The sequence below is a fragment of the Pseudophryne corroboree genome, chromosome 3 (genome assembly GCF_028390025.1).
Source record: "Pseudophryne corroboree isolate aPseCor3 chromosome 3, aPseCor3.hap2, whole genome shotgun sequence".
In the NCBI taxonomy this organism is placed as follows: domain Eukaryota; kingdom Metazoa; phylum Chordata; class Amphibia; order Anura; family Myobatrachidae; genus Pseudophryne; species Pseudophryne corroboree.
This window is the reverse complement of record NC_086446.1, coordinates 535,568,063-535,712,241: the sequence shown is the minus strand read 5'-3', so window position 1 is coordinate 535,712,241 and position 144,179 is coordinate 535,568,063. Positions and strand designations below refer to the sequence as shown.

The 144,179-nt window shown below is 47.7% G+C and overlaps 2 protein-coding genes and 1 long non-coding RNA gene across 7 annotated transcripts; 1 reads left to right on the top strand and 2 right to left on the bottom strand.

The window, feature by feature from the left end:
- Positions 1-27,721: 27,721 nt before the first annotated feature.
- Positions 27,722-49,517, bottom strand: MTNAP1 (mitochondrial nucleoid associated protein 1). The gene is made up of 5 exons (XM_063961167.1): positions 49,326-49,517; positions 44,993-46,276; positions 44,487-44,618; positions 43,986-44,102; positions 27,722-27,978 (listed from the first exon to the last, which is right to left on the bottom strand). Exons 2-5 carry the CDS (start codon positions 46,272-46,274, stop codon positions 27,950-27,952), a joined length of 1,560 nt encoding a protein of 519 aa, XP_063817237.1. The 5' UTR covers positions 46,275-46,276; positions 49,326-49,517; the 3' UTR covers positions 27,722-27,949.
- Positions 49,518-50,304: 787 nt separating this feature from the next.
- Positions 50,305-123,425, top strand: VCF1 (VCP nuclear cofactor family member 1). 5 transcript variants are annotated; one of them, XM_063961163.1, is made up of 5 exons: positions 50,305-50,464; positions 78,754-78,806; positions 79,486-79,628; positions 118,536-118,629; positions 121,214-123,425. In XM_063961163.1, exons 3-5 carry the CDS (start codon positions 79,612-79,614, stop codon positions 121,430-121,432), a joined length of 330 nt encoding a protein of 109 aa, XP_063817233.1. In that variant the 5' UTR covers positions 50,305-50,464; positions 78,754-78,806; positions 79,486-79,611; the 3' UTR covers positions 121,433-123,425. The 5 variants fall into 5 exon arrangements, with proteins under 5 accessions (XP_063817233.1, XP_063817232.1, XP_063817235.1 ...); XM_063961162.1 differs by lacking the exon at positions 78,754-78,806; XM_063961165.1 differs by lacking the exon at positions 78,754-78,806 and having other exon boundaries at positions 79,465-79,628.
- A 10,135-nt stretch (positions 123,426-133,560) lies between these two features.
- LOC135056241 (uncharacterized) lies at positions 133,561-140,363 on the bottom strand. Its single transcript, XR_010243936.1, has 2 exons — positions 138,669-140,363; positions 133,561-136,040 (listed from the first exon to the last, which is right to left on the bottom strand). It is a non-coding gene; the product is annotated as an uncharacterized LOC135056241 (long non-coding RNA).
- Positions 140,364-144,179: the final 3,816 nt, after the last annotated feature.

The following is a 144,179-nucleotide window of genomic DNA, read 5'->3' as shown; positions in this document are numbered from 1 at the left end:
GCAGCTGTGCGCCATTGCTCTCAGCACACTTCACACTCCGGTCACTGAGGGTGCAGGGCGCTGGGGGGGAGCGCCCTGAGACGCAATATAACAGTATATACCTTAGGTGGCAAAAAGAATACATCACATATAGCTCCTGGGCTATATGGATGTATTTTAACCCCTGCCATTTTTACACAAAAAAGCGGGAGATAAGGACGTCGTGAAGGGGCGGAGCCTATCTCCTCAGCACACAAGCGCCATTTTCCCTCACAGCTCCGCTGGAAGGACGGCTCCCTGACTCTCCCCTGCAGTCCTGCTTCAGAATCAGGGTAAAAAAGAGAAGGGGGGGCATTTTTGGCAGCAAATAACGATAATAACAGCAGCTATAAGGGAATAACACTTATATAAGGTTATCCCTGTATATATATATATAGCGCTGGGTGTGTGCTGGCAGACTCTCCCTCTGTCTCTCCAAAGGGCTAAGTGGGGTCCTGTCCTCTATCAGAGCATTCCCGGTGTGTGTGCTGTGTGTCGGTACGCGTGTGTCGACATGTATGAGGAGGAAAATGATGTGGAGGCGGAGCAGTTGCCTGTGTTGGTGATGTCACCCCCTAGGGAGTCGACACCTGACTGGATGATTGTATTTAAACAATTAAGTGATAATGTCAGCAATTTGCAAAAAACTGTTGACGACATGAGACAGCCGGCAAATCAATTAGTGCCTGTCCAGGCGTCTCAGACACCGTCAGGGGCGTTAAAACGCCCGTTACCTCAGTGGGTCGACACAGACCCTGACACAGATACTGAGTCTAGTGTCGACGGTGACGAGACAAACGTAATGTCCAGTAGGGCCACACGTTACATGATCACGGCAATGAAAGAGGCATTGAACCTTTCTGACACTACAAGTACCACAAAGAAGGGTATTATGTGGGGTGTGAAAAAACTACCAATAGTTTTTCCTGAGTCAGAGGAAATAAATGAGGTGTGTGATAAAGCGTGGGTTTCCCCCGATAAAAAACAGCTAATTTCTAAAAAATTATTAGCATTATATCCCTTCCCGCCAGAGGTTAGGGCGCGTTGGGAAACACCCCCTAGGGTAGATAAGGCGCTCACACGTTTATCTAAACAAGTAGCGTTACCGTCTCCTGATACGGCCACCCTCAAAGAACCAGCTGATAGAAGGCTGGAAAATATCCTAAAAAGTATATACACACATACTGGTGTTATACTGCGACCAGCAATCGCCTCAGCCTGGATGTGCAGTGCTGGAGTCGCATGGTCGGATTCCCTGACTGAGAATATTGATACCCTGGATAGGGACAATATTTTGTTAACTATAGAACATTTAAAGGATGCATTACTATATATGCGTGATGCACAGAGGGATATTTGCACCCTGGCATCAAGAGTAAGTGCTATGTCCATCTCTGCCAGAAGAGCGTTATGGACGCGACAGTGGTCAGGGGATGCGGATTCCAAACGGCACATGGAAGTATTGCCGTATAAAGGGGAGGAGTTATTTGGGGCTGGTCTATCGGACCTGGTGGCCACGGCAACGGCTGGAAAATCCACCTTTTTACCCCAGGTCACTTCACATCAGCAGAAAAAGACACCGTCTTTTCAAACTCAGTCCTTTCGTTCCCATAAGTACAAGCGAGCAAAAGGCCACTCCTTTCTGCCCCGGGGCAGAGGAAGAGGAAAAAGACTGCACCATGCAGCCGCTTCCCAGGAGCAGAAGCCCTCCCCTGCTTCTGCCAAGTCTTCAGCATGACGCTGGGGCTTTACAAGCAGACTCAGATATGGTGGGGGCCCGTCTCAAGAATTTCAACGCGCAGTGGGCTCACTCGCAAGTGGATCCCTGGATTCTACAGGTAGTATCGCAGGGGTACAAACTGGAATTCGAGGCGTTTCCCCCTCGTCGGTTCCTGAAGTCTGCTTTACCAAAGTCTCCCTCCGACAGGGAGGCAGTTTTGGAAGCCATTCACAAGCTGTATTCCCAGCAGGTGATAATCAAGGTACCCCTCCTGCAACAAGGAAAGGGGTATTATTCCACGCTGTTTGTGGTACCGAAGCCGGACGGCTCGGTGAGACCAATTTTAAATCTGAAATCCTTGAACACTTACATAAAAAGGTTCAAATTCAAGATGGAGTCACTCAGAGCAGTGATAGCGAACCTGGAAGAAGGGGACTATATGGTGTCTCTGGACATCAAAGATGCTTATCTCCACGTCCCAATATACCCTTCTCACCAAGGGTACCTCAGGTTTGTAGTACAAAACTGTCATTATCAGTTTCAGACGCTGCCGTTTGGATTGTCCACGGCACCTCGGGTCTTTACCAAGGTAATGGCCGAAATGATGATTCTTCTACGAAGAAAAGGCATTTTAATTATCCCTTACTTGGACGATCTCCTGATAAGGGCAAGATCCAGGGAACAGTTAGAAGTCGGAGTAGCACTATCTCAGGTAGTGTTACGTCAGCACGGGTGGATTCTAAATATTCCAAAATCGCAGCTGATTCCAACGACACGTCTACTGTTCCTAGGAATGATTCTGGACACAGTCCAGAAGAAGGTGTTTCTCCCGGAGGAGAAGGCCAGGGAGTTATCCGAGCTAGTCAGGAACCTCCTAAAACCAGGCCAGGTCTCAGTGCTTCAGTGCACGAGGGTCCTGGGAAAAATGGTGGCTTCTTACGAAGCGATTCCATTCGGAAGATTCCATGCAAGAACTTTTCAGTGGGATCTACTGGACAAATGGTCCGGATCGCATCTGCAGATGCATCAGCGGATAACCCTGTCGCCAAGGACAAGGGTGTCTCTCCTGTGGTGGCTGCAGAGTGCTCATCTACTAGAGGGCCGCAGATTTGGCATTCAGGATTGGATCCTGGTAACCACGGATGCCAGCCTGAGAGGCTGGGGAGCAGTCACACAGGGAAGGAATTTCCAGGGCTTGTAGTCAAGCATGGAAACATCTCTTCATATAAACATTCTGGAACTAAGGGCCATTTACAATGCCCTAAGTCAAGCAAAACCTCTGCTTCAGGGTCAGGCGGTGTTGATCCAATCGGACAACATCACGTCAATCGCCCACGTAAACAGACAGGGCGGCACGAGAAGCAGGAGGGCAATGGCAGAAGCTGCAAGGATTCTTCGCTGGGCGGAAAATCATGTGATAGCACTGTCAGCAGTGTTCATTCCGGGAGTGGACAACTGGGAAGCAGACTTCCTCAGCAGACACGACCTTCACCCGGGAGAGTGGGGACTTCACCCAGAAGTCTTCCACCTGATTGTAAACCGTTGGGAAAAACCAAAGGTGGACATGATGGCGTCACGTCTAAACAAAAAACTGGACAGATATTGCGCCAGGTCAAGGGACCCTCAGGCAATAGCAGTGGACGCTCTGGTAACGCCGTGGGTGTACCAGTCAGTGTATGTGTTCCCTCCTCTGCCTCTCATACCAAAAGTACTGAGAATCATAAGAAGGAGAGGAGTAAGAACTATACTCGTGGTTCCGGATTGGCCAAGAAGGACTTGGTACCCGGAACTTCAAGAGATGCTCACGGACGAACCGTGGCCTCTACCTCTAAGAAAGGACCTGCTACTGCAGGGGCCTTGTCTGTTCCAAGACTTACCGCGGCTGCGTTTGACGGCATGGCGGTTGAACGCCGGATCCTGAGGGAAAAAGGCATTCCAGAAGAAGTCATCCCTACTCTGGTCAAAGCCAGGAAGGACGTAACCGCAAAACATTATCACAGCATTTGGCGTAAATATGTTGCGTGGTGTGAGGCCAAGAAGGCCCCTACAGAGGAATTTCAACTGGGTCGTTTCCTTCATTTCCTGCAAACAGGACTGTCTATGGGCCTAAAATTAGGGTCCATTAAGGTTCAAATTTCGGCCCTGTCGATTTTCTTCCAGAAAGAACTGGCTTCAGTACCTGAAGTTCAGACATTTGTAAAAGGGGTGCTGCACATACAGCCTCCTTTTGTGCCTCCAGTGGCACCTTGGGATCTCAATGTGGTGTTGAGTTTTCTAAAGTCACATTGGTTTGAACCACTTTCCACTGTGGACTTAAAATATCTCACATGGAAGGTGTCGATGCTGTTAGCCTTGGCTTCAGCCAGGCGTGTGTCAGAATTGGCGGCTTTATCATATTAAAGCCCTTACTTAATTTTTCATTCTGACAGGGCGGAATTGAGGACTCGTCCTCAATTTCTACCTAAGGTGGTTTCTGCATTTCACATGAACCAACCTATTGTGGTACCTGCGGCTACCAGGGACTTAGAGGACTCTAAGTTGCTTGACGTTGTCAGGGCCTTGAAAATATATGTTTCCAGGACGGCTGGAGTCAGAAAATCTGACTCGCTGTTTATCCTGTATGCACCCAACAAGCTGGGTGCTCCTGCTTCTAAGCAGACGATTGCTCGTTGGATTTGTAGTACAATTCAGCTTGCACATTCTGTGGCAGGATTGCCACAGCCAAAATCAGTAAAAGCCCATTCCACAAGGAAAGTGGGCTCATCTTGGGCGGCTGCCCGAGGGGTCTCGGCTTTACAACTTTGCCGAGCAGCTACTTGGTCAGGGGCAAACACGTTTGCTAAATTCTACAAATTTGATACCCTGGCTGAGGAGGACCTGGAGTTCTCTCACTCGGTGCTGCAGAGTCATCCGCACTCTCCCGCCCGTTTGGGAGCTTTGGTATAATCCCCATGGTCCTTACGGAGTCCCAGCATCCACTAGGACGTCAGAGAAAATAAGATTTTACTTACCGATAAATCTATTTCTCGTAGTCCGTAGTGGATGCTGGGCGCCCATCCCTAGTGCGGATTGTCTGCAATACTTGTATATAGTTATTGTTACAAAAATTCGGGTTATTATTGTTGTGAGCCATCTTTTCAGAGGCTCCTTTGCGTTTATCATACTGTTAACTGGGTTCAGATCACAAGTTGTACGGTGTGATTGGTGTGGCTGGTATGAGTCTTACCCGGGATTCAATATCCTTCCTTATTATGTACGCTCGTCCGGGCACAGTATCCTAACTGAGGCTTGGAGGAGGGTCATAGGGGGAGGAGCCAGTGCACACCACCTGATCCTTAAGCTTTTATTTTGTGCCCTGTCTCCTGCGGAGCCGCTATTCCCCATGGTCCTTACGGAGTCACAGCATCCACTACGGACTACGAGAAATAGATTTATCGGTAAGTAAAATCTTATTTTTTCCGCCCAGCAAAGAATCTTGGTGGCCTCCGCCATTGCCGCTCTGCTCTTTGTTCCGCCCTGGCAGTTTATGTGCGCCACGGCTGTAATGTCTGACTGAATCAGGACGGGCAGGTCGCGCAGATGATGATCCGCTTGCCGAAGGCCATTGTAGATGGCCCTTAACTCCAGCACGTTTATGTGCAGACAAGCTTCCTGGCCTGACCATTTTCCCTGGAAATTTTGTCCCTGTGTGACTACTCCCCAACCTCGGAGACTCGCGTTCGTGGTCCCCAGAACCCAATCCTGGATCCCGAACCTGCGACCCCCTAGAAGGTGAGAACTTTGGAGCCACCACAGGAGAGAAACCCTGGCCCTGGGGGACAGGCTTATCTTCCGGTGCATGTGCAGATGGGACCCGGACCACTTGTCCAGCAGGTCCCACTGAAAAGTTCGTGCATGGAATCTGCCAACTGAATGGCCTCGTAGGCCACCACCATTCTGCAGTTCCGTGTCCAGAATCATGCCCAAAAACGACAGCCGAGATGTCGGAATCAACTGCGACTTTGGTAAATTTAGGAGCCAGCCATGTTGTTGCAGCACCTTCAGGGAGAGCGCAACGCTTTTTAGTAACTGCTCCTTTGATCTCGCCTTTATCAGGAGATCGTCCAAGTATGGGATAATTGTGACCCCTTGCTTGCGCAGGAGCACCATCATTTCCGCCATTACTTTGGTCTTTCCACGGCCCCGGGGATTTTCACCAAATGGCAACGTCTGAAATTGGTAGTGACAATCCTGAACAGCGAACCTCAGGAACGTCTGATGATGAGGATATATGGGGACATGTAAGCAGTGCCGGTGCAAGGCTTCACGGCACCCTAGGCAAAACCTCTGCCTGCTGCCCCCCTACCCCTACACCCCCCCCCCCCTCAGGAAAAAGTGTGGCAGTGGCTTCTTAGAAGTTCCACAGCTGTCAAAACGAGACTGTCCCCTAAAAAAATAAAATAAAAAAAATATGTAAAAAATACATAAAGAGCACACTCACTGGCACAAATTCCGCTGACACAAACACACTGACACAGATACACTACCACTACTTACTGACGCAGACATCACTTGTTGGCACATACATACTTACTGACAGACACCCCCTAACTGACATAGACACTAGTTACTGGCAGATACCTCTTACTGACACAGATGCACCTTACTGACAAATACCCCTAAAATAAATACGGGTGGCACTGCGCTGTAACTCAGAAATAAGTCAAACTGTAAGTGCTGCTGTAGGGAGTGGAGCTACTACCAAGCTCCACTAAATGCTGACAAGAAAAGAACACAAAAACTTTCCCCAGCGCACAATACAGTATAGGTAAAAAAAACTGACAACAATATTCTGACTTCACCTCAATCCTTTATTGGATATATAAAAAAACCAAGATTTAAATTCACAGTGGAGAATCCACTTCCTTCAAACTTTTATTACATTTAAATTACAAAGAGTTAAAAATGAAGTGACTGCCTAACTTCATTTTTAACTCTTTGTAATTTAAATGTAATAAAAGTTTGAAGGAAGTGGATTCTCCACTGTGAATTTAAATCTTGTTTTTTTATATATCCAATAAAGGATTGAGGTGAAGTCAGAATATTGTTGTCAGTTTTTTTACCTATACTGTATTGTGCGCTGGGGAAAGTTTTTGTGTTCTTTTCTTGTCAGCATTTAGTGGAGCTTTGGTTTTTTATATATCCAATAAAGGATTGAGGTGAAGTCAGAATATTGTTGTCAGTTTTTTTACCTATACTGTATTGTGCGCTGGGGAAAGTTTTTGTGTTCTTTTCTTGACAAATACCCCTGACAGACACCAGTTATTGGCATATACATACCCAGACATACCTTACTGACACAGATACTTACTGACGTATACCCTTTACTGACACACACAGTACTTACAGATATACAGTACACCCCTTACTGACACCACTTACTGGCATGTACATAGACACCCCCCGGCTGTGCGCCGCTTCACGCAGATGTCAGCTTGCTTTGCCATCCACGGCCCCGGCTGTCATCTTCTCAGTGCAGCCTCCTCTTCCATGCCCAGGTGTTGGTCCTACTGGCAGGCGGGGGCCGGGTTCTCTTGGACACCTAGTGCCAGATTAAGGTCCTCATGGGCCTGGAGCTGAAATCTATGAAGGGACTATTGTGTGCCACCGCAAGGGGAGTGACCAGCATGGTGGGGGTGTGGCCACTGGTATGGGGGTGTGAACAGCGCTGTATATATTTGTATGTATGTATGTATGTGTGTTTGAAACAGAAAAATCTCAGCGCTTTACTTATTATATTACAATAGTTATTTTATTAAAAGGGAAGGAAAAAGGGGGAAGAACAGTGGAAGATGGGAGGAAGACAGGAGGAAGAACAGGGTCTAGATGGGATGAAGACGGGAGAGACAGGGAGAAGAATAGGGGCTAGATGGGAGGAAGACTGGAGGGATACAGGGGAAAGAACAGTAGGAGATAGGAGAGAGAAGGTAAGATGGCAGGAAGAAGGGAGGGAGACAGGTGGGAGAACAGGGGAAGATGGGAGGCACAAGGGGGATGGGAGAAAGAACAGGGTCTAGATGGGAGGAAGATGGGAGAGACAGGGAGAAGACTAGGGGCTAGATGGGAGGAAGACTGGAGGGATACAGGGGAAAGAACAGTAGGAGATAGGAGAGAGAAGGTAAGATGGCAGGAAGAAGGGAGGGAGACAGGTGGGAGAACAGGGGAAGATGGGAGGCAGAAGGGGGATGGAAGGAAGATCAGGTGCTAGATGGGAGGAAAACAGCAGGAGATATGGGGAAGAACAATGGAAGATGGGAGAAAGATAGGGGGAAGAACAGTCTGGTGTTCTGGTGAGTAAGTGGGGGATCAGCCTGGTGACAAGGGGAAGAGGGGGTGATTAGCCGGGTGAGGGAGGGAAGAGGGGGGATTAGCCGGGTGACGGAGGGAGTGGGGGGATTAGCCTGGGAAAGGAAGGGCGGGGGGGTCAACCTGGTGACAGGGGGAGGAAGAGAGATATGTCTGTAGGGGGGTTAGCCTGAACAGTGGGAGGAGGGGTGGTTATGCTGGTGCGGTGTGGGGGGGGGGGGTTAGCCTAGTGACAGGGGGAGGAGGGGGAATTAGCCCAGTGAGAGGGAGAGGAGTGGGGATTCATTTGGTGAGGGGGGTGGGTTAGCCAGCTGACAGGAGGAGGGGGATTAGGCTGGTGAGGGGGCGAGGAGGGGGGATTAACCTGGTGACAGTGGGAGGAGGGGGATTAGCTTGCTGAGGGGGTGAGCCTGGTGACAGGGGGAGGAGGGGGGGATTAGGCTGGTGAGGGGGGGTTAACCTGGTGAGGAGGGGTGATTACTTTGGTGAGGGGGGTGGGTCAGCCTGGTGACAGGGGGAGGAGGGGGATTAGTTTGCTGAGGGAGTTAGCCTGGTGACAGGGAGAGGAGGGGAGATTAGGCTGGTGAGGGAGGGGGGGATTAGCCTGGTAACAGGGGGAGGAGGTGTGATCAGTATCGAGGGTGGGTTAACCTGGTGACGGGGGGGGGGGGGGAGATTAGCCTGGTAACAGTGGGAGGTATGGGGGGGATTAACCTGGTAACAGTGGGAGGAGGGGTTAGCCCATTCACTGGCGCTGCTGCTACTTAATATATTCCGTATATTACCTGTCACTGCCAGATGGTGGCTCCGGTAATGCAGGAATATGGGGCTCCAGGTTATCTTGCTTACCAGGACCAGACACAGTTTTAGTAACACGCAAGGCCCAGCCAATCGCCGCACAGCCGCGGGCCGCCCGGCATCTAGAGGGAGCCGCTGCTGAGACAGGACCCCTGCGGGAGCCGACAAAGCCGGGGATGCAGCTTGGCCTTCCAGATTGGCTGGGGGCATGGCCCAGGCTGCCCGGCGCCCCTCTCACTGTCTCATACGCTTAGTAATAATAGGGCCGGCCCTGGTCCCCTCCCACTCATCCCCTCAAGGCTCATCTCTACCCTACGATAGTGCCAGCAGCTGCAGAGCAGTGCAGCTGGTTCCTAGTGCCGCAGGATCCTTTTTAGTGTCCTGCAGTAGATAGAGTTCAGGCGGGGTGGATCTGCAGCTGTGCCCACGAGACTGCAGCAACACTGGCAGAGCTGGAGTCCAACTGAGGGGGGAGGAGGGGGGAGCCGGTGACAACATGCAGGAGCCAATCGCGGAGGGGGGGGGGGGGAGCGGAGAACAAGATGCTGGAGGGGGGGGGGGGGGTAACATTCGTGAGCACAATTACGGGGGTGGGGGGGAGCGGGTAACATATGGGGGAGCCCAATCGCAGAGGGGGGGGGGGGGGAACGGGCAACATGACGTGGGAGCCAATCGAAGGGGGAGCTGCCAGCTGTTAATTTAATCAGTGTGTGGTGCCGGCCTCCAGTGGTCGCCGCCCCTAGGCAGCTGCCTAAAGCTGCCTAGCGCCGGCCCTGCATGTAGGTATGCATCCTTTATGTCGACTGACACCATAAAATCCCCCCCCCCCCTCCAGACTGGAGATCGCTGCTCGGAGGGACTTGATCTTGAATTTGAAACTTTTCAAATACAGATTGACGGATTTTAAGTTCAGAATCTGTCTGACCGAGCCATCCGGCTTCGGGACCACAAACGGGCTTGAATAAAACCCTTCTCCCCGTTATGACGGGGGTACCGCGACAATGACTTGCTGCTGACACAGCTTTTGTATTGCCGCACACACTACCTCTCTTTCTGGAAGAGAAGCTGGCAAGGCCGATTTGTAAAATCGGTGTGGAGGCACGTCTTGAAACTCCAGTTTGTATCCTTGGGACACAATTTCCAGCACCCAAGGATCCAGGCCCGAGAGAACCCAGACCTGACTGAAGAGCTGAAGACGTGCCCCCACCGGTGCGGACTCCCGTAGGGGAGCCCCAGCGTCATGCGGTGGATTTGGCAGAAGCCGGGGAGGACTTCTGCTCCTGGGAGCCTGCCACAGCCGGCGATCTTTTTCCTTTTCCCTTACCTCTTGCCGCAAGGAAGGATGACCCACGTCCTGTCCGGAATTTTTGCGACCAAAAGGACTACATCTGGTACTGAGGCGTTTTATTTTGCTGTGGAGGGACAAAAGGCAGAAAAGAGGACTTATCCGCGGTAGATGTAGAAACCAGTTCCGCGAGGCCTTCACCAAACAAAACTCCACCCTTATAGGGCAGAGCCTCCATAGCCTTCTTAGAATCAGCATCACCATTCCATTGATGAGTCCACAACGCCCTCCTAGCCGAGATCGCCATGGCATTGGCCCTTGATCCCAAGAGGCCAATATCTCTCGCAGTCTCCTTTAGATAGACTGCAGCGTCCCTGATATGACCCAGTGTCAACAGGACTCTATCTCTATCCAGGGTGTCCATTTCAGCTGACAAGGTATCTGCCCACTTTTCAATAGCGTTACTCACCCATGCCGCTGCCACGCCCGGACTGAGCAGTGTACCTGTCGTGACATAAATAGATTTCAGGGTAGCTTCCTGCCTACGATCAGCCGGATCCTTAAGGGCCGCCATCTCAGGGGACGGTAGCGCCACCTTCTTGGACAAGCGTGCTAGAGCTTTGTCCACCGTGGGTGTTGACTCCCACCTAACCCTATCCTGAGAAGGAAACGGGTATGCCATAGCAATTCTCCTGGGAATCTGCCACCGTTTGTCCAGAGTTTCCCAGGCCCTTTCAAAGCGAGCATTCAGTTCATGCGAGGGAGGAAACGTTACCTCCGGCTTCTTCCCCTTAAACATACAGACCCTTGTCTCAGGGACAGCGGGGTCTTCCGTGATATGTAACAAATCTTTTATTGCCACAATCATGTATTGAATACTCTTAGCCACCTTAGGATGTAACTTTGCATCATTATGGTCGACACTGGAGTCGGAATCCGTGTCGGTATCAGTGTCTGATATCTGGGTAAATGAACGTTTTTGGGACCCCGAAGGGGTCTGAGTGTGTGGCACTAACTCTCCCATGGATTGCCTCCATGCTTGGTTCTGAGAGTCGGATTTGTCCAACCTCTTATGCAACAAAGCCACACTTTTTTTAAAAACACTCCACATCTCAACCCAATCCGCAGTCGGCGGTGCCGACTGAGTCACTCCTTGATTCTGTTCAGCCCCCACATGAGCCTCCTGGGAAGAGCATTCAGCCTCAGACATGCCGACACACGCGTACCGACACCCCCAAACTCACTGGACTAAAGGGGACAGACCCACAGTAAGGCCTTTCGGAGAGACAGAGAGGGAGATTGCCAGCTCACACCCAGCGCCCCACCGGTCTGAAGAATGAAACAATGCCCCAGACCTATAAGCGCTGTTATATATTAATAATAATAACCAACACCAATTTTAGTGCCCCCCCCCCCCCTCGTTATTAGCACCCTGTTACTTGTGCCAGCAGTGAAGAGCCAGGAGCAGCGTCTCTGCAGCAAGCTGTGGAGAGAAAATGGCGCTGGTTAGAACTGGAGGACGAAGCCCCGCCCCCTACAATGGCGCGCTTCCTTCCCACACTTTTTGACACTGGCGGGGGTCCCCTGATAGTGCCTCCGCACTCCACATACATGCCAGTCACAAATTATGAGGTTTTTATTGCTGCCCAGGGCGCCCCCCCTGCGCCCTGCACCCATGCAGTGCCTGTGTGTGTGGGAGCAATGGCGCGCAGCGCGACCGCTGCGCGGTACCTCAGGAAGACTGAAGTCTTCTGCCGCCTTCACTGAAGTCTTCTTTGCTTCGGTTACTCACCTGTCTTCTTACTTCTGGCTCTGTGAGGGGGATGGCGGCGCGGCTCTAGGAACGAGCAGCTAGGTGACCCAAGTGATCAGACCCTCTGGAGCTAATGGTGTCCAGTAGCCTAAGAAGCAGAGCCTTTCAACTCACAGAAGTAGGTCTGCTTCTCTCCCCTCAGTCCCACGAAGCAGGGCGCCTGTTGCCAGCAGTGCTCCCTGAAAATAAAAAACCTAACAAAAGTCTTTTTAGAGAAACTCTGTAGAGCTCCCCTAGTGTGTGACCAGTCTCCTCTGGGCACAGAATCTAGCTGAGGTCTAGAGGAGGGGCAGAGGGAGGAGCCAGTTCACACCCATTTAAAGTCTTAAAGTGCCCATGTCTCCTGCGGAGCCCGTCTATACCCCATGGTCCTTTTGGAGTCCCCAGCATCCTCTAGGACGAAGGAGAAATATAAATGTGTTTGCTCTCCTTGCATTGTAACATTGTTTGTTCCAGATACAAAGTTACTTGCTTTTGTCGCTAAGTTCCTGTCGTCATAACTCTGCTTGCAGCTTAACCTAACATTAGTTCCAGCAAGCCAGTAAATGTTAAAATTTGAAAACTACTGCGCTGTATGTATCTAAGCGGCTCTGTTTAAATGAACACTATTAAAATATTTGTAACGAGCGCTAAAAGTTATATAGGGATTTATAAGAAAGTGGCACCTGTAAAGAGAAAAACTGTTAATATAAACCGTGTTTACAGCTCCTTTTGGAGAATTTGAGCTCAGTCCGTCCCGATTCACAAAATGTGAAAGTTCTACCTCTCCCTGACTACTAACCGGTACCATGCAGGGCTCCAAGATGTAATATGGTAAGTCCTCCTCTCCCGTACCGCTGCGTCCAGCGGTATGAGATCGCGGTCAGTTGTTAGGTCGCGGCCCGATGACGTCACACTGCGGCTCGGCGTCAGGGAATTCGGGCCGGTCAGATGGTAAACTGTAGCTCTGTGCCTCCAACGCGTTTCGTGCGTCACCGCGCACTTAGTCATTAGCGCTCGTTACAAATATTTTAAGCCAGTAAATGTACTCTGCTCTGCCCTCAGTTGCACCTCTTCTAAACTCTCCCTATCGTAATCGCTCTTAATCATACCTCCCCGTTTACCGCCCAACGTGAGAAATATCAACATTTGCAGAATGTCGGCACGTTTGCAAAGTTGAAATCTGAAATGTCGATATTCTGCATAGACTGCCAGCAGAGGGATAATGATGGCTACAGGAGGAGACGGATAGGGATTAGTCACATTTACCGCTGGAAACTATCCTGATGGACACCGATGGAGCCACTGGCCCACTATACCAGGTAAGTCCCCACTAGACCACCAGAGATGTTTTGCTGACACTGTAATGAAGTCAGCTGCTAATTGCATTTAATGCCAATATGGACTCAGTTGGCCAATGTTTAAGTATTGCGCTTGTGGTAGGGTTGTAGTGCGCTTGCTTCCCAATGGTAATCGCACGCAGAATTAATTTGGACGCAGGGAGTGTGGATTTTAGTGGGTGTTCCTGTAACAGGGACGTGGCTAGGCAGACGCAGGCGTGTCGCTGTCAGCAGCAGTTTCTGAAGACGCACAACTGTGCACCAGTTAGATGCAGGAACTGTGCCTGAGACGGGGCTAGTGCATCTTTCCATGGTGCGTTTAAAGATAGACCTAGGCTGCATGGCCACACTCTCCAAATTTGGCAACCTCTGACCGCTAAACAAATGTTTTTAGTATGCTTTGCGCATTAAAACTCAATATGCAGCTGAAATGTGTACAAATAGATGTGTACCCCACACATCCAAAAAACAATGTACAAGAAAGGAGATTTTTGCACACAAAATACAGCACTTATCAAGTATCGCATGGCAATATGTACATATCAGTGTGCATAAAAATACATAAAACAAATCACCCTTAAATGGAGTACAGTCCTCAATGGATAGAGGGAATGGGTCGATGAATGATATTTCTAGGGGATCTTTTCCTCCAAACACAGACCAACAGTGGAACTTGTTAATCTTTGAGTGAACCTGAAAGATAAGTGTCTCCTTTCCCCAATATGGATGAGGAAGATGACACTTTTTTATTCTCGGATACAATGGCTGTGCAGTAGGGAGACCCCTGTGTGCCCACAGTGGGTGTCCTGATCCAGCACCTGTGTCACCCAGCAGGCTTCTTCACAGACACTGAACCTCTGACCGCTTCCACCAGGTTCAAACTTCTAAGCTCCTGGACTTCCCACATAATTCCTATAGCTGGTATGAAACAAAAATGCTTTTCAAGACCCACCTCTTGTCTGACTCTGGCAGCTTCCCTTAGAGATGTAGTTCCTTTGCTGCACCCCGTGCTTTTTGTGTTGGGACATTGACTTCATTGGCTCATGTTTAATGGATCCTTTTTCATTATCTTTTAGGCAGTTTGCGCCATATGATCTTTAAGTCCTATTTTATGTTTTGGTTGGTCACCACTGGCTTACTGATATGACATATTCTGACGTCATGCTTCTGTGTCCTTTTTAGTTTTGGACAATTGGAGTTGTGTGTTTTCCCACACTTGCAATTTGCAAAAAGACTGAATAAAAACATCAGTAATGTTGGAAGCATATAATTTTTATGCAACACCCCAGCAGAGCTTGTTCGCAGGGCTTTACCACAAACATTTTAATCATCCACTCCTACTGCTGAGAAGTCCTGCTACAGGAACCTTTGGTGAGGTATCAAGCAGTATGAAGAGTGGAGCAGTTGCCACCAATCTGCTCATTTACCAAGTACATTCTATAAAATGATAGGTAAAAGGTACATTGGCGGAACTAGCGAGTACTGGGTCTAGGTGCAACAATATATTGGGCCCCACCACATATTCTAAATAGGGACGGTGCGCCCCAAAAAATGGGAGTGGTTTCATTGAAGAGGGGTGTGGCCACACAATAGTACCTCCAATTCATACTCCACACAGTAGTGCAACCTTATGCACATTACACCGCACAGTAGTGTCCTTTATTCACATTACACCACAAGTAGTACTCCTTATACATTTACACCACACAGTAGTAGTGCCCCTTATGTGATGCCTCACTAAGTACTCTCTATTAAGTCATACCAGGAGTATCACACTAACAAAAAGGGGTTTACATCTGGTACATTTATTTAAACTATACTGTGTGTGCAGCCTGTGCATTTCTGGTCTGCCAGCCACCTATCTATATACATATTAGCCAACATTGGTGACTGGGGAGGACAACCAGTTGCAAGTGGGTCTGAGGGGAACTGCAAGCTCTGACACAGAAGGAAGCATCCGGGCACTTAGGCATACATAGGAGCCCACACTGACCTTTGGGAGTTCTGAGGTGGCTGTGGCAGGAACAGATTGCAATGCCAGAGTCCCGCTGATGATGGCTGTCTGTAAGCTGCATCTGAGTGGGATGAAGTGATCTGGCGGAAAGAGGAGCTGTGAGACCATTGGCATTGGATGTGTGGGCGCCACAGCATGACCAGATTCCAGCACCAGCGAATCCCCAGAGCTAGAATACTAATACCTGCCTTCCCTTGTGAGCGACAGAAGGCGGAATACAGTCAGCAGCGACACTGGAGGACTGGCAGCCGGCGACAGCAAATAATGAGTCAGATTGACTCACTGTAACTCTGCCGGCTGCAGGCCACTTTACCACAGTGGGCCTTGGTGCAATGCACTGGCTGCACTGCTGGTAAATCTTTCTCCAAGAAGGCGATTGGTTGCTAAAAGCAACTTGTCCACTACTCCACTCTTTACACTACTTGATACATCTCCCCCATGTGTCCTTGCAAGATTAAAAGCTGCGAATCCTGTAGTATACTATACTGCCTGATATTACTAAACAGTACATCCAGAAGAGCATAGGCATTGCCCCACCTAATAGCTTTTTTTTATATTACGCTCCACTATTTAGTCATTCACTCCTTAGTTGCAATTATCCGTTTTATGTACTTTTATTATTTGTGATGATGCATGAAAATAAGATTTCTCTATCGTCCTAGTGGATGCTGGGGTTCCTGAAAGGACCATGGGGAATAGCGGCTCCGCAGGAGACAGGGCACAAAAAGTAAAGCTTTAGGATCAGGTGGTGTGCACTGGCTCCTCCCCCTATGACCCTCCTCCAAGCCTCAGTTAGATTTTTGTGCCCGGCCGAGAAGGGTGCAATCTAGGTGGCTCTCCTAAAGAGCTGCTTAGAAAAGTTTAGCTTAGGTTTTTTATTTTACAGTGAGTCCTGCTGGCAACAGGATCACTGCAACGAGGGACTTAGGGGAGAAGAAGTGAACTCACCTGCGTGCAGGATGGATTGGCTTCTTGGCTACTGGACATTAGCTCCAGAGGGACGATCACAGGTACAGCCTGGATGGTCACCGGAGCCTCGCCGCCGGCCCCCTTGCAGATGCTGAAACAAGAAGAGGTCCAGAATCGGCGGCAGAAGACTCCTCAGTCTTCTTAAGGTAGCGCACAGCACTGCAGCTGTGCGCCATTTTCCTCTCAGCACACTTCACACGGCAGTCACTGAGGGTGCAGGGCGCTGGGAGGGGGGCGCCCTGGGAGGCAAATGAAAACCTTTTTTGGCTAAAAATACCTCACATATAGCCTCCGGGGGCTATATGGAGATATTTAACCCCTGCCAGAATCCATTAAAGAGCGGGAGACGAGCCCGCCGAAAAAGGGGCGGGGCCTATCTCCTCAGCACACAGCGCCATTTTCCCTCACAGAAAGGCTGGAGGGAAGGCTCCCAGGCTCTCCCCTGCACTGCACTACAGAAACAGGGTTAAAACAGAGAGGGGGGGCACTAATTTGGCGTTAGAAATATATAAAAGATGCTATAAGGGAAAACACTTATATAAGGTTGTCCCTATATAATTATAGCGTTTTTGGTGTGTGCTGGCAAACTCTCCCTCTGTCTCTCCAAAGGGCTAGTGGGTCCTGTCCTCTATCAGAGCATTCCCTGTGTGTGTGCTGTGTGTCGGTACGTGTGTGTCGACATGTATGAGGACGATGTTGGTGAGGAGGCGGAGCAATTGCCTGTAATGGTGATGTCACTCTCTAGGGAGTCGACACCGGAATGGATGGCTTATTTAGGGAATTACGTGATAATGTCAACACGCTGCAAGGTCGGTTGACGACATGAGACGGCCGACAAACAATTAGTACCGGTCCAGACGTCTCAGAAACACCGTCAGGGGTTTTAAAACGCCCGTTTACTTTAGTCGGTCGACACAGACACGGACACTGAATCCAGTGTCGACGGTGAATAAACAAACGTATTCCTTATTAGGGCCACACGTTAAGGGCAATGAAGGAGGTGTTACATATTTCTGATACTACAAGTACCACAAAAGAGGGTATTATGTGGGATGTGAAAGAACTACCGTAGTTTTTCCTGAATCAGATAAATTAAATGAAGTGTGTGATGATGCGTGGGTTCCCCCCGATAGAAAATTATGGGCGGTATACCCTTTCCCGCCAGAAGTTAGGGCGCGTTGGGAAACACCCCTTAGGGTGGATAAGGCGCTCACACGCTTCTCAAAACAAGTGGCGGTACCGTCTATAGATAGGGCCGTCCTCAAGGAGCCAGCTGACAGGAGGCTGGAAAATATCATAAAAAGTATATACACACATACTGGTGTTATACTGCGACCAGCGATCGCCTCAGCCTGGATGTGCAGAGCTGGGGTGGCTTGGTCGGAGTCCCTGACTAAAAATATTGATACCCTTGACAGGGACAGTATTTTATTGACTATAGAGCATTTAAAGGATGCATTTTCTATATATGCGAGATGCACAGAGGGATATTTGCACTCTGGCATCAAGAGTAAGTGCGATGTCCATATCTGCCAGAAGATGTTTATGGACACGACAGTGGTCAGGTGATGCAGATTCCAAACGGCACAAAGGTGTAGTGCCGTATAAAGGAAGAGGAGTTATTTGGGGTCGGTCCATCGGACCTGGTGGCCACGGCAACTGCTGGAAAATCCACCGTTTTTACCCTAAGTCACATCTCTGCAGAAAAAGACACCGTCTTTTCAGCCTCAGTCCTTTCGTCCCTATAAGAGTCATATCTGCCCAGGGATAGAGGAAAGGGAAGAAGACTGCAGCAGGCAGCCCATTCCCAGGAACAGAAGCGTTCCACCGCTTCTGCCAAGCTCTCAGCATGACGCTGGGACCGGACAAGACCCCTGGATCCTACATGTAGTATCCCAGGGGTACAGATTGGAATGTCGAGACGTTTCCCCTTCGCAGGCTCCTGAAGTCTGGTTTACCAAGGTCTCCCTCCGACAAGGAGGCAGTATGGGAAACAATTCACAAGCTGTATTCCCAGCAGGTGATAATCAAATTACCCCTCCTACAACAAGAAAAGGGGTATTATTCCACATTATATTGTGGTACTGAAGCCAGAAGGCTAGGTGAGACCTATTCTAAATCTAAAAAAATTTTGAACACTTACAAAGGTTCAAATCAAGATGGAGTCACTCAGAGCAGTGATAACGAACCAGGAAGAAGGGGACTATATAGTGTCCCGAGACATCAGGGATGCTTACCTCCATGTCCAAAATTTGCCCTTCTCACTAAGGGTACCTCAGGTTCGTGGTACAGAACTGTCACTATCAGTTTCAGACGCTGCCGTTTGGATTGTCCACGGCACCCCGGGTCTTTACCAAGGTAATGGCCGAAATGATGATTCTTCTTCGAAGAAAAGGCGTCTTAATTATCCCTTACTTGGACGATCTCCTGATAAAAGTCCAGGGAACAGTTGGAGGTCGGAGTAGCACTATCTCGGATACTGCTACAACAGCACGGGTGGATTCTAAATATTCCAAAATCGCAGCAGATCCCGACGACAAGTCTGCTGTGCCTAGGGATGATTCTGGACACAGTCCAGAAAAAGGTGTTTCTCCCGGAAGAGAAAGCCAGGGAGTTATCCGAGCTAGTCAGGAACCTCCTAAAATCAGTGCATCATTGCACAAGGGTCCTGGTAAAGATGGTGACTTCCTACGAAGCAATTCCATTCGGCAGATTTCACGCAAGAATTTTTCAGTGGGATCTGCTGGACAAATGGTCCGGATCGCATCTTCAGATGCATCAGCGGATAACCCTATATCCAAGGACAAGGGTGTCTCTCCTGTGGTGGTTACAGAGTGCTCATCTTCTAGAGGGCCGCAGATTCGGCATTCAGGATTGGATGCTGGTGACCACGGAGGCCAGCCCGAGAGGCTGGGGAGCAGTCACACAAGGAAAAAATTTCCAGGGAGTGTGATCAAGTCTGGAGACTTTTCTCCACATAAATATACTGGAGCTAAGGGTAAATTTATAATACTCTAAGCTTAGCAAGACCTCTGCTTCAAGGTCAGCCGGTATTGATCCAGTGGGAAAAACATCACGGCAGTCGCCCACGTAAATAGACAGGGCGGCACAAGAAGCAGGAGGGCAATGGCAAAAACTGCAAGGACTTTTCGCTGGGCGGAAAATCATGTGATAGCACTGTCAGCAGTGTTTCATTCCGGGAATGGAAACTGGGAAGCAGACTTCCTCAGCAGGCACGACCTCCACCCGGCAGAGTGGAAACTTCATCGGGAAGTTTTCCACATGATTGTAAACCGTTGGGAAATACCAAAGGTGGACATGATGGCGTCCCGTCTGAACAAAAAACGGGACAGGTATTGCGCCAGGTTAAGAGACCCTCAGGCAATAGCTGTGGACGTTCTGGTAACACCATGGATGTACCAGTCGGTGTATGTGTTCCATCCTCTGCTTCTCATACCTCAGGTACTGAGACTTATAAGACGTAGAGGAGTAAGAACTATACTCATGGCTCCGGATTGGCCAAGAAGGACTTGGTACCCGGAACTTCAAGAGATGCTCACAGAGGACTTATGGCCTCTGCCGCTAAGAAGGGACTTGTTTCAGCAAGTACCATGTCTGTTCCAAGACTTACCGCAGCTGCGTTTCAAGGCATGGCGGTGGAACGCCGGATCCTAAGGGAAAAAGGCATTCCGGAAGAGGTCATTCCTACCCTGGTCAAAGCCAGAAAGGAGGTGACCGCACAACATTATCACCACATGTGGCAAAAATATGTTGCGTGGTGTGAGGCCAGAAAGGCCCCATGAAGAAATTTCAACTCGGTCGATTCCTGCATTTCCTGCAAACAGGAGTGTCTATGGGCCTCAAATTGGGGTCCATTAAGGTTCAAATTTCGGCCCTGTCGATTTTCTTCCAGAAAGAAGTGGCTTCAGTTCCTGAAGTCCAGAAGTTTGTCAAGGGAGTATTGCATATACAACCCCCTTTTGTGCCTCCAGTGGCACTGTGGGATCTCAACGTAGTTCTGGGATTCCTCAAATCACATTGGTTTAAAACCAGTCAAATCTGTGGATTTGAAGCATCTCACATGAAAAGTGACCATGCTCTTGGCCCTGGCCTGGACCAGGCGAGTGTCAAATTGGTGGTTTTTTTCTCAAAAAAGCCCATATCTGGTTGTCCATTTGGACAGGGCAGAGCTGCGGACTCGTCCCCAGTTCTCTCCCTAAGGTGGTGTCAGTGTTTCACCTGAACCAGCTTATTTTGGTGCCTTGCGCCTACTAGGGACTTGGAGGACTCCAGGTTGCTAGATGTTGTCAGGGCCCTGTAAATATAGGTTCCAGGACGGCTGGAGTCAGGAAAACTGACTTGCTGTTATCCTGTATGCACCCAACAAACTGGGTGCTCTTGCTTCTAAGCAGACTATTGCTAGTTGGATGTGTAATACAATTCAGCTTGCACATTCTGTGGCAGGCCTGCCACAGCCAAAATATGTAAATGCCCATTCCACAAGGAAGGTGGGCTTATCTTGGGCGGCTGCCCGAGGGGTCTCGGCTTTACAACTTTGCCGAGCGGCTATTTAGTCAGGGGCAAACACGTTGGTAAAATCCTACAAATTTGATACCCTGGCTAAGGAGGACCTGGAGTTCTCTCATTCGGTGCTGCAGAGTCATCCGCACTCTCCCGCCCGTTTGGGAGCTTTGGTATTATCCCCATGGTCCTTTCAGGAACCCCAGCATCCACTAGGACGATAGAGAAAATAAGAATTTACTTACCGATAATTCTATTTCTCGGAGTCCGTAGTGGATGCTGGGCGCCCATCCCTAGTGCGGATTATCTGCAATACTTGTACATAGTTACAAAAATCGGGTTATTATTGTTGTGAGCCATCTTTTCAGAGGCTCCGCTGTTATCATACTGTTAACTGGGTTCAGATCACAGGTTGTACAGTGTGATTGGTGTGGCTGGTTTGAGTCTTACCCGGGATTCAAAATCCTTCCTTATTGTGTACGCTCGTCCGGGCACAGTATCCTAACTGAGGCTTGGAGGAGGGTCATAGGGGGAGGAGCCAGTGCACACCAGGTAGTCCTAAAGCTTTCTTTTTGTGCCCAGTCTCCTGCGGAGCCGCTATTCCCCATGGTCCTTACAGAGTTCCCAGCATCCACTACGGACTACGAGAAATAGAATTATCGGTAAGTAAATTCTTATTTTTACTTACCGATAAATCTATTTCTCGTAGTCCGTAGTGGATGCTGGGGACTCCGTCAGGACCATGGGGATTAGCGGCTCCGCAGGAGACAGGGCACAAAAATAAAGCTTTAGGATCAGGTGGTGTGCACTGGCTCCTCCCCCTATGACCCTCCTCCAAGCCTCAGTTAGGATACTGTGCCCGGACGAGCGTACACAATAAGGAAGGATTTTGAATCCCGGGTAAGACTCATACCAGCCACACCAATCACACCGTACAACTTGTGATCTGAACCCAGTTAACAGTATGACAAACGTAGGAGCCTCTGAACAGACGGCTCACAACAATAACAACCCGATTTTTTTGTAACAATAACTATGTACAAGTATTGCAGACAATCCGCACTTGGGATGGGCGCCCAGCATCCACTACGGACTACGAGAAATAGATTTATCGGTAAGTAAAATCTTATTTTCTCTGACGTCCTAGTGGATGCTGGGGACTCCGTCAGGACCATGGGGATTATACCAAAGCTCCCAAACGGGCGGGAGAGTGCGGATGACTCTGCAGCACCGAATGAGAGAACTCCAGGTCCTCTTTAGCCAGGGTATCAAATTTGTAGAATTTTACAAACGTGTTCTCCCCCGACCACGTAGCTGCTCGGCAGAGTTGTAATGCCGAGACCCCTCGGGCAGCCGCCCAGGATGAGCCCACCTTCCTTGTGGAATGGGCCTTGACAGATTTAGGCTGTGGCAGGCCTGCCACAGAATGTGCAAGTTGAAATGTGCTACAAATCCAACGAGCAATCGTCTGCTTAGAAGCAAGAGCACCCAGTTTGTTGGGTGCATACAGGATAACAGCAAGTCAGTTTTCCTGACTCCAGCCGTCCTGGAAACCTATATTTTCAGGGCCCTGACAACATCTAGCAACTTGGAGTCCTCCAAGTCCCTAGTAGCCGCAGGTACCACAATAAGCTGGTTCAGGTGAAACGCTGACACCACCTTAGGAAGAAACTGGGGACGAGTCCGCAGCTCTGCCCTGTCCGAATGGACAATCAGATATGGCTTTTGTGAGACAAAGCCGCCAATTCTGACACTCGCCTGGCCGAGGCCAGGGCCAACAGCATGGTCACTTTTCATGTGAGATATTTCAAATCCACAGATTTGAGCGGTTTAAAATGTGATTTGAGGAATCCCAGAACTACGTTGAGATCCCACAGTGCCACTGGAGGCACAAAAAGGGGGTTGTATATGCAATACTCCCTTGACAAACTTCTGGACTTCAGGAACTGAAGCCAATTCTTTCTGGAAGAAAATTGACAGGGCCGAAATTTGAACCTTAATGGACCCCAATTTGAGGCCCATAGACACTCCTGTTTGCAGGAAATGCAGGAATCGACCGAGTTGAAATTTCTTCGTGGGGCCTTCCTGGCCTCACACCACGCAACATATTTTCGCCACATGTGGTGATAATGTTGTGCGGTCACCTCCTTCCTGGCTTTGACCAGGGTAGGAATGACCTCTTCCGGAATGCCTTTTTCCCTTAGGATCCGGCGTTCCACCGCCATGCCGTCAAACGCAGCCGCGGTAAGTCTTGGAACAGACCTGGTACTTGCTGAAGCAAGTCCCTTCTTAGCGGCAGAGGCCATGAGTCCTCTGTGAGCATTTCTTGAAGTTCCGGGTGCCACGTCCTTCTTGGCCAATCCGGAGCCACGAGTATAGTTCTTACTCCTCTACGTCTTATAATTCTCAGTACCTTGGGTATGAGAAGCAGAGGAGGGAACACATACACCGACTGGTACACCCACGGTGTTACCAGAACGTCCACAGCTATTGCTTGAGGGTCTCTTGACCTGGCGCAATACCTGTCCAGTTTTTTGTTCAGGCGGGACGCCATCATGTCCACCTTTTGGTCTTTCCCAACGGTTCACAATCATGTGGAATACTTCCCGATGAAGTCCCCACTCTCCCGGGTGGAGGTCGTGCCTGCTGAGGAAGTCTGCTTCCCAGTTGTCCACTCCCGGAATGAACACTACTGACAGTGCTATCACATGATTTTTCGCCCAGCGAAGAATCCTTGCAGTTTCTGCCATTGCCCTCCTGCTTCTTGTGCCGCCCTGTCTGTTTACGTGGGCGACTGCCGTGATGTTGTCCCACTGGATCAATACCGGCTGACCTTGAAGCAGAGGTCTTGCTAAGCTTAGAACATTGTAAATTGCCCTTAGCTCCAGTATATTTATGTGGAGAGAAGTCTCCAGACTTGATCACACTCCCTGGAAATTTTTTCCCTGTGTGACTGCTCCCCAGCCTCTCAGGCTGGCATCCGTGGTCACCAGGACCCAGTCCTGAATGCCGAATCTGCGGCCCTTTAGTAGATGAGCACTCTGCAGCCACCGCAGAAGAAACACCCTTGTCCTTGGAGACAGGGTTATCCGCTGATGCATCTGAAGATGCGATCCGGACCATTTTTCCAGCAGATCCCACTGAAAAGTTCTTGCGTGAAATCTGCCGAATGGAATCGCTTCGTAAGAAGCCACCATTTTTCCCAGGACCCTTGTGCAATGATGCACTGACACTTTTCCTGATTTTAGGAGGTTCCTGACTAGCTCGGATAACTCCCTGGCTTTCTTCTCCGGGAGAAACACCTTTTTCTGGACTGTGTCCAGAATCATCCCTAGGAACAGCAGACGTGTCGTCGGAAACAGCTGCGGTTTTGGAATATTTAGAATCCACCCGTGCTGTCGTAGAACTACTTGAGATAGTGCTACTCCGACCTCCAACTGTTCTCTGGACCTTGCCCTTATCAGGAGATCGTCCATTTTCTTTGAAGAAGAATCATCATTTCGGCCATTACCTTGGTAAGGACCCGGGGTGCCGTGGACAATCCAACCGGCAGCGTCTGAAACTGATAGTGACAGTTCTGTACCACGAACCTGAGGTACCCTTGGTGAGAAGGGCAAATTGGGACATGGAGGTAAGCATCCCTGATGTCCCGGGACACCATATAGTCCCCTTCTTCCTGGTTCGCTATCACTGCTCTGAGTGACTCCATCTTGATTTGAACCTTTGTATGTAAGTGTTCAAATATTTCAGATTTAGAATAGGTCTCACCGAGCCGTCTGGCTTCAGTACCACAATATAGTGTGGAATAATACCCCTTTCCTTGTTGTAGGAGGGGTACTTTGATTATCACCTGCTGGGAATACAGCTTGTGAATTGTTTCCACTACTGCCTCCCTGTCGGAGGGAGACGTTGGTAAAGCAGACTTCAGGAACCTGCGAGGGGGAGACGTCTCGAATTTCCAATCTGTACCCCTGGGATACTACTTGTAGGATCCAGGGGTCCACTTGTGAGTGAGCCCACTGCGTGCTGAAACTCTTGAGACGACCCCCCACCGCACCTGAGTCCGCTTGTACGGCCCCAGCGTCATGCTGAGGACTTGGCAGAAGCGGTGGAGGACTTCTGTTCCTGGGAATGGGCTGCCTGCTGCAGTCTTCTTCCCTTTCCTCTATCCCATGGCAGATATGACTGGCCTTTTGCCCGCTTGCCCTTATGGGGACGAAAGGACTGAGGCTGAAAAGACGTTGTCTTTTTCTCCTTTATACGGCAGTACTTCCATGTGCCGTTTGGAATCTGCATCACCTGACCATCTGGCAGATATGGACATCGCACTTACTCTTGATGCCAGAGTGCAAATATCCCTCTGTGCATCTCGCATATATAGAAATGCATCCTTTAAATGCTCTATAGTCAATAAAATACTGTCCCTGTCAAGGGTATCAATATTTTCAGTCAGGGAATCCGACCAAGCCACCCCAGCGCTGCACATCCAGGCTGAGGCGATCGCTGGTCGCAGTATAACACCAGTATGTGTGTATATACTTTTTAGGATATTTTCCAGCCTCCTATCAGCTGGCTCCTTGAGGGCGGCCCTATCTGGAGACGGTACCGCCACTTGTTTTGATAAGCGTGTGAGCGCCTTATCCACCCTAAGGGGTGTTTCCCAACGCGCCCTAACTTCTGGCGGGAAAGGGTATACCACCAATAATTTTCTATCGGGGGAAACCCACGCATCATCACACACTTCATTTAATTTATCTGATTCAGGAAAAACTACAGGTAGTTTTTTCACACTCCACATAATACCCTTTTTTGTGGTACTTGTAGTATCAGAAATATGTAACACCTCCTTCATTGCCCTTAACAAGTAACGTGTGGCCCTAAAGGAAAATACATTTGTTTCTTCACCGTCGACACTGGAGTCAGTGTCCGTGTCGACCGACTGAGGTAAAAGGACGTTTTAACGCCCCTGACGGTGTTTGAGACGCCTGGACAGGTACTAATTGGTTTGCCGGCCGTCTCATGTCGTCAACCGACCTTGCAGCGTGTTGACATTATCACGTAATTCCTTAAATAAGCCATCCATTCCGGTGTCGACTCCCTAGAGAGTGACATCACCATTACAGGCAATTGCTCCGCCTCCTCACCAACATCGTCCTCATACATGTCGACACGTACCGACACACAGCACACACACAGGGAATGCTCTGATAGAGGACAGGACCCCACTAGCCCTTTGGAGAGACAGAGGGAGAGTTTGCCAGCACACACCAAAACGCTATAATTATACAGGGACAACCTTTATATAAGTGTTTTTCCCTTATAGCATCTTAATATATATAATCATATCGCCAAATAAGAGCCCCCCCTCTCTGTTTTAACCCTGTTTCTGTAGTGCAGTGCAGGGGAGAGCCTGGGAGCCTTCCCACCAGCATTTCTGTGAGGGAAAATGGCACTGTGTGCTGAGGAGAATAGGCCCCGCCCCCTTTTCGGCGGGCTTCTTCTCCCGTTTTTCTGAGACCTGGCAGGGGTTAAATACATCCATATAGCCCCAGGGGCTATATGTGATGTATTTTTTTAGCCAGAACAAGGTATTCTCATTGCTGCCCAGGGCGCCCCCTGCAGCGCCCTGCACCCTCCGTGACCGCTGGTGTGAAGTGTGTGACAACAATGGCGCACAGCTGCAGTGCTGTGCGCTACCTCATGAAGACTGAAAAGTCTTCTGCCGCCGGTTTCTGGACCTCTTCACTTTTCGGCATCTGCAAGGGGGTCGGCGGCGCGGCTCCGGGACCGGACTCCATGGCTGGGCCTGTGTTCGATCCCTCTGGAGCTAATGGTGTCCAGTAGCCTAAGAAGCCAATCCATCCTGCACGCAGGTGAGTTCACTTCTTCTCCCCTAAGTCCCTCGTTGCAGTGAGCCTGTTGCCAGCAGGACTCATTGTAAAATAAAAAACCTAAAAACTTTCTCTAAGCAGCTCTTTAGGAGAGCCACCTAGATTGCACCCTGCTCGGACGGGCACAAAAACCTAACTGAGGCTTGGAGGAGGGTCATAGGGGGAGGAGCCAGTGCACACCACCTGATCCTAAAGCTTTATTTTTGTGCCCTGTCTCCTGCGGAGCCGCTAATCCCCATGGTCCTGACGGAGTCCCCAGCATCCACTAGGACGTCAGAGAAAAGGCAATTACAAGATGAATGGTTTAACAGCACTGCTAGCAATAGGATTATTGTAAAGGTTGTCATCCACTGAAGATACAAATGATCTGAACAGTGCTACCTAGTAAATTTACCTGAGGATGTGGCTTGCTATAACTTTTCTTCCCTTCAAGACGAAAAAAAGGACCATCTGCTCTAATGATTCATGTCTAGATGTCTTAGGAAAAATGCAGATAAGCAAACATTTTTTCTTTTACATTTTAGTAATGACTTTTTTTTTTTATCATGTTTTATATACACTCTATTACTGGCCATCGTGGCTTTTTCTTTATAAGCTATTACCATATAATTATATTTCACCATGTGATATCATCTTACAAAATGTCAAGTTAAGCTGTGGATTCCTAATCCGATATATTTTGTACGCCGATTTCACTTCGTGCAAAAGGTTCTCAAACGCAGGGTCCTCAAGGCACCCCAACGGTCCAGGTTTTAAGTATGTCTATGCTTAAATACAGGTGACTTCATCTCAGTCAATTTGATTTAAGCATCTGTGCTAGGCTGTGGATATACTTAAAACCTGCACTGTTGGGGTGCCTTGAGGACTGCGTTTGAGAACCTGATTTAGTAAATCTAGAGGAATAAGTCACTATGTTCAACTGCATAAATAATTCTTAACCCATAAATTTATTTTGCTGCTTTTTAATTTGTGCTTCACGTGTCTTATATACTACTGCACCGTAACGGATATGTTGCAATACATGTTAATAAAGATGAAAGATGTTTATTAAATAAATATCACACATTCTTCATATGACTTTACGATGTTTGATAAACTAGAATGCTGAACTATCCTTTTGTTAAATAAAAATAAGTAAACAAACGATTCAATGCAAACAAATAAAAAAACAACTGATCATTAATGGTTTTAACACACATTCTGCAACGGGGCCTGGAGTGCTGCTGAGTTTAACCAGGATCTTTGGCAAGAAGTTCTCAATGGTATTTTCTCCAGCGATCTTGTTCTGAAAGAGGGAAATTAATTTAGCTATATAATCAAATACAGGTATGTCTATCCCGCACATCTGTTGGACAGGAGCCTCACCTCACTATTCTGTATTACTAGAGAACTCCGGTCCTTCCGCTATCTACACATCACAGCACTGCTTGTGTTACCTGTAGCCCAGTCATTACTACAACAGTTCAGTGCTTACTACATGACATGCTTACTTACTTTCAAGGTCTCCTCTAAGGGAGGTCACATCAGGGGTAATTCAGAGTTGATTGCAGCAGCAAATTTGTTAGCAGTCTGGCAAAACCATGGGGGAAATTCTGAGTTGATCGCAGCAGCAAGTTTGTTAGCAACTGGGCAAAACCATGTGCACTGCAGGGGGGGCCGATATAACATTTGCAGAGAGTTAGATTTGGGTGGGTTATATTGTTTCTGTGCATGGTAAATACTGGTTGCTTTATTTTTACACTGCAATTTAGATTTCAGTTTGAACACACCCCACCGAAATCTAATGGGCCCTACACACTGGCAGGCTCGGCGGCATATCACAGAATGTGTGGGGGGCATAACTCTCTGATATCTGCCCCCCCTGCAGTGCAGATGGTTTTGTCCAACTGCTAACAAATTTGCTGCTGCTGTCAACTCTGAATTACCCCCATCATTAGGCCCTGCTCCCACCATGGGAAAAATGCAGCGATTTGTGGGTCTGCGAGGAAAAGGTGGGGCTAAAAGTCATATCATTTAGCTCCACCTCCTCCATACAGAGCCTGGGTATTATCTCCTTATACTGCCTACTTCACTAGGGAGCTGACGGTTTGCGGGAGATCCATCTACTCTTCTGGGGGGCTATCTGAAAAATCTGGAGTCTCCCGCAGCTTCTGGGAGAGTTGGCATGTATGCTACATGGTCCGCACATTCATCTCCTAAAACACTCTGTACTGTTGTGAACCAGACTTACAGTATCTAAATAGGTCTGCAGGTTCCTGCTTCCCTCCATTCCTCTCCTCATGTCAGGTCACTACCCATGTCTCATGCAGCCCTTTATTAGGGAAAAGGACTGATCACTGCTTTCTGCACTCGTTTTAATTATCCAACAAAATATCATGTATTCCAAGTATTCCGATTGCCCAGTTTTAGCAAAACTGGAAACCCAGGGATAACGAATGGTAATGAAAAAGTGCCCCATCCCTAATCAAATGCAGCTTAAAAATAATTAATAGAAAAATAAATAATTTGCATGTTGCAGTATCTGACTACATCAATTAGTGTTATCATATAGGATTGTTCCAAAGAAATAATAGGATTTTAATACCTACCGGTAAATCCTTTTCTCTTAGTCCGTAGAGGATGCTGGGGAAGCTTCAAGAACTATGGGGTATAGATGGGATCTGCAGGAGACATGGGCACACTATAAGACTTTGAATGGGTGTGAACTGGCTCCTCCCTCTATGCCCCTCCCCCAGACTCCAGTTATAGGAACTGTGCCCAGGGAGACGGACATTACGAGGAAAAGGATTTATTTAATTATGTTAAACTAAGGTGAGATACATACCAGCTCACACCACTAACACGCCGTGCAACATGGCATTCAACAACAACAACGCATGCAACGGCATGACCAACAACAGCCACAGAATGACTGAACTCAACGCAACCTGAGTGTAACTATAACCAAACTGCAGGTACAGCCCGCACTGGGACGGTCGCCCAGCATCCTCTACGGACTAAGAGAAAAGGATTTACCGGTAGGTATTAAAATCCTATTTTCTCATACGTCCTAGAGGATGCTGGGGAAGCTTCAAGAACCATGGGGTTTATACCAAAGCTCTAGAACGGGTGGGAGAGTGCGGATGACTCTGCAGCACTGATTGACCAAACAAGAGGTCCTCTTCAGCCAGGGTATCAAACTTGTAAAACTTCGCAAAGGTGTTTGAACCCGACCAAGTAGCGGCTCGGCAAAGTTGTAACGCCGAGACACCCCGGGCAGCCGCCCAGGATGAGCCCACCTTTCTGGTAGAATGGGCTTTCACCGATTTCGGTAACGGCAAGCCTGCCGTAGAATGAGCCTGCTGAATCGTACTACAAATCCAGCGCGCAAAAGTCTGCTTAGAAGCAGGAGCCCCAATCTTGTTGGGAGCCCACAGGACAAACAGAGCCTCTGTTTTCCTAATCTGCGCTGTTCTGGCGACATAGATCTTCAAAGCTCTGACCACAATAAGAGATTTTGACTCCGCCAATGCGTCAGTATCCACTGGCACCACAATCATCTGGTTAACATGAAATGAAGAAACCACTTTTGGCAGAAATTGCTGACGAATTCTCAACTCTGCTCTATCAGCATGGAAAATCAAATAGGGGCTTTTGTGAGACAAAGTTCCAAATCAGACACTCGCCTTGCAGACGCCAAGGCCAACAACATGACCACTTTCCAAGTAAGGAATTTTAATTCAACCTTGCGTAAAGGTTCAAACCAATGCAAGAATTGCAACACCACATTAAGATCCCACGGTGCCACTGGGGGCACAAAGGGAGGTTGGATGTGCAGTACGCCTTTTACGAAGGTCTGAACTTCTGGAAGGGAGGCCAATTCTTTTTGAAAAAAAGGCTGAAATCTGTACTTTAATAGAGCCTAACTTTAGGCCCGCATCCAGACCTGCTTGTAGGAAATGGAGCAAACGCCCCAGGTGGAATTCTTCCGTAGCAGCCTTCTTGGATTCACACCAAGACACATATTTCCTCCAAATACGGTGGTAATGCTTTGCCGTTACTTCTTTTCTAGCCTGAAGAAGTGTAGGAATGACTTCACTGGGAATACCCTTTCGGCTAGGATTGTGCGTTCAACCGCCACGCCGTCAAACACAGCCGCGGTAAGTCCTGATACACGCACGGCCCCTGTTGTAACAGGTCTTCCCGAAGAGGAAGAGGCCAGGGATCTTTTATGAGCAACTCCCGAAGATCTGGATACCAGGCCCTTTTTGGACAATCCGGAACAATGAGGATCGCCTGAACTCTTGTTCTCCGTATAATTTTTATCACCTTCGGAATGAGTGGAAGTGGAGGGAACACACAGAGTGACTGACTGAAACACCCACGGTGTCACTAGGGCGTCCACCGCTATCGCTTGAGGGTCCCTTGACCTGGAACAATATCTCTGAAGTTTCTTGTTGAGGTGGGATGCCATCATGTCCACTTGAGGAACACCCCAACGACTTGTCACTTCTGCAAAGACCTCTTGATGAAGACCCCACTCTCCTGGATGGAGATCGTGTCTGCTGAGGAAGTCTGCTTCCCAGTTGTCCACTCCTGGAATGAAGACCGCTGACAGAGCGCTGGCATGTCTTTCCGCCCAGCGAAGAATTTTCGTGGCCTCGGCCATCGCCGCTCTGCTTTTTGTTCCGCCTTGGCGGTTTATGTACGCCACTGCTGTCACGTTGTCTGACTGAATCAAGACCGGCAGACCTCGAAGAAGATGTTCTGCTTGCAGTATGCCGTTGTAGATGGCTCTTAATTCCAGAATGTTTATGTGTAGACAAGCTTCCTGGCTTGACCACTTTCCCTGAAAGTTTCTTCCCTGTGTGACTGCTTCCCAGCCTCGAAGGCTTGCATCCGTGGTCACCAGGATCCAATCCTGAATCCCGAACCTGCGTCCCTCCAGAAGGTGAGAACTGTGCAGCCACCACAGAAGGGAAATCCTGGTCCTGGGAGATAGAATTATTTTCCGGTGCATGTCCAGGTGAGACCCGGACCACTGGTCCAGCAGGTTCCACTGAAACACCCTGGCATGGAACCTGCCATACGGAATGGCGTCGTAGGCCGCCACCATCTTCCCCAGCAACCGCGTGCAGTGAAGAACTGACACCTTTGTAATTTCAAAGCTTTTTCCACTGGAAGAAAAACTCTTTGCAACTCTGTATCCAGAATCATACCCAGGAACGACAGCCGTGTCGTTGGATCCAACTGTGATTTTGGCAAATTTAGGAGCCAACCGTGTTGTTGCAAAATCGTCAGTGAAAGGGCAACATTCTTCAACAATTGCTCCTTGGACCTCGCCTTTATGAGGAGATCGTTCAAGTACGGGATAATTGTGATTCCCTGCTTGCGCAGAAGAACCATCATCTCCGCCATTACTTTGGTGAAAATCCTCTGAGCTGTGGACAGACCAAACGGCAACGTCTAAAATCGGAAATGACGACAATCCTGCACAGAAAATCTCAGGTAAGCCTGATGCGGAGGATATATATCGCATGTAAGTAGGCATCTTTTATGTCGACCGACACCATAAAATCCCCCTCCAGAAGACTGGAGATCACTGCTCGTAGAGACTCCATCTTGAACTTGAATCTTTTCAGAAAGACATTGAGGGATTTTAGGTGTAGAATCGGTCTGACTGAGCCATCTGGCTTCGGGACCACGAACAGGCTCGAATAAAACCCTTCCACCTGTTGAGACGGGGGCACCGTGACAATCACTTGATTTTGACACAACTTTAGTATCGCAGCGCTTACTATCTCCCTTTCTGGAAGAGAAGCTGGAAAGGCCGATTTGAAAAATCGGTGAGGGGGCATGTCTTGAAACTCTAACCTGTACCTCTGGGTTACTAAGTCCACTATCCAAGGATCCAGGTCCGAGTGCAGCCAGACCTGACTGAAGAGTTTGAGACGTGCCCCCACTGGAGCGGACTCCCGCAACGGAGCCCCAGCGTCATGCGGTGGATTTGGTAGAAGCCGGAGAGGACTTCTGCTCTTGGGAACTTGCCACCGCCTGCGACCTCTTTCCCTTTCCTCTTCCTCTCGCAGCAAGGAAGGAGGACCCACAACCTTTTTTGAATTTATTGGGCCGAAAGGACTGCATCTGATAGTGAGGTGATTTCTACTGCTGTGCAGGAACATAAGGTAAAAATGACGACTTACCCGCGGTAGCCGTAGACACCAGGTCAGTGAGGCCGTCGCCAAACAATACCCTACCGTTAAACGGTAGAGACTCCATCGCCTTCTTAGAGTCAGCGTCAGCATTCCATTGATGAATCCACAACGCTCTCCTAGCCGAGACCGCCATGGCATTGGCCCTTGATCCCAAAAGGCCAATATCCCTTACAGCTTTTTTTAAATATGCTGCAGCGTCCCTGATGTGACTCAAAAGCACACTCTCTCTGTCTAGGGACTCTACCTCAGATGATAAGTTATCTGCCCACCGTTCAATAGCGCTACTCACCCATGCAGCAGCAACGGCAGACCTGAGTAGCGACCCCGTAGTGACATAAATAGATTTCAGTGTATTTTCCTGCTTACAATCCGCAGGATCCTTTAGGGCTGCCGTGTCAGGGGACGGGAGCGCCACTTTTTTGGACAGACGCGACAAAGCCTTGTCTACCGTGGGGACTGACTCCCACCTTTCCCTGTCCCCAGAAGGGAATGGATATGCCACTGGAATTCTTTTGGGAACATGTATCCTTTTGTCAGGATTTTCCAAAGCTTTTTCAAAAACTGCGTTCAGCTCATGAGAGGGAGGAAACGTTACCTCAGGTTTCTTTCCTTTATACATACAGACCCTAGTATCAGGAACAGCGGGGTCCTCAGTGATACGTAAAACATCTTTTATTGCCACAATCATGTACTGAATACTCTTAGCCAGTTTTGGATGTAATCTGGCATCACTATAGTCGACACTGGAATCAGAGTCCGTGTCGGTATCTGTATCTGCTATCTGGGTAAATGGCCGTTTCTGAGACCCCGAAGGAGCCTGGGCCTGTGACAAAGCATCTTCCATGGATTTCCTCCATGTCTGGTTCTTAGACTCAGATTTATCAAATCTCTTAGCTAACTTAGTCACATTTGCGTTTAAAACACTTAACATATTCACCCAATCATCTGTCGGCGGTGCCGACATTGCCACTCTCCCAGAATTGTCTGTCCCCACTCCAGCCTCCTCCTGGGAAGAGCATTCAGCCTCAGACATGTCGACACACACATACCGACACAACCACACTGGGGCTATAGGAGACAGACCCACACTAAAGCCTGCCAGAGAGACACAGAGAGAGTTCTGCCAGCTCACACCCAGCGCCTATCCCGGTACTGATGCCAGTAATAAGACTGCCCAGACCTGCTAGCGCTTTTTTTATATAAAATAAATCACCACATTTCCAGCGCCTCCCCCCCACAAATAACAAACCTAATAAAGTATTTTCCTGAGAAACTCTGGAGAGCTCCTCAGTGTGCATCCAGTCTCACTGGGCACAGAATCTAACTGGAGTCTGGGGGAGGGGCATAGAGGGAGGAGCCATTTCACACCCATTCAAAGTCTTATAGTGTGCCCATGTCTCCTGCGGATCCTGTCTATACCCCATGGTTCTTGAAGCTTCCCCAGCATCCTCTAGGACGTATGAGAAATGCCCTTTAACTGTTTGTAATCAGCAGATCAATATTCTACTAATTTAAATTTATTTATTTTATTCATGTTGGTCCTTGACTTCTTAAGGCACTGTTTATGAAGACATTTAGGGGCCGATGCAGTTTTGTACACATCACTGCTGGTGGACTACCCTATTCATGAGCTTTGTTTGACCTGTCATCATCAGTGCACATTTACACCAGTCCTATACTTGGAGCAAATAAATGTGACTGAAAAAATAAGAATTTACTCACCGGTAATTCTATTTCTCATAGTCCGTAGTGGATGCTGGGGACTCCGTAAGGACCATGGGGATTAGCGGCTCTGCAGGAGACTGGGCACAACTATAAAGAAAGCTTTTAGACTACTGGTGTGCACTTGCTCCTCCCACTAAGACCCTCCTCCAGACCTCAGTTAGGATACTGTGCCCGGAAGAGCTGACACAAGTAGGAAGGATTTTGAATCCCGGGTAAGACTCATACCAGCCACACCAATCACACCGTATAACTCGTGATACAATACCCAGTTAACAGCATGATAACAACTGAGCCTCTCAACAGATAGCTCAACAATAACCCTTTAGTTAAGCAATAACTATATACAAGTATTGCAGACAATCCGCACTTGGGATGGGCGCCCAGCATCCACTACGGACTATGAGAAATAGAATTACCGGTGAGTAAATTCTTATTTTCTCTAACGTCCTAAGTGGATGCTGGGGACTCCGTAAGGACCATGGGGATTATACCAAAGCTCCCAAACGGGCGGGAGAGTGCGGATGACTCTGCAGCACCGAATGAGAGAACTCAAGGTCCTCCTCAGCCAGGGTATCAAATTTGTAGAATTTAGCAAACGTGTTTGCCCCTGACCAAGTAGCAGCTCGGCAAAGTTGAAGAGCCGAGACCCCTCGGGCAGCCGCCCAAGAAGAGCCCACTTTCCTCGTGGAATGGGCTTTTACTGATTTAGGATGCGGCAGTCCAGCCGCAGAATGTGCAAGCTGAATCGTACTACAAATCCAGCGAGCAATAGTCTGCTTAGAAGCAGGTGCACCCAACTTGTTGGGCGCATACAGGATAAATAGCGAGTCAGTCTTCCTGACTCCAGCTGTCCTGGAAACATAAATTTTTAGGGCCCTGACTACATCCAACAACTTGGAAGCCTCCAAGTCATTCGTAGCCGCAGGCACCACGATAGGTTGGTTCAGATGAAAAGCTGATACCACTTTGGGGAGAAACTGGGGACGAGTCCTCAATTCTGCCCTATCCATATGGAAAATCAGATAAGGGCTTTTACATGACAAAGCCGCCAATTTCGAAACACGCCTGGCCGAAGCCAAAGCCAACAACATGACCACTTTCCACGTGAGATATTTCAAATCCACGGTTTTCAGTGGCTCAAACCAATGTGACTTTAGGAAATCCAACACCACGTTGAGATCCCAAGGTGCCACTGGAGGCACAAAAGGGGGCTGAATATGCAGCACTCCCTTAACAAAAGTCTGAACTTCAGGTAGTGAAGCCAATTCTCTCTGGAAGAAAATCGAAAGAGCCGAAATCTGGACCTTAATGGAACCCAATTTAAGGCCCATAGTCACCCCTGACTGTAGGAAGTGCAGGAACCGGCCCAGCTGAAATTCTTCCGTTGGGGCCTTCCTGGCCTCACACCACGCAACATATTTTCGCCATATGCGGTGATAATGGTTCGCTGGTTACTTCTTTCCTAGCTTTCATCAGCGTAGGAATGACTACCTCCGGAATGCCCTTTTCCTTCAGGATCCGGTGTTCAACCGCCATGCCGTCAAACGCAGCCGCGGTAAGTCTTGGAACAGACAGGGCCCCTGCTGCAGCAGGTCCTGTCTGAGCGGTAGAGGCCATGGGTCCTCTGACACCATTTCTTGAAGTTCCGGATACCACGCTCTTCTTGGCCAATCCGGAACAATGAGTATAGTTCTTACTCCTCTTCTCCTTATTATCCTCAGTACCTTTGGTATGAGAGGAAGAGGAGGGAACACATAAACCGATCGGTACACCCACGGTGTTACCAGAGCGTCCACAGCTATCGCCTGCGGGTCTCTTGACCTGGCGCAATATTTTTCTAGCTTTTTGTTTAGGCGGGACGCCATCATGTCCACCTGTGGTTTTTCCCACTGGTTTACAATCATTTGAAAGACTTCTGGATGAAGTCCCCACTCTCCCGGGTGGAGGTTGTGCCTGCTGAGGAAGTCTGCTTCCCAGTTGTCCACTCCCGGAATGAACACTGCTGACAGTGCTAACACGTGATTTTCCACCCATCGGAGAATCCTTGTGGCTTCTGCCATCGCCATCCTGCTTCTCGTGCCGCCCTGTCGATTTACATGGGCGACCGCCGTGATGTTGTCTGACTGGATCAGTACCGGCTGGTTTTGAAGCAGGGGTTTTGCCTGACTTAGGGCATTGTAAATGGCCCTTAGTTCCAGAATATTTATGTGCAGGGAAGTCTCCTGACTTGACCATAGTCCTTGGAAGTTTCTTCCCTGTGTGACTGCTCCCCAGCCTCGAAGGCTGGCATCCGTGGTCACCTAGACCCAGTCCTGTATGCCGAATCTGCGGCCCTCTTGAAGATGAGCACTCTGCAGCCACCACAGCAGAGACACCCTTGTCCTTGGAGACAGGGTTATCAGACGATGCATCTGAAGATGCGATCCGGACCACTTGTCCAACAGGTCCCACTGAAAGGTTCTTGCATGAAACCTGCCGAATGGAATCGCTTCGTAGGAAGCTACCATTTTTCCCAGGATCCGCGTGCAGTGATGCACCGACACCTGTTTAGGTTTTAGGAGGCCTCTGACTAGAGATGACAGCTCCTTGGCCTTCTCCTCCGGGAGAAACACTTTTCTCTGTTCTGTGTCCAGAACCATCCCTAGGAACAGCAGGCGTGTCGTAGGGACCAGCTGTGACTTTGGAATGTTTAGAATCCAGCCGTGCTGTTGTAGCACTTCCCGAGATAGTGCTACCCCTAACAACAACTGCTCTCTGGACCTCGCCTTTATCAGGAGATCGTCCAAGTACGGGATAATTAAAACTACGTTCCTTCGAAGGAGTATCATCATTTCCGCCATTACCTTGGTAAAGACCCTCGGAGCCGTGGAGAGACCGAACGGCAACGTCTGGAATTGGTAATGACAATCTTGTACCACAAACCTGAGGTACTCCTGGTGACTATGGTAAATGGGGACATGTAGGTAAGCATCCTTGATGTCCTGCGATAGCATGTAATCTCCCTCGTCCAGGCTTGCAATAACCGCCCTGAGCGATTCCATCTTGAACTTGAATTTTTTGATATATGTGTTCAAGGATTTCAAATTTAAAATGGGTCTCACCGAACCGTCCGGTTTCGGTAGCACAAACATTGTGGAATAGTAACCCCTTCCTTGTTGAAGTAGGGGCACCTTTAGTATCACTTGTTGTGAATACAGCTTTTGAATTGCCTGTAACACTGCCTCCCTTGCTGAGGGAGTGGTTGGCAAGGCAGATTTGAGGAAACGGCGGGGGGGAGACGTCTCGAATTCCAGTTTGTACCCCTGAGATACTATTTGAAGGATCCAGGGATCCACCCGTGAGCGAGCAGACTGATTGCTGAAATGCTTGAGACGGGCCCCGACCGTACCTGGCTCTGCCTGTGGAGCCCCAGCGTCATGCTGTGGACTTAGAGGAAGCGGGGGAGGACTTTTGCTCCTGGGAACTGGCTGTATGCTGCAGCTTTTTCCCTCTACCTCTGGGCAGAAAGGACGCGCCTTTAACCCGCTTGCCGCTATTGGGCCGAAAGGACTGTACCTGATAATACGGTGCTTTCTTTGGTTGTGAGGGAACATGGAGCAAAAATGTAGACTTCCCAGCTGTTGCTGTGGAAACGAGGTCCGAGAGACCATCCCCGAACAATTCCTCACCCTTATAAGGCAGAACTTCCATGTGTCGTTTGGAATCTGCATCACCTGTCCACTGCCGAGCCCATAACCCTCTCCTGGCAGAAATGGACATTGCACTAATTTTGGATGCCAGCCGGCAAATATCCCTCTGTGCATCCCTCATGTATAAAAGTGCGTCTTTTATATGCTCTACGTTCAGCAAAATAGTGTCCCTGTCTAGGGTATCAATATTTTCTGACAGGGAATCTGACCACGCAGCAGCAGCGCTGCACATCCAGGCTGAAGCTATAGCCGGTCTCAGTATCACACCTGTGTGTGTATATATAGATTTCAGGATAGCCTCCTGCTTTCTATCAGCAGATTCCTTCAGGGCGGCCGTATCCGGAGACGGTAGTGCCACCTTCTTTGACAAGCGTGTGAGCGCTTTATCCACCCTAGGGGATGTTTCCCAGCGTGACCTATCCTCTGGCGGGAAAGGGTACGCCATTAGTAACCTCTTAGAAATTACCATCTTTTTATCAGGGGAAGCGCATGCTTCTTCACACACTTCATTTAACTCTTCAGATGGAGGAAAAGCTACTGGTAGTTTTTTCTATCCAAACATTATACCCTTTTTTGTGGTACCGGGGGTAACATCAGAAATGTGCAACACATTTTTCATTGCCTCACTCATGTAACGTGTGGCCCTACTGGAAGCTACATTAGTCTCTTCGTCGTCGACACTGGAGTCAGTATCCGTGTCGACATCTGTGTCAACCATCTGAGGTAGCGGGCGTTTTAGAGCCCCTGATGGTTTTTGAGACGCCTGGGCAGGCACAGGCTGAGAAGCCGGCTGTCCCACATTAGGTATGTCGTCAAACCTTTTATGTAAGGAGTCGACACTATCACGTAATTCCTTCCACAGCACCATCCACTCAGGTGTTGACCCCGCAGGGGGTGACATCACATTTACAGGCATCTGCTCCGCCTCCACATAAGCCTCCTCATCAAACATGTCAACACAGCCGTACCGACACACCGCAAACACACAGGGAATGCTCTGACAGAGGACAGGACCCCACAAAGCCCTTTGGGGAGACAGAGAGAGAGTATGCCAGCACACACCAGAGCGCTATATAACACTGGGATCCCACTATCAATGAGTGTTTTCCCTATAGCTGCTTTTTTATATATATTACATATATATATATATATATCTATACTGCGCCTAAATTTAGTGCCCCCCCTCTCTTTTTTACCCTTCTGTAGTATTCTCAGACTGCAGGGGAGAGCCAGGGAGCTTCCTTCCAGCGGAACTGTGAGGGAAAAATGGCGCCAGTGTGCTGAGGGAGAAGCCCCGCCCCCTTTTCGGCGGACTTTCTCCCGCTTTTTCTGTGATACTGGCAGGGGTAATTTTACATCTATATAGCCTCTGGAACTATATATGATGTATATTTTGCCAGCCAAGGTGTTATTTATTGCCCTCAGGGCGCCCTCCCCCAGCGCCCTGCACCCATCAGTGACCGAAGTATAAGGTGTACATGAGGAGCAATGGCGCACAGCTGCAGTGCTGTGCGCTACCTTGGTGAAGACTGAAGTCTTCTGCCGCCGATTTTCCGGACCTTCTTCGTGCTTCTGGCTCCGGGAACGAACACCAAGGTCGGGTCCTGCGGTCGATCCCTCTGGAGCTAATGGTGTCCAGTAGCCTAAGAAGCCCAAACTACCACCTGTTAGGTAGGTTCGCTTCTTCTCCCCTTAGTCCCTCGCTGCAGTGAGTCTGTTGCCAGCAGATCTCACTGAAAATAAAAAACCTAAATATACTTTCTTTCTAGGTGCTCAGGAGAGCCCCTAGTGTGCATCCAGCTCGGCCGGGCACAAGAATCTAACTGGGGTCTGGAGGAGGGTCTTAGTGGGAGGAGCCAGTGCACACCAGTAGTCTAAAAGCTTTCTTTATAGTTGTGCCCAGTCTCCTGCGGAGCCGCTAATCCCCATGGTCCTTACGGAGTCCCCAGCATCCACTTAGGACGTTAGAGAAATAGGATTTTAATACCTACCGGTAAATCCTTTTCTCTTAGTCCGTAGAGGATGCTGGGGACTCCAAAAGGACCATGGGGTATAGACGGGATCCGCAGGAGACATGGGCACACTATAAGACTTTCAATGGGTGTGAACTGGCTCCTCCCTCTATGCCCCTCCTCCAGACTCCAGTTAGAGAACTGTGCCCAGGGAGACAGACATTTCGAGGAAAGAATTTATTGTTTAAACACAGTGAGTGTCATACCAGCTCACACCTCGAACATGCCGCAGAATGTGGCATTCAAAAGAACACCAGCCGATGGCATGAAAGATATACAGCAATATGCTGACCGAAAATGTAACACAACCTGTGTGTAAACACGACCAATAATAGCATACTGCATGCCATGGTATGAATAACTTCAGCAACAGACTTGACTGAAAAGAACCACCACCTGAGTGTAACCACCAACAGCTGCAGATACAGTACGCACTGGGACGGGCGCCCAGCATCCTCTGCGGACTAAGAGAAAAGGATTTACCGGTAGGTATTAAAATCCTATTTTCTCATACGTCCTAGAGGATGCTGGGGACTCCAAAAGGACCATGGGTTTATACCAAAGCTCCAGACCGGGCGGGAGAATATAGACAACTCTGCAGCACCGATTGAGCAACATGAGGTCCTCATCAGCCAGGGTTTCAAACTTGTAGAACTTAGCAACAATGTTTGAACCCGACCAAGTAGCTGCTTGGCAAAGTTAAACCGCCGAGACTCCTCGGGCATCCGCCCAAGAAGAGCCCACCTTCCCGGTAGGATGGGCCTTCACCGACTTCGGTAACGGCAATCCAGCCGTAGAATGAGCATGCCGAATCGTATCACAGATCCATTGTGTAATAGTCTGCTTAGAAGCAGGAACCCCAATTTGGTTGGGAGCATACAGGATAAACAGAGGCTCTGTTTCACCAATCTGAGCTGTTCTGGCAACATAAATATTCAAAGCTCTGACTACATTGAGAGAGTTCAAATCAGCCAAAGCTTCAGTAGCCACAGGCACCACAGTAGATTGGTTCATGTGAAATGCAGAAACCACTTTCGGCAGAAATTGTTGCCGAGTTCTCAATTCCTCTCTATCCACATGGAAGATCAAATAGGGCTCTTGTGAGACAAAGCTAATTCCTACACCCGCCTTGCGGACGCCAAGGCCAACAGCATGACCACTTTCCAAGTGAGAAATTTTTACTCAACCTTTCGTAAAGGTTCCAACCGGTGTGACGTAAGAAACTGCAACACCACGTTAAGGTCCCATGGTGCCACTGGGGCAACAATGGAGGTTGGAAGTGCAGCACCCCTTTCACGAAAGTCTTAACTACTGGAAGGGTGGCCAACTCTTTTTTTGAAAGAAAATTGATAAAGCCTAAATCTGCACTTTAATGGAGCCTAACTTTAGGCCTGTAACCACACCTGTTTGCAAAAAATGGAGAAAACGACCCAGCTGAACTTCTTCTGTAGGAGCTCTCTTGGATTCACACCAAGACATATACTCCCTCCAAATACGGTGGTAAAGCTTCGCCGTTGCTCCTTTCCCAGCCTGAAGCAACGTGGGAATGACTTCCCCGGAAATACCCTTTCGGGCTAGGACATGGCGTTCAACTGCCATGCTGTCAAACGCAGCCGCGGTAAGTCTCGATAAACTCCCGGACCTAGCTGTAACAGGTCCTCTCGTAGAGGAAGAGGCCAGGGATCTTTTATGAGTAAGTCTTGAAGATCTGGATACCCAAGCCCTCCTTGGCTAGACCAGAACAATGAAGATCGCCTGAACCTTTGTTCTTCTTATGTTTATCACCTTCGGAAACAGTGAAAGTGGAGGGAACATACCCAGTCAACAGTATGAACAACAACAGAGCATCAGACAAACCTGATGCAACCATAACATAACCCTTATTTAAGCAATAACTATATACAAGTATTGCAGAAGAAGTCCGCACTTGGGACGGGCGCCCAGCATCCACTACGGACTACGAGAAATAGATTTACCGGTGAGTAAAATCTTATTTTCTCTAACGTCCTAGTGGATGCTGGGGACTCCGTAAGGACCATGGGGATTATACCAAAGCTCCCAAACGGGCGGGAGAGTGCGGATGACTCTGCAGCACCGAATGAGCAAACACAAGGTCCTCTTCAGCCAGGATATCAAACTTGTAGAACTTTGCAAAAGTGTTTGAACCCGACCAAGTAGCTGCTCGGCAAAGCTGTAATGCCGAGACCCGTCGGGCAGCCGCCCAAGAAGAGCCCACCTTCCTTGTGGAATGGGCTTTTACTGATTTTGGAGGCGGCAAGCCAGCCGCAGAATGAGCCTGCTGAATCGTGTTACAGATCCAGCGAGCAATAGTTTGCTTTGAAGCAGGAGCACCCAGCTTGTTGGATGCATACAGGATAAACAGCGAGTCAGTTTTCCTGACTCCAGCCGTTCTGGCTACATAAATCTTCAAAGCCCTGACTACATCTAGTAACTAGTGTATAAATCTGCATCATCCCCTTCATCTTCAAGTACACATTCTTTGGAGCTAGCAACTGAGATAAAACAACACAATTAAGGCCCATATAGACGGGCCGATGTGGAAGAGATGTGTGCTGAGCGAACCGCTCAGCACACATCTCTCCCGCCGCTCAGCGCAATGTGTACTGAGCATGCGGGGGGAGCCGCTCATTTCACCCAGCGGGTGAAGTGAACGACCCGCTAGATTGGCATGCATGCAGGCCAATCTAGCACCAGCGATAGCGATGTATCGCTGTAGGGAGTACACACGGAGCGATAATGCTTAAATTCTAAGAAATCTAGTCAGATTGCTTAGAATATCGCTACGTGAGTACCCCCCTTTAGGCTCAGTATCCTATATCCCAAAACACTGCTGCTCTGGACTGTTCCATATCAATTCATGACATCTACACATTGTGTTTTGGCTGTTATTTTTGTTTTTACCTGATCTTGGTACTAATAACAGTTGCAGCTTTATGTTTATACAAAAACGGCTTTCAAATACAGGTTGAGTATCCCATATCCAAATATTCCGAAATACGGAATATTCCGAAATACGGAGTTTTTTGAGTGAGAGTGAGATAGTGAAACCTTTGTTTTTTGATGGCTCAATGTACACAAACTTTGTTTAATACACAAAGTTATTAAAAATATTGTATTAAATGACCTTCAGGCTGTGTGTATAAGATGTATATGAAACATAAATGAATTGTGTGAATCTACACACACTTTGCTTAATGCACAAAGTTATAAAAAATATTGGCTAAAATGGCCTTCAGACTGTGTGTATAAGGTGTATATGTAACATAAATGCATTCTGTGCTTAGATTTAGGTCCCATCACCATGATATCTCATTATGGTATGCAATTATTCCAAAATACGGAAAAATCCGATATCCAAAATACCTCTGGTCCCAAGCATTTTGGATAAGGGATACTCAACCTGTATATACATTTTTTAATACAGCTCAGCCAATATATATGGAAACAGGTACAAAGGAAAAAAAGTGGCGTTACCCTTAGTAACTAATTAGATATTTGCATCTGTTTTCTAAACCCCACCATATAAAAAACAGAATCTGGTTGTTATGGACAACACCACCTGTTCCCTTTGGCAACAGTTTACAAAACTGCGCACCCACAGAATATTTTTATTGTGACTAATTAAGAAAACAGAATAAAGCCCAAGCTTACTTATATGATTGAAATTCCAGGAATAGCTCAGGACACAATACCCGGCAAGCAGCATAGCGAGGCCTGCTGCACCACCTTTCCTCACATTGATGTACTTGTTGTAGTATCGCCCCCAAGCTGTAAGAAAGAGTAAATAGTACTATCTGGTACAAAATAGTCAAAATTGTCACTTAGTCAAAATCGTACATAGACAAAATCTCAAGCACAGATAGTCAATGGGCTCTGGGGGAGTTCAAGGGAAGTCACAGTCAACATTGGACATAGCAAGGATCTCACCATGTGTACACACCTTAAGGGTGTAACGCTTAACAGAAGTCTTGGAAGAGCAACAGACATTTTTAAATTTATTTATTCTGTAGTGCAAATGAGATGTACCTTATAACAACCATCAACCAACTGATTTTAATTTAAAATATCTTGTTGTTTGCTGTAGATTACAGTACAAATATTACATAAGCTTGCTTGCGTTGTTTGTGGAAGCCTTTACATATTTTCTCTTACCGTTTTGAACTAATTCTGGAAACGTCTTAATTGAAAACCTACGGTTAGCCAACCATAAAGGGAGCTCTCCAAGCCTGACATCCATCAGGCGTCTGGATGCGAACGTGCTATCCGTAGCAGGCTTGCTAAGCACTGAGACAAAAATATGGAAATTGTTAAATCCACTTCATTATGAGAGAGAGAACTGACAGGGCAAGGAAACTGCAAAGACTTGGCAAGTAAGCTGAAGACTTAAGTATAGGTCTATAGCAGAGGTCCCCAAACACGGTTTTCAAGGCACCCTTATTGGTCCAGGTTTTAAGTATATCCATGTTTGGCCACAGATTACTTAATTAGTACTTCGTTCAATTTGATTTAACCATCTGTGCTGAGCCATGGATATACTTAAAACCTGGACTATTAGGGTGTCTTGAGGATCACGTTTGGATCTAATCGATGGACATCTGGCAGCATTGTAAAGAACATGACTATCCCATTCTAAATTCACAATCATTGGTGCAGATTACCAGGCTTTACTTCTGGTGGTTCTTTTGTTTCACTCCGCCTCTGGTCCAGACCCCATTCGTCTTGTCTTCCAGGAGCAATGCGTTGCCTGACATAATTAGAATACAGATGAGGGATCCACTGCAGTCCTAATGTGTTATTTACTGGTGTTACATCTGCAACAGACACAATCTTGCATGGGGATAGAAAGTGGAGGTTAATCTCCATGGATTTTGGAATAGTTTGCAATGTTTTTATGTTATTCAGAGCAGATATATGTGTATCCTGTGAGTGCAGTGTAGGAGAGATACTAGGTAACAATTGTGTGGCAAGGCTTTCCTGGACAATAGTGCTAGACAGATCAAGAGTGGAAACCTGGGAGGATTTCGTACAAGGAGAACTTGGCTCTGAATCCTGCTGCAAGACCAGGCTCACTTGCTCATGGAAGTATTTTTCATTGAGGAAACTTTGTGATTGATCCCATAATGCAACTGTGTTATTAGTTACACCTTCTTGTGTATTATCCCCGGTCTTTATGTAGAACTGGTCTTGTACAGTTATTCTCACACACTTCTTTTCAGTAATTTCCAAAGTGCCATTTGAAACTTGTTGGCACATAACGTTAAGCTTCTGACTAAAACTGTTCACACGGACTGATTCCACAATAGCTGTCTCCTTCCCATCAGTATCTGGTCTTGCTGAAATGCCCTGGAAGACTGCTGCAGATGGTACTATCTCTGGTACAGCAGCCTGGCCTTGCTCCCTTAATAATGTAACCACCTTACTGGTTCCGGATAGAGGAGCTTTTAGATTTTTTTTGGAATGTTTTAAATAAGATTGTTTTGCTTTGATGTCTTCTGCAAGGATTAATTTGTCATTTGGTTTGTTCACATGAATATTATTTACATCTTTCTCTGAACGCTGTCCTTTTGTGCTCACGATAGATTTCGGTTGTGTCACATAGGGCACTTTACTATCTGACGAAGGCTTTGTCATCTTTGCTTGGGTTTTTTGAGATGAGGATGTTGTACTGTTTATCTGAAGCTGTTTTGTTGGTCTCCCAATGTGCTCAGTAATATCAGTCTTCTGCTTCCCTTTCACTTTTGAATACCCTGTTGTGACTTCTCCTGGCAACACTGCATTCACGTTTTTCACAGACATCTGGGTATCTATATTTGTGTTGGCCATAGCTGGCGACTTGTTCTTGGAATCAGCCATCTTGCAGTATGGTAAATGGGACTTCAGCCTCTTAAAAGGCTTCCCACAGAATGGGCAGAGGTCACTCGAAGAAGATTGATCTTTCATTTCTAAAAGACAGACACGCTTTCAGTTTCTTTACAATTTAAATAAAATCTGAGTAAGTACATGTTTAACCAATGCATAATTTATATCACTTTAAAGTCAAACTGGTGAAAGCTGAACTGATGTATGTATATGGTACCACAAAGGTTCTGTAGTGTTGTACATTGGGGAAAACATGTAACAGAATTATGAGGTTACATTAGATTGTTAGACTAGTCTACAGATTTAATATAATTATGTGGAGGTGAGAGGGCCCTGCTTGTGAAATATGTGTATTTGTGAGGGTATCTGGATGATAGGTCCACCGCTAATCGTTGAAATGCATTAGGTCGACAGGTGCAAATGGTCGACACAGCTTTCCTCCCCAACTTTTTCATACTTTACCATCCACATGAATTACGATGGGGAATAGTAACCTGCCCGAAGTATGGCGAACGCAGTGGACTAATTCAGGTTCCACGTGGTTTGACGGCAAAAATGATGCCAAAAAATGGAAAAATGTTGTGTTGACCATTTGTCATGTCGATCTTTCTTTTAACATGTCGACCAATAGTAGCCGACCTAATGGCTGTCAACCTAATTAGGGTCGACCCTGTGAACCATACCCATTTGTGAGTATAACGCATATTGCGCATGTGTAGTATCGGTCCTGCGTCTTCACGCACAGTGAGGCTGTAGACATCAGGTGATTGACAGTTTGCAGATGCTTAGGGGTGGGGAGGGCTACGGCGATGGGCTACGTTTGTGGGAGTGCTGAGGCCAGGGTCTGTCTTCTGATGAAGATTACCTGGTCTCAGCGACAGAGCCGCAGCAGCTGATCTGCATATCCTGAGGGTTAATCAGATGGCCGATGGTGTCACAGAGTGATTTGATGCTGCATCCTCAGACGCAGCAGTGGATCACACATGCATGCAGGAGGTGTCTATATATAACAGATGTCTTCTGCTGCATTAGCATATGTAAGCATCACTGTTGCTTCCGCTATGCTACTGCTAACCAAACCTGGCCCACTATGCGTTTTGTTTGAACCAATAATCGGCATGGTTTTTCAACAAGTAGAAGGTGCCTGTCTTGGAGCTACACGCTTAGCGTTTGTTTTTTTCAAAGTTAGACATTTTCTGCAACACTACAATTGGTTTGTATTTGTCCGAACACAAGGATGATGAGGTTATCAGAATAAATTGTAGGAAATATAGGCAGATTAGTGATAATGGCCACACACTGCACGATATATGGCTATTTTGCCCGATATATTCTGGCAAGTCTGACTGCTAAAAAATTTTTTTTACAGTTTTATCGCCAAACCGATTATGCATACATGCACTACAGGGTATAGCAGGCCAATAACCTGATTATTGTCAATTATTCTATAGTGCACTGGTTCTTAAACTGGGTGCCTCAGGACACTTGCAGGGGTGCCCTGAGTTGGTGGTCCAGGACTAAATCAAATTTTTTTTTATGGTCAATGTAATAAGCAAAACCAGTGCTGGTGGCTGCCAATCATAAAATATGTGGACAAACGGAAGCAAATCCTACCCCTCACCACATTACCAAGCCATGTGTACACACGGTGAGATCCTTGCTATGTCCGATTTTGACTATGCGATTTCCCTTGAACTCCCCCAAAGCCCAGATAGTACAGATTTTGACTATCTGTGCTTGAGATTTTGTCTATGTACAATTTTGACTAAAGGTCCATACACACTTAACGATAAAATGAGCGACATCGCTCATTTTCCCCCCTCCTTGAACGACATCGCTCATTTTATCGTCAAGTGTGTATGCCGCCAGCGACGACCGATGCGCGGCCCCGCAACAATCGGCGCTGTCGGTAGGGCATGCATGAAGGATGTGGACTGTCGTCCACGGCCTTCATGCAGGGTTGGCGGGGGCGTGACGTCACTGAGCGATATGAGCAGTCATATCGCTCAGTGTGTACAGTCGGCCGCCGACCCGGGAGGGGGAAACATTAGACGATGTCGCTCACAGAGCGACATCGTCTAATGTGTATGGACCTTAAGTGCCAATTTTGACTATACTTTGTACTAGATAGTACACTAGGTAGTCAAGATTGACTTGCCTGCACAGTCTGTCTAGCTTTACGATACCGACCCCACGGGAGCGTGCATCTGGATCGAATCTGTATCGCAAGCTGCCTAACACCATGAGATATGCACTAACTTTTCATAAGATTTTGACTATATAGTCAAAATATTACAGATTTATCTCAGTGTGTACACATGGTGAGATTCGGACTAACCCCGATTCTCACTATGCGATAGGGGCTAGGTCGGTATCGCAAGCACATAATGACTGTGCTTATGATACTGACTATGTGCGATTTTGGCTAAGTGTCAATTTTGACTATCTTTTATATGAGATAGTCAAAATTGACTTGCCTGCAGTCTATTTAGGCTTCCGATGGCAACCGTGCATCGGCATCGCAAGGTGACTTTCACCTTGCGATCTGCACTAATTTTTCTAACGATTTTGACTACATAGTCAAAATTGTAAGAAAAAATCTCAGTGTGTGTAGACACCATAACGATGAAATATAAACACAATTTACTTAATTTAATATGCATTTCTAAATTTCTCGGTAAGAAACTTTTGGCCTAGGGGTGCCATGAAAAAAACTCTGATACTCTAGGGTGCAGTGATGCAAAAAGTTTGGGAACCACTGGTATAGTGTGTCCCTAGCTTTACAATGTAAAGGGAATATGGGGGAACACACAGAGGAAGAGGGGGGCTGAGCTGGGGATGCAGGGGCTAGAGTGACGAGGTGTGTGTGGTATGCTTCATAAAGATATGTAAGATCATTGAAAGTGTCCTTATGTCCTTGGATCCAGGTTAAGCACAAACTGACAGGTTTAGATAAAATGAAAAGTTTTAAATTCAAACAAAATTGATAAATGTATCTTTTTTTTTTTTTTTTAAGCCGCACTTTATAATGACTGTAGTTTCCTAGGCATGTGCAGCATTATCGGTCCTGACTGTATGACACTGCTGTTAGCACGCTGCTGTAAGGGGCGCTCAGACGGAGACAGGTGTTACCTAAAGTCTTGATTGCGGCATTCTACCCAAATGTTACATATATAGGAATGTGCGCGCTGCAGTGACCATCTCCCCGGCGGCGTCACACTGCTGCAGTGCTGATGACTCCCCGGCCGCTACATACACATGCAGCAGCATCCCCGGCCCCCGCAGCCATGTACAAGGTTTTTTACGTCATCCAGCACGTGACACGCCCCTAGGCCGCGCTGTCATTGGCTGGAATCACAAAGCCAGACGTTAGCTAGCGAAACTACTGCGCCGTGTTGGTTCTATATCGGAGGGGCTGAAGGGACCTTGTGACGTATTGAGGGGAGGAGCTACGTCACCAGGGGGAGGAGCTACGGGCGAACAGGGTACCCGAAAAGTACCCTCGCGGGCTCGCTTCGCTCGCCACGCTTCGGGCACGGTGGCTCGCTCCGCTCCGCTTCGCTCACCACCTAATTACTAAAGGTAATAGTTGGTGGCGTGGATAGTAGAGGAACTATCCCGCTGGCCTAGCTCCTCCCCCTTGCGTCGTAACTCCTCCCCCTTACGGAAAAGGTCCCTTTGCCCACTTGATTCTAGCATCTACCGTGTTGGTAGTGGTACTAGAGGCAAAAGTGAATTATAATAGCTCTCTATGTGCACGTATACTCTGGCCTGCTGTTGCCTAAATAAATCATAAATTAACAGCACAACGAAAATTTTAATATGATATGTAATTAACGAATGTTTTTGCATCTTTCCTCTATATGATTAGGAACATTGCGAACTCTAGTTTAATTAGAAGTAAACACAGACATGGATATTTAATCTATTTTTATTTATTTATATTATCTGAAAATGTAGATGTTTGGTGGCATTCCCCTTTATAAATGACGCCGTACTGTAAGGTTTACTAAACTTCTTTTTTATCCAACCAACAAAATGTCCGCCCGCTGCCAGTGGCCGGCGACGTGTATGCTGCTGTGCCTCTATTGGCTCACGCTCGCCCGTGGACGCGGTGATGTCATCGGGGCCTGTATCCGGCGGGAGCCACGGTCTGGAGCATGGGGTCTGGCGGGGCTTGAGAGCTTCTGCCAGTGGATGAGTAGCATGAGCTGGGCGGGGGGAAGACGAGGCCGCAGCCTCAGACAGACACCGGCAGGGAGAGACCGGAGGTGAGTGAGGCGGGGACTGGTGCTGTGGGAGCTGGGTGGCGGTGCAGGTAAGTGGGAGGCAGTTTAGTGACAGCAGCAGGCCGAGATTGCTATCTGTGTAGGGAGGCTGTGTCAGTAAGGACAGCTACTGGCAGCTGCAATCTCCACACGGGTCAGTCTTAAGCAGCCTGTGGTTTTCTGGCTGTTGTGGATCTGCAAGTACAAGCATGGCCTGACGGTTACTGGCTGGAGCTCGCTTCCCTACAGCTGGAGAGACGTATTAATATCTACACCTTCCTAGCATCTACAGATGTCACTAGGCCTCAGGTGGAAGGGTGCCTTTATCTAGTGTACATAGGCCTGTGTAATTCATGAGTGTCCTGGTTTGAAGGTATAGTATGGTAAGCCTAATTATACACCTTTCTATAGTAATCTGTAATGCATACAGTCGTACACACCTTAATAGTGTATCCAGTGGCAAGGTATTATTTGTGTAGCTTTATAAAAGTAGAGCACTTAGGTAATATGCAAGAATATAATGAAATAATAAGAAGCGAGTAACTGGGCCTGAAACATGGCGAGTGTAGCAAGCCCTAGAGCGCACTCGCTGCCTCCCAGTTGGGATTCTGACAGACGGGATTCCGCTGTCGGTATACTGACAACCGTCATCCCGTGTGCCAGTAACACATACTGATTCCGTCTGATGCAGGCAGGAATTTGGGGAAACTGACTAAGCAGTGCAAGGAATATCGGCCTTGCTGCTGCATTGAAGTGGGATGGAGGATATTCAGGAGGCAGTTCCATTATTCGATGCGGGAGATAATGAGAGAGTGTATGAGACTGTTGGCATTATGGTTGTCTAGTTTCCCTTCCGGAAACTAGATGCTTCCTTGGCATCATGGATGAGAGAGGATCTTATTACGGTGATTTTCCAAGGGTGGAAGCTATAGGATTGGGAGAGAAAGTCAAATACAGTACCCAGACAGTGGACATGAAGGGGGGAATGCAGTTATTTTCACTAGCCCTCGCTCCCATCTAAAATGACTGCCATTGTATTGTTTGTGCCACGAGATCCCATTTCTTATCGCATGTCACGCTAAACCTGTGCAACTATTGGGAGCACTGCCCAAACTGCAGTATGGGCGCTAATAGCCTAACTCTGCTTGCCATCTCAGGAGGATGCAAGCTGAAATAATGGGCACCGGGCACTCGCGTACAGCAGCACAAACATATATTAGGTAGCTCCTGGTCACTGTAGACTAAGGGGTATATTCAATTAGGGTTGAAAAGATGGCAGTTTTTGACTTTTTCGGGTCGGAAGGGGTTACGTCCTATTCAGTCTAGAGATGTGCTGCTGGCACTTTGTGTTTTGGTTCTAATTCCACTTTCGTGTTTTGGTTTTGGCTTGGTTTTGCCAAAACCACCCTTTCGTGTTTTGATTTTGGATCTGGATGATTTTTGAAAAAACATAAAAACAGCTAAAATCACAGAATTTGGGGGTAATTTTGCTCCTACGGTATTATTAACCTCAATAACATTCATTTCTAGTCTATTCTGAACACCTCATAATATTGTTTTTAGGCCAAAAAGTTGCACGGAGGTGGCTGTATGGCTAAGCTATGCGACACAAGTGTGCGGCACAAACACCTGGCCCATCTAGGAGTGGCACTGCAGTAGCAGACAGGATGGCAGATTTAAAAAATAGGCCCCAAACAGCACATGATGCAAAGAAGAAAAAGGTGCAAGATGGAATTGTCCTTGGGCTCTGCCATCCTCTGAAGCATATAGAGTGTTGCATTCCACCTCGTTACAACCTCTTGCTTCAGTTGATGGCAGGGCAGGTTCAGCAGTATTTGCTGGCGCTCCAGTCTTCGGCACGCAGTGGCAAAATGCCGAAAGTGGCCCGCAATTTTTCGGGCCACCGACAACATCTCCTGCACACCCCTGTCATTTTTCAAAAAATTCTGCACCACCAAATTAATTGTATGTGCAAAACATGGGACATGCTGGAATTTGCCCAGATGTAATGCACGCACAATATTGGTGGCGTTGTCCGATATCACAAATCCCCAGGAGAGCCCAATTGGGGTAAGCCATTCTGCGATGCTGTTCCTCAGTTTTCGTAAGAGGTTGTCAGCTGTGTGCCTCTTACGGAAAGCGGTGATACATAGCGTAGCCTGCCTAGGAACGAGTTAGTGTTTGCAAGATTCTGCTACTGGTACTTCTGCTGTTGTTGCTGCTGGAGGCCATACATCTATGCAGTGGACTGTTACAGTCATATAGTCCTTAGTCTGCCCTGTTCCGCTTGTCCACATGTCCGTGGTTAAGTGGACACTAGATGCAACCGCATTTTGTAGGACACTGATGACTCTTGATTTTTCTGACGTCTGTGTACATTCTCGGAGTCGCCTGCCTAGAGAAGTGGAACCTAGATGGGATTTGATACCTGGGACACTACCTCAAAAATTCTCTAAAAGTCCCACTGAACTAATGGCGGATACTGGACGCACGTCTAACACCAACATAGCTGTCAAGGCCTCAGTTATCCGCTTTGCAAAAGGATGACTGCTGTCATATTTCATCTTCCTCACAAAGGACTGTTGGACAGTCAATTGCTTACTGGAAGTAGTACAAGTGGTCTTCCGACTTCCCCTCTGGGATGACGATCGACTCCCAGCAGCAACAGCAGGCGTAGCACTCAAGGATCCTCCAGAGGAATACCGGTTAGGAGAGGACTCCTCAGTCTTGACAGTGACATGGCCTGCAGGACTACTGACGTTCCTGACTGAGGAGGAAGTTGACGTTGAGGGAGTTGGTGTTGTGGCTTGCAGGAGCTTGGGTACAGGAGGAAGAAGGGATTTAGGTGTCAGTGGACTGCTGACGCTCTTACCTAAAGTTTCACAACTTGACACTGACTTATGATGAATGCGCTGCAGGTGACGTATAAGGGAGGATGTTCCTAGGTGGTTAACATCCTTACCCTTACTTATTACAGATTGACAGAGGCAACAGATGGCTTTACACCTGTTGTCCGGATTTGTGGAGAAATAATTCCACACCGAAGAGGTGGCTTTTTTGGTAGCTTGCCCAGGCATCACAATGGGCTTCTTCATCCCACGGGCAACAGGTGTCTCCCCCGGTGCCTGACTTAAACAAACCACATCACCATCAGAATCCTCATCGTCAACTTCCTCCTCAGCGCCAGCAACACCCATATCCTCATCCTGGTGTACTTCAACAGTGACATCTTCAATTTCAATATCAGGAACTGGACTGTGGGTACTCCTTCCAACACTTGCAGGGGGTGTGCAAATGGTGGAAGGACCCACCTCTTCACATCCAGCGTTAGGAAGGTCAAGCATCGCAACCGCCGACACCCTTGGACTCTCCTTGGGAATTTGTGATACCATCTCAGAATGCACAGTTCTTTTCTGTGCTTTTTCCAGCTTAACTCTTTTTCTCTTACGTCCTAGAGGATGCTGGGAACTCCGTAAGGACCATGGGGTATAGACGGGCTCCGCAGGAGATAGGGCACCTAAAAAGAACTTTGACTATGGGTGTGCACTGGCTCCTCCCTCTATGCCCCTCCTCCAGATCCCAGTTAGATTCTGTGCCCAGAGGAGAAAGGGTACACTGCAGAGAGCTCTCCAGAGTTTTCTGTTTTAAAAGAATTTTGTTAGGTTTTTTATTTTCAGGGAGTCCTGTTGGCAACAGGCTCCCTGCAACGTGGGACTGAGGAGAGAGAAGCAGGGCTGGCTTTACGGTTGGGCTCTGTTTCTAGGCTACTGGACACCATTAGCTCCAGAGGGTGTCTGAACACAGGTCTCACCTGGGGTTCGTCCCGGAGCCGCGCCGCCGTCCTCCTCACAGATGCCGAAGATAGAAGCCGGGTGAGTATGAGAAGGCAGAAGACATCAGGCGGCAGAAGACATCAGATCTTCATGAGGTAAGGCGCGCAGCGGTAAGCTGCGCGCCATTGCTCCCACTATACACACACAGAGCAGCACTGAAGGGTGCAGGGCGCTGGGGGGGGGGGCGCGCCCTGGGCAGCAATATTCCTCACTTCTGGGCATGTTAAGATGGATTAGGCTGCGGAGGCAGTAAATCCAAGAATCCCCCCGCCATTTTAATAAAAAAAGCACTGGGACCAAAGCCCGCCGTCGGGTGGGCGGGGCTTGATCCTCAGCACTAACCAGCGCCATTTTCTCCACAGAAGCTGCATGCTGAACGCTGGCTACCTGGTCTCTCCCCTGCTGAACTTTTACAGGCTGGAAAAAAGAGGAGGGGGGCACATTGGCGACGCAGTGAGTGGGAATTGGAATATTATTATATAAAAAGCGCTATCTGGTCATATTTTTCCACAGTGTTATTAAGCGCTGGGTGTGTGCTGGCATACTCTCTCTCTGTCTCTCCTAAGGGCCTGGTTGGGGTTTTGTCCCCTTGTAGGTTAATCCCTGTGTGTGTGGGGTGTCGGTACGTGGTGTCGACATGTCTGAAGCGGAAGGCTTCTCCAAGGAGGAGGTGGAGCAAATGAGTGGTGTGTCCCCGTCGGTTGTGCCGACTCCGGAATGGATGGACATGTGGCATATGTTGAATGCAAGTGTGGCATCTTTACATAAAAGGCTTGATAAGGCTGAATTAGGGGGGACATCAGGGGGTCAATCCTCGGATTGGACCGACTCACAGGTCCCGTCGGCGTCTCAAAAGCGTCCCTTAACACAAGACACTACTACCGACACGGATTCTGATTCCAGTGTCGACTATGACGAAGTAAAATTGCACCCTAGGGTGACTAAAACCATTCAGTGTATGATTGTGGCAATAAGGGATGTGTTGCATATTGAGGATGAACCCTCGGGGGTACACATGTTTAAGGAAAAGAAACAGATTATTAATTTTCCCACATCTCATGAATTAAATGATTTTCTTTGGAAAAGCTTGGGAGACTCCGGAAAAGAGACCGCAGATCCCCAAAAGAATTTATATGGCATACCCCTTCCCTAAGCAGGACAGGGAGATTTGGGAATCACCCCCCACTGTGGACAAGGCCCTGACGCGCTTGGCTACCGTCTCCTGACACAGCGGCCCTTAAGGACCCTGCAGATCGCAGGCAAGAAACTACCTTAAAGTGTATTTATTCTCATACGGGTGCTGTGCTAAGACCGACAATTGCGTCGGCATGGGTGTGTAGCGCAATTGCAGCTTGGACAGATGAGCTGACAGATCAATTTGAAAATATGGATAAGGATACTATATTCTTAACTCTAGCCCATATTAAAGACGCAGTCTTATTTATGAGGGATGCTCAAAAGGACATTGGACTGCTAGCTTCTAGGGCCAATGCCATGTCTATCTCGGCGAGAAGATCCTTATGGACTCGCCAATGGACGGGTGATGCGGATTCCAAAAAACATATGGAAGTACTACCCTATAAGGGTGAGGTATTGTTTGGGGATGGGCTGACGGACCTGGTTTCCACAGCTACAGCAGGTAAATCAAATTTCTCTAACGTCCTAGTGGATGCTGGGGACTCCGTCAGGACCATGGGGATAGCGGCTCCGCAGGAGACAGGGCACAAAAGTAAAAGCTTTAGGATCAGGTGGTATGCACTGGCTCCTCCCCCTATGACCCTCCTCCAAGCCTCAGTTAGATTTTTGTGCCCGGCCGAGAAGGGTGCAATCTAGGTGGCTCTCCTAAAGAGCTGCTTAGAGTAAAAGTTTGTTAGGTTTTTTATTTTCAGTGAGTCCTGCTGGCAACAGGCTCACTGCTACGAGGGACTTAGGGGAGAGAAGTGAACTCACCTGCGTGCAGGATGGATTGGCTTCTTAGGCTACTGGACACCATTAGCTCCAGAGGGAGTCGGAACACAGGTCTCACCCTGGGGTTCGTCCCGGAGCCGCGCCGCCGACCCCCCTTGCAGATGCCGAAAAGTGAAGGTCCAGAAACGGCGGCAGAAGACTCTTCAGTCTTCATAAGGTAGCGCACAGCACTGCAGCTGTGCGCCATTGTTGTCAGCACACTTCATAGCAGCGGTCACTGAGGGTGCAGGGCGCTGGGGGGGGGCGCCCTGGGCAGCAATGATAGTACCTTATTCTGGCTAAAAATACATCACATATAGCCCCTGGGGGCTATATGGATGTATTTAACCCCTGCCAGGTCTCAGAAAAACGGGAGAAGAAGCCCGCCGAAAAGGGGGCGGGGCCTATTCTCCTCAGCACACAGCGCCATTTTCCCTCACAGAAATGCTGGTGGGAAGGCTCCCAGGCTCTCCCCTGCACTGCACTACAGAAACAGGGTTAAAACAGAGAGGGGGGGCACTGATTTGGCGATATGACTACATATATTAAAATGCTATAAGGGAAAAGCACTTATATAAAGGTTGTCCCTGTATAATTATAGCGTTTTTGGTGTGTGCTGGCAAACTCTCCCTCTGTCTCCCCAAAGGGCTAGTGGGTCCTGTCCTCTATCAGAGCATTCCCTGTGTGTGTGCTGTGTGTCGGTACGTGTGTGTCGACATGTATGAGGACGATGTTGGGAGGCGGAGCAAATTGCCTGTAATGGTGATGTCACTCTCTAGGGAGTCGACACCGGAATAGATGGCTTATTTAAGGAATTACGTGATAATGTCAACACGCTGCAAGTCGGTTGACGACATGAGACGGCCGGCAAACATATTAGTATCTGTCCAGGCGTCTAAAACACCGTCAGGGACGTTATAATGCCCATTTTACCTCAGTCGGTCGACACAGACACGGACACTGACTCCAGTGTCGACGGTGAAGAAACAAACGTATTTTCCTTTAGGGCCACACGTTACTTGTTAAGGGCAATGAAGGAGGTGTTACATATTTCTGATACTACAAGTACCACAAAAAAGGGTATTATGTGGGGTGTGGAAAAACTACCTATAGTTTTTCCTGAATCAGATAAATTAAATGAAGTGTGTGATGAGGCGCGGGGTTCCCCCGATAGAAAATTATTGGCGGTATACCCTTTCCCGCCAGAAGTTAGGGCACGTTGGGAAACACCCCTTAGGGTGGATAAGGCGCTCACACGCTTATCAAAACAAGTGGCGGTACCGTCTCCAGATACGGCCGCCCTCAAGGAGCCAGCTGATAGGAGGCTGGAAAATATCCTAAAAAGTATATACACACGTACTGGTGTTATACCGCGACCAGCGATCGCCTCAGCCTGGATGTGCAGCGCGCGGGTGGCTTGGTCGGACTCCCTGACTGAAAATATTGATACCCTTGACAGGGACAGTATTTTATTTACTATAGAGCATTTAAAGAATGCATTTCTATATATGCGAGATGCACAGAGGGATATTTGCACTCTGGCATCAAGAGTAAGTGCGATGTCCATATCTGACAAAAGATGTTTATGGACACGACAGTGGTCAGGTGATGCAGATTCCAAACGGCACAAAGATGTATTGCCGTATAAAGGGGAGGAGTTATTTGGGGTCGGTCCATCGGACCTGGTGGCCACGGCAACTGCTGGGAAATCCACCGTTTTTACCCTAAGTCACATCTATGCAGAAAAAGACACCGTCTTTTCAGCCTCAGTCCTTTCGTCCCCATAAGCATATCTGCCCAGGGATAGAGGAAAGGGAAGAAGACTGCAGCAGGCAGCCCATTCCCAGGAACAGAAGCCTTCCACCGCTTCTGCCAAGTTCTCAGCATGACGCTGGAGCCGTACAGGACCCCTGGATCCTACAAGTAGTATCCCAGGGGTACAGATTGGAAAGTCGAGACGTTTCCCCTCGCAGGTTCCTGAAGTCTGCTTTACCAACGTCTCCCTCCGACAGGGAGGCAGTATTGGAAACAATTCACAAGCTGTATTCCCAGCAGGTGATAATCAAAGTACCCCTCCTACAACAAGGAAAGGGGTATTATTCCACACTATATTGTGGTACTGAAACCAGGAGGCTCGGTGAGACCTATTCTAAATCTGAAATATTTGAACACTTAAAAAGGTTCAAATCAAGATGGAGTCACTCAGAGCAGTGATAGCGAACCAGGTAGAAGGGGACTATATGGTGTCCCGGGACATCAGGGATGCTTACCTCCATGTCCCAATTTGCCCTTCTCACCAAGGGTATCTCAGGTTCGTGGTACAGAACTGTCACTATCAGTTTCAGACGCTGCCGTTTGGATTGACCACGGCACTCCGGGTCTTTACCAAGGTAATGCCCGAAATGATGATTCTTCTTCGAAGAAAATGGACGACCTCCTGATAAGAGCAAGGTCCAGAGAACAGTTGGAGGTCGGAGTAGCACTATCTCAAGTAGTTCTACGACAGCACGGGTGGATTCTAAATATTCCAAAACCGCAGTTGTTTCCGACGACACGTCTGCTGTTCCTAGGGATGATTCTGGACACAGTCCAGAAAAAGGTGTTTCTCCCGGAGGAGAAAGCCAGGGAGTTATCCGAGCTAGTCAGGAACCTCCTAAAACCAGGAAAAGTGTCTGCATCATTGCACAAGAGTCCTGGGAAAAATGGTGGCTTATTACGAAGCGATTCCATTCGGCAGATTCCACGCAAGAACTTTTCAGTGGGATCTGCTGGACAAATGGTCCGGATCGCATCTTCAGATGCATCAGCGGATAACCCTATCTCCAAGGACAAGGGTGTCTCTCCTGAGGTGGTTACAGAGTGCTCATCTTCTAGAGGGCCGCAGATTCGGCATTCAGGATTGGATGCTGGTGACCACGGAGGCCAGCCTGAGAGGCTGGGGAGCAGTCACACAGGGAAAAAATTTCCAGGGAGTGTGATCAAGTCTGGAGACTTTTCTCCACATAAATATACTGGAGCTAAGGGCAATTTATAATGCTCTAAGCTTAGCAAGACCTCTGCTTCAAGGTCAGCCGGTATTGATCCAGTGGGACAACATCACGGCAGTCGCCCACGTAAACAGACAGAACGGCACAAGAAGCAGGAGGGCAATGGCAAAAACTGCATGGATTTTTCGCTGGGCGGAAAATCATGTGATAGCACTGTCAGCAGTGTTCATTCCGGGAGTGGACAACTGGGAAGCAGACTTCCTCAGCAGGCACGACCTCCACCCGGGAGAGTGGGGACTTCATCGGGAAGTTTTCCACATGATTGTGAACCGTTGGGAAAGACCAAAGGTGTACATGATGGCGTCCCGCCTGAACAAAAAACTGGACAGGTATTGCGCCAGGTCAAGAGACTTTCAGGCAATAGCTGTGGACGTTCTGGTAACACCGTGGGCGTACCAGTCGGTGTATGTGTTTCCTCCTCTGCTTCTCATACCCAAGGTATTGAGAATTATAAGACGTAGAGGAGTAAGACCTATACTCGTGGCTCCGGATTGGCCAAGAAGGACTTGGTACCCGGAACTTCAAGAGATACTCACAGAGGACTCATGACCTCTGCCGCTAAGAAGGGACTTGCTTCAGCACGTACCATGTCTGTTCCAAGACTTACCGCGGCTGCGTTTGACGGCATGGCGGTTGAACGCCGGATCCTAAGGGAAAAAGGCATTCCGGAAGAGGTCATTCCTACCCTGGTCAAAGCCAGGAAGGACGTGACCGCACAACATTATCACCACATGTGGCGAAAATATGTTGCATGGTGTGAGGCCAGGAAAGCTCCACGAAGAAATTTCAACTTGGTCGATTCCTGCATTTCCTGCAAACAGGAGTGTCTATGGGCCTCAGATTGGGGTCCATTAAGGTTCAAATTTCGGCCCTGTCGATTTTCTTCCAGAAAGAATTGGCTTCAGTTCCTGAAGTCCAGAAGTTTGTCAAGGGAGTACTGCATATACAACCCCCTTTTGTGCCTCCAGTGGCACTGTGGGATCTCAACGTAGTGCTGGGATTCCTCAAATCACATTGGTTTAAACCGCTCAAATCTGTGGATTTGAAATATCTCACATGGAAAGTGACCATGATGTTGGCCCTGGCCTCGGCCAGGCGAGTGTCAGCATTGGCGGCTTTGTCTCACAAAAGCCCATATCTGATTGTCCATTCGGACAGGGCAGAGCTGCGGACTCGTCCCCAGTTTCTCCCTAAGGTGGGGTCAGCGTTTCACCTGAACCAGCTTATTGTGGTACCTGCGGCTACTAGGGACTTGGAGGACTCCAAGTTGCTAGATGTTGTCAGGGCCCTGAAAATATCGGTTTCCAGGACGGCTGGAGTCAGGAAAACTGACTTGCTGTTATCCTGTAGGCACCCAAAAAACTGGGTGCTCTTGCTTCTAAGCAGACGATTGCTAGTTGGATGTGTAGTACAATTCAGCTTGCACATTCTGTGGCAGGCCTGCCACAGCCAAAATATGTAAATGCCCATTCCACAAGGAAGGTGGGCTCATCCTGGGCGGCTGCCCGAGGGGTCTCGGCATTACAACTCTGCCGAGCAGCTACGTGGTCGGGGGGAGAACACGTTTGTAAAATTCTACAAATTTGATACCCTGGCTAAAGAGGACCTGGAGTTCTCTCATTCGGTGCTGCAGAGTCATCCGCACTCTCCCGCCCGTTTGGGAGCTTTGGTATAATCCCCATGGTCCTGACGGAGTCCCCAGCATCCACTAGGACGTTAGAGAAAATAAGATTTTACTTACCGATAATTCTATTTCTCGTAGTCCGTAGTGGATGCTGGGCGCCCATCCCAAGTGCGGATTGTCTGCAATACTTGTACATAGTTATTGGTACAAAAAATCGGGTTATTATTGTTGTGAGCCATCTTTTCAGAGGCTCCGCTGTTATCATGCTGTTAACTGGGTTCAGATCACAGGTTGTACAGTGTGATTGGTGTTGCTGGTATGAGTCTTACCCGGGATTCAAAATCCTTCCTTATTGTGTACGCTCGTCCGGGCACAGTATCCTAACTGAGGCTTGGAGGAGGGTCATAGGGGGAGGAGCCAGTGCACACCACCTGATCCTAAAGCTTTTACTTTTTGTGCCCTGTCTCCTGCGGAGCCGCTATCCCCATGGTCCTGACGGAGTCCCCAGCATCCACTACGGACTACGAGAAATAGATTTATCGGTAAGTAAAATCTTATTTTTTTACCATATATTCCCCAACAGCAAAAGAAAGTAACACCCTATCAGATGCAGTCCTTTCGGTCGCACAAGTCCAGAAGAGGTCGGGGATCCTCTTTCCTCGCCAGAGGTAAGGGCAGAGGCAATAGAGCACCTGCTTCGGCAGGTGCCCAGGACCAAAAGTCCTCCCCGGCTGCTCCAAAACCCACAGCATGACGCTGGGGCTCCCCTGAGGGAGTCCGCACCGGTGGGGGCACGTCTTCGACTTTTCAGTCAGGCCTGGGTCAGATCAGACCTGAATCCCTGGGTGTTGGAAATAGTTTCCCAGGGGTACAAACTGGAATTCGAGGAGGTGCCCCCGCGACGATTTTTCAAATCGGCCCTACCAGCTTCCACATCGGAAAGGGATGTAGTGTTAGCTGCAATTCAAACGCTGTGTATACAGCAAGTGATAATCAAGGTTCCCCTGCACCAGCAGGGAAGAGGTTACTACTCAACCCTATTTGTGGTCCCGAAACCGGACGGTTCGGTCAGACCTATTTTGAATCTGAAATCCCTAAACCTGTACATAAAAAGATTCAAATTCAAAATGGAATCACTCAGAGCGATAATAGCCAACATGGAGGAGGGGGAGTTTATGGTGTCTCTGGACATAAAGGATGCGTACCTTCATGTCCCCATATATGCCCCCCATTAGGAATACCTGAGATTCGCTGTACAGGATTGTCATTACCAATTTCAGACGTTGCCGTTTGGACTTTCCACGGCCCCGAGGATTTTCACCAAGATAATGGCTGAAATGATGGTGGTCCTGCGCAAGCATGGAGTCACAATTATCCCATACTTGGACGATCTCCTGATAAAAGCGAGATCAAGGGAGAAATTGCTGAGCAGTGTGGCGCTCTCTCTGAGAGTGCTCCAGCAACACGGTTGGATTCTAAATCTACCGAAGTCACAGTTGATTCCGACAGCTCGACTACCGTTCCTAGGTATGATACTGGATACGGAACAAATGAAGGTCTTCCTCCCAATAGAGAAAGCCCAGGACATCCAGAACATGGTCAGAGACCTGCTAAAACCGAAAAGGGTGTCAGTTCACCAATGCACTCGAGTTCTGGGAAAAATGGTGGCGGCCTACGAGGCCATTCCCTTCGGAAGGACCTTCTGGACAAGTGGTCCGGGTCCCATCTGCACTTACATCGGAAAATAACTCTGTCCCCAGGGGCCAGAGTGTCTCTCCTGTGGTGGTTGCAAAGTGCTCACCTGCTGGAGGGTCGCTGGTTCGGAATTCAGGACTGGATCCTGGTTACCACGGACGCGAGCCTCCCAGGATGGGGAGCGGTCACACAGGGAAAAAACTTTCAGGGACTTTGGTCAGACCAGGAGTCCTGTCTACACATCAATGTGTTGGAACTCAGGGCCTTCGACAAGCGGAGAGTCGTCTTCGAAACCTACCAGTTCTGATTCAATCAGACAATGTCACAGCAGTGGCTCATGTGAACCGCCAAGGCGGGACAAGAAGCAGAGTCGCGATGGCTGAAGCCACCAGGATTCTTCGCTGGGTGGAAAATCATGTAAGCGCTCTGTCGGCTGTCTTCATTCCGGGAGTGGACAACTGGGAAGCAGACTTCCTCAGCAGACACGATCTCCATCCAGGAGAGTGGGGACTTCATCAAGAAGTCTTTGCAGACATAACACGTCTTTGGGGAACTCCTCAAATAGACATGATGGCGTGACTCCTCAACAAAAAGCTTCGGAGGTATTGTGCCAGGTCTCGGGACCCTCAGGCAGTGGCAGTAGATGCTCTGATAACACCGTGGGTGTTCAAATCGGTCTACGTGTTCCCTCCTCTTCCTCTCATCACAAAAGTGTTGAAGATCATAAGGCAAAGAAGAGTACAGACGATACTCTGTGTGCCAGACTGGCCTCGAAGGGCCTGGTACTCAGATCTTCAAGAGATGCTCACAGGAGATCCCTGGCCTCTTCCTCTGAGGGAAGACCTGTTGCCACAGGGGCCCTGTGTATTTCAGGACTTACCGCGGTTACGTTTGACGGCATGGCGGTTGAACGCCGGATCCTAGCGAAAAAGGGGATTCCGGAAGAGGTCATCCCTACTTTAATAAAGGCTAGGAAGGAGGTGACGGTTAAGCATTATCACCGTATATGGCGAAAGTATGTGTCTTGGTGTGAGACCAAGAATGCACCTACGGAAGATTTTCATCTGGGTCGTTTTCTCCACTTCCTACAGACAGGAGTGGATATGGGCCTGAAATTAGGCTCTGTTAAGGTTCAGATTTCGTCCCTCTCGATTTTCTTTCAGAAGGAATTGGCTTCTCTTCCAGAAGTCCAGACGTTTGTAAAGGTAGTGCTACACATCCAGCCTCCTTTTGTGCCTCCAGTGGCACCGTGGGACCTCAACGTGGTGTTGTAGTTCCTAAAATCACACTGGTTTGAACCGCTTAACAAGGTTGAGTTGAAATTTCTTACTTGGAAGGTGGTCATGTTGTTGGCCTTGGCATCGGCAAGGCGAGTATCAGAATTGGCGGCTTTGTCACACAAAAGCCCCTACTTGATTATTCATGTGGATCGAGCTGAATTGAGGACACGTCCGCAATTTTTGCCTAAGGTGGTTTCTTCATTCCATGTGAATCAACCTATTGTGGTGCCTGTGGCTACAAGTGACCTGAAGGATTCCAGATCCATGGACGTAGTCAGGGCCTTAAAGATTTATGTAGCCAGGACGGCTAGAATTAGGAAAACAGAGGCTCTGTTTGTCCTGTATGCGGCCAATAAGATTGGCGCACCTGTTTCGAAGCAGACTATTGCTCGCTGGATCTGTAATACGATTCAGCAGGCTCACTCTACGGCTGGATTGCCGGTACCGAATTCGGTTAAGGCCCACTCCACCAGGAAGGTGGGCTCTTCTTGGGCGGCTGCCAGAGGCGTCTCGGCATTACAACTTTGCCGAGCGGCGACTTGGTCGGGGTCAAACACTTTTGCTAAATTCTACAAGTTTGATACCCTGGCTGATGAGGACCTAGCGTTTGCTCAGTCGGTGCTGCAGAGTCATACGCACTCTCCCGCCCGATTGGATGCTTTGGTATAAACCCCATGGTCCTTACGGAGTCCCCAGCATCCTCTAGGACGTAAGAGAAAATAAGATTTTAAACCTACCGGTAAATCTATTTCTCCTAGTCCGTAGAGGATGCTGGGCGCCTGTCCCAGTGCGGAAACTCTGCAAGACTTGTATATAGTTATTGCTTACATAAGGGTTCTGTTACAGTTTGAATCGGTCTTGGACCGTTACTGTTATTGTTCATACGGTTAACTGGTTATGTATGATCCAGGTTACATGGTATGATTGGTGTGGGCTGGTCATACGGTTAACTGGTTATGTATGATCCAGGTTACATGGTATGATTGGTGTGGGCTGGTATGAATCTTGCCCTTGGATTTCTAAATCCTGCCTTGTATTGTCCATCTCCTCTGGGCACAGTTCTCTAACTGAGGTCTGGAGGAGGGGCATAGAGGGAGGAGCCAGTGCACACCCATAGTCAAAGTTCTTTTTAGGTGCCCTATCTCCTGCGTAGCCCGTCTATACCCCATGGTCCTTACGGAGTCCCCAGCATCCTCTACGGACTAGGAGAAATAGAGTTACCGGTAGGTTTAAAATCTTATTTTCTCTGACGTCCTAGTGGATGCTGGGGATTCCGTAAGGACCATGGGGAATAGACGGGCTCCGCAGGAGACTGGGCACTCTAAAGAAAGATTTAGGACTATCTGGTGTGCACTGGCTCCTCCCCCTATGACCCTCCTCCAAGCCTCAGTTAGATTTCTGTGCCCGGCTGAGCTGGATGCACACTAGGGGCTCTCCTGAGCTCCTAGGAAGAAAGTGTTTGTTAGGTTTTTTATTTTCAGTGAGACCTGCTGGCAACAGGCTCACTGCATCGAGGGACTAAGGGGAGAAGAAGCGAACCTACCTAAGTGGTGGTAGCTTGGGCTTCTTAGGCTACTGGACACCATTAGCTCCAGAGGGATCGAACACAAGACCCGACCTCGTCGTCCGTTCCCGGAGCCGCGCCGCCGTCCCCCTTACAGAGCCAGAAGCAAGAAGGTGGTCCGGAAAATCGGCGGCTGAAGACTTCTGTCTTCTCCAAGGTAGCGCACAGCACTGCAGCTGTGCGCCATTGCTCCTCATGCACACCACACACTGCGGTCACTGATGGGTGCAGGGCGCTGGGGGGGGGGGGCGCCCTGAGCAGCAATACTGACACCTTGGCTGGCAAACTGGCACCATATATAGCCCCAGAGGCTATATAGGTGCTTTTTAACCCCTGCCAGAATCCATAAAAATGCGGGAGAAAGTCAGCGAAAAAGGGGCGGAGCTATCTCCTTCAGCACACTGGCGCCATTTTTCCCTCACAGCTCCGTTGGAGGGAAGCTCCCTGGCTCTCCCCTGCAGTCAATACACTACAGAAAGGGTTAAAAAGAGAGGGGGGGCACAATTTAGGCGCAGTATACAATATATATAGGCAGCTATAAGGGAAAACACTCTTTATATGTGATATCCCTGTGATATATAGCGCCCTGGTGTGTGCTGGCATACTCTCCCTCTGTCTCCCCAAAGGGCTTTGTGGGGTCCTGTCCTCTGTCAGAGCATTCCCTGTGTGTGTGCTGTGTGTCGGTACGGCTGTGTCGACATGTATGAGGAGGATAATGATGTGGAGGCGGGGCGAATGCCTGTAAATGTGATGTCACCCTCTGCGGGATCGACACCGGTGTGGTTGGACTTATGGAAGGATTACGTGGAAGTGTCAACTCCTTACACAAAAGGTCGACGACACAGAACAGCCGGCTACTCAGCTTGTGCCTGTTCCAGCGTCTCAAATGTCATGGGGGGCTCTAAAAACGCCCGCTACCTCAGATGGCAGAAACAGATGTCGACACGGATACCGACTCCAGTGTCGACGACGACGAGACTAAGTGTACCCTCCAAATAGGTCCACCCGTTACATGATTGAGGCAATGAAAAATGTATTACACATTTATGATAATACCCCAGGTACCACATAAAAGGGTATTATGTTTGGTGAGAGAAAACTACCAGTAGTTTTTCCTGCATCTGAGAAATTTAAATGAGGTGTGTGAGGAAGCGTGGTCTTCCCCCGGTAAGAAATTGATAATTTCTAAACGGTTATTGACAGCGTACCCTTTCCCGCCAGAGGATAGGTCACGTTGGGAAACACCCCATAGGGTAGATACAGCGCTTACACGCTTATCAGAAAAGGTGGCACTACCGTCTCCGGATACGGCCGCCCTGAAGGAACCTGCTGAGATAAAAAGCAGGGGGTTACCCTGAAAGATATAGTCACACACTCGGGCATTATATTGCGACCAGCCATTGCTTCGGCATGGATGTGCAGCGCTCCCGCTGCGTGGTCAGATTCCCTGTCGGAAAATAACTGTGGATAGGGACAATATTTTGCTGACAATAGAGCATATAAAAGATGTGGTCTTATACATGCGTGATGCACAGAGGGATATTTGCCGGCTGGCATAAAAAATAAGCGCTAGGTCCATTGCCGCCAGACGGGGGTTATGGACTCGGCAATGGTCAGGCGATGCCGACTCGAATCGGCACATGGAAGTTTTGCCCTATAAGGGGGTAAAACTGTTTGGGGATGGTCTTTCAGACCTCGTTTCCACAGCTACTGCTGGGAAATCGACTTTTTTGCCACAGGCTACCCCACAACAAAAGAAAGCACCGTATCATCAAGTACAGTCCTTTCGGCCCCAGAAAAGCAAGAGGGCTAGAGGCTCATCCTTTCTGCCGAGAGGCAAAGGTAGAGGAAAAAGCTGCAGCACACAGCTAGTTCCCAAGAGCAGAAGTCCTCCCTGCGTCCGGTAAGTCCACAGCATGACGCTGGGGCTGCTTAGGCGGACCCGGGTACGGTGGGGTCCCGTCTCAGAAATTTCAGCGCCCAGTGGGCTCTCTCACATGGATCCCTGGGTCCTTCAAGTAGTATCTCAGGGGTACAGGCTGGAGTTCGAGACGTTCTTCCCCCCGCCGTTTCCTAAAATTTGCCTTACCGGCACCTCCCTCTACCAGGGAGGCGGTGTTGGTGGCTATTCAACACTATAATCACAACAAGTGGTACCGAAACAGAACGGTTCGGTGAGACCCATCTTAAAATTAAAATACTTGAACTTTTATATCAGAAGATTCAAGTTCAAGATGGAATCGCTCAGGGCGGTTATTACGAGCCTGGACGAGGGGGATTACAGGGTCTCCCTGGACATCAAGGATGCGTACCTGCATGTCCCATTTTACCCTCCTCACCAGGAGTACCTCAGATGTGTGGTACAGGACTGTCACTATCAGTTCCAGACGCTGCCGTTGGAGTTGTCCACGGCACCGAAGGTCTTCACCAAGGTAATGGCCGAAATGATGATACTCCTTCGCAAGAAGGAAGTTTTTATTATCCCGTACTTGGACGATCTCCTGATAAAGGCGAGGTCCAAAGAACAGTTGGTAGTGGGGGTAGCACTCTCTTGGGAAGTGCTACAACAGCACGACTGGATTCTCAATATTCCAAAATCACAGCTGGTCCCGACGACACGTCTTCTGTTCCTGGGAATGATTCTGGACACAGACCAGAAAAGAGTGTTTCTTCCAGTGGAAGCACACGAGTCCTGGAAAAAATGGTAGCTTCGTACGAAGCATAATTCCATTCGGAAGGTTCCACGCAAGGACGTTCCAGTGGGACCTGTGGGACAAATGGTCCGGGTCCCATCTACAGATACAACAGCGGATAACCCTGTCGGCAAGAAACAGGGTGTCGCTGCTGTGGTGGCTGCAGAGGGCTCATCTACTAGAGGGCCGCAGATTCGGAATACAGGACTGGGTCCTGGTGACCACGGAGGCCAGCCTTCGGGGCTGGGGTGCAGTCACACAGGGAAGAAATTTCCAAGGAGATTTCGCTTCACATAAATATTCTGGAGCTAAGGGCCATTTACAATGCCCTAAGCCAAGCAAGGCCCCTGCTTCAGAACCAGCCGGTACTGATCCAATCAGACAACATCACGGCGGTCGCCCATGTAAACAGACAGGGCGGCACAAGAAGCAGGATGGCGATGGCAGAAGCCACAAGGATTCTCCGATGGGCGACCTACACCCGGGAGAATGGGGACTTCTTCCAGAAGTTTTCCAAATGCGGGTAAACCGTTGGGAATGACCACGGGTGGACATGATGGCGTCCCGCCTCAACAAAAAGTTGAAAAGATATTGCGCCAGGTCAAGGGACCCTCAGGCGATCGCTGTGGACGCTCTAGTGACACCGTGGGTGTACCAGTCGGTTTATGTGTTTCCTCCTCTACCTCTCATACCCAAGGTACTGAGAATAATAAGAATGCGAGGAGTGAAAACCATACTCGTGGTTCCGGATTGGCCAAGAAGAGCTTGGTACCCGGAACTTCAAGAGATGCTGGCAGAGGACCCTTGGCCTCTGCCGCTCAGACAAGACCTGCTGCAGCAGGGACCCTGTCTGTTCCAAGACTTACCGCGGCTGCGTTTGACGGCATGGCGGTTGAACACCGGATCCTAAAGGAAAAGGGTATTCCGGAGGAAGTCATCCCTACCCTGATCAAAGCCAGGAAGGATGTCACCGCAAGACATTACCGCATTTGGCGGAAATATGTTGCTTGGTGTGAGGCCATGAAGGCCCCGAAGGAGGAATTTCAACTGGGTCGATTCCTACACTTCCTGCAAGCAGGGGTGACGTTGGGCCTCAAATTGGGGTCCATCAAGGTCCAGATTTCGGCTCTGTCGTTTTCTTCCAGAAAGAACTGGCTTCACTGCCTGAAGTTCAGACTTTTGTCAAAGGAGTTCTGCATATTCAGCCTCCTTTTGTGCCCCCAGTGGCACCTTGGGATCTCAATGTGGTTTTGGCATTCCTGAAATCACATTGGTTCAAACCACTTAAGACTGTGGAATTAAATGATCTCACGTGGAAAGTGGTCATACTGTTGGCTCTGGCTTCGGCCAGGCGGGTTTCAGAATTGGCGGCTTTGTCTTGTAAAAGCCCTTATCTGATTTTCCAGATGGATAGGGCAGAATTGAGGACTCGTCCTCAGTTTCTCCCGAAGGTGGTCTCAGCTTTTCACTTGAACCAACCTATTGTGGTGCCTGCGGCTACTAGGGACTTGGTGGATTCCAAGTTGCTGGACGTAGTCAGGGCCCTGAAAATTTATGTTTCCAGGACGGCTGGAGTCAGAAAAACTGACTCGCTGTTTATCCTGTATGCACCCAACAAGCTGGGTGCTCCTGCTTCTAAGCAGTCTATTGCGCGCTGGATTTGTAGCACTATTCAGCTGGCGCATTCTGCGGTAGGATTACCGCAGCCTAAATCAATAAAAGCCCATTCCACAAGGAAGGTGGGCTCATCTTGGGCGGCTGCCCGAGGGGTCTCGGCTTTACAACTTTGCCGAGCAGCTACTTGGTCAGGGGCAAACACGTTTGCTAAATTCTACAAATTTGATTCCCTGGCTGAGGAGGACCTGGAGTTCTCTCATTCGGTGCTGCAGAGTCATCCGCACTCTCCCGCCCGTTTGGGAGCTTTGGTATAATCCCCATGGTCCTTACGGAGTCCCCAGCATCCACTAGGACGTCAGAGAAAATAAGATTTTACTCACCGGTAAATCTATTTCTCGTAGTCCGTAGTGGATGCTGGACGCCCATCCCAAGTGCGGATTGTCTGCAATACTTGTACATAGTTATTGTTACAAAAATCGGGTTTTGTTGTGAGCCATCTCTTCAGAGGCTCCAATTGTTATCATACTGTTAACCGGGGTTCCTATCACGTGTTATATGGTGTGATTGGTGTGGCTGGTATGAGTCTTACCCGGGATTCAAAATCCTTCCTTATTGTGTCAGCTCTTCCGGGCACAGTTCCTAACTGAGGCTTTGAGGAGGGTCATAGGGGGAGGAGCCAGTGCACACCAGATAGTCCTAAATCTTTCTTTAGAGTGCCCAGTCTCCTGCGGAGCCCGTCTATTCCCCATGGTCCTTACGGAGTCCCCAGCATCCACTACGGACTACGAGAAATAGATTTACCGGTGAGTAAAATCTTATTTTTTCATTTTTCTAGCGGGAGGATGAGGGCTTCCATTGTCATGTGAAGCTGAACCACTAGCCGTGAACATAGGCCAGGTCCTCAGCCATTCCTTGCAATTCTGTGTCGTAAATGGCATATTGGCAAGTTTACGTTTCTCCTCAGACGATTTAAATTTCTTTTTTTGGGTCTTTTTACTGAACTTTGGCTTTTTGGATTTTACATGCCCTCTACTATCACATTGGGCATCTGCCTTGGCAGACGACGTTGATGGCATTTCATCGTCTATGTCATGGCTAGCGGCAGCAGCTTCAGCACTAGGAGGAAGTGGTCCTTGATCTTTCCCTATTTTATCCTCCATATTTTTGTTCTCTATTATGTTTTGGGCGTTATACAAGACGGGGTCATTCCGAGTTGATCGCAGCCAGCAACTTTTCTCTAACGTCTTAGTGGATGCTGGGGACTCCGTCAGGACCATGGGGATTAGCGGCTCCGCAGGAGACAGGGCACAAAAATAAAGCTTTAGGATCAGGTGGTGTGCACTGGCTCCTCCCCCTATGACCCTCCTCCAAGCCTCAGTTAGGTTTTTGTGCCCGTCCGAGCAGGGTGCAATCTAGGTGGCTCTCCTAAAGAGCTGCTTAGAAAAAGTTTTTAGGTTTTTTATTTTCAGTGAGTCCTGCTGGCAACAGGCTCACTGCATCGAGGGACTTAGGGGAGAGAAGTCAACTCACCTGCGTGCAGGATGGATTGGCTTCTTAGGCTACTGGACACCATTAGCTCCAGAGGGATCGAACACAGGCCCAGCCATGGAGTCCGGTCCCGGAGCCGCGCCGCCGACCCCCCTTGCAGATGCCGAAGATGGAAGAGGTCCAGAAGCAGGCGGCAGAAGACTTTTCAGTCTTCCTGAGGTAGCGCACAGCACTGCAGCTGTGCGCCATTGTTGTCAGCACACTTCACACAGCGGTCACGGAGGGTGCAGGGTGCTGGGGGGGCGCCCTGGGCAGCAATGTATAATACCTTTTTATGGCTAAAAATACATCACATATAGCCCTTGAGGCTATATGGATGTATTTAACCCCTGCCAGATCTCACAAACTCCGGAGAAGAGCCCGCCGAAATAGGGGGCGGGGCTTATTCTCCTCAGCACACAGCGCCATTTTCCTGCTCAGCTCCGCTGTGAGGAATGCTCCCAGGACTCTCCCCTGCACTGCACTACAGAAACAGGGTAAAACAGAGAGGGGGGGCACTTTTTTTGGCGATATTACTATATTTAAGCTGCTATAAGGATACAACACTTATATAGGGTTGTTCCCATATATATTATAGCGCTTGGGTGTGTGCTGGCAAACTCTCCCTCTGTCTCCCCAAAGGGCTAGTGGGGTCCTGTCTTCAATAGAGCATTCCCTGTGTGTCTGCTGTGTGTCGGTACGTGTGTGTCGACATGTATGAGGACGATGTTGGTGTGGAGGCAGAGCAATTGCCGGTAATGGTGATGTCACCCCCCAGGGAGTCGACACCGGAATGGATGGCTTTGTTTATGGAATTACGTGATAATGTCAGCACATTACAAAAATCAGTTGACGACATGAGACGGCCGGCAAACCAGTTAGTACCTGCCCAGGCGTCTCAGACACCATCAGGGGCTGTAAAACGCCCTTTACCTCAGTCGGTCGACACAGACCCAGACACGGACACTGAATCTAGTGTCGACGGTGAAGAAACAAACGTATTTTCCAGTAGGGCCACACGTTATATGATCACAGCAATGAAGGAGGCTTTGCATATCTCTGATACTACAAGTACCACAAAAAGGGGTATTATGTGGGGGGTGAAAAAACTACCTGTAGTTTTTCCTGATTCAGAGGAATTGAATGATGTGATGAAGCGTGGGTTAACCCAGATAGAAAAGTGCTAATTTCAAAAAAGTTATTGGCATTATACCCTTTCCCGCCAGAGGTTAGGGCGCGCTGGGAAACACCCCCTAAGGTGGATAAGGCGCTCACACGCTTATCAAAGATACGGCCGCCCTCAAGGATCCAGCTGATAGGAGGCTGAAAACTACCCTAAAAAGTATATACACACATACTGGTGTTATACTGCGACCAGCCATCGCCTCAGCCTGGATGTGCAGTGCTGGGGTGGTCTGGTCGGATTCCCTGACTGAAAATATTGATACCCTGGATAGGGACAGTATTTTACAGACTTTAGAGCAATTAAAGGATGCTTTTCTTTATATACGAGATGCTCAGAGGGATATTTGCACTCTGGCATCGAGAGTAAGTGCGATGTCCATATCTGCCAGAAGAAGTTTATGGACACGACAGTGGTCAGGTGATGCGGATTCCAAACGGCATATGGAAGTATTGCTGTATAAAGGGGAGGAATTATTTGGCGTCGGTCTATCGGATTTGGTGGCCACGGCAACTGCCGGGAAATCCACCTTTTTACCTCAGACCCCCTCCCAACAGAAAAAGACACCGTCTTTTCAGCCGCAGTCCTTTCGGTCCTATAAGAACAAGCGGGCAAAAGGACAGTCATATCTGCACCGAGGCAGAGGAAAGGGTAAGAGAGGGCAGCAAGCAGCTCCTTCCCAGGAACAGAAGCCCTCCGCGGGTTCTGCAAAGCCCTCAGCATGACGCTGGGGCTTTACAAGCGGACTCAGGAACGGTGGGGGGTCGACTCAAGAATTTCAGCGCGCAGTGGGCTTGCTCACAGGTGGACCCCTGGATCCTGCAGGTAGTATCTCAGGGTTACAGGTTGGAATTCGAGAAGTCTCCCCCTCGCCGGTTCCTAAAGTCTGCTTTGCCAACGTCTCCCTCAGACAGGGCGACGGTATTGGAAGCCATTCACAAGCTGTTTTCTCAGCAGGTGATAGTCAAGGTACCCCTCCTACAACAGGGAAAGGGGTATTACTCCACGCTATTTGTGGTACCGAAGCCGGACGGCTCGGTAAGACCTATTCTAAATCTGAAATCTTTGAACCTGTACATACAAAAATTCAAGTTCAAGATGGAATCACTCAGAGCAGTGATAGCGAATCTGGAAGAAGGGGACTTTATGGTGTCCCTGGACATAAAAGATGCTTACCTGCATGTCCCAATTTGCCCTTCACATCAAGGGTACCTCAGGTTCGTGGTGCAAAACTGTCATTATCAGTTTCAGACGCTGCCGTTTGGATTGTCCACGGCACCTCGGGTCTTTACCAAGGTAATGGCCGAAATGATGATTCTTCTGCGAAGAAGAGGCGTATTAATTATCCCTTACTTGGACGATCTCCTGATAAGGGCAAGGTCCAGAGAACAGCTGGAGGACGGAGTAGCACTAACCCAAGTAGTGCTGCAACAACACGGGTGGATTCTGAATTTTCCAAAATCTCAGTTGACCCCGACAACACGTCTGCTGTTCCTGGGAATGATTCTGGACACGGTTCAGAAAAAGGTGTTTCTTCCGGAGGAGAAAGCCAAGGAGTTATCCGAACTTGTCAGGAACCTCCTAAAACCAGGAAAAGTGTCTGTGCATCAATGCACAAGAGTCCTGGGAAAGATGGTGGCTTCTTACGAAGCAATCCCATTCGGCAGATTCCACGCGCGAACTTTTCAGTGGGATCTGCTGGACAAATGGTCCGGATCGCATCTGCAGATGCAGCAGCGGATAACCTTATCGCCACGGACAAGGGTGTCTCTTCTGTGGTGGTTGCAGAGTGCTCCTCTGTTAGAAGGCCGCAGATTCGGCATACAGGACTGGGTCCTGGTGACCACGGATGCCAGTCTGAGAGGCTGGGGAGCGGTCACACAGGGAAGAAACTTCCAGGGAGTATGGTCAAGCCTGGAGATGTCTCTTCACATAAATATACTGGAGCTAAGAGCGATTTACAATGCTCTAAGCCTGGCAAAACCCCTGCTTCAGGGTCAGCCGGTGTTGATCCAGTCGGACAACATCACGGCAGTCGCCCACGTAAACAGACAGGGCGGCACAAGAAGCAGGAGAGCAATGGCAGAAGCTGCAAGGATTCTTCGCTGGGCGGAAGATCATGTGATAGCACTGTCAGCAGTGTTCATTCCGGGAGTGGACAACTGGGAAGCAGACTTCCTCAGCAGACACGATCTACACCCGGGAGAGTGGGGACTTCATCCAGAAGTCTTCCACATGATTGTGAACCGTTGGGAAAAACCAAAGGTGGATATGATGGCGTCTCGCCTCAACAAAAAACTGGACAGGTATTGCGCCAGGTCAAGAGACCCTCAGGCAATAGCTGTGGACGCTCTGGTAACACCGTGGGTGTTCCAGTCAGTGTATGTGTTTCCTCCTCTGCCTCTCATACCCAAAGTACTGAGAATTATACGGCAAAGGGGAGTAAGAACGATACTCGTGGCTCCGGATTGGCCAAGAAGAACTTGGTACCCGGAACTTCAGGAGATGCTCACGGAAAATCCGTGGCCTCTACCTCTAAGACGGGACCTGATTCAGCAGGGACCGTGTCTATTCCAAGACTTACCGCGGCTGCGTTTGACGGCGTGGCGGTTGAACGCCGAATTCTAAGGGAAAAAGGCATTCCAGAAGAGGTCATTCCTACACTGGTTAAAGCCAGGAAGGAGGTGACTGCACAACATTATCACCGCATTTGGAGAAAATATGTTGCGTGGTGTGAGGCCAGGAAGGCCCCCACGGAGGAATTTCAATTGGGTCGATTCCTACATTTCCTGCAAACAGGATTGTCTATAGGCCTCAAGTTGGGGTCCATTAAGGTTCAAATTTCGGCCCTGTCGATTTTCTTCCAAAAAGAATTGGCTTCAGTTCCTGAAGTCCAGACTTTTGTAAAAGGAGTACTACATATACAGCCCCCGGTTGTGCCCCCAGTGGCTCCGTGGGACCTTAATGTAGTTTTGGATTTTCTCAAATCCCATTGGTTTGAGCCACTCAAATCGGCGGATTTGAAATATCTTACATGGAAAGTAACCATGCTACTGGCCCTGGCTTCAGCCAGGAGAGTGTCAGAATTGGCGGCTTTATCGTATAAAAGCCCATATCTGATTTTCCATTCGGACAGGGCAGAACTGCGGACGCGTCCTCATTTTCTGCCTAAGGTGGTGTCAGCGTTTCACCTGAACCAGCCTATTGTGGTGCCTGCGGCTACTAGCGATTTGGAGGATTCCAAGTTGCTGGACGTTGTCAGGGCATTGAAAATATATATTTCAAGGACGGCTGGAGTCAGAAAATCTGACTCGCTGTTTATACTGTATGCACCCAACAAGCTGGGTGCTCCTGCTTCTAAGCAGACGATTGCTCGTTGGATTTGTAGCACAATTCAACTTGCACATTCTGTGGCAGGCCTGCCACAGCCTAAATCTGTCAAGGCCCATTCCACAAGGAAGGTGGGCTCATCCTGGGCGGCTGCCCGAGGGGTCTCGGCATTACAACTCTGCCGAGCAGCTACGTGGTCGGGGGAGAACACGTTTGTAAAATTCTACAAATTTGATACCCTGGCTAAAGAGGACCTGGAGTTCTCTCATTCGGTGCTGCAGAGTCATCCGCACTCTCCCGCCCGTTTGGGAGCTTTGGTATAATCCCCATGGTCCTGACGGAGTCCCCAGCATCCACTAGGACGTTAGAGAAAATAAGATTTTACTTACCGATAAATCTATTTCTCGTAGTCCGTAGTGGATGCTGGGCGCCCATCCCAAGTGCGGATTGTCTGCAATACTTGTACATAGTTATTGTTACAAAAAAATCGTGGTGTTCTTGTTGTGAGCCGTCTGTTCAGAGGCTCCTACGTTGTCATACTGTTAACTGGGTTCAGATCACAAGTTGTACGGTGTGATTGGTGTGGCTGGTATGAGTCTTACCCGGGATTCAAAATCCTTCCTTATTGTGTACGCTCGTCCGGGCACAGTATCCTAACTGAGGCTTGGAGGAGGGTCATAGGGGGAGGAGCCAGTGCACACCACCTGATCCTAAAGCTTTATTTTTGTGCCCTGTCTCCTGCGGAGCCACTAATCCCCATGGTCCTGACGGAGTCCCCAGCATCCACTACGGACTACGAGAAATAGATTTATCGGTAAGTAAAATCTTATTTTTGCTGCTGCGATCAACTAATCCTCGCCTATGGGGGAGTGTATTTTAGCATAGCAGGACTGCAATCGCTTGTGCAGCCCTGCTATGCTTAAAATTTTTCCTGCAAAACAAGACCAGCCCTGAAGCTACTTACCCAGTGCGACGGATCCAGCGATGAAGGTCTCGGTCCTGACGTCAGACATCCGCCCTCCGTTCGCCTGGACACGCCTGCGTTCTTCTTACCACTCCCCGAAAACGGCCTCCAACGTTGAGTTTCCGCCCCGGACTGCCTCTCCGCTGTCAGTCTTCTCTCCATCCAGCGCTGCATCTTTTCTTCACGCTAGGCGCTCCGTTGCCTGGCGACGTCCGTCACCGGGCAACGGTGCGCATGCGCAGTTCTAACCTGTTCACACCGCAGCGAACAACCGCTGCGTGCGAACGGGTCAGAATGACCCCCAACATGCGGCACAGGAATGACTGATGGCCAGGACACTACCACTGGTGTGATACAACACAACAACACTGTAAGGGACTACTTGTTGTTATTATTATAATATTGTAGCAGTGGACATATAGCAGCAGCGTATACCACTGTGACTGCCTGGTCACTGGAATGACTGATGGCCAGGACACTACCACTGGTCTGATGCAGCACAACACAACAACACTGTAAGGGACTTGTTGTTGTTGTTATTATAATACTGTAGCAGTGGACATATTGCAGCAGCGTATACCACTGTGACTGCCTGGTCACTGGAAAGACTGATGGCCAGGACACTACCAGGACAGCACAGCACCACTGAAAGGGACTTCTACAGCTACACTGGATATATGGTAGCAGAGGACACCACCACTGTGACTGGTCACTGGACTGATGCACAAGAGACTTCCCCTGGTCTAATGCAGGACAACACAGCACCACTGAACGGTACTTACACAGCTACACTGTATATATGGCAGCAGAGGACACCACCACAGTGACTGGTCACTGGACTGTTGCTGCACAAGACACTACCCCTGGTCTGATGCAGGACAACACAGCAAAAATGCAAGGGACTTGTACAGCAGTCAGCAGCACTGGGGACATATAGCAGCAGAGGACACCAACACTGTGACTGGCTGGACTGATGCAGCACAATACACTGACTGGACTGGACTGAGCAGCACAACACAGCACCCGACTTTCCCGCCCACATAGACACTGAGGACACGTCCTCTCAATACACTCTCTGAGACTGGAGTGAAAATGGCCACGACGCGCGGCTCCTTATATGGAATCCAAATCCAGCGAGAATCCAACAGCGGGATGATGACGTTTTGCCTCGTTCGGGTTTCCGAGTCAGGCGGGAAAACCCGAGCCTGACTGTGAACCAGGCTCAGAGCGTGAAGTCCGGTAGTATTCGGTTCTCTGAGAACCGAACCCGCTCATCTCTAATACAGTCCCGAGCATTATTATTCGACAAGTCGGGGGATTCGACTTGTCGAATAGTACGGGAATCGACGGTATAGCTGCCGATTCGTTTACTTCTGCAGGAGACGGGGCCAAATCCGACAGGTTATGGCCCCGTTTCTGACCATCTCAGTTCATCTTAAAATAAAGTCGAATCGAGATGGGGGAGAGCCGCTGGCAGACATGGGAGAGCAGCGGGGAGACAGGGGACAGCAGCGCTGCAGCAGGATGTGTAATAGCCGCTGCTCACGGCAGCGTCCACCCGGCTCCAGCAAGTGAGGTCTGGCAGCTGTTACACATCCTCTTGCAGCGCTGCTGTCTGCGGCTGTCCCACGTTTCCCAGCTGCTCTCTCACCGTCTGCCCGCTGCTCTCCCTCACCCCCCCCCCCCCCATCTCATTTCGACTTTATTAAAGTCGAATTGAGATGGGCTTTGAATAGCATGTTGGAATGGATCCGACCCTAATTGAATATACCCCTAAAGCTGTAGCAGTGTGAAACAATTGAAACCCCCACCACCACGATGAAAAACATGCAGTTTGTGGTGTGTTTACCATACAGCCCAGTTAAGTCCTTATGCTGACATGTAATTTGCTGTGTGTTTAGCATACAATGATCACATTCACACGTAACCATAATGATCGGTAGAACGCGATGCCAAATGCTTTAACAACGTTTGCTGTGTTTTTACAGTGGACAGGCCAAAAATACTGCAAGCAGTCTCTGTGACCTGTCTGGTGTTTAAGGTATGATGTGGAACATTTGTGAACACTGTTCAGCAAAATACTGGACAACGAAGTTGGTTTCCTTCTCAACCAATGGGATTGCTACTGGAATTTTCCTAGTGTAAACTATAACATTAAAGCAAATTTATTCACCTTCTGGAATGTTTTCATAAATGATCATTGCATTTTAACAGGAATATTCAATTAGCAGCTGGGTTTATCCTGCATCTACAGTAATTACAGGGGCAGTGCAATTGAATCAGCGGGGATTCACCCTTGCGTGAATCCCAGAGGGTATACTTTTCTTAAAGTTGCGAGGAAAAGGCACTATCGAGGTTTCACGCATGGGGGGAAAAACCATTGATTCTGCAGTTTGCGCGGCGTCAGTGAGTTTCTGCAGTTTTAGGCACGGGGAACAGGCTATTTAATTGAATAGCTTTTCCACACGCTGCTCGCTAATTAGCTGCCAATTAGCTGTGGGGTAAACCCCGCAGCTATTGTTAATTGAATATGCCTATAAGTATTTAGATTTTATGTTTTCTAAGTGTTTAGGCTACAGCTATGATTAGATGAATACCAAACAGGGAAACATGCCACAAACTGGTGTGAAACCATCTCTTTTTACAAGCCTATATGTATGTTATTTATATTTGTTCGTCTCCTCTGTGACAGACCTCAGATATCACTCATTTCTTCTTAGCCTGGAATAATCTGCAGAGATTTCTACCTGGACATCAGCCCACAGACGGTCGTATCTGTTTCCTGTGGATCCCCTTAAACCATTGTCGGCAAGAGGATTCCGGGAAGGCCGGAGCTCAGAGGCCAGATGTTGCCTGATAGCAGGTCAGATGGTTGCTCTGTTAGATATCTCCTGTATCAAATGTGTAACTGCTTTGTACTGTAATGGGTTTGCTACTTTAGGAAGTACAAAATCAGGGCAGAAGGTAATCTCTGAATAACCAAGAATGGCTATAGATGTGTGTAAATATAAATGCATTTTTATTAATGGCCCGACTTCACCTACTCACAAGTGTACCACGGTCACCTTATGACGTTATTTAATGGTTTAGCTTCTACACTTTTATATTACTACTGTAGTTGATTTGAATTGCTTTGAGAGCCATGTTGTCCGATGTTTAAAATCATTATCTGGTTTTCAGCATTTCTTTGCCTGGATAGCATATGGCACAGATGACCTTAATGCATTTTGCAGTGGATTTGGAATGTGGTGGGCAAAAGTTGTGTATACTGTAGCACTAACTTATGAAATGCAACTGTCCGTTTTAAATACAGCTTTCACACTGTATGGCGTTGATCCGATTGAAGTTCCAAAGTCATTACACAATAAAGGATATTATTGCAGACTGGAGCACATGGGATGCTCACTCCCCTATAACCAGGTTGTTGGGTTGTGTATAACACCACTGGTTACAGTATCCCAACAGCGCAGGTTTTCCTGAGGATCTCTTTGCCGTGTGAGACAATAAAATCTGCAGTGTTGGTGGTCACAAGGGGCCTCAGGAGGCTGGCACCTCGCTGCTAATTGAGAAACTTTATCTTATATTTCTCTAACGTCCTAAGTGGATGCTGGGGACTCCGTCAGGACCATGGGGTTTAGCGGCTCCGCAGGAGACAGGGCACAATAATAAAAGCTTTAGGATCAGGTGGTGTGCACTGGCTCCTCCCCCTATGACCCTCCTCCAAGCCTCAGTTAGATTTTTGTGCCCGGCCGAGAAGGGTGCAATCTAGGTGGCTCTCCTGAGCTGCTTAGAATAAAAGTTTAAGTTAGGTTTTTTATTTTCAGTGAGTCCTGCTGGCAACAGGCTCACTGCTACGAGGGACTTAGGGGAGAGAAGTAAACTCACCTGCGTGCAGGATGGATTTGCTTCTTAAGCTACTGGACACCATTAGCTCCAGAGGGAGTCGGAACACAGGTCTCACCCTGGGGTTCGTCCCGGAGCCGTGCCGCCGACCCCCCTTGCAGATGCCGAAGTTGAAGAGGTCCAGAGGTCCGGAAACAGGCGGCAGAAGACTTTCAGTCTTCATAAGGTAGCGCACAGCACTGCAGCTGTGCGCCATTGTTGTCAGCACACTTCATACCAGCGGTCACTGAGGGTGCAGGGCGCTGGGGGGGGCGCCCTGGGCAGCAATGTATTATACCTTTTTTATGGCTAAAATACATCACATATAGCCCTTGAGGCTATATGGATGTATTTAACCCCTGCCAGATCTCACAAACTCCGGGAGAAGAGCCCGCCGTTTTAGGGGGCGGGGCCTATTCTCCTCAGCACACGGCGCCATTTTCCTGCTCAGCTCTGCTGTGAGGAAGGCTCCCAGGATCTCCCCTGCACTGCACTACAGAAACAGGGTTAAAACAGAGAGGGGGGGCACTTATTTGGCGATATGATTACATATGTGAAAATGCTATAAGGGAAAACACTTGTATAAGGGGTTGTCCCTGTATAATTATAGCGTTTTTGGTGTGTGCTGGCAAACTCTCCCTCTGTCTCCCCAAAGGGCTAGTGGGGTCCTGTCCTCTATCAGAGCATTCCCTGTGTGTGTGCTGTGTGTCGGTACGTGTGTGTCGACATGTAGGAGGACGATGTTGGTGAGGAGGCGGAGCAAATTGCCTGTATTGGTGATGTCACTCTCTAGGGAGTCGACACCGGAATGGATGGCTTATTTAGGAATTACGTGATAATGTCAACACGATGCAAGGTCGGTTGACGACATGAGACGGCCGGCAAACAAATTAGTACCTGTCCAGGCGTCTCAGACACCGTCAGGGGCTTGTAAAAACGCCCATTTACCTCAGTTGGTCGACACAGACACGGACACTGACTTCAGTGTCGACGGTGAAGAAACAAACGTATTTTCCTTTAGGGCCACACGTTACATGTTAAGGGCAATGAAGGAGGTGTTACATATTTCTGATACTACAAGTACCACAAATAAGGGTATTATGTAGGGTGGGAATAATCTACTTGTAGTTTTTCCTGAATCAGATAAATTAAAGTGTGTGATGATACGTGGGTTTCCTCCGATAGAAAATTATTGGAGGTATACCCTTTCCCGCCAGAAGTGAGGGCGAGTTGGGAAACACACCTTAGGGTGGATAAGGCGCTCACACGCTTATAAAAACAAGTGGCGTTACCGTCTCCAGATACGGCCGCCCTCAAAGAGCCAGCTGATAGGAAGCTGAAAAATATCCTAAAAAGTATATACACACATACTGGTGTTATACTACGACCAGCAATCGCCTCAGCTTGGATGTGCAGCGCTGGGGGGGCTTGGTCGGATTTCCTGACTGAAAATATTGATACCCTTGACAGGAACAATATTTTATTGACTATAGAGCATTTTAAGGATGCATTTCTATATATGCGAGATGCGCAGAGGGATATTTGCATTCTGGCATCAAGAGTAGATGTGATGTCCATATCTGCCAGACGATGTTTATAGACACGACAGTGGTCAGGTGATGCAGATTCCAGACGGCACATGGAAGTATTGCCGTATAAAGGGGCGGTCCATCGGAACTGGTGGCCATGGCAACAGCTGGAAAATCCACTTTTGTTACCCCAAGTCGCATCTCAGCAGAAAAGGACACAGTCTTTTCAGTCTCAGTCCTTTCGTACCCATAAAGGCAGGCGGGCAAAAGGCCAGTCATATCTGCCCAGGGTTAGAGGAAAGGGAAGAAGACTGCAGCAGGCAGCCCATTCCCAGGAACAGAAGTCCTCCACAGCTTCTGCCAAGTCCGCAGCATGACGCTGGGGCCATACAAGCGGACTCAGGTGCGGTGGGGGGTCATCTCAAGAGTTTCAGCACGCAGTGGGCTCACTCGCAAGTGGACTCCTGGATCCCACACGTAGTATCCCAGGTGTACATTGGAAATTCGAGACGTCTTCCCCTCACAAGTTCCTGAAGTCTGCTTTACCAACGTCTCCCTCCGACAGGGAGGCAGTATTGGAAAAAAAATTCACAGGCTGTATTCCCAGCAGGTGATAATCAAAGTACCCCTCCTACAACAAGGGAAGGGGTATTATTCCACACTATATTGTGGTACTGAAGCCAAACGGCTCGGTGAGATCTAAAAGATTTGAACAATTACATACAAGGGTTCAAATCAAGATGGAGTCACTCAGAGCAGTGATAGCGAACCAGGACGATATGGTGTCACTGGATATCAGGGACGCTTACCTACATGTCCAAATTTTGCCCTTCTCACTCAGGTTCGTGGTACAGAACTGTCACTATCAGTTCAGAAGCTGCCGTTTGGATTGTCCACGGCACCCCGGGTCTTTACCATGGTAATGGCCGAAATGATGATTCTTCCTAAAAGAAATATGGACGCTTTCCTGATAAGGGCAAGGTCCAGAGAACAGTTGGCGGTCGGAGTAGCACTATCTCAAGTAGTTCTACGACAGCACGAGTGGATTCTAAATATTCCAAAATCACAGCTTTTTCCGACGACACGTCTAATGTTCCTAGGAATGATTCTGGACACAGTCCAGAAAAGGATGTTTTCTCCCGGAGAAGAAGGCCAGGGAGTTATCCGAGCTAGTCAGGAACCTCCTAAAACCAGGAAAAGTATCAGTGCATCATTGCACAAGGGTCCTGTGAAAAATGGTGGTTTCTTACAAAGCGATCCCATTCGGTAGATTTCACGCAAGAACCTTTCAGTGGAATCTGCTGGGAAAATGGTCCGGATCGCATCTTCAGATGCATCAGCGGATAACCCTGTCTCCAAGGACAAGGGTGTTTTCTTCTGCGGTGGCTGCAGAGTGCTCATCTATGAAAGGGCCGCAGATTCGACATTCAGGACTGGGTCCTGGTGACCACGGATGCCAGCCTGAGTGACTGGGGAGCAGTCACACAAGGAAAAAATTTCCAGGGAGTGTGATCAAGTCTGGAGACTTCTCTCCACATAAATATACTGGAGCTAAGGGCAATTTACAAGGCTCTAAGCTTAGCAAGACCTCTGCTTCAAGGTCAGCCGGTATTGATCCAGTGGGACAACATCACGGCAGTCGCCCACGTAAACAGACAGGGCGGCACATGAAGCAGGAGGGAAATGGCAGAAACTGCAAGGATTCTTCGCTGGGCGAAAAATCATGTGATAACACTCTCAGCAGTGTTAATTCCGGGAGTGGAAAACTGGGAAGCAGACTTCCTCAGCAGGCATAACCTCCACCCGGGAGAGTGGGGACTTCAGCGGGAAGTCTTCCACATGATTGTAAACCGTTGGGAAAAACCAAAGGTGGACATGATGGCGTCCCGCCTGAACAAAAAACTAGACAAATATTGCGCCAGGTCAAGGGACCCTCAGGCAATAGCGGTGGACGCTCTGGTAACACTGTGGGTGTACCAGTCAGGGTATGTGTTCCCTCCTATGCATCTCATACCAAAAGTACTGAGAATCATAAGAAGGAGATGAGTAAGAACGATACTCGTGGTTCCGGATGGGTCAAGAAGGACTTGGTACCCGGAACTTCAAGAGATGCTCACGGAAGAACCGTGGCCTCTACCTTTAAGAAAGGACCTGCTCCAGCAGGGGCCTTGTCTGTTCCAAGACTTACCGCGGCTGCATTTGACGGCATGGCAGTTGAACGCCGGATCCTGAAAGGGCATTCCAGATGAAGTCATCCCTACCCTGGTCGAAGCCAGGAAGGATGTAACCGCAAAACATTTTCACCGCATTTGGCGAAAATATGTTGCGTGGTGTGAGGCCAAGAAGGTCCCTACAGACGAATTCCAACTGGGTCGTTTCCTACATTTCCTGAAAACAGGACTGTCTATGGGCCTAAAATTAGGGTCCATTAAGGTTCAAATTTCGACCCTGTCGAATTTCTTCCAGAAAGAACTGGCTTCAGTGCCTGAAGTTCAGACGTTTGTAAAAGGGGTACTGCATATACAGCCTCCTTTTGTGCCCCCAGTGGCACCTTGGGATCTCAATGTTGTTTTGAGTTTCCTAAAGTTACATTGGTTTGATCCACTCACCACTGTGGAATTAAAATATTTCACATGGAAGGTGAAGATTCTATTAGCCCTGGCTTCAGCCAGGCGTGTGTCATAATGGGCGGCTTTATCATATAAAAGCCCTTACTTAATTTTTCATTCTGACAGGGCAGAATTTGATGACTCGTCCTCAATTTCTCCTTAAGGTGTTTTCTGTTTTTCACATGAACCAACCTATTGTGGTACCTGCGGCTACTAGGGACTTGGACTCCAAGTTACTTGACGTTGTCAGGGCCCTGAAAATATATGTTTCCAGGACGACTGGAGTCAGAATATCTGACTCGCTGTTTAGCCTGTATGCACCCAACAAGATGGGTGTTCCTGCTTCTAAGCAGACAATTGCTCGCTGGATTTGTAGTACAATTCAGCTTGCACATTCTGTGGCAGGCTTGCCACAGCCAAAATCAGTAAAAGCCCATTCCACAAGGAAGTGGGCTCAACTTGGGCGGCTGCCCGAGGGGTCTCGGCTTTACAACTTTGCCGAGCTGCTACTTGGTCAGGGGCACACCCTGACTGAGGAGGACCTGGAGTTCTCTCATTCGGTGCTGCAGAGTCATCCGCACTCTCCCGCCCGTTTGGGAGCTTTGGTATAATCCCCATGGTCCTGACTGAGTCCCCAGCATCCACTTAGGACGTTAGAGAAAATAAGAATTTACTTACCGATAATTCTATTTCTCGTAGTCCGTAGTGGATGCTGGGCGCCCATCCCAAGTGCGGATTGTCTGCAATACTTGTACATAGTTATTGTTACAAAAATCGGGTTATTCTTGTTGTGAGCCATCTTTTCAGAGGCTCCTTCGTTGTTATCATACTGTTAACTGGGTTCAGATCACAGGTTGTACGGTGTGATTGGTGTGGCTGGTATGAGTCTTACCCGGGATTCAATATCCTTCCTTATTATGCACGCTCGTCCGGGCACAGTATCCTAACTGAGGCTTGGAGGAGGGTCATAGGGGGAGGAGCCAGTGCACACCACCTGATCCTAAAGCTTTTATTATTGTGCCCTGTCTCCTGCGGAGCCGCTAAACCCCATGGTCCTGACGGAGTCCCCAGCATCCACTACGGACTACGAGAACTAGAATTATCGGTAAGTAAATTCTTATTTTTATTCTAGTGCAGTTTAGAAAATATTCTGCTACCTAATATAGCAGCTTTTACCATTCCACAAGTTAAAAAAAAAAGGTATAATTCAGTGTTGTCCACGTTTCCTCAGCCACGCTGTGTTCCGTATTTGCCTGTTGATGTCTTAACAATAAAAGAGAGTAGCTGGCAGCAACAGAGCAGTCCTGGTGGGTTACAGATTACGTGACCCTACCCAAAGCCTTTCTCTGGAAAACAACAAAGCAATGGAGATGATTTACCCTGTATTCCTTTTCAGCTGTGTGTGTACACTAACCAATGTCCCTTCATTTAGCTTTGTCTGGAGAATTTCTGGTGAGAAATACAGTACCCATTAGTCTCAGCTTTCATGTAGAAGGTTAGTCACTTTGGTAGGTGGCAGCAGACAACATAGGTCCAAATAAATAAATGCATAGAGAACAGTAGGGTCCAGCAGATTTGAGGAGTATCTGCAAAATAGTAAAGCTGTAATCCATATTGTCTGCAAGCTTTTCCTGTAATGCTCTGAGCATTGACTTTGTAAAACCTTTCTTCAGTGTCTGCATGCCTTATAAGAGGTTGTCTGTGCACCAATCCTTGTGTTCCACTTATATAAGTTTTTAGATTTCTCTTTCCTTTCATTGTATGAGCCGCCTGAATCACCTTTTGGCTGTCGGGTAACATGGGCATTTTAGAATTCTACAGTCTTTGTCATTCTTAATGTTGGGTACACTGAGATTTATGGACGTGAATGGGGGATGCTATCCCTTATTACCTCATAGTAATGCCGCATTGTAATGAAGTGACAGGGCACCAGCGTTCCCAATTCACATACATCGTATGCTGGTGTCCTGTCTTTAGGATGCAGCGGATTTCAGTTAAAATCACAGATTTCTAAAATGCCTATGTGATATAAACATGACAGTGGGGAGAATGTAGTAGGGTCCAAGTCTACAACAATGCAGGTTTTTCTGCTGTTTGAGGATGAATTGAAAGATATTGATATATAATTATAGGTCTGTGCACAGGGGCATTGTATTGCTGAAATAGTGATAATAATGCCTTCCCCAAACCATCACATTTCTCCAGCAGGATCCACAGGTTATCCACAGGATAACAATGGGATATGATGAAGCGACAGCGGATTTACACCAATCGGTCAAAGCTTTTCCGGCCTCCCAGCATGCAACGGGTCCGTCCATATATCCCCGCCTCCTTGCTCAGGCAAATCAGTCTGTTTTTGGTGCAGCAGGAGCCAGACCATGGTCAGAGGGCTGCTGGTTCTTAGCAGCCCTAAGCTTTCTTATTTTATTTTTATAGTCTTACTATTTTTTTGAGTGATCTTTCTTAACAGCGTCTTATATGTACCTTAGAAAGAGTTGCTCCAACAACTCTTTGCCAGGTCGTGACCACGCTTACCCCCGAGTACAGTGCTGTTTCGGCGGGCGTCTGTGTCGGATATACTAGCAGGTCCAGCAGACGTTACCAGACTGTGGCTGGAGCACGGGGAGAAGGTAAGGCATCGATTCCGCTTAGAAGGGGAATACAGACACAGCCGCACTGTTTTGGGAAGGAGACCACCAAACAGTCGCTGACGCGGCTGCCACCTCGGGTGCACCAGCGCAAGGCCTTAGGGATCAGAGGCTCCAGGATTAGTATGAGGCCGCGATCCCTAGGGTGTGACTAGTGCGTCCGTGTTCACTGAGCGTCTGTGTTCACTATAGGTTCATGGAGCGGCAGTGTACACTAGTAGCGCCTGGATCCACTCGGCGTTCACTAACGCGTATTGATCGGTCCCGGAAGCGAGGTGAGTCTCCCTGTATCCCACTCTACTGAGTACAGGTTATACAGCACTAAAGTCTCTATCTACCTTTCGAGTACGAATAGTTAGATAAGTGCCTATTGCGTAGTCTGTATACATTTACTGTTTCTTTCGCATTTGTGTCTGAATACGTTAGATCTGTTTAAAACATGATGCAGTAATATGTTCTCCTACATACTTAAAATGTAGTTGATGATGTGCTCATATTGCTTAATATACTAATGTATAACATGTGACTGACTGCTAGTGTGATTGCTGACTTTACTATATTTCTGTCAGTTTGTTTATTCCGATCCTCAATGCCGGTTCACGGGTAGAGTCTGATTGTATATTACTTTAAGAAATTTAAAGTGGTTACAGTCACAAATTGTGTAGTACACTGTGAAAGTGTTGATTATCATTTCTAAGAGCAGCAAAGGTGAGGAAGGTACACTCACAGCAACACCAACACTCATATCATGTTTGTCTTGCAAAACTGTGTTATCCTCTCAGGATCTGGTTCAGGATGGTTTGTGTGCAAATTGTTTTAGCTTTCATCAGGGGTTAATGAAAAATACAAGGCAGACTCGGGTACAGATGGATCCACCTTGGGCTATGTTTGCACAGACTTTATCCAGTATAGCTGAACGGATAATTCCTCCAACTCCTGTACCAGGGATAGGTTGCACTATTAACCCTTACATGCATCTCCCCACCTATGGTGTATCACTTCCAGCAGCAGCTTCTCAAAAGAAACACAAGCTGATAAACCGGTGGTATGTAAATCTTCACCTTCACAGGCTACACATGATTCAGATGAGGATTCATCGGAAGATGAAAGCTCAATTAATTCTACTTCGGCATACGAAGAGGAGGAGGAGGAAGGTCTCAGCTCAGTGGATATAGCTGAGTTAATTAAAGCAATGAAAGCCATTCTATCCTTAGAGGATTCAGCAGAGCCTGTGTTAAAAACCAAGGCACCTGTGTTTAAACGTCCCAAAACAGTAAAACTGAATTTCCAGGGTCAGATCAGCTGACGGAAATTATGGAAGAGGCTTGGGCTACGCCCAATAAGAAGTTTAGAATTCCTAAGAAATGGAATTCCAATTATCCTCTTCCAGCTGGGGATTGTTTAAAAAGGGAGGTGGCCCCTAAAGTAGATACGCATGTAATTTGATTAGTGCGAAAATCTACATTACCTTTGCCTTCAACATCATTAAATGATGTCACGGATAGGAGAGTAGATGTTTTCTAAAAAAACCTTTTTTCCCTGTCTGCGGCAGTCATAAGGCCAGCCATGGCTTCAGCTTGGATGGCAAAGGCAGTGGCTGCCTGGGCTGATGCATTGAAGGGTTATTTTTATAAAGCTTCTAGAGAGTAAAAATCCCATATAGCGCATATAAAACAGGCTGCAATGTTCCTGGAAGAAGCAGCATTGGATATGGGTACTATCCAGGGCAATAGCTTCAACAGTAGCTGCTCGCAGAGCAGTTTAGCTACGTACGTGGAAAGCTGATTCAGAATCTAAGAAGGTTTTGGAATCGTTACCCTTTTCTGGAGATATTCTTTTTGGTAAAGAATTGACAGATATTCTGGAGTCAGAAGCAGACTCCAAGAAGGTCAAGTTTCCTTCCACATACAATTTCAAAAGTTCAGGATTTTCGGTCTCAAAGAAATGCTAAAGGAAAAAGTGATGGCAAGCAGACCCAATACAACAAGTCTGGTAAGACTAAAAAGATTTGGGCTGCCAGAAGACCGGTTGGGAAGACGGATAATAAACCATCAGCTGATGGTGCGGGCCTACACCTGGGGGACCACAGGGTGGGGGGACGACTTCTTCAGTTTGCACAGATCTGGCAGCAGTCTACAACAGATGCCTGGGTGCAGGAAGCAGTATCTCTAGGTTATGCTTTTTCCTTCAAGAAGCACCCCCTCAAAGGTTTTTTTTTTTTTGTACCAGCCTGTCTCGGGTAGAGACGAAGGCCAGGGCTTTGTTAGAGGCAGTTCAGAAATTGCTTCACTCAGGAGTAGTCATTCCAGTTCCTCCTGCACAACGAGGACAGGGTTTTTACTGTAACCTGTTTTTAGTTCAGAAGTCAAATGGGTCTTTTCGGCCCATTCTCAATCTCAAAGTACTGAACAAATACATTTGGGTACCTCTGTTTCACATGGAGACGTTACTTTCCATTTTGGTCATGGAACCAGGGGATTATATGGTATCCCTGGATATACAGGATACTTACAGACATGTTCCTATAGCACTGTCCCATCAGTGCTATCTCAGGTTCGCTATCCTCCAAGAGCATTTTCAGTTCCAGGCCCTACCTTTTGGGTTAGCCACAGCTCTCAGAGTATTTAAAAAGATTATGGTGGTAATGGCAGCTTATCTTCGCCAGCAGGGGATAATAATTTTTTCCATACTCGACAATCTTTTAATCCTGGCACAGAGGCAGGATTTGCTCTTATGTCATCTGCAACAGACAATAACGTGTCTGCAGAACCACGGGTGGCTCATAAACTGGGCAAAACTGTCTCTGGTTCCGTTTCAACGGATGACTCACTTGGGGGCTGTACTGGATTCAGGTCTTCAGAGAGTAAGTTTACCTCTGAACAAGATATCCAAGGTCCAGTTAAGGATTCAGGAATTGTTACACAGTTAAAAAGTATCCATTTACGCAGCAATGCGCGTGATGGGTTTGATGGTGTCAACATTCGACTTGGTGGAGTATGCACAATTCCACTCGAGGCCTCAGCAGCGTCTGATTCTTGCCAAATGGAATGGGTTGCATCAGACGATAAAAACACAGACCATGGCTTTTACGATAGAAATAAGAAGGTCATTAGCCTGGTGGCTACAGAAATCCCATCTGGACAAGGGGGGAACCCCTTGGATTATCAGATTGGGAAATTCTGATGACAGACGCCAGTCTCCAGGGCCGGGGAGCAGTGTCAGGAAGGTTGTGTTTTCAGGGGAAATGGACCAGGGAAGAAAGTTGCCTGCCAATAAACATATTGGAACTTCGGGTCATATACATGGCACTGATTCAGGCAAAGGACATTCTTCGGGGAAAATCAGTCCAGATCTGCCCGGACAATGCGACGGCAGTAGCATACCTCAAACATCAGGGAGGAACTTGCAGCCGAAAAAGCGATGAAGGAGGTAAGTCGCTTACTAAAGTGGGCAGAACTTCATCATCCAGCCTTATCCGCAGTGTTTGTTCCGGGAGTCCTAAACTGGGAAGCGGACCTTCTCAGTCGACAAGCCATTCAGGCAAGTGAATGGTCTCTACACCCGGAGGTCTTCCAGACTCTAGTAGACGAGTGGGGGTTGCCAGAGATAGATCTCATGGCGTCCCGTCTGAACAACAAAGTTCTCGCATACAGGTGAAGAACAAGGATCCCAGAGCAATCTTTGTGGATGCCCTGTCGGTGAGATGGGACTTTCATCTGGCTTATGTGTTTCCTCCAATCACCCTATTATCCAGGGTGGTTAGAAAGATCAAGCAAGGGAAAGGTTCCGTGATACTAATAGCTCCAGCTTGGCCCAGAAAACATTGGTACACAGATCTGCAGAGGATGTCGATGGATGTTCCACTTCTGCTCCCTCAACGTCCAGATCTACTGATGCAGGGTCCTTGTTATCACAGACATCTGGATCGACTGTCTTTGACGGCGTGGCTCTTGAAACCTCTATCCTGAAATCAAGAGGATTCTCGCAACATGTAATTCAAACTATGCTCAGAGCAAGGAAACCTTCCTCAGCTCGCATTTATCACCGAATATGGCAAACCTATATTCATTGGTGCAGTGAACGGAAAATGGACCCTAAGGCTTTCAGAGTTTCCAGGGTCTTAGCATTCCTTCAGGCAGGAATGGATAAAGGTTTGAATGTGGCTTCCTTGAGAGTGCAAGTGTCAGCATTGACTGTATGGTTCCAAAAGAAAATTGCCAATTTACAGGATGTGCATACTTTTTTTCCAGGGAATGCTGCACATTCAACCTCCTTTTATTCCTCCTACAGTGTCTTGGGACTTAAGTCTAGTCCTGAAAGCCCTTCAAGTTGCCCCGTTTGAACCATTTAATAAAGTGGATCTTAAATGGTTGACAGCTAAAGTTCTCTTTCTCTTACGTCCTAGAGGATGCTGGGGCACACATTAGTACCATGGGGTATAGACTGGTCCACTAGGAGCCACTTGCACTTTAAGAGTTTGAGAGTGTGGGCTGGCTCCTCCCTCTATGCCCCTCCTACCAGACTCGGTTTAGAAAATGTGCCCGGAGGAGCCGGTCACAGCTAGGGGAGCTCTCCAGAGTTTCTCTAGTAAAAGTTTTTTTTAGAGTTTATTATTTTACAGGGAGACTGCTGGAAACAGCCTCCCTGCTTCGTGGGACTTAGGGGTGGAGTAGTGTCCTACCCTACGGGGTGAGAGCCACTATCCCCGTTGACAGGACACTGAGCTCCTGAGGGGATAGATCGTTAGCCACCCCAGGAGCATGCCGCCACCCCCTTAATAGAGCCATAAGATGTTTGTGGTGAGTGAGTCACCGGCCTCCCTAGCAAGCGGGGAGCCGGTGTGAAGATGGCGGCAACAGGGTAGGGAGCGCTCACTGGTACATTGTGGAGGGCGCCCTGAGCCAGCGCCTATACCCTAAACTGGTCAGCAAGCCTGTCGGGGTCCCCGGATCGCTGCCAGCAGAAATCCTCAGGCCAGTATAATACAATGAAGAGTGGGAAGCAGTGCCATGTTCAGGGGGTGGAGCTTATCGGAGCGGACCCAGCAGCGTTCAGCGCCATTTTCCTGCCTGCAGTCCTGTGTAACGGACGCTGACAGGGAGAGCTGTCCCTCCAAGCAACTCCAGCTATCCTGTGAGGTACCAGGGGGTTGTAGAAGGGGGGGGGGGGACTGTGTTATGTCTGTGTAGTCTATTAAGGTACACAGACAGCGCTGGTAGTTTAATTAGTTCTACTTTAAAAAGCGCTGTGTGTGTGTGTGTGGGTTGGCTCCAATCTCTGTGTCTCTCTGTGGCATACTTGGGGGGGAAACTGTGTCTGACATTTCCCTGTATGTGTGTGGGTGTTACTATCTCACATAGCCATGTCTAGGGACTCTGTGTTATTTGCTGCAGAAGATGTTTCCTCTCAGGAGGGATCCATTCCATGTACACAGTATTGTAATGCTTTGTTTCAGATCCCTATTGTTGAACCTGAGTGGTTAACTTCTATTAAAGGAATGAGCTCTCAGATCTCTACTAGGGTAGCTAATACTGAGACTGAAACTCAGGTGTTGATGAAATCTATGGCAATTTGGTCAGGCTCTGTCCCTATTCCTGCATGTTTCCACAGAAACTTGCACTTGCCCAAATTATGCAAGATGACATGCATACCGATTCTGATACTGCAGACTGTGATGGGGATGTGCTGAGGGGGGCGGCATCCCTTGCTAAGGGGGTGCAGCTCATGATTGAGGCCATTAGAGATGTGTTAAACATTAATGACACAACACCTGAGCAGGTTGAGGAGTACTCTTACTGCACGGATATCCTCCATGTCTGTATCAGCTCGCAGGGGACTCTGGCTACGCCAATGGTCTGCAGAAGCGGAAACCAGGACAAGTGTGGAGAACCTACCGTACACAGGTCAGGCTCTATTTGGGGAAGCGTTGGATGCATGGATTTCCACTGCAACCGCGGGTAAGTCCCCTTTCCTTCCCTCTGCTACTCCTTCTACGAAGAAACCGTTTTCTTCAGCTGTGCAGCAGTCCTTTCGGACTGCTAAGCCAAAAAAGCCCAAGCCTTCTACCACTTTCTTTATAGGTGGTCGGGCAAAATCCAAAAAGCCTGTACCCGCAAGCTCCCAGGACCAGAGACCTGCTTCTGGTTCCTCTAAATCCTCAGCATGATGGTGGACCTCAAAGCCTGGAGGACGGGCTTGTGGGTACGAGGCTCAGATGTTTCAGCCACATCTGGGTGTCATCCGGCCTGGATCCCTGGGTACAGGATATGGTGTCCCAGGGATACAGACTGGAGTTTCAAGAACTCCCGCCTCACCGATTCTTCAAATCAGGCTTGCCAGCTTTGCTGACAGACAGGGCTATCCTACAGGAGGCCATCCTAAAATTGGAAAAATCAATTCCCAGTTCCACCTCATATGCAAAACAAGGGTTATTCAAACCTTTTCGTGGTACCGAAACCGGATGGTTCGGTCAGACCAATTTTGAACTTGAAATCGTTGAACCCTTACCTGAGTGTCTTCAAATTCAAAATGGAGTCCCTCAGAGCAGTGATTTCATGTCTGGAGGAGGGAGCATTTCTGGTATCCCTGGATATCAAGGATGCGTACCTCCACATTCCGATTTGGCTTCCTCACCAGGCTTATCTCAGATTTGCACTGTTAGACAGTCACTATCAATTCCAGGCACTACCATTCAGCCTCTCCACAGCACCGAGAGTGTTCACCAAGGTGATGGCAGAGATGATGGTTCTCCTCCGCAAATAGGAGGTGAACATAATCCCATATCTGGACGATCTTCTGATAAAGGAATCATCCAGGGAGAGGTTGTTGCAGTCCATTGTTCTCATGACTCATCTGCTCAGGGAACACGGTTGTATCCTGAATCTTCCAAAATCACATTTGGAGCCGATAAGGAGATTGTCCTTTCTGGGAATGATCCTCGACGCAGAAGTGCAGAGGGTGTTTCTTCCGGAGGAGAAAGCGTTGGTGATACAAACAATGGTCCGGGATGTCCTGAAGCCAGCCCGGGTTTCGGTTCATCCGTACATTCGCCTTCTGGGGAAGATGGTGGCCTCTTACGAGGCTCTACAGTATGGAAGGTTTCATACTCGGCCCTTCCAACTGGATCTCCTGGACAAGTGGTCGGGATCTCATTTACACATGCACCAGAGAATACGTCTGTCGCCAAAAGCCAGGATTTCACTCCTCTGGTGGCTACAACTGCCTCACCCTATGGAGGGCTGCAGGTTCGGGATTCAGGACTGGATCCTTCTAACCACGGATGCAAGTCTCCGGGGCTGGGGCGCAGTCACTCAAGGGGAAACCTTCCAAGGAAGGTGGTCAAGCCTGGAATCCAGCCTACCAATCAACATTCTGGAACTAAGAGCCGTCTACAACGGTCTTCTCCAAGCGGCCCATCTTCTGCGAGATCGAGCCATTCAAGTGCAGTCTGACAATGTAACGACAGTGGCTTACATAAACAGACAGGGCGGAACAAAGAGCAGAGCTGCAATGTCAGAGGTAACAAGAATCATCCTCTGGGCAGAAAAACACGTGTTGGCGCTGTCAGCAATCTTCATTCCGAGAGTAGACAACCGGGAAGCGGACTTCCTCAGCAGACACGATCTTAGGGGTGTACCTCAAATAGACGTGATGGCCTCTCGTCCCAACAAGAAGGTTCGGCGGTATTGTTCCAGGTCGAGGGACCCACAAGCCGTGGCGGTGGACGCCCTAGTGACTCCGTGGGTGTTCCAGTCGGTATACGTGTTTCCTCCACTTCCACTCATTTCAAGAGTTCTAAAACACATAAGGAGAACAAGAGTTCAGGCGATCCTCATTGCTCCGGACTGGCCAAGAAGGGCTTGGTACGCGGATCTTCTGGATCTACTGCTAGAAAAGCCAAGGCCTCTTCCTCTTTGGGAGGACCTGCTGCAGCTGGGGCCGTTCGCTTATCAAGACTTTTGTGGCTATGTTTGACGGCATGGAGATTGAACACCAGATATTAGCTCGGAAGGGCATTCCGAACAAGGTTATTCCTACCCTGATGCAGGCTAGGAAAGGAGTAATGTCTAAACATTACCATCGTATTTGGGGAAAAATAAGTATCTTGGTGTGAGTTTCCTACGGTGGAGTTTCAACTGGGACGGTTTCTCCTCTTCTTGCAAGCAGGTGTGGATATGGGCCTGATGTTGGGATCCGTAAAGGTCCAGATTTTGGCCCTATAATTTCCCTGACGTCCTAGTGGATGCTGGGAACTCCGTAAGGACCATGGGGAATAGACGGGCTCCGCAGGAGACTGGGCACTCTAAAAGAAAGATAAGGTACTATCTGGTGTGCACTGGCTCCTCCCTCTATGCCCCTACTCCTGACCTCAGTTAGATTTCTGTGCCCGGCTGAGCTGGGTGCACACTAGGGGCTCTCCTGAGCTCCTAGAAAGAAAGTATAGAGACCCGACACTGGACAGGTGATGCTGACTTTAAAAGGCACATAGAGCCTTATAAGGGTGAGGAATTGTTTAGGGATGGTCTCTGGGACCTCGTATCCACAGCAACAGCTGGGAAGAAAATTTTTTACCTCAGGTTTCCTCACAGCCTAAGAAAGCACTGTATTATCAGGTACAGTCCTTTCGGCTTCAGAAAAGCAAGCGGGTCAAAGGCGCTTCCTTTCTGCACAGAGACGAGGGAAGAGGGAAAAAGCTGCACCAGTCAGCCAGTTCCCAGAATCAAAATTCTTCCCCCGCTTCCTCTGAGTCCACCGCATGACGCGGGGGCTCCACAGGCATAGCCAGGTACGGTGGGGGGCCGCCTCAAAAATTTCAGCGATCAGTGGGCTCGCTCACAGGTGGATCCCTGGATCCTTCAAGTAGTATCTCAGGGGTACAAGCTGGAATTCGAGGCGTCTCCCCCCCCCCCCCCCCCTCCCCGCCGTTTCCTCAAATCTGCCTTGCCGACAACTCCCTCAGGCAGGGAGGCTGTGCTAGAGGCAATTCACAAGCTGTATTCACAGCAGGTGATAGTCAAGGTGCCCCTACTTCAACAAGGACGGGGTTACTATTCCACACTGTTTGTGGTACCGAAACCGGACGGTTCGGTGAGACCCATTTTAAATTTGAAATCCTTGAACACATACATAAAAAAATTAAAGTTCAAGATGGAATCGCTCAGGGCGGTTATTGCAAGACTGGAGGAGGGGGATTACATGGTATCCCTGGACATCAAGGATGCTTACCTACATGTCCCCATTTACCATCCTCACCAGGAGTACCTCAGATTTGTGGTACAGGATTGCCATTACCAATTCCAAACACTGCCGTTTGGACTGTCCACGGCACCGAGGGTCTTTACCAAGGTAATGGCAGAAATGATGATACTCCTTCGAAAAAAGGGAGTTTTTAATTATCCCGTACTTGGACGATCTCCTTATAAAGGCGAGGTCCATGGAGCAGTTGTTGTTCGGAGTAGCACTATCTCGGGAAGTGCTACAACAGCACGGATGGATTCTATACATTCCAAAGTCACAGCTGGTTCCTACCACACGCCTGCTGTTCCTGGGGATGGTTCTGGACACAGAACAGAAAAAAAGTGTTTCTCCCGCAGGAGAAAGCCAAGGAGCTGTCATCTCTAGTCAGACCTCCTGAAACCAAAACAGGTATCGGTGCATCACTGCACACGAGTCCTGGGAAAAATGGTAGCTGCTTACGAAGCAAAATTCCATTCGGCAGGTTCCATGCAAGAACCTTTCAGTGGGACCTCTTGGACAAGTGGTCGGAATCGCATCTTCAGATGCATCGGCTGATACCCTGGTCCTTGGAGACAGGGTTATCTCTACTGTGGTGGCTGCAGAGTGCTCATCTTCAAGAGGGCCGCAGATTCGGCATACAGGACTGGGTCCTGGTAACCACGGATGCCAGCCTTCGAGGCTGGGGGGCAGTCACACAGGGAAGACGTTTCCAAGGACTTTGGTCAAGTCAGGAGTCGTCCCTACACATAAATATTCTGGAACTGAGGGCCATTTACAATGCCCTAAGTCTGGCAAGGCCTCTGCTTCAAAACCAGCCGGTACTGATCCAATCAGACAACATCACGGCAGTCGCCCATGTAAACCGACAGGGCGGCACAAGAAGCAGGATGGCGATGGCAGAAGCCACAAGGATTCTCCGATGGGCGGAAAATCACGTCTTAGCACTGTCAGCAGTGTTCATTCCGGGAGTGGACAACTGGGAAGCAGACTTCCTCAGCAGACACGACCGACACCCGGGAGAGTGGGGACTTCATCCAGAAGTCTTCCAACTGTGGGTAAACCGTTGGGAAAGGCCACAGGTGGACATGATGGCGTCTCGCCTAAACAAAAAACTAGATATTGCGCCAGGTCAAGGGACCCTCAGGCAATAGCTGTGGACGCTCTAGTGACACCGTGGGTGTACCAGTCGGTTTATGTATTCCCTCCTCTGCCTCTCATACCAAAGGTACTGAGAATAATAAGAAAACGAGGAGTAAGAACGATACTCGTGGTTCCGGATGGGCCAAGAAGAGCTTGGTACCCAGAACTTCAAGAAATAATATCAGAGGACCCATGGCCTCTACCGCTCAGACAGGATCTGCTACAGCAGGGGCCCTGTCTGTTCCAAGATTTACCGCGGCTGCGTTGTACGGCATGGCGGTTGAATTCCGGATCCTAAAGCAAAAGGGCATTCCGGAGGAAGTCATTCCTACGCTGATAAAAGCCAGGAAAGAAGTAACCGCAAACCATTATCACCGTATTTGGCGAAAATATGTTGCGTGGTGTGAGGCCAGGAAGGCCCCAACAGAGGAATTTCAGCTGGGTCGTTTTCTGCACTTCCTACAGTCAGGAGTGACTATGGGCCTAAATTTGGGTTCCATTAAGGTCCAGATTTCGGCTCTGTCGATTTTCTTCCAGAAAGAACTGGCTTCACTGCCTGGAGTTCAGACATTTGTAAAGGGAGTGCTACATATTCAGCCCCTTTTTTGTGCCTTCTGTGGCACCTTGGGATCTCAACGTGGTGTTGAGTTTCTTAAAATCACATTGGTTTGAGCCACTTAAAACTGTGGATTTGAAATATCTCACGTGGAAAGTGGTCATGTTATTGGCCTTGGCTTCGGCCAGGCGTGTGTCAGAATTGGCGGCTTTGTCATGTAAAAGCCCTTATCTGATTTTTCCATATGGATAGGGCAGAATTGAGGACTCGTCCCCAGTTTCTCCCTAAGGTGGTATCAGCTTTTCACTTGAACCAACCTATTGTAGTGCCTGCGGCTACTAGGGACTTGGAAGATTCCAAGTTACTGGACGTAGTCAGGGCCTTAAAAATTTATATTTCCAGGACGGCTGGAGTCAGGAAAACTGACTCGTTTTTTATCCTGTAGGCACCCAACAAAATAGGTGCTCCTGCTTCTAAGCAGACTATTGCTCGCTGAATTTGTAGCACAATTCAGCTGGAGCATTCTGCGGCTGGATTGCCGCATCCTAAATCGGTAACAGCCCATTCCACGAGGAAAGTGGGCTCATCTTGGGCGGCTGCCCGAGGGGTATCGGCTTTGCAACTTTGCCGAGCTGCAACTTGGTCAGGGGCAAACACGTTTGCTAAATTCTACAAATTTGATACCCTGGCTGAGGAGGACCTTGAGTTCTCTCATTCGGTGCTGCAGAGTCATCCGCACTCTCCCGCCCGTTTGGGAGCTTTGGTATAATCCCCATGGTCCTTACGGAGTTCCCAGCATCCACTAGGACGTCAGAGAAAATAAGATTTTACTCACCGGTAAATCTATTTCTCGTAGTCCGTAGTGGATGCTGGGCGCCCATCCCAAGTGCGGATTGTCTGCAATACTTGTATATAGTTATTGCCTAACTAAAGGGTTATTGTTGAGCCATCTGTTGAGAGGCTCAGTTATATTTCATACTGTTAACTGGGTATAGTATCACGAGTTATACGGTGTGATTGGTGTGGCTGGTATGAGTCTTACCCGGGATTCAAAATCCTTCCTTATTGTGTCAGCTCTTCCAGGCACAGTATCCTAACTGAGGTCTGGAGGAGGGGCATATCTGGAGGAGCCAGTGCACACCAGATAGTACCTAATCTTTCTTTTAGAGTGCCCAGTCTCCTGCGGAGCCCGTCTATTCCCCATGGTCCTTACGGAGTTCCCAGCATCCACTACGGACTACGAGAAATAGATTTACCGGTGAGTAAAATCTTATTTTTCTCTAACGTCCTAGTGGATGCTGGGGACTCCGAAAGGACCATGGGGAATAGCGGCTCCGCAGGAGACTGGGCACAAAGTAAAAGCTTTAGGACTAGCTGGTGTGCACTGGCTCCTCCCCCTATGACCCTCCTCCAAGCCCCAGTTAAGATTTTGTGCCCGAACGAGAAGGGTGCAATCTAGGTGGCTCTCCTGAGCTGCTTAGAGTAAAAGTTTAAATAGGTTTTTTATTTTCAGTGAGACCTGCTGGCAACAGGCTCACTGCATCGAGGGACTAAGGGGAGAAGAAGCGAACTCACCTGCGTGCAGAGTGGATTGGGCTTCTTAGGCTACTGGACATTAGCTCCAGAGGGACGATCACAGGCCCAGCCATGGATGGGTCCCGGAGCCGCGCCGCCGGCCCCCTTACAGATGCTGAAGCAAGAAGAGGTCCATAAATCGGCGGCAGAAGACTTTCCTGTCTTCATAAGGTAGCGCACAGCACTGCAGCTGTGCGCCATTGCTCTCAGCACACTTCACACTTCGGTCACTGAGGGTGCAGGGCGCTGGGGGGGGGCGCCCTGGGAAGCAATGAATTTACCTTATTTGGCAAAAAATACATCACATATAGCTCCTGGGCTATATGGATGTATTTAACCCCTGCCAGTTTTCCAGAAAAAAGCGGGAGAAGAGCCCGCCGTGAAGGGGGCGGGGCCTATCTCCTCAGCACACAGCGCCATTTTTCCCCACACAGCTCCGCTGGTAGGAAGGCTCCCAGAATCTCCCCTGCATCCTGCAACTACAGAAACAGGGTAAAAAAAGAGAGGGGGGCACTTATTTGGCAAAATAACAGATATAAGCAGCTATAAGGGATAGACACTTATTGTAAGGTTGTCCCTATACATATATAGCGCTCTGGTGTGTGCTGGCAAACTCTCCCTCTGTCTCCCCAAGGGGCTAAGTGGGTCCTGTCCTCTATCAGAGCATTCCCTGTGTGTGTGCTGGGTGTCGGTACGTGTGTGTCGACATGTATGAGGAGGAAAATGATGTGGAGGCGGAGCAATTGCCTATAATGGTGATGTCACCCCCTAGGGAGTCGACACCTGAATGGATGGCCGTAATTAAGGAATTACGTGACAGTGTCGGCACGTTACAGAAAACTGTTGACGACATGAGACAGCCGGCAGCTCAGTTAGTGCCTGTCCAGGCGTCTCAAACACCGTCGGGGGCTATTAAACGCCCGTTACCTCAGTGGGTCGACACGGACCCAGACACAGACACTGACTCCAGTGTCGACGGTGAAGAAACAAACGTATTTTCCAGTAGGGCCACACGTTACATGATCACGGCAATGAAGGAGGTTTTGCACATCTCTGATACTGCAAGTACCACAAAAAGGGGTATTATGTGGGGTGTGAAAAAACTACCCGTAGTTTTTCCTGAATCAGATGAATTGAATGAAGTGTGTGATGAAGCGTGGGTTACCCCCGACAAAAAACTGCTAATTTCTAAAAAATTATTGGCACTATATCCCTTCCCACCAGAGGTTAGGGCTCGTTGGTAAACACCCCCTAGGGTGGATAAGGCGCTCACACGCTTATCAAAACAAGTGGCGTTACCGTCTCCAGAAACGGCCGCCCTTAAGGAGCCAGCAGATAGGAGGCTGGAAAATATCCTTAAAAGTATATACACTCATACTGGTGTTATACTGCGACCAGCAATCGCCTCAGCCTGGATGTGCAGTGCTGGGGTGGCTTGGTCGGATTCCCTGACTGAAAATATTGATACCCTGGGCAGGGACAATATATTATTGACTATAGAGCATTTAAAGGATGCATTCCTATATATGCGAGATGCACAGAGAGACATTTGCACTCTGGCATCAAGAGTAAGTGCGATGTGCATTTCTGCCAGAAGAGGATTATGGACGCGACAGTGGTCAGGGGATGCGGATTCCAAACGGCATATGGAAGTATTGCCGTATAAAGGGGAGGAGTTATTTGGGGGCGGTCTATCGGACCTGGTGGCCACGGCAACGGCTGGGAAATCCACCTTTTTACCCCAAGTCACCTCGCAGCAGAAAAAGATACCGTCTTTTCAGGCTCAGTCCTTTCGTCCCCATAAGGGCAAGCGGGCAAAAGGCCACTCATATCTGCCCCGGGGCAGAGGAAGGGGAAAAAGACTGCAACAGACAGCTTCTTCCCACGAACAGAAGCCCTCCCCCGCTTCTGCCAAGTCCTCAGCATGACGCTGGGGCCTTACAAGCGGACTCAGGCACGGTGGGGGCCCGTCTCAAGAATTTCAGCGCGCAGTGGGCTCACTCGCAAGTAGACCCCTGGATCCTGCAGGTAGTATCTCAGGGGTACAAATTGGAATTCGAGACGTCTCCCCCTCGCCGGTTCCTGAAGTCTGCTTTACCAACGTCTACCCCCGACAGGGAGGCGGTATTGGAAGCCATTCACAAGCTGTATTCCCAGCAAGTGATAATCAAGGTACCCCTCCTACAACAGGGAAAGGGGTATTACTCCACGCTGTTTGTGGTACCGAAGCCGGACGGCTCGGTGAGACCCATTTTAAATCTGAAAGCCTTGAACACTTACATAAAAAGGTTCAAGTTCAAGATGGAGTCACTCAGAGCAGTGATAGCGAACCTGGAAGAAGGGGACTACATGGTGTCTCTGGACATCAAGGATGCTTACCTCCATGTCCCAATTTGCCCTTCTCACCAAGGGTACCTCAGGTTTGTGGTACAGAACTGTCACTATCAGTTTCAGACGCTGCCGTTTGGATTGTCCACGGCACCCCGGGTCTTTACCAAGGTAATGGCCGAAATGATGATTGTTCTTCGAAGAAAAGGCGTCTTAATTATCCCTTACTTGGACGATCTCCTGATAAGGGCACGGTCCAGAGAACAGTTAGAGGTCGGAGTAGCACTATCTCAAATAGTACTACGACAGCACGGATGGATTCTAAATATTCCAAAATCGCAGCTGATTCCGACGACACGTCTGCTGTTCCTAGGGATGATTCTGGACACAGTACAGAAAAAGGTGTTTCTCCCGGAAGAGAAAGCCAGGGAGTTATCCGACCTAGTCGGGAAACTCCTAAGACCAGGCCAGGTGTCAGTGCATCAGTGCACAAGGGTCCTGGGAAAGATGGTGGCTTCTTACGAAGCGATTCCATTCGGCAGATTCCACGCAAGAACTTTTCAGTTGGATCTGCTAGACAAATGGTCCGGATCGCATCTTCAAATGCATCAGCGGATAACCCTGTCTCCAAGGACAAGGGTGTCTCTCCTGTGGTGGTTACAGAGTGCTCATCTCCTAGAGGGCCGCAGATTCGGCATTCAGGATTGGGTCCTGGTGACCACGGATGCCAGCCTGAGAGGCTGGGGAGCAGTCACACAGGGAAAAAATTTCCAGGGCTTGTGGTCAAGCATGGAAACGTCACTTCACATAAATATCCTGGAACTAAGGGCCATTTACAATGCCCTAAGTCAGGCAAGGCCTCTGCTTCAGGGTCAGCCAGTATTGATCCAGTCGGACAACATCACGGCAGTCGCCCACGTAAACAGACAGGGCGGCACAAGAAGCAGGAGGGCAATGACGGAAGTGGCAAGGATTCTTCGCTGGGCGGAAAATCATGGGATAGCACTGTCAGCAGTGTTCATTCCGGGAGTGGACAACTGGGAAGCAGACTTCCTCAGCAGACACGATCTTCACCCGGGGGAGTGGGGACTTCACCCAGAAGTCTTCCACATGATTGTAAACCGTTGGGAAAAACCAAAGGTGGACATGATGGCGTCTCGCCTCAACAAAAAACTGGACAGATATTGCTCCAGGTCAAGGGACCCTCAGGCAATAGCTGTGGACGCTCTGGTAACACCGTGGGTGTACCGGTCAGTGTATGTGTTCCCTCCTCTTCCTCTCATACCAAAAGTACTGAGAATCATAAGAAGGAGAGGAGTAAAGACTATACTCGTGGCTCCGGATTGGCCAAGAAGGACTTGGTACCCGGAAATTCAAGAGATGCTCACGGAAGACCCGTGGCCTCTACCTCTAAGACAGGACCTGCTCCAGCAGGGACCATGTCTGTTCCAAGACTTACCGCGGCTGCGTTTGACGGCATGGCGGTTGAACGCCGGATCCTGAAGGAAAAAGGCATTCCGGATGAAGTCATCCCTACCCTGATCAAAGCCAGGAAGGATGTAACCGTACAACATTATCACCGTATTTGGCGTAAATATGTTGCGTGGTGCGAGGCCAGGAAGGCCCCTACGAAGGAATTTCAACTGGGTCGATTCCTGCATTTCCTGCAAACAGGACTGTCTATGGGCCTCAAATTAGGGTCCATTAAGGTTCAAATTTCGGCCCTGTCGATATTCTTCCAAAAAGAACTAGCTTCTGTTCCTGAAGTTCAGACGTTTGTCAAGGGAGTACTGCATATACAGCCTCCTTTTGTGCCTCCAGTGGCACCTTGGGATCTCAATGTAGTGTTGGGATTCCTAAAATCACATTGGTTTGAACCACTCACCACTGTGGACTTGAAATATCTCACATGGAAAGTGGTAATGCTGTTAGCCCTGGCTTCAGCCAGGCGTGTATCAGAATTGGCGGCTTTATCCTATAAAAGCCCTTACCTAATTTTTCATACGGACAGGGCAGAATTGAGGACTCGTCCTCAATTTCTCCCTAAGGTGGTTTCAGCATTTCACTTAAACCAACCTATTGTGGTGCCTGCGGCTACTAGGGACTTGGAGGATTCCAAGTTGCTGGACGTAGTCAGGGCCCTGAAAATATATGTTTCTCTATCGTCCTAGTGGATGCTGGGGTTCCTGAAAGGACCATGGGGAATAGCGGCTCCGCAGGAGACAGGGCACAAAAGTAAAGCTTTACGATCAGGTGGTGTGCACTGGCTCCTCCCCCTATGACCCTCCTCCAAGCCTCAGTTAGATTTTTGTGCCCGGCCGAGAAGGGTGCAATCTAGGTGGCTCTCCTAAAGAGCTGCTTAGAAAAGTTTAGCTTAGGTTTTTTATTTTACAGTGAGTCCTGCTGGCAACAGGATCACTGCAACGAGGGACTTAGGGGAGAAGAAGTGAACTCACCTGCGTGCAGGATGGATTGGCTTCTTGGCTACTGGACATTAGCTCCAGAGGGACGATCACAGGTACAGCCTGGATGGTCACCGGAGCCTCGCCGCCGGCCCCCTTGCAGATGCTGAAACGAGAAGAGGTCCAGAATCGGCGGCAGAAGACTCCTCAGTCTTCTAAAGGTAGCGCACAGCACTGCAGCTGTGCGCCATTTTCCTCTCAGCACACTTCACACGGCAGTCACTGAGGGTGCAGGGCGCTGGGAGGGGGGCGCCCTGGGAGGCAAATGAAAACCTAATTTGGCTAAAAATACCTCACATATAGCCTCCGGGGGCTATATGGAGATATTTAACCCCTGCCAGAATCCACTAAAGAGCGGGAGACGAGCCCGCCGAAAAAGGGGCGGGGCCTATCTCCTCAGCACACAGTGCCATTTTCCTTACACAGCTCCGCTGGTCAGGACGGCTCCCAGGCTCTCCCCTGCACTGCACTACAGAAACAGGGTAAAAAAGAGAGGGGGGGGCAAAATTGTGGCAAAAATATATTATTAAAGCAGCTATACAGGGAGCACTTATTATAAGGCTATCCCTGTCATATATAGCGCTTTTGGTGTGTGCTGGCAAACTCTCCCTCTGTCTCCCCAAAGGGCTAGTGGGGTCCTGTCTTCGTTAAGAGCATTCCCTGTGTGTCTGCTGTGTGTCGGTATGTGTGTGTCGACATGTATGAGGACGATATTGGTGTGGAGGCGGAGCAATTGCCAAATATGGGGATGTCACCTCCTAGGGGGTCGACACCAGAATGGATGCCTTTATTTATGGAATTACGGGATAGTGTCAACACGCTAAAGCAGTTGTTTGACGACATGAGACGGCCGGACAATCAATTAGTGCCTGTCCAGGCGCCTCAAACACCGTCAGGGGCTGTAAAACGCCCTTTGCCTCAGTCGGTCGACACAGACCCAGACACAGGCACTGATTCTAGTGGTGACGGTGACGAATCAACCGTATTTTCCAGTAGGGCCACACGTTATATGATTTTGGCAATGAAGGAGGCGTTACATATAGCTGATACTACAGGTACCACTAAACAGGGTATTATGTGGGGTGTGAAAAAACTACCTATAGTTTTTCCTGAATCAGAAGAATTAAATGAGGTGTGTGATGAAGCGTGGGTTGCCCCCGATAAAAAAATGCTAATTTCAAAGAAGTTATTGGCTTTATACCCTTTCCCGCCAGAGGTTAGGGCGCGCTGGGAAACACCTCCTAGGGTGGACAAGGCGCTCACACGCTTATCAAAACAAGTGGCGTTACCCTCTCCTGAGACGGCCGCACTTAAAGATCCAGCAGATAGGAGGATGGAAAATATCCAAAAAAGTATATACACACATACAGGTGTTATACTACGACCAGCTATAGCGACAGCCTGGATGTGCAGTGCTGGGGTAGCTTGGTCAGAGTCCCTGATTGAAAATATTGATACCCTGGATAGGGACAATGTTTTACTGTCTTTAGAGCAAATAAAGGATGCATTTCTTTATATGCGTGATGCACAGAGGGATATCTGCACACTGGCATCACGGGTAAGTGCTATGTCCATTTCGGCCAGAAGAAGTTTATGGACGCGACAGTGGTCAGGCGATGCGGACTCAAAACGGCATATGGAAGTTTTGCCGTATAAAGGGGAGGAGTTATTTGGAGTCGGTCTATCGGATTTGGTGGCCACGGCTACAGCCGGGAAATCCACCTTTTTACCTCAAGTCACTCCCCAACAGAAAAAGACACCGACTTTTCAACCGCAGCCCTTTCGTTCCTTTAAAAACAAGAGAGCAAAGGGATATTCATATCTGCCACGAGGCAGAGGAAGGGGGAAGAGACAGCAACAGGCAGCTCCTTCCCAGGAACAGAAGCCCTCCCCCGCTTCTACAAAAGCCTCAGCATGACGCTGGGGCTTCTCAAGCGGACTCGGGGGCGGTGGGGGGTCGTCTCAAGAATTTCAGCGCGCAGTGGGCTCACTCGCAGGTAGATCCCTGGATCCTGCAGATAATATCTCAGGGGTACAGGTTAGAACTAGAGACGAATCCACCTCGCCGTTTCCTGAAGTCTGCTTTACCAACGTCCCCCTCCGACAGGGTGACGGTCTTGGAAGCCATTCACAAGCTGTACTCTCAGCAGGTGATAGTCAAGGTACCTCTTTTACAACAAGGAAAGGGGTATTATTCCACTCTATTTGTGGTACCGAAGCCGGATGGCTCGGTAAGACCTATTCTAAATCTGAAGTCCTTGAACCTGTACATAAAGAAGTTCAAGTTCAAGATGGAGTCACTCAGAGCAGTGATAGCGAACCTGGAAGAAGGGGACTTTATGGTATCCTTGGACATCAAGGATGCGTATCTCCACGTTCCAATTTACCCCTCACACCAGGGGTACCTCAGGTTCGTCGTACAGAACTGTCACTATCAGTTTCAGACGCTGCCGTTCGGATTGTCCACGGCACCTCGGGTCTTTACCAAGGTAATGGCCGAGATGATGATTCTTCTTCGAAGAAAAGGCGTATTAATTATCCCATACTTGGACGATCTCCTAATAAGGGCAAGGTCCAGAGAACAGCTAGAGATGGGATTAGCACTGTCTCAAGAAGTGCTAAAACAGCACGGGTGGATTCTGAATATTCCAAAATCCCAGTTAATTCCGACAACACGTCTGTTGTTCCTAGGGATGATTCTGGACACGGTTCAGAAAAAGGTTTTTCTCCCGGAGGAAAAAGCCAAGGAGTTATCCGAGCTTGTCAGGAACCTCCTAAAACCAGGAAAGGTGTCTGTACATCAATGCACAAGAGTCCTGGGAAAAATGGTGGCATCTTACGAAGCAATTCCATTCGGCAGATTCCACGCAAGAATTTTCCAGAGGGATCTGTTGGACAAATGGTCAGGGTCGCATCTTCAGATGCACCAGCGGATAACCCTGTCTCCAAGGACAAGGGTATCTCTTCTGTGGTGGTTACAGAGTGCTCATCTATTGGAGGGCCGCAGATTCGGCATACAGGATTGGATCCTGGTGACCACGGACGCCAGCCTGAGAGGCTGGGGAGCAGTCACACAAGGAAGAAACTTCCAGGGAGTGTGGACGAGCCTGGAAACGTCTCTTCACATAAACATTCTGGAACTAAGAGCAATCTACAATGCTCTAAGCCAGGCAGAACCTCTGCTTCAGGGAAAGCCGGTGTTGATCCAGTCGGACAACATCACGGCAGTCGCCCATGTGAACAGACAGGGCGGCACAAGAAGCAGGAGTGCAATGGCAGAAGCTGCAAGGATTCTTCGCTGGGCGGAAAATCATGTGATAGCACTGTCAGCAGTGTTCATCCCGGGAGTGGACAACTGGGAAGCAGACTTCCTCAGCAGACACGACCTTCACCCGGGAGAGTGGGGACTTCATCCAGAAGTTTTCCACATGCTGGTAACCCGTTGGGAAAGACCAATGGTGGACATGATGGCGTCTCGCCTCAACAAAAAACTGGACAGGTATTGCGCCAGGTCAAGAGATCCGCAGGCAATAGCTGTGGACGCGCTGGTAACGCCTTGGGTGTACCAGTCGGTATATGTGTTTCCTCCTCTGCCTCTCATACCAAAAGTATTGAGAATTATACGGCAAAGAGGCGTAAGAACGATACTAGTGGTTCCGGATTGGCCAAGAAGAACTTGGTACCCGGAACTTCAAGAGATGATCACGGAAGATCCGTGGCCTCTACCTCTGAGAAGGGACTTGCTTCAGCAGGGTCCCTGTCTGTTTCAAGACTTTCCGCGGCTGCGTTTGACGGCATGGCGGTTGAACGCCGGATCCTAAAGGAAAAAGGCATGCCGGAAGAAGTCATTCCTACTTTGATTAAAGCATGGAAGGAAGTAACCGCGCAACATTATCACCGCATTTGGCGAAAATATGTTGCGTGGTGCGAGGATCGGAGTGCTCCGACGGAGGAATTTCAACTGGGTCGATTCCTACATTTCCTGCAATCAGGATTGTCTATGGGTCTCAAATTGGGATCTATTAAGGTTCAAATTTCGGCCCTGTCGATTTTCTTCCAGAAAGAATTGGCTTCAGTTCCTGAAGTCCAGACTTTTGTTAAGGGAGTGCTGCATATACAGCCTCCTGTGGTGCCCCCAGTGGCACCGTGGGATCTCAATGTTGTTTTGGACTTTCTCAAATCTCATTGGTTTGAACCACTAAATAATGTGGATTTGAAATATCTCACATGGAAAGTGACCATGCTACTAGCCCTGGCTTCGGCCAGGAGAGTGTCAGAACTGGCAGCTTTATCTTACAAAAGCCCATATCTGATTTTCCATTCGGACAGGGCAGAACTGCGGACTCGTCCGCATTTTCTCCCTAAGGTGGTGTCAGCATTTCATCTGAACCAGCCTATTGTAGTGCCTGCGGCTACAAGTGACTTGGAGGACTCCAAGTTACTGGATGTTGTCAGAGCATTGAAAATATATATTGCAAGGACAGCTGGAGTCAGAAAATCTGACTCGTTGTTTATATTGTATGCACCCAACAAGATGGGTGCTCCTGCGTCTAAGCAGACGATTGCTCGTTGGATCTGTAGCACAATCCAACTTGCACATTCTGTGGCAGGCCTGCCACAGCCTAAATCTGTAAAGGCCCACTCCACAAGGAAGGTGGGCTCATCTTGGGCGGCTGCCCGAGGGGTCTCGGCATTACAACTTTGCCGAGCAGCTACGTGGTCAGGGGAGAACACGTTTGTAAAATTTTACAAATTTGATACTCTGGCTAAGGAGGACCTGGAGTTCTCTCATTCGGTGCTGCAGAGTCATCCGCACTCTCCCGCCCGTTTGGGAGCTTTGGTATAATCCCCATGGTCCTTTCAGGAACCCCAGCATCCACTAGGACGATAGAGAAAATAAGAATTTACTTACCGATAATTCTATTTCTCGGAGTCCGTAGTGGATGCTGGGCGCCCATCCCAAGTGCGGATTATCTGCAATAATTGTACATAGTTATTGTTAACTAATTCGGGTTATTGTTGTAGGGAGCCATCTTTTAGAGGCTCTTCTGTTATCATACTGTTAACTGGGTTTATATCACAGGTTGTACGGTGTGATTGGTGTGGCTGGTATGAGTCTTACCCGGGATTCATAAATCCTTCCTTATTGTGTACGCTCGTCCGGGCACAGTACCTAACTGAGGCTTGGAGGAGGGTCATAGGGGGAGGAGCCAGTGCACACCACCTGATCGTAAAGCTTTACTTTTGTGCCCTGTCTCCTGCGGAGCCGCTATTCCCCATGGTCCTTTAAGGAACCCCAGCATCCACTACGGACTCCGAGAAATAGAATTATCGGTAAGTAAATTCTTATTTTCCAGGACGGCTGGAGTCAGAAAATCTGACTCGCTGTTTATCCTGTATGCACCCAACAAGCTGGGTGCTCCTGCTTCTAAGCAGACGATTGCTCGTTGGATTTGTAGTACAATTCAACTTGCACATTCTGTGGCAGGCCTGCCACAGCCAAAATCTGTAAAAGCCCATTCCACACGGAAAGTGGGCTCATCTTGGGCGGCTGCCCGAGGGGTCTCGGCTTTACAACTTTGCCGAGCAGCTACTTGGTCAGGGGCAAACACGTTTGCTAAATTCTACAAATTTGATACCCTGGCTGAGGAGGACCTGGAGTTCTCTCATTCGGTGCTGCAGAGTCATCCGCACTCTCCCGCCCGTTTGGGAGCTTTGGTATAATCCCCATGGTCCTTTCGGAGTCCCCAGCATCCACTAGGACGTTAGAGAAAATAAGAATTTACTTACCGATAATTCTATTTCTCATAGTCCGTAGTGGATGCTGGGCGCCCATCCCAAGTGCGGATTGTCTGCATTACTTGTACATAGTTATTGTTACAAAAATCGGGTTATTGTTGTTGTGAGCCATCTTTTCAGAGGCTCCTTCTGTTATCATGCTGTTAACTGGGTTCAGATCACAAGTTGTACGGTGTGATTGGTGTGGCTGGTATGAGTCTTACCCGGGATTCAAAATCCTTCCTTATTGTGTACGCTCGTCCGGGCACAGTATCCTAACTGAGGCTTGGAGGAGGGTCATAGGGGGAGGAGCCAGTGCACACCAGCTAGTCCTAAAGCTTTTACTTTGTGCCCAGTCTCCTGCGGAGCCGCTATTCCCCATGGTCCTTTCGGAGTCCCCAGCATCCACTACGGACTATGAGAAATAGAATTATCGGTAAGTAAATTCTTATTTTTTTCCAGAAACAGTTGGCTTCCCTCCCGGAGGTTCAGACCTTTTTGAAAGGGGTTCTGGACATCCAGCCTCCCTTTGTGCCGCCTACGGCACCATGGGATCTTAACGTGGTGCTGCAGTTTCACCAATCGGATTGGTTCGAGCCTCTACAGGAGGTTGAGGTCAAGTTTCTCACATGGAAGGCTGTCACTTTGTTGGCCTTAGCTTCTGCTAGACGTGTGTCGGAGCTGGGGGCTTTGTCTTGTAAGAGCCCCTACTTGATCTTCCATGAAGATGGAGCTGAGCTCCGGACACGTCAGCAGTTCCTTCCGAAGGTTGTGCCGGCATTTCATACCAACCAACCTATTGTGGTGCCAGTTGCTACTGACTCCTCAATTTCTTCCAAGTCCTTGGCTGTTGTAAGAGCTCTGAAAATCTATGTGAAGACAGAAAATCGGACTCTGTTTGTCCTGTATGATCCCAAGAAACTTGGGTGTCCTGCTTCTAAGCAGACGCTCTCTCGCTGGATCATGTTCACTATCCAGCATGCGTTTTCTACGACAGGATTGCCGTGTCCTACGTCTGTTAAGGCCCACTCTACTCGTAAGGTGGGTTCTTCCTGGGCGGCTGCCCGGGGTGTCTCGGCTTTACAGTTTTGCCGAGCGCTACTTGGTCGGGGTCAGACACGTTTGCAAAGTTCTAAAAGTTCGATACCTTGGCTGCTGAGGACCTGAAGTTTGGTCTATCAGTTCTGCAGGAGCCTCCGCGCTCTCCCTCCCGTTCTGGGAGCTTTGGTACATCCCCATGGTACTAATGTGGACCCCAGCATCCTCTAGGACGTAAGAGAAAATAGAATTTTAATTACCTATCGGTAAATCCTTTTCTCGTAGTCCGTAGAGGATGCTGGGGCACCCGCCCAGCGCTTCATGATCCTGCAGTGGTTACTTAGTTCAGTACTGCTTGGTTCTTGGTTAAGTACCGTTTTGTTACTTGGTTAAGTAATCTTGTTCAGCCGTTGCTGATGTTTCAAGCTAGTTAGCGAGCTGAAATGTGTGCAGTCGCTGTTGTTCATGTCCGAACAGAGCAACAATTAAATTACTCCGTCGGGCACCCAAAACAACTAGCCACGATAAAAACTATTGAATCCCCCCATTGTATACTGTAGATAGCATAAAGATTTACCTTCATTGGAATGAAGGGGACTAAGCCAAACCATGCAAAATAGCCCCTGTCTGGGAATCTGCCCCTCCCCCCTAAACTTTTCATATCCCAGGGAGAATGCTACTTTGACGTGGCTTTACTAGATAAATGAAAGCTGGAGTTTTGTTGCTATTGGCATCTGCTGCATTTGTCTCCTTTAGAAGGTGAAAAGCAACCATGTTAGCGTTATAAAAAGCACAGTCTTTGCATTCCAGGCGGTAGATTTATAACGCTTCTAATTATAAGTGGTGTTGCCCATAGCAACCAATCAGATTCTGACTCGTTGTAGGAGGCAATAGGGCATGGGTCTTTAATCTGCGGCCCTCCAGCTGCTGTAGAATTAAACATCCCAGCATGCCCTGCTACAGTTTTGCTATTGAGGCATGCTAAAACTGGCTCGGGGCTTGATGGGATGTGTAGTTCCACAGCAGCTGGAGGGCCGCAGGTTGAAGACCCATGCAATAGATCAATGATAGCTAGAATCTGGTTGCTATTGTCAGCACCACCACTTTTCTTTTTCTCGAAGCTTTAAAAATGTACTCCTAGGTTTTATGTTTTCCTATAATTGGGAAATTGGGAGTCACAGTTCAACTGGTGCTTTACTCTGTGCGTATGTTTTCCAAATGGCCAGAGATGATGATGATAGGAAGGAAGACTGAAAGTCCTGTAGTATCGCATTAGATGACCCACCCAAGTTAATTGCTGTATCTTAATTTATAGTGTGATGTATTTGATCTGGAATGCAGTGGAAAAAAGTAGTGCATAGACTTGCCTTAACTTATTTGTCACTGCCCAATTTCTTGTATAAATGTTATTAGGTTTTTTTTGTTAAGTGAAAATATTTACAGTACTAGGTGACTCATCGCGCCCTACGGGCACTCTTCACACCGTCATAGGGGACTACGCCCCCTTAACCCTTGCACGCCCTTGTGGTGTTTATTATTTGTTTTATATGGAGTATTAACTCCAATCATAATTGTGTGAGTGGTTAAATATTGCACGGACAAAGGACGTGCAATGGTTAAGGGGTCGTAGCCCCTTGCAATGGCGTGAACAGCGCATGCAGGGCCTGATGAATCACCTAGTAGGTGCTGTGGTTGGGGGAGTGGCGGGTGCGGGGGAGATGCAGATGGGGGAGGGGTGCCGCGGGTGGGGGAGGGGCTGGTGCAATGGTGTGTGGGGGGGGGGGGGCTGTTGCGTCGCTTTCAGAGACATCTATGCCTGTGGCCGCAGCAGCTTTTGTTCCCCCTGTGCAGCGGCTAGGGAGTGGGGATTGTTGATGCCGGAGGGGGCAGGCGAACTGGCAGCAGGACATAGGACTCTGCAGTAAAAGGGTTTTTTTTTCCCCCTATCTACAGCGCAGAGACTTGCTGCAGATGCAGTGGCATACCCTCCAACTGTACCTTTTTGGCAGGTACAGGACCTTTTTTTTTTTTTTTTTTTAATAATTTTTTTTTTAATGGTCTCTACCAATTTTTGGATCTCCAAACTTCCATTGAAAGTATAGGCAAAGGGGCGCGGCCATGCCACTTTACCCGTGGCCACGACCCCTTTGCAAATTTGTACCGATTTTTATGTGTAAATTGTTGGAGGGTATGTTGCTGCAGATGCAGTGGGCCTATTTTGGGGTGTGGACCTGGAGCTGCAGCTCCATCAGCCCCATTGTTAATCCTGCTCTGTGAACACCACTGAACACACAGCAGCCAAAGGGCAGAGCCTCCCATTGGATGTAACCTGTGTGGGAGGGCGTTTCTCGCACAATCATCTGTGGACTGTGTGTAATAGACCTGCTGCTAACCCAATGAGAGCTCCTAGCCACGTCCAGCGTTATACACAGTCACTCTGCGCTAGTATATAGGAGATATTTTCTTTCATTGAGGTAAATTTACTAAGGTGGGAGTTTTTGAGAACTGCTGATGTTGCCCATAGCAACCAATCAGATTCTATCTGATTGGTTGCTATGGGCAACATCACCAGTATTAAAAAAAAAAAAAAAAAAAAAACTCCCACCTTACTAAATTTACCCCATTAATTTACTATTTTCCTTATTAAATTGTTTAAGACCATAGGAAAGAACACTTGATGATCTGAAACTCAGAAAATTAGAATATTGTGCAAAAGTTCATTTATTTCAGTAATTCAAATTAAAAGGTGAAACTAATATATTATATAGACACATTACATGCAAATTGAGATATTTCAAGCCTTTATTTGTTATAATTTTGATGATTACAGCTTAAGAAAACCCCAAATCCAAAATCTCAGAAAATTTTGAATATTACATAAAATCAATAAAAAAAGGATTTTAAATACAGAAATGTCGGCCCTCTGAAAAGTATAATCATGCATATGTACTGAGTACTTGGTTTGGCTCCCTTTTACATGAATGATAGAATCCGTGCCATGCCGAATTGAGGCAATCAGCCTGTGGCACTGCTGAGGTGTTATGGAAGACCAGGATGCTTCAATAGTGGTCTTCGGCTCTTCTGCATTGTTCGGTCTCATGTCTCTCATCTTTCTCTTGGCAATGCCCCATAGATTCTCTATGGGTTCAGGTCAGGTGAGTTTGCTGGCCAATCCAGCACAGTAATCCCACGGTCATTGAACCAGGTTTTGGTACTTTTGTCAGTGTGGGCAGGTGCCAAGTCCTGCTGGAAAATGAAGTCAGCATCTCCATAAAGCTTGTCTGCTGAAGGAAGCATGAAGTGCTCTAAAATGTCCTGGTAGACTGCTGCGTTGACTATGATCTTAACAAAGCACAGTGGACCAACACCAGCAGATGACCTGGCTCCCCAAATCAACACAGACTGTGGAAACTTCACACTGGACTTCAAGCATCTTGGATTGTGTGCCTCTCCATTCTTCTTCCATACTCTGGGACCTTGGTTTCCAAATGAGATGCAAAATTTGCTCTCATCAGAAAGGAGGACTTTGGACCACTGAGCAACAGACCAGTTCTTTTTTTCTTTAGCCCAGGTCCAGGAGTCTGTGTGTGGTGGCTCTTGATGCAGTAACTCCAGCCTCAGCTCCCCTTCACTTTTGAATGGCCTTTTCCTGATAAACCTCTCCAGGCTGCGGTCATCCCTGCTGCTTGTGCACCTTTTTCTTTCCCTTCCTCTTAACTTTCTCTTAGGGGTATATGCAATTGCGGTCGAATTCCGGCCGGAATTCGACATATTCAATACAAAACGGATTCGACAGTCCCGCTGTCGAAAAACGGAGGAATTGACGGATAAGTGCGTCCTGGATTCGACTTTTCCGACGGCGCAGAAATGGTTAAACACTGGGAAAAAATGCGTGGGGTCCCCTCTCCTAAGCATAACCAGCCTCAGGCTCTTTGAGCCGGTCATGGTTGCAAAAATACGGGGGGGGAAAATGACACGGGATCCCCCGTATTTTAACAACCAGCACCGGGCTCTGGTCCTGGTGCAAAAAATACGGGGGACAAAAAGCGTAGGGTTCCCCCGTATTTTTTGTACCAGCACCGGGCTCCACTAGCTGGACAGATAATGCCACAGCCGGGGGACACTTTTATACCGCTCCCTGCGGCCGTGGCATTAAATACCCAACTAGTCACCCCTGGCCGGGGTACCCTGGATGAGTGGGGACCCCTTAAATCAAGGCCACCCCCCCCCCCCAGCCAACCAAGGGCCAGGGGTGAAGCCCGAGGCTGTGTCTCCCCCCCCCCCCCCCCATCCAAGGGCTGCTGATGGGGGGCTGATAGCCTTGTTGAAAATGAAAGAATATAGGTTTCTTGCAGAAGAACTACAAGTCCCATCAAGCCTCCCCGCAAGCTGGTACTTGGAGAACCACAAGTACCAGCATGCGGGGGGGAAATGGGCCCGCTGGTACCTGTAGTTCTTCTGAAAAAAAAATACCCAAATAAAAACAGGACACGCACACCTTGAAAGTACAACTTTATTACATACATGCCGACACATACATACTTACCTATGTTGACACGCCGACTCTGTCCACATCTCCAATGTCGACGACAATCCGGGGTACCTGAAAATAAAATTATACTTTGCCTAAATCCAGTGTCCAGTGATAATTGTAATCCTCGTACTTGGCAAAAAAAAAACTGCATACCCGATCCACACGGAATGCAGAGACCCCCGTGACTGCTGTCACAGAGGGTCCCTTCAGCCAATCAGGGAGCGCCACGTCGTTGCATATGCGCGTCTGAGCAGGCAGACAGCGCATCGCACCGCCCCCTCCATTATATTCAATGGTGGGAACTTTGCGGTCAGCGGTGGGGATCCCCACTCCTCCAGGGTACCCCGGCCAGGGGTGACTAGTTGGGGTTTTAATGCCACGGCCGCAGGGACCGGTATAAAAGTGTCCCCCGGCTGTGGCATTATCTCCCCAGCTAGTGGAGCCCGGTGCTGGTACAAAAAATACGGGGGACCCATACGCTTTTTGTCCCCCGTATTTTTTGCACCAGGACCGGACGCAGAGCCCGGTGCTTGTTCTAAAAATACGGGGATCCCCTGTCCGTTTTCCCCTCGTATTTTTACAACCAGGACCGGCTCGAAGAGCCCGAGGCTGGTTATGCTTAGGAGGGGAGACCCCACGCATTTTTTTTTCTTGATTTTAACCCATTCCCACCAAAAACCATGCTCTCTCTATTTTAGTCAGTTAAAAAAATAAATATTCTTTTTAAAAATATATAAATAATACTTGTGTCCCTCTAATAGACAAACCAAGTACATAATCCCTTCTAATATAAATAGATATGCTATTAGCAATAAAAAAAACACACAAAAAAACATATTTTAAATTGTTTTATTAGATTCCGCCAGCAAAGTGAGGCGGAAGGAAATTGACGATATTACTGCAGACATGTCGAATTTTCAAAATGTCGAATTGCAAAAAGTCGAATCTGAAAAGTCCGTTTTTTTTTGTCGAAAAGTACTGTATTGCATTGTCGATTTATTTATTTTTTTGTCGAAAATGCCCCGTTTTTCGACATTTTCGGGAATTCGACCGCAATTGCATATACCCCTTAATGTGCTTTGATACAGCACTTTGAGTACATCCAACTTCTTTTGCAGTTTCCTTTTGATGCTTTCCCTCCTTGTGCAGGGTGTCAATGATGGTTTTCTGCACAACTGTCAGGTCAGCAGTCTTCCCCATGATTGTGAATTGTACTGAACCTGACTGAGATACCATTTAAAGGCTCAGGAACCTATTGCAGGTGGTTTGGATTAATTCGTTGATTAGGGTGTGACACTTTTTGAGCTGACAATATTGAACCTTTTCACAATAATCTAATTTTGTGAGATTTTGGATTTGTGGTTTTCTTAAGCTGTAAGCCACAATCATCAAATTTCTAACAAATAAAGGCTTGAAATATCTCACTTTGCATGTAATGTGTCTATATAATATATTAGTTTCACCTTCTAAGTTGAATTACTGAAATAAATAAACTTTTGCACGATATTCTAATTTTCGGAGTTTCACCTGTACATGGCAAAATTATTGTAAGATGACAATTTACTTTTCCTCCTTTCTGTTTTTTTTTTTTTTTTTGGTTCCTGGCTAACCGTTTTCTGTAAAAGATAATTTTGTTTTAACTCAAACACTTAACACTCCACTAGTGATGCCAAATTTTGGGACACGAACGTTGACGCTGGGTCTGTGAGACCCATTTGGATTTCTGCATTGTTTTAGGAACTCTATGGATATTGATCAGGAATGGAAATAGAAACCTTGTTAATCTCCAGCTATTATTTTATTAATTTACTCAGAAAACATTATTATGTATTACATTTCCTGCCCAGTATTTTTTAAACATTCCTCACATGTAAATTTAACATGCTCCATACATAGAAAAAGATTACGTTTGTCAAAGTAGTGTTGTGTTTTTCTATCCTTGTTGATGCATTTGCTGCACCTTCCTTTTTTTCCTGGCGGTGGCAGTTTTTCCGTACAGCAGTCACTACAGGCACTCAAGAGTTACTTCAGTACTGACGCTGAGTCTCCCAGACCCGACAGACAAAGGAAGGGCTGTTATAGAAATCACAACTAGCACATCGTTTGTTGCTCCTTCTCCAAAATTTGACCAGATAGGACAACATTCAAAATGCCTGGGTCTCACAGACTCAGTGTTGGCAGTGAAGGGTTAATCAAATTCTTATATGAAATCTGTTTATTATTATACGGCCTCTAAAACATTGCTGCATGTTATGTTTTCAGAAAAATCGCATACATAACTAGCCAGTAACTAATGTGGCCTTTCAGTCGTGGGTCACCTGGCCGCTCTGGTTGAGTGAACATGTCACACTGGCATCGCTATTGTAATAAGACACAAGTTGCCGCCAGTTACTTTGTTAATTCGTACACTTGTACTGTGTGTATACCCACTTACTCTACAATGCTTGACTACAGGAAGAGACGGAGAAATAATGATGTCTCCCAGCACCCACAGTCCAAACGGAGCAACAGCAGCCCCACATTCCAGGACTGGGAGGCAGAGACGGAAGTGAGTGCCACTTTTCCTGACGCTTACCTGTGTTCTCCGTACAGCACAACACCTTTAGTAATGTCTTTAATGATCCATTTATTTGAACCTGGCACTTACACTTTACTTGTCTGCATAGAGCAGAAGATATAAAAGACAAGTTTGTGACAACAAGCACACATAAGCTTTATGAAGCTTTCAAGCTAGTTTACCAAGAACTCAGTATTTAAACTGTCTGCTGCATGTAGGCGAGTAATGTGTTATTACTGGGTTCCAGTGTATGAACATAAAGCTCAACCTTCCTGTATGACTGCTCATGGGGACATAGCATTTGTTCTGATGGATTGTTATGATCAGTATTTGCATTGTGTGATCATGTCAGTGGCAGTTTTCATCTCAGATTAAATCTAAACTGTTACTACTTCTGTACTTTGATTTAATATCTACGCTTATTAATTTGCCTTAATTATTTAAGTATTGTGGTGCAGAGTCCTATTGGATTTATTTGACTAAATGTATGGCAGATAGAAATATCTACTTCCTCCAGTCTGAGGGGCGGGCACTGCTACCATGGGTTTATGTTGAGGCCCCAGGAATTGGGAACTTAAAACTTTATTTTCTTTGAGTATAAAGCTCCTCCCATCACCGAGTCCTCTACACTTAAAAAAAACAAAAACCCTAATAATTCAATTAAATTAAAAAAGTTAGAATGCTCAGTGACACCCCAAGGTTGAGGCTACTTGGGCAGCAAATACACAATTGTAGGTGAATTCCCTGATGCTTCTCTCTAGACTAGAACACCTCCTCTTCCCCTACTCTGCAGCTGGGATGGGGTTTTGGACAAACATTTCTGAAAACGCTGCACTCTGAAGTTGGCTAGTAGAGAAGTGGCAGGAGATAAGAGTTCCTGTGGGATGCACTAGTCCTGTGGAAGAGAGTACGTCTTCCCTCTTTTTTTTGTAAGATCTAAAGCTAATCTCCTAGCAAATTATCCTCTGAATGCTCTTGTTTATACCATCAGGAGTCCTGGAAAGGGGATCATTCTGGTTCACAGTTCTCCTTTCAGGAGGAATGATGTCTTAATTGTGATTATGACCTAGAAGACCCGTCTTCTATGTAAGTGAGGTGGTTGATTTGCAAAAAAAAGTGGAGGAACCTCATTTTTCTACTCTAGACCTCTTCAGAAAGATGAAGAATATTTATTTTACTTCCTTGGTTAAGTTGTCCTAACTGGTGGATTAACCATTCTTAATACCAGATAAGAAGTATTGTTTGTCACGTCGGATTGCAGTGGTTTACCTTTTACCACCTTGGGATATGGTAAATAAGGAACGTGTCTCTATAATGGCCTCACTTAACGATGGAACAGTAAAAACTTAGAGCATTTTAAAGTCCATCTGTAGCTGCGTGTGTAGCACTCACGCCTAACCTATTATTGGTATGGGCCCTAGAGGCATGCATACATTGTCGGAGCTTCTTGTGGAATGCATACAATGGTAAATAGGAAAATTACGCAATTAGATTTTCAATAAACCTTCCCTAAGGGGATGAACAGGAGGTTGACGTAATGACGTCATTATTGATGCGTGGCTTGCGTTGCATGAATGTTAATGCCCAAACGAACAATCGGATCAAAATTTGGATTGCACCTCCAGTGTATAGAATTTAATAAACTACAAAAATTGTCATGTCACTTTTTTCCATATCTGCTACTGGTGCTCCTCGGGTGACGCCAAGAACCATGGATTAATATTTACTTACGTTAACACGTCTCAAATTTACATCTCTATAGATTTACCAAATTATTAACACTCATGATTATGTACAACCATGAAAATAAGAAACTCCCGTGCAAAGAATTGGTAGAACAGCTAGTGTAGATATATAGGAAAGTATGGTGGTACTGAGTTAGAAGTATGTTACTTATATGGGTATATATTTTTTTTTTCTCTCCTTTTTGGCCATTAAGTGATTTGAGTATGTGACTGGCATTAACCCTTTTATATCTGCTCATGTCACAGCCAACTAGGCAACCAAAGCCATCTTCAGAGGTGATTAGTGGCAGTGTACAATGTCCTGTTAATTCTAAACTTTAAGACATTGGGTGAGATTCAAATGATATATCAAGCCCAATTTCCTTTCTAAAATCATCTCTCTTATCCGGGGGTAGCAAGCTGAAATAATGATACAACATCCCTGAGGGCAGAAACAGAGCAGGTGTGGAAAGGGGTGAAAAGAATTGAATCCCGCCCATTGAGTGGTTCCCAAACTCTGCCCTCAAGGAGCATAGGTCAAGTCCAGGTCTTAAGTATATCCATGCTTGGCCACAGGTGACTTATTTAGTACCTCAGTTTGATTTAACAGTCTGTGCTAAACCATGGATATCTTTAAAGCCTGGACTGTTAGTGCTTCTTAAAGACCGAGTTTTGGAACCACTGCTCTAATATATACTTTGAGCGGTAGTCCTTTTTTAAGGGAGCGCACTACAGGAAATGTATGTATCTCATAGATCTTAAATGTTCCAGGTGCTCAGATCATACATTTTCTTAATAATTTTTTGCTTCTTACAAAGTTTTCATATTCTGTATTTTGTTTGTTTCTCTAGTCTTTAGGAAGTGACAGCAGTAACAGTAACTTCAGCCTAGAGAGAAGTAGTGGGTCTGACAACCTTCAGACCGTGGCTGGATCAGGCCCGGCCACTCCACAGCCAGTCTCCGTCCCAGAGCAGTCCGCTCTGAATCAGGGACCCTATGTTCATATCAACCAAATCTTGAAAGAGGCGCATTTCTCTAGCCTACAACAGCGAGGCTGTCCTTCCTCCTGACCTGCCAATCATGGAGTGTTTCCAGGAAACGAACTTTGTGCTTCATGCCAATTCTACTATGTATAAATCTTTCCCAAAAGCAACTACACAGTCTGTAGCCTGTCTGCTTTCTAATATTATTTCAATACCTACATCCTGGATAAACAATTATTTGTTCAATTATGTTCCCACCATTGGCTGATTCCATGTATCCTATTTCTGGAAAGAGAAATGGTAAGACTTAGGACAAGTGATTTGCTACAGTGTGACTGCCACCTTGCTGTGTCCATTTAGTTGTGTGTACATTTTTTTTTTTTTTTCTAGGTGACTGAAATTAGTACTTTTTGCCATATTGTTACACAGTTGCTTGGTTCCATCTACATTTTCTGATAACAAAGCAGTGTAACAAAGGGATTTCTGTCTGAAACAAGAAATAGTTACTTCGCTTATTACCTCCTTTCTTGGCATAAAGGTCACCATGCATTGCAAACTAGAGAACTGCTCAAGCTAACATTGATTTCTTTAAGTACGTGGCTCAAAGAGCAATATAGTGCTACAACCCATCATAACCAGAATCTGCTTTTAGGACCTGCAGACTTATAAATACACTGTGTAGACTTACAAGTTAAAATGATGTTGTGCATAAACGTGCAATGGCCACTAGCAAATAGGCTCAGTTCTTATATAGCAATTTAAAACGTAAAAGCTGTCATCTGGTTGCTATGGGTTACAGCATTTGTGCACATAGTATATATCTCTTATATAACCCCCATAGTGTTGTCTTACATATGGCATACATGGGTTTTGGATAGGTTTCACAGCAGCATATTCGTCTCAGGTGCTACTTGGGTAATAGCCATCTACAGAAACTGCAGATAAGAAACACTTGGCCCATCTAGTCTTCTCCAGTTCGATGTAATGTAATTTTGAATATAGAGGTACAAATTGTATTTTGAAGTTCATTCTGTTTTCTGTTATTGGAAATGAAGGAGTGTACAGGAAATGCGTATTCGCTCGCAGTTCAGCCAATTTGCAGTATCTGTATCATCCTTATAACAGCGCCAGTCCTATTGTATATGCCATAACTAAAGCCCCCTACACACTGCTCGATGTGCCGCCGATACAGCCAACGGGCGAACTTTACTTCCCCCGTCACCGGGCTCCATAGCACTGCATGCTAATATGAACAAGATTGTCCATATTGGCCTGCATATTCAAACGAGCCGGCACCAACAATGAACGAACGAACGCAGGGCCTTGCATCGGTCATCATTGGTGCATACACACTGAAAGATAGATATGAAATATCTTGTTCATTAATGAACAAGATATCGTTCATTTCAGTGGCATTGGCCAGTGTGTAGGGCCTGTAAGAAGAGACCTTAGTATTTCATGGCAAGTAAAGCCTGCTCCTGAATGGAAATAGTTACTCAAGATGTTGGGTGAAGTGTTTTGAGGAAAAAACACTGGTGTCCCAGTTGTTACTAAATTTACAGGGATCAGACAACTTTATCTTACTGGTTTATACATTTCCATGTGCACTTTTTACTACACCACTTTACATGTTTGATTTGCTCTTGTAGTTCTACCATCCGCTTTATATCATCCAAGCAGCTTTGTTTATTATTGTTTGCCTGTACCTTGACATGGCTCCGAATAGTTCTTTCAGTTGCATCCAAGGCCGATGAACTTAAACAACTGTCTAAATTTTATAAGATCAGTTAAAAAAAAAAAAAATTATTTAGTACAGTCTGTAGCAGGGTGTGCATTAGCCATTAATTTAAAACCACCTGAATCGGAAGAGGTCCTGAAATGTATCTTGGTATCATGAAAATGATGGTTCCATAGCCACTGAACAAGGCAAAGATTCTATTTGTGAGTGTTACTTTTACATAGACTTCAGGGCCGTTTTGTATACCAGATGGTAAAACTCTTATATCCCATGTTTAAGTTGGAAAGCTAGGCAGTGCAAATTGGAAGTGATGCACAATAAAATTATTTAATTTGATCAAAATTGTGATGTGTTCCAGTGTTTCCGTTCTTCCTAATTAGTATTTTGGTGTCACTTTGGAGAGTCAGTCCATTTTGAAGACCGTGCATGAGTGTTGTCGCCATTCTGTATTGCTAGTTGCCTAAAGAAAGGGCATGGGCATCTTCAGCATGTGGGACAGTCGGATAAATATACATGTAATTTCTGGACAAAGGCACAGATCTGTAAGCCGGTACAGACTGCTGGAGGAACACTGCTCAGAAATGAGTGAATTAGGTGAACATGTATTTAAACATATTCAAAATTATTTTATTGAAATATAAATATATATATTTATTTATTTTGTAAAAAATCTTCTCACACACACACACACACATCCGATTGTCACCATCAAAACATCGCAACATTGTTTCTCTTATGTCCTAGAGAATGCTGGGGACTCCGTAAGGACCATGGGGTATAGACGGGCTCCGCAGGAGACATGGGCACTCTAAGACTTTAGATATGGGTGTGCACTGGCTCCTCCCTCTATGCCCCTCCTCCAGACCTCACTTAGATCCTGTGCCCAGAGGAGACTGGATGCACTGCAGGGGAGCTCTACTGAGTTTCTCTGAAAAGACTTTTGTTAGGTTTTTTATTTTCAGGGAGCACTGCTGGCAACAGGCTCCCTGTATCGTGGGACTGAGGAGAGAGAAGCAGACCTACTTTCCTGGATTGATAGGCTCTGCTTCTTAGGCTACGGGACACCATTAGCTCCAGAGGGTCGGAACACAGGTGTCGTCCTTGCTGTTCATCCCAGAGCCGCGCCGCCGTCCTCCTCAGAGCCGGAAGATAGAAGCCGGGTAAGTGTAAGAAGCAAGAAGACTTCAAAGGCGGCAGAAGACTTCAGATCTTCATGAGGTACAGCGCAGCGGTCGCGCTGCGTGCCATCGCTCCCACAACACATACAGGCGCAAGGGGGGCGCCCTGGGCAGCAATTTTCACCTCAAATAAGTCTGGCACAGTTATATAGATACTGCAGAGGCAGTATATAATAAATCCCCTGCCAGTTTAAAGAGAGAGCGTGGGACCGAAGCCCGCCATCGAGGGGACGGAGCTTGATCCTCCAGCACTAACCAGTGCCATTTTCTCCACAGCAAGCTGCAGAGAAGCTGCTCCCGGACTCTCCCCTGCTGAACAAGTAACGGGGCAAAAACGAGGGGGGGGGGGCACATTTATTTGGTGCTAAATTGTGTAGATATAGCGCTTTACAGGCTGGGACTTTGTTTCAGTGTCTAGTGGCGCTGGGTGTGTGCTGGCATACTCTCTCTCTGTCTCTCCAAAGGGCCTTATTGTGGGTCTGTCCCCATATTCAGATATCCCAGTGTGTGGGGGGGGGGTGACAGTACGTGTGTGTCGACATGTCTGAAGCGGAAGGCTCGTCTAGGGAGTATGCAGAGCAGATGATGGTGGTGTCTCCGTTGGCACAGCCGACGACTGATTGGTTGGACATGTGGAATGTTTTAAATGCTAATGTGACTCTATTACATAAAAGATTGGACAAAGCAGAGTCCAAGGACAATGCAGGGAGTCCATCCATGGCTTTGGCTGTGTCACAAGACCCTTCAGGGTCCCATAAACGTCCCTTCTCCCAGATAGCAGACACTGATACCGACACGGATTCTGAATCCAGTGTCGACTATGATAATTCGAGGTTGCACCCAAGAGTGGCCAAGAGTATTCAATATATGATTATTGCAATAAAAGATGTTTTGCATATCACAGAGGACCCCTCTGTCCCTGACACGAGGGTCTGCATGTTTAAGGAAAAGAAACCTGAGGTAACGTTTCCCCCATCTCATGAGCTGAATGCTTTATTTGAAAAGGCTTGGGAAACTCCAGACAAGAGGCTGCAGGTTCCCAAGAGAATTTCCACTCAAAGGACAGGTTATGGTGGGAATCGCTTGCCCTTGACGCGCTTGTCCAAAAAGGTTGCGCTACCGTCCCCGGACACGGCGGCCCTAAAGGATCTTGCAGATCGCAGACAGGAAACTACCTTAAAATCAATTTATGCGACCACGGGAGCCCTGCTCAGACCTGCAGTAGCGTCGGCATGAGTGGGTAGCGCAATTGCAGCGTGGGCAGATAACTTGTCATCTGACATTGACACCTTAGATAAAGATAGTATTTTGTTGATCGTGGGTCACATTAAGGACGCAGCGTTGTATATGAGAGAGGCTGCGAGAGATGTTGGACTGTTGGGTTCAAGAGCCAATGCCATGACAGTTTCTGCTAGAAGGTCCCTGTGGACCCGTCAATGGACAGGGGATGCTGATTCAAAGAGACATATGGAGGCTTTGCCTTACAAGGGTGAAGTTTTATTTGGGGAGGGCCTCGCGGACCTGGTTTCCACAGCTACTGCGGGTAAGTCTTCTATTTTGCCTTATGTTCCCCCACAGCAAAAGAAAACACCTCAATACCAGATGCAGTCCTTTCGGTCGCATAAGTTCAGAAAGGGTTGGGGCTCTTCCTTCCTCACCAGAGGAAAAGGTAGAGGGAAAAGAACACCAGCTACAGCTAGTTCCCAGGAACAAAAATCCTCCACGGCCTCTACAAAATCCACCGCATGACGCTGGGGCTCCGCTGCAGGAGTCCGCACCGGTGGGGGCACGTCTTCGTCTCTTCAGCCAGGTCTGGGTTCAGTAGGATTTGGACCCTTGGGTGGTCGAAATTGTATCCCAAGGCTACAAACTGGAGTTCGAAGATGTGCCTCCGCACCGATTTTTCAAATCGGCCTTGCCAGCTTCTCCCCCAGAGAGGGAAATAGTTTCAGCTGCCATACAAAAGCTGTGTCAACAGCAGGTGATTATCAAGGTTCCCCTAGGGCAACAGGGGAAAGGGTTTTATTCAACCCTATTTGTGGTCCCGAAGCCGGATGGCTCGGTCAGACCAATTCTGAATCTAAAATCCCTAAACCTATATTTGAAAAGGCTCAAATTCAAGATGGAATCTCTCCGGGCAGTGATCACCAGCCTGGAAGGGCGGGATTTTATGGTGTCACTATACATAAAGGATGCATACCTTCATGTCCCCATATATCCTCCTCATCAGGCGTACCTGAGATTCGCTGTACAGGATTGTCATTACCAGTTTCAGACGTTGCCGTTTGGGCTTTCCACGGCCCCGAGAATTTTCACCAAGGTAATGGCGGAAATGATGGTGCTGCTGCGCAAGCAGGGGGTCACAATTAACCCATGCTTGGACGATCTCCTGATAAAGGCAAGATCAAGAGATCCGTTACTAAAACTCTCCCTGAGAGTACTACAACAACACGGCTGGATTCTAAATCTACCAAAGTCGCAGTTGGTTCCGACAACTCGACTGTCATTTTTGGGCATGGTTCTGGACACGGAAAAAAAGAGGGTTTTTCTCCCAATAGAAAAAGTCCAGGAACTCCAGAGCATGGTCAAGGACCTGCTGAAACCAAAAGTGTCAGTTCATCAATGCACTCGAGTTTTGGGAAAGATGGTGGCTGCCTACGAGGCCATTCCGTTCGGCAGGTTCCATGCAAGAACTTTTCAGTGGGACCTTCTGGACAAGTGGTCAGGGTCCCATCTACAGATGCATCGGAGGATAAGCCTGTCCCCCAGGGCCAGGGTCTCTCTCCTGTGGTGGCTCCAGAGTGCTCACGTTCTAGAGGGTCGCAGGTTCGGCATTCAAGATTGGGTTCTTGTGACCACGGACGCGAGCCTCCGAGGATGGGGAGCAGTCACACAAGGCAGAAATTTTCAGGGAATATGGTCAAGCCAGGAGGCTTGTCTACACATCAGTGTACTGGAATTAAGAGCCATATACAATGGCCTGCAACAGGCGGAGAGTCTTCTTCGCAACCTACCCGTTCTGATCCAATCAGACAACATCACAGCCACGCATGTAAGCCGCCAGGGCGCGGGACAAGGAGCAGAGCAGCAATGGCAGAAGCCACCAGGATTCTTCGCTGGGCGGAAAATCATGTAAGCGCTCTGTCAGCGGTCTTCATTCTGGGAGTAGACAACTGGGAAGCAGACTTCCTCAGCAGACACGATCTCCATCCAGGGGAGTGGGGACTTCATCAAGAGGTCTTTGCAGAAGTAACAAGTCGTTGGGGACTTCCTCAAATAGACATGATGGCGTCACGCCTCAACAGAAAGCTTTGGACGTATTGTTCCAGGTCAAGGGACTCTCAGGCAGTGGCGGTGGATGCCCTGGTGACACCGTGGGTGTTTCAGTCGGTCTATGTGTTCCCTCCACTTCCGCTTATCTCAAAAATACTGAGAATCATAAGACGAACAAGAGTGCAGACAATAATCATTGTTCCAGATTGGCCTCGAAGGGCCTGGTATTCAGATCTTCAGGAAATGATCACAGAAGATCCGTGGCCTCTTCCTCTCAGGGAGGACCTGTTACAACAGGGGCCCTGTGTGTTCCAAGACTTACCGCGGTTACGTTTGACGGCATGGTGGTTGAACACCAAATCCTAGCTAGGAAGGGTATTCCGGGGGAAGTCATCCCTACTCTAATCAAAGCTAGGAAGGAGGTAACGGCGAAGCATTATCACCGTATCTGGAGGAAATATGTGTCTTGGTGTGAAGCCAAGAATACTCCTACGGAAGATTTTCAGCTGGGTAGTTTTCACCATTTTCTGCAGATAGGAGTGGATATGGACCTAAAGTTAGGCTCCATTAAGGTGCAGATTTCGGCCTTATCTATATTATTTCAGAAGAAATTGGCTTCTCTCCCAGAAGTCCAGACTTTTGTAAAGAGAGTACTGCACATCCAACTTCCTTTTGTGCCCCCAGTGGCACCTTAACGTGGTGTTACAGTTCCTTAAATCACACTGGTTTGAACCTCTTCAAACAGTTGAAATAAAATTTCTCACTTGGAAGGTGGTCATGTTGTTGGCATCTGCGAGGCGGGTGTCTGAATTGGCGGCTTTGTCTCACAAGAGCCCTTATCTGATTTTCCATGTGGATCGAGCAGAGTTAAGAACTCGTCCTCAATTTCTGCCTAAGGTGGTTTCGTCGTTTCATATGAATCAATCTATTGTGGTGCCTGTGGCTATGGGGGACTGGGAGGATTCCATGTCCCTGGATGTAGTCAGGGCCTTAAAAATTTATGTAGCCAGGACGGCTCGGGTTAGGAAAACAGAGGCACTGTTTGTCCTGTATGCAGCCAACAAGGTTGGCGCTCCTGCTTCTAAGCAGACTATTGCTCGCTGGATCTGTAACACGATTCAGCAGGATCATTCTACGGCGGGATTGCTGTTACCAAATTCGGTAAAGGCCCATTCCACTAGGAAGGTGGGCTCTTCTTGGGCGGCTGCCTGAGGCGTCTCGGCATTACAGCTTTGCCGAGTAGCTACTTGGTCGGGTTCAAACACTTAGAAAATTCTACAAGTTTGATACCCTGGCTAAGGAGGACCTCATGTTTGCTCAATCGGTGCTGCAGAGTCATCCGCACTTTACCGCCCGGTCTGGAGCTTTGGTATAATTCCCATGGTCCTTACGGAGTCCCCAGCATCTTCTAGGACGTAAGAGAAAATAAGATTTTTAAACCTACTGGTAAATCTTTTTCTCCTAGTCTGTAGAGGATGCTGGGCGCCCGTCCCAGTGCGGACTATGTCTGCAAGGCTTGTATATAGTTGTTGCTTACATAAGGGTTATGTTACAGTTGAGATCAGTCTCTGGCTGATGCTGTTTTGTTCATGCTGTTAACTGGTTTAGTATATACCATGTTGTACGGTGTGGGCTGGTGTGTATCTCTCCCTTAGATTAACAAAAATCTTTTCCTCGTACTGTCCGTCTCCTCTGGGCACAGTTCTATAACTGAGGTCTGGAGGAGGGGCATAGAGGGAGGAGCCAGTTCACACCCATCTAAAGTCTTAGAGTGCCCATGTCTCCTGCGGAGCCCGTCTATACCCCATGGTCCTTACGGAGTCCCCAGCATCCTCTATGGTCTAGGAGAAAAAGATTTACCGGTAGGTTTAAAATCTTTCTTTATTTATTTTTTCTCCATGAATTGCTCAATCACAAGCTATGTATAGATCAGGGATGGGGAACCTTTGGCCCTCCAGCTGTTGTTGAACTACACATCCCAGCATGCCCTGCTAGAGTTTTGCTATTTGGCCATGCTAAAACTATTGCAAGGCATGCTGGGATGTGTAGTTCAACAACAGCTGGAGGGCTAAAGGTTCCCTGGTATAGATAATACACTGAAGCGGCAATAGTCCTGGGATAGGTGCCTAGTATTGTGTTGGACCAGTTCTAGCATGCCGAAGTGCAACAACCTGATGTAGCATTGATTCTGAAACTGGACAGAAGACACCGGAAGAGATGTTGACCCATGCCGTCTGGATAGCTTCTCACAGCTCCCTGATATTTGTAGGTGCAGGATCTTGGGTGCTAAAGGACTTCACCACCACATCCCATGGGGTTCATGTCAGGCAAGCATTGCCACACTATTCATCGGAACTCTACAAAATGTTCCTCGAACCAATTCTGGATCATTTGGGTCCTATGTTAGGGTGCATTATTCATGAAGGGCTGCAACATAGCAGTTACCGGTCAATGGCAAGTTCCAGAGGACCCAGCCAATGCCACGTGAAAACACACAAAATTCTATATTTTTTCAATTACCATCTCCCATACTGTAATGGATTTGGGTAGCTATTATCCTTCTCTGACCTTCTGCTTTGTGCACTTGTAACTAAAATCAAGCCACACCTATTGTATTCCTGGTTCATATGCTCCTGTTCTTTGCAACAGGGGAGAGGGGCATTTGCTACTTATGCAGATTTGTCAAAATGCAGATGACTGTAGAGCACAACCTGATAAGAATGACACTAGAAAATGGCAGGATTATGCACATTCCAGTAATGAGACAGTCTATACAGAGATAATAATTACAATCTACTGTAGTAATAGGGCAATTCTCCGTGATGCATGGGGTAGCTGCACAAATTCAAATGACATACTTCTCCAACATACCAAGATTTTGGGTCTACAGTTATAGGGTAAGCCATTGCTACTAAGCAATTAAGCTTTCATATAAGAACAAATTCTTAACAGACCAGTTTAAAAGGAAAAAGAAAAGCGTGTGATGCACGGGACTTTATGTTCACTTTCTGGAGAATCACCCAATAATAGTTGTAATAAGAATTCTATTTGTATAGTGCTTTTTTTGTTGGGAGGATGTGTGCACAGGCTTGAGGATGTAGCAGAGTTTCTGTACACAGCAGCACATAACTTACAACTATGCACAGCCCAGTTACTTGACCAGTGGAGTGGTTTTATTGAAGATAAAGCAGGTACAGCTGTACTCACTGTTACACACACACACTGGTAGATGGAGCTGGGTGTCATACAGCTCATTAGGCAGTGAGTGGAAGTAGGTATCGGGTAGCAGTGCAGGATGCTGGAACAGTGGATATATCACAGGTCTTACTGGAGCTAAATGGATTATTCCTGTTTCCCACTGTGGCATTCTCAAGATGCCTCTGCACATGCTAAGTAGTTGCCTCAGTGGCTGTTATGGAACAGTTAATGATGCATCCCTGATGGAGTAACATAATGGGGGGGGGGGGGGGGGGGGAATTCAATTGTTATTTGCGCCAGCGGCCATTTGATGGCCTGTGCTGACATTTCTGATCACATCCCTCCAAGCTGGCAAGCAGAAATGAGCAAAAAAAAAGTGGCCTGCTTGAACACCCAAACTACTTTTCACATTGCGACCAGTGGCGAAACAGTCTTAAAAATATTTAATTGCGTCTCATGATCTCCCGTCACTTTAGATGGGAGATTGGGTGCGTGCAAAACAGTTGAATTCCCCCTATGAAGTCTGAGCAGTAGTGCACTCCACTTTCAACGCTGACTCAAGGCACTTTACAATTACCATGAAAAGACAGCAGTTTAGATTTTTTTCCGTAAGCTACAGACCATAATATAGAAGGTTTAGAGTTAAATTAGAGACAGGCATCATGAAAATTAATACAAATGTAAGGCAGCCATTTTGGGTCATCCACTCCAAGGATTATTAATTCTAACCTTGAAGCTGAGGCAGCCATTTTAGATTTCAGTGGGCATAATAGGCAATGTTTGAATGAACCAACAGTAAGCCGTATGCTCTGTGCTTTATTGTTACAGCAGGAGTGAACTTTCCTGATGCTGCAAGGTAAAGCACAAAATACTATTAACTCCTTTATTAAGAATGGGAAAGACAGTACACTCACCCTGAACCAATCCTGGCGTTACTTCCAAAAATTTTGCCCTTCAAAATTTAAAGATGTCCTACTCAGACACCAGAAACATCCCTGAAAAAATTGTGGCATAAGCCCTATGGGGTAGATTCAAGTAGCGATGAAAGTGGCCATAAAAGAGCTTGGCTAGTTAATGACAGAAGGCAGATTCTGCTTGCAGCCTATGGAGGTGTGAGCAGATGGGGTGGTCTTCAGGTTGCCGGCGGCCGGGCTCCCGGCGACCACCATATCAGCGCTGGCATGCCGACATCTTTTCTCCCTCTTGGGGGTCCACAATCCCCCTGGAGGGAGAATAGATGGCGCGTGTATGGTGCCACCATGCCCACAGTGTGGTGAGCGCAGTGAGCCCGCAAGGGGCTCATTTGCGCTCGCCCAGCTGTCGGTATGCTGGCCGCCGGGACCCCGACCACCAGCAAACCATACCACACCCGAGCAGATGTGCTAATTAGGTACATGAATACAGAATACTATAAGGGTACAAATTGAAGCCTTGTGTTTTGTAATATCGTTTATGTTGCAGGCAATCTTTTGATCCAAATTTAAATGGGAAGAATATAATAAAGGTTTAAGAATAGATAAAAAATTAAACAAACTTGGAATATTTAAAGATGTTAACATATTAAAAAATGCTTTATACAAGGACTAAATATATATATATATATTTGTAAAGTGATTCAATTATATTAATCAGTATAGGTGTTGAGGCGGTGCGAGTATAGCCATAATATCTGGCAGATCATATGGGGAAGCCTTCACTGACGAAAGCCATAGAATTATACTGACAGATTGCACTATAGGACAAAAATCCTCCATGTCACATCTGATCAGCGACCGGCAGGACAACCACCAGCGACTACAGTAGACGACGAGGAGGAGGAAGAAGAAGGTAACGTTTAAAGGTGAGAGAAGTGATAGGAAAAAAAGGGTGACTGGTGTGTAGGAATTGGGCACAGAGAAAAGTGGGTAGTGAGAGGAAATAAAAGAAGGTGGGGGGGGGAGGGGTGGATCAGAGGTGTAAATGGAAACAGACACAAACTAAATAGTCTTACTTGGGGGGTAATATACATACCCAAACTAATGTGTGGGAAACAGGGAAGAGCAGAGATACAGATGTGATGGTCCGAATTAAAGAGAGAAGGGCAGAGGTCGGTGTGCACAGCATGTAAAGATGAGGCGCTGCACCCCTACAGTAACCACATGTTGCTTTTGGCAATGGGCAGCTTGCTACGGTGTAATGGAGTGAGCGTGGCACTTTTGCTGGTGGCCATTTTAGCACTGTTCTGCCATTGTGACTGGGTGGGTGGTCGCGGCTGTTAATCACCAGAATTGTGGAATATAAAAACATGGCCAGTCTTTCCTTGGTGGCACTCCCTGTGCTCCTAGGGGGTAATTCTGAGTCGATCGCAGCAGGAACTTTGTTAGCAGTTGGGCAAAACCATGTGCACTGCAGGTGGGGCAGATGTAACATGTGCAGAGTTAGATTTGGGTGTGGTGTGTTCAATCAGCAATCTAAATTGCAGTGTAAATCTAAAGCAGCCAGTATTTACCCTGTATAGAAACAAAATAACCCACCCAAATCTAACTCTCTCTGCACATGTTAAAACTGCCTCCCCTGCAGTGCACATGGTTTTGCCCAACTGCTAACAAAGTTCCTGCTGCGATAAACTCAGAATTACCCCCTAGGAGCACTACACAGGTAGTGGTTAGGATGAACAATTCATAGAAGTGTAACATGCAGTGTGCAAAAAGATATTGTGTCAGACTGAGCAAGTGGGAAGAAGGGGGATGAAAGGATTTGACCTTATTTTCTTTAACCCTCGATGTGATGGCCTTACAGACGTCTGGAGTGTAAACTTTTAACCACAAGGTACATGCACACACAAGCAGTTAAAATTCACACTGTTTATTATAAAGTTAACAAGAGTATATAAGACAATGCATATGGGTGGAACTGACAAGTGTAAAAGGGCTCATTGGCTTAGGGGTAGGTGCCTGGGTGGGGTACGTAGGGGTGGTTAATACTTGACATAACATAATTGGATATAGCAGTTGCCAGGCAGATGTTATATATGTTGCATCAGACGAAACTTAACAAAGGATCTTTTAGTAACACACAGAAGTAGAAAAAGCAGGTTTCATCTAGTAGAGAGCTGACCTTGGATGCCAGACCCACACAAGCCTGGTATCTGTATGAGAGACAAAGGCATCTAACACAGGGCAGCAGCATCCATTGCAAACACATAAGAGTTCATAAAGCATGTTTTAACCCTTCACTAGGGAAATAGAAATATTCACTTTTACACTGTAATTATTATAAGGAAACTGATCATATAAAAAGTAATATGTACAAAGACAGAAGAGGTAACCCTTCAATCCCCTCTTAGAATCATGATTATTATATGACATGATTCTTGAGTGAGGCTCCTTTCTTGTTTCTCCAGTTCTTGAGATATTGGACATAATCGTCGGGTCCCTTACTATCAGAGGAGGTGACAGGACTGGTGGTTATGTCATAATACATCAGGGCCTTATCAATGCCTTTGGAGGTAAGTTTCTTTCCACAGGGAATTACACAATAAACTATAATGCCTACAAGAATTAAAGTTACAAGTATGAATATGCTTATTTGCACAAGAGCCAGTTTCCAATTTTCAAACCATCCAAAATATTGGCTCCATGGGTTATCAATACCTGAATTTTTCTTAAGTTCTATGGATAAGGTTTCTAACTTGTTTATGGCTAAAGTAACCTTACCATTGGGACCAGTGTTGTCAGGAATATATGTACAACAGCCTTCCACCTTACTAATGTAAACACATGTACCGCCTTTTTCTGCTAGGATCATGTCAAGGGCCATTCTATTTTGGAATGTCATTTGGGAAGTGGCTTCTAGCTGTTCAGCTATACCTTTAAGAGCATCTTTGGTATCATTAACAAATCTTTGTTGATTATAATATATATAATTAATCCAGGCTACGTTTTTATTTACAGTTTCCCACATATGTAATAAATGTCGCCTAATGATCTAGTTTGGTTGACTAAAACAGTTGTTCTTTTATTTGCACAATACCCTGGTGGGAAGGTTTTTAAATTTCTCCCTGTTGTGGTGTTAGATGTATAACAAGTGTAGTTTCCAGGATATATGGTTATGGTGCTTCCTGGGTTGGGATTTTTTGACAATATGGGATATTCCCTTTTCCACATTTCGCACTGACTGTCATTTGTTTTGGTGTCATTAAAAAGGCTGAAAAAAACAATTTTCTTGTTCTAGGGGTATATTAAGGGGCACTGTACCTAGGTGGGGCCTAGATTTGCCACAGACATAACAGTTGCTTTTATTGTGTTTGTTAGCACTATACTTCATCCATTCCAACCAAAAATTAATGTCAGAGAAACCAGTTTCAATAGCTAGGGTGTCTTCAAAGGTAGGGTTAGTAATAGCCACCATATCTTTAAAAGTGGCAATATGGGGCTTTAAAGGTTTGTTTTGGGGAGCAATTTTAGGCTGGTATTTTGGGTTTTTATACATATCCCATAAATAAAACATTTGCCTTGCACTATAATACCCTGCTTGCCACCATATACCAAGTACATAAGTCTCATTGTCGCTTCTGCTAGGGTTCACTATGTTTAGTCTAAACCTGTATGAATTTGGGCCTTCATCCATCTTATGAATGGATAGTCTAGAAAGTAGGGGTACTCCATATTTGCTCCATCTATTCTTTGCAAACGATGGGCCATATTTCCAATCTACTCCTGTATTCCACCCCACAGCTTCCCAGGAATTACAATTAGATCCATAATATCTATTGTCATAGTACCATTCGTCAGTAACACAAATATATACTGTCTCAGACATTCCTGATTTCCTCCTTTGTTGTATATAATATTTGTCATCAGCAATTTTGGGGAACATAAAATAGTCAAGGATATATGTGGCTACGTGTGTATTGGAGGAATTGTACCACAAGGTGGGGATCCCATTAGTCTGTGTAATATCAACCTCACATATTGTGTGGTGAGTGAGGGCCAGTAGGGCTATCAAGGTAGTCCCCAGGATAAAGATAGGGGACAGGTTCCTCATCTTCTTCTGTTCTTCTTTCTTCGCTAGGTGGGAGGTCAGGGCTGTCTGCCCCGGTTCGTACCTCACTGGAATCACTTGCTTCCCTCTCTAGGTCTGGTCTAGGAACCTTTTTTTTTACTCGGGATGCATGGATCCAGGTAGGACTTTCCTCTGTCAGGACTGCTGTTCGGGTAACTGCTACGACCTCTGTCTCTGGACCATAGGTGAAGTCTCCTGGGCTCTTGTTCCTGGGGAGCACCTTCACCACGACTCTGTCTCCGACTTTAAAGGGGTGTGTAGGTTCCTGTGGATTCAAAAGGGTTTTTACAAACAACCTCATGTTCAATTTCATTCAGTTTTGTTATCAGGGACCTGACATACTCTTCTCTGATAAGTTCTAGATCTCCCTCCTGTATTACTAATGGTTTCTTAGCCCAAGGTGTGGGAAAAGGCCTGCCCATTAGTATTTTAAATGGGGAGTAACCTAGAGTTTTCTGTGGGGTATTCAAGATGCTGGTGTTTAGCTTTATTAGGGTTGTTCCTGAGGCAAGTGATGCATCTGCTAACATACTGGTCCACAAGTGATTTGGCATTAGTAACATAAAAATCACTGGTTAGTAGGAGGAGTGTTGTGGCTTCACCACGGTGACCAACACCACGGCACTGGGCAACGAGCAAAGGGGCACTGGACTGGGGTATACAGGGTTTCCCCTCTTTGCAGATTAATCCTGATTTAGGATTTTTTCTGCAGAATTGGGTAAGTCCAGTCGGAGAGATCAGTATTAGTCGCAGCAGCTTGAAGTTGAGTGAGCAGATGGACGTTGTCAAGGGAGGGACATGCTCCAGTGAGCGCAATGAGCTCTGCAGCTTGCGCGGACCGACAAGGTATTGGTAGGGTTTCCAACACAGTATCAGGGAGGGTGACAATGGCATAGCTAGCCTGGTATGTATTGTCATTGGGCCTACTACAGGAGTCGTCAACAAAAACAATGTCTGCGCCTGGTATGGGAACGGGAGACATGTCAAGTCTGGGAGAAGTTTCAGCTTCAATGGAAGCAGCACAGTCATGTAGGTCGGGTGGTTCATCCTCGGGACCTTTCAAGCCTAAAAGGGCATTGAGAATGGGTGCAGGGCCAGAAGAACTAGCAGTGTACTTGATGGTAAGGGTAGGGTTACTCAAAAGGAGTACTTCATATCCACTAAGGCGTTGTGCTGACATGTGCTGTGTGTAAGCCTTTAAGTATTGCCAGGACATCATGTGTGGTGTGGAGTACTGTGATGTGGCCTAAAGTGAGGGTAGTGGCCATTTCTGCAACCATTGCACAGGCTGCCAAAGCCCTGAGGCAGGCAGGCATACCTTGTACAGACACTGGCATGACTTTGGAAAAAAAATGCCACGGGGCGCAACTTCCCTCCATGAAACTGTGTGAGCACCCCCGCCATGGTTTTACAATTGTCCCTTGCATATAGATGGAAAGGTAGTACATAACTGGGGAGGCCAAGTGCCGGACTTTTCATCAACATACATTTTAAACTTTCATATGCAGTTAACATTTCTTGTGACCATTGTACAGTTTTAGGTTTGTCCTTCAGTGTGGCTTGTCTCAAAATGTTATCACAATAAGAGCAATCAGATATCCACTGTCTGCAGTAATTTACCATACCCAGGAAGGACAGTAGTTCCTTCTGGGTAGTTGGGGTGACCAGGCCCAATACAGACTGTATGCATTGTGGACTGACTTTTCTCTCTCCCTGAGTGAGCACAAAACCTAAGTAATCAACATGCTTTTTACACCATTGCATTTTTATTTTGGACACCTTGTGTCCACATTCACAAAGCCAGTTTAGTAATGAAACACCATCCTCTCGGCAGGCCTCCTCAGTTTTACTACAGAGCAGCAGATCATCTGCATACTGTAGCAGGACTGAACCATGGTGAGGTTGCCAGGGCCTCAATGTGGCCTGGAGACAACAGGTGCGTCAATAATCTGCACCAGGTAAGTTGTTTACCCTCAAAAGAAAAGGCAAAAGTAATTGTGTCTGTGAATCTACAGGTATGCTGAAAAAAAGGCATTCTTCAACACTCAGAAAATCTGTAAGAGAAGAACGCAGCATCTGTAGGGATTGCAGAAATGAGTGAGTTTACATCTGGAACAATTGGTGCAATTGGGACAATTAACTGATTGATCGCTCTGAGATCCTGTACAAATCCCATACTACCATCAGCTTTGGCAACAGGGTTCACAGGAGTACAGTATGGTGATACAATATGTCTGAGATACCCTGTTGTAAGAATTGCTGTATCATGGGGCGGAGACCTTCTATCTTTTCTGGTGAGAGGGGGTATTGCATAAGTCAGAACACAAAACACTGGCTGCTGCACCGCTGTCCACTAAAAAGGGAATTTTACTTCCATTTATAATAAGTGGCAGCAGAGGTGAATCTCACTATGACGGGAGAGTTGAATAAAGGCTGGGATACCCTCCTCCGGGCCCCGTCAGTGCGCGGGGTCTTTGGAATGTTCCCTGACTGCGGGGTTGGTTCTGTCTGTCAAAGCGTCTGGAGCTCTGATAGTTATGAGTGGGCGCAGGTTTCTTTTTACAAGCTACAGCGACAGGCAAAAAAACACAGGCAAAAAAAACTTCCTTCATATGTGTATAGCTGCGTCCTTTGCAAGTTTTGCGTAAATAAGATATACAGCCATCGAGGGTAATGGTGGGCTTGGGACAGTGTTTTACTATTATCTAAACTCTGGGTTATTGGTGCGTTAGGGATAGAGCTAGTGGACGCACCCTCCAGCAGTGAAGTTGGAAGCGATCCCATTTAGTGTGAAAGGGTTACTGCTGCCAAGAGATTTGTGTCTCTGAGCGCAGGATACATTGGAATGCAAAAGGGGGGGGGGGGGGGGGCGAGAGGGATTTCAAAGACTTACAATTCCTCTGCAGCTTCGCTTCTGTGCTATTGGAAACTGACATTTTTTCTTAAATCTCCATATAGAAAAGGTAATTACTGCCTTCCCGTAGGAATGGGTCCCGTCCTGCTTTCTCTGTCCATCCCGCTAAATTATCCACCCATGGGTTAACTAAATAATACTCTGAGGTAGAGTTACGGGCAACATACATCCTGCATGTCTCACCAGGGAGGGGCGGGGGATATGCAGTTTTTTTACTCTGACTAGAGCCCATTGTCAGACAGTAATATAAATCAACAGTACAACTTTTAAAAGAAAATTATCTAAAATATACGACACTCTACTTATACATAGGTCCCTCCCATAGTAAAAATGCAATCTACACCAGCTTTCTACGCAATTTCCACAACAACCCACAACAACTGTCTATGCAATATCACAACAAAAATGCAGTTTACAAAAAAAACCTTCTATGCAATTTCACAACAAAAAGACTTTCTATGAAATTTCACAACAAAAAAAATGCAATTTACAAAAACTTTCTATGCATGCATTAGCTAACACCAGTTAATTAGTCATTGACAATATCACAATATTATCTGTATAATGAGAACATGAAATCTTTTGACGGGTACGCTTACCTTCGTACAAGATGTCAGAAAAAATACAGCGTTTTAGACAGGAAGCAAGAAAAGTGTTTGAGTAAAGATATCTGGCAGACGAAAACTTACCAGCCGTCTGGACCAAATATAAGAACTTATCTCACTACAAACATACAAAAATATATAGGCGATCAAATCGGGGTATTCTCTACGTTACGTATAGACTCCCAGGTCTATTTTAAGTATCCCAGATACTAACGTCTTTGGAGAAGTGCGCTCGGACCCCTGGTCCCTTCTCAGACGTATCTTTAAGTCCCAGACATTAAAGATTCTATGGTATCCCTGATACCTGTTTTAAAAACTTCGTAATATTAAGTCCCGGACTTAAATATTACCTTGTCACGTGTTCCCGGAACACTGACACGGATTCAGCTTCAGTGTATGACCGCAATCCCGCATAGCAAAGACAGACAATAAATCTTCTATCTTTATTATTCGGGGACGATCACTGAATCCCGGACATAACCCCCAGCTGAAAGGATTTGACCTTATTTTCTTTAACCCTCGATGTGATGGCCTTACAGACGTCTGGAGTGTAAACTTTTAACCACAAGGTACATGCACACACAAGCAGTTAAAATTCACACTGTTTATTATAAAGTTAACAAGAGTATATAAGACAATGCATATGGGTGGAACTGACAAGTGTAAAAGGGCTCATTGGCTTAGGGGTAGGTGCCTGGGTGGGGTACGTAGGGGTGGTTAATACTTGACATAACATAATTGGATATAGCAGTTGCCAGGCAGATGTTATATATGTTGCATCAGACGAAACTTAACAAAGGATCTTTTAGTAACACACAGAAGTAGAAAAAGCAGGTTTCATCTAGTAGAGAGCTGACCTTGGATGCCAGACCCACACAAGCCTGGTATCTGTATGAGAGACAAAGGCATCTAACACAGGGCAGCAGCATCCATTGCAAACACATAAGAGTTCATAAAGCATGTTTTAACCCTTCACTAGGGAAATAGAAATATTCACTTTTACACTGTAATTATTATAAGGAAACTGATCATATAAAAAGTAATATGTACAAAGACAGAAGAGGTAACCCTTCAGGGGACAAGGGAGGGATGGTAGAATAGGTGGTCCATGCACTGGCGTCAGAAGGGGGTGCGGCACGCACCTGGGTGTCACCTGCCGAGGGGTGACACCAAAGTGACGGCTCCTGCTCAGTGATAGTAGCCGGCTTTGCAGAAAGAGCACTTCCCGGGACAGCCCGCCCCCGCCCTGCGAAGCCACGTTTGTTTGTTTTTAAACCTGCTGCAATGTGTGTAAAGAGGCAGAGCGACGCCTCTGGGTCCATGATGTGGCAGTATGTAGAGACGTACAGCAAAGCAGTCAGGGAGATGCAGTGGTGTAGCTACAGGGAGGCTAGACTGGCAAATGTCCAGGGACCCACTCAAGGTGAAGAGGGCCCGAAATCAGTCACTAATTTACTGTAGACTAAATACGTGATTTGGCAACTCCTTTCTGTGTATAAAGTACTATTAAGTTGCTATTCAGTTCAATTAGAGTTGTGACTTCTAATAAAATGATACAATGGCCCCGGGAATCAGCAGCGCTGTGTGTATCACAGCCGCCGCTGCACTCGGGATGCAGCAGCACTAGCGCTTCTCCTTCCTGTACTGTATACGTCCATCCCCAGACTTCTGTGTTACTAGCCAAAGAGAGTCTGGGGGCGGGCTTATACAGGAAGGAGAACTGTAGTTGAGTGCTGCTGCGTCCTGAGTACAGCGGTGGCTGTGATACACAGGGCTGCCGATCCCAGGGGTCAGGCAGCGGTCACACATATTACATGTAACCTTAAACGTATGCGATTATGTCACCCACCCATACTATGGGGGTGATGTATGAAAAACGTCCTAACGTTATGTGATAGGGGGTGTATTACCACATTATCGTGGTGATACGCCGGCACCCGCCGCCACAATGTATTACGTGTGGCAGCCAATGTGGGAGGGCGTTCTCTTATCTGTCCCGCGATAGCGCTCCTTCAACTGCGGGTCGGCTGGGATCGGCACCACAGATGTGAGCATGCACCCTTCTTCCCTGCCTGCGCCACTGGAGGCCCCCGGCGCATGCGCAATAAGGCTGTGTGGACCAGCAGAAGAATGTCCACATTCAATACAGTTTACTTACAAAATAAAATAAAAAGACTAAACAGAGTGCACATTTTGCAGACATCGCCTGCCTGTGGGAAGCGTTCCAGCCCGGCGGCTTCACGAGACGAAAAGTCACAGCAGAGGCAATCATACATTGCCTCTGCCCTTTGTCTCCCATTGTTAACTGCGGGGAAGCGGTAAGTGGCGGGGGCGCGCAGCAGCCAAATCACAAGGCGTTAACACGCCGTTGATACATTAATGGGTTGCGGTAAATGCAGGCTTTACATGCGCTGTGGTCAGCAGAAACCACAGCACACTTACATACATCTCCCCCTATGTGCTGCAGGCCAAGGGCAGCAGCCGCCACTGATAATGACTAGTATCTGGGTAAGAAGGGACAATACACTTATTAAGCTTTGACACCTGTATCTTGCTGTGCTGCCTCACGTATTTCATATGAATGATACAGAATTATTTGGATATTATAAAACTTGAAGACCTAAGGGTTTACAGAAATCGAATAGGGGGCGGCTGGTGTCCTATCACTTTTGTCTACATTGTGTATACTGTGCTAGATAAATGATAGCTAGACTCTAATTGGTTGCTATGGGAAACATCTATTCTTTATATCTCACCACAGTTTCATACATCAGTCCCTCTGTGTTTTGCAGATAGAAGTACAGTACATGGTAATATAGAGTAATAAAAGAAGTGACATACTACAAAATGAGAGATGGCAGAATGCAATAATATACGGGACTTTCTCCTTTACTGGGGGCAGGGATCAGTAAGGGATAATGTACCACTTTACCAAGGTATTCATTTCCATAGTGGAGATAAAAAAAACAACAACAACACAATTTAAAACCTTTGTATGATAAAAAATTCTTTATTCAAGAAATGATGCGTTCTTTGGAAGCTTCACTGGTGAAAACTGGCAAATGTTACTATTGTTAGGGTTTTCACCAGTGACATTGAAATTAGAAGATTGTGCTCACCTGCCCTCCTCAGGTCTATCCATATTGCTTCTGATCGGTAGCTAGCAGGACACCCTCGCCTTCAGCAGTAAGAGAGGAGGATGAGGAAGGCAAGAGCAAAAGTGGTTTGTGAAGGGCACAGGGGAAAGGTGGGTGGTGGGGGATAAATGTAGAATTAGGTGGGGGAATAGATATAAGAGGAGTAATGGAAGACACAAGCCAGACACACACAAAGATGTTACACATTGGAGCTTCGAAAGACATGGAGACATACACACTAGTGACTGGGGGGTTAGGGAGACATAAGGGGAGATGTATTGTGCCTATTACCTTTAGTCCCAGAGTGATAAAGTGCAGAGAGATAAACTACCAACCAATCAGCTCCTGTCATTTCTCAAACACGGTCTGTAACACGGCAGTTAGGAGCTGATTGGCTGGTAGTATCTCTCTGCACTTTATCACTCCCTAAGGCTTAATAAACCTCCCTCAAAGTGTGGGCAGCTGTGGGTCCTGCATGGAGGAGTTCCATCATTCTCTGCTGTCCTGAGGGTGTGCCTGGTGCCCACTCCCCATTGGCATTAGTGTAGCTTCAGTGGGTCCCACATCACCCTGTGCCCATCCACCCGGCTGCCATATGGCACCAATAACTTTATTAAAAGTAAAAAGTTTTGTGGGGGTGTTTAGTTTTTCATCTTTTGCAGACGGTGAGATGTGGGGCTTCCTACCTCCTTCTGGATAATATGTACCTGGTACAGAGATGTACTGTAGAGTACTTAGTGGTAAAGGATGTCATCCAATGTATAGATGAACCATATGGTTACCTCCCATACAGCATTTAGAGGGCATGATCAGGATATGTGGCATATAAAGGGTGAGAGGAGCACTGAGCTGGTAGTTAAAAGATCAAGAGGTATATTCAATTGCAGTCGGATCCATTCCAACATTCATTTGTCGGAATGGGTCCGACCTGGGCTATACCAGGCAATCTCAATTCGACTTTAAGAAAAGTCGAATTGAGATGGAGGAGCTGAGCTGAGACGGGGGAGAGCAGCGCTACAGCAGCAGCTGTAGCATCGTAGCCAGAGGATGTCACAGCAGCGTCCACCCAGCTCCAGCAAGCGAGATTCGCTTGCTGGAGCTGGGTGAACGCTGCTGTGACATCCTCCGGCTACGCTGCCCGCTGCTGTAGCGCTGCTCTCCCCAGTCTCTGCTGCCACATCACAGCAGCGTCCACCCGGCTCCAGCAAGCAAGGTCTCGCTTGCTGGAGCCTGGTGGACGCTGCTGTGAGCGGCGGCTTTGACACATCCTCCAGCGCTGCTCTCCCCTGTCTGCCCGCGGCTCTCCGAGTCTCTGCTCCCGCATTTCACTTTGACTTTTTTTTTAAAGTCGAATTGAGATGGTCGAAAAGGGTTTTGGCCCCGTTTTCAACACAAGCACGCGGATCGGTAGCTATTCCGCCGATCCACGTGCTTTTCGACAAGTCGAATAATTTGGGGTTAGATTGAATAGGTCGGAAGCCCTTCAGACCTAAAAAAGTTGAAAACTGCCGTCTTTTCGATAGACGGCAGCTTTCGACTTCAATTGAATATACCCCCAAGAAGTAATATGAAGTGGCACAAGGAAATAAAAAGGCTATAAGCTTACTGTGGATTTGGCCACTCCCCCTGTCTAGGAATCTGAGAATAAATTAGTGATAACCCTAAGTAGCAAGCAGGGGGATGTACTCAAAGGAGTAGCTACCATAGATGCAAGAAATGCAGCAGCTATAGGACCCGGAGATGAAATG

What these genes read in the sequence shown, in the direction of transcription:
- MTNAP1 (XM_063961167.1), bottom strand. Translation starts at nt 46,274, where the DNA reads ATGAAAGATCAATCTTCTTCGAGTGACCTCTGCCCATTCTGTGGGAAG. An exon ending in ACCACCAGAAGTAAAGCCTG is followed by an intron (nt 44,619 to 44,992) that starts GTAATCTGCACC and finishes TTTTTGTCTCAG; the next exon opens with TGCTTAGCAAGCCTGCTACG. An exon ending in TCCAGAATTAGTTCAAAACG is followed by an intron (nt 44,103 to 44,486) that starts GTAAGAGAAAAT and finishes TCTTTCTTACAG; the next exon opens with CTTGGGGGCGATACTACAAC.
- VCF1 (XM_063961162.1), top strand. An exon ending in ACTGGGAGGCAGAGACGGAA is followed by an intron (nt 118,630 to 121,213) that starts GTGAGTGCCACT and finishes TTGTTTCTCTAG; the next exon opens with TCTTTAGGAAGTGACAGCAG.